This window comes from Oryctolagus cuniculus, chromosome 3, assembly GCF_051225735.1.
Source record: "Oryctolagus cuniculus isolate XC-2025 breed Fujian yellow rabbit chromosome 3, ASM5122573v1, whole genome shotgun sequence".
Classification (NCBI taxonomy): domain Eukaryota; kingdom Metazoa; phylum Chordata; class Mammalia; order Lagomorpha; family Leporidae; genus Oryctolagus; species Oryctolagus cuniculus.
The window spans coordinates 35,765,283-35,909,461 of NC_142869.1; the positions used below are offsets into that span (position 1 = coordinate 35,765,283).

The 144,179-nt window shown below is 42.3% G+C and overlaps 1 protein-coding gene across 2 annotated transcripts; it reads right to left on the minus strand.

The window, feature by feature from the left end:
- Window positions 1-43,657: 43,657 nt before the first annotated feature.
- On the minus strand, window positions 43,658-114,978 carry LOC149127308 (uncharacterized). 2 transcript variants are annotated; one of them, XR_016231177.1, is made up of 4 exons: window positions 114,637-114,978; window positions 91,762-91,882; window positions 91,523-91,646; window positions 43,658-43,784 (listed from the first exon to the last, which is right to left on the minus strand). XR_016231177.1 is itself a non-coding variant. In XM_089328733.1 (3 exons), exons 1-3 carry the CDS (start codon window positions 114,792-114,794, stop codon window positions 43,701-43,703), a joined length of 366 nt encoding a protein of 121 aa, XP_089184859.1. In that variant the 5' UTR covers window positions 114,795-114,977; the 3' UTR covers window positions 43,658-43,700. The 2 variants fall into 2 exon arrangements, 1 of the variants encoding a protein (XP_089184859.1); XM_089328733.1 differs by lacking the exon at window positions 91,762-91,882 and having other exon boundaries at window positions 114,637-114,977.
- Between the last annotated feature and the right edge of the window lie 29,201 nt (window positions 114,979-144,179).

Below are 144,179 nucleotides of genomic sequence, written 5' to 3' on the forward strand. Positions count from 1 at the left end.
GGCTAAGCTTAGGTCATGGGCTCCCTTCCACTTGCCAGGATTCTTGGAGAACAAATATCTGGACTTCTTAAAGTCTCCAGCAAGTGTCTCCAAACAAGAAAGAGAATTCAATCACTGGGTGGTTAAAAAATACCCAACAAATACCCATTGAAGAGTCCCAGATGAAACCATGCATGTGCAAGATCACTAAGTGTGGAGAAGAGAGGAGTTTCAAATGTTTATGTGATTTAAGAAAGTGGGGAAAGGGCGAAAAAAAAAAAAAAAAAGGTAGAGTGAGATCCATTAGACATTATTGTTAGGAAATAATCATCCATGCCCTGGAATTTTTTCATAAATTTCATTTGCATGTAAGCTGAGTATATAAATGCATATTCAAATTATGTGATGTTTGTAAATATGCTACTGCAATTGTTTGCTATACAAATTTACATGTTAAGAACCTGGTGGGGCCAGCGCTGTGGCACAGCGGGTTAACGCCCTGGCCTGAAGCATCAGCATCCCATATGGGCACTGGTTCGAGGTCTGGCTGCTCCACTTCCAATCCAGCTCTCTGCTATGGCCTGGGAAAGCAGGAGAAGATGGCCTAAGTGCTTTGGCCTCTGCTACCATATTGGAAACCTGGAAGAAGCTCCCGGCTCCTACCAGGTTCTTGGGGTTTTTTTTGTTTTTTTTTTTTTTTAAGATTTATTTATTTGAAAGTCAGTTATGCAGAGAGAGATGAAGAGGCAGAGGCAGAGAGGAGAGAGAGGTCTTCCATCCGCTGGTTCACTCCACAGATGGCCACAATGGCTGGAGCTGCACTGATCTGAAGCCAGGAGCCAGGAGCCAGGAGCTTTTTCTGGGTCTCCCACATGGGTGCAGGGGCCCAAGGGCATGGGCAATGTTGTACTGCTTTCCCAGGCCATAGCAGAGAGCTGGATCAGAAGAGGAGCAGCCGGGTCTCGAACCAGCACCCATATGGATGCCTGCGCTTCAGGCCAGGGCTTTAACCTGCTGTGCCACAGCGCCGGCCCTATATTAACTTTTTTTTTAAAGATGTCTTTTTTTTTCATTTGAAAGTCAGACTAAGAGGGAAAAAGAGAGAGAGGGAGTGGGAGAGAGAATCTTCCGTCCACTGGTTCACTCCCTGGATAGCTGCCACGGCCAGGGCTGGGCCAGGCTGAAGCCAGGAGCCAGGAACTTCTTCCAAGTCTCCTACAGGGCAGTTGGGCCATCTTCTGCTGCATTTCTCAAACCATTAGCAGAGAGCTGCCAGGCACAAACAATGCTGGCATTACAAACGGAGGTTTTACCCACTGGGCCACAACGCCCACCCCAGAAGACTATAAACTCTTATGAGTCAACATGGAACCAAACAATCTGATACTGTTATGTGTGATAAGAACTATTTTGAGTGAAAATAATATATTGAATAACATTTTAAAAATATATAAAAAGGTCACTGACAAAATTTAAAAATGCATTTATTTGCAGACAAAAAACTTATTGAAATGCATGCATAGTTCTTTATAATACGCATTTTCAAGAACTTTGTGAGGATCAAAACTCTACTCTGTCTTCAGACTACTCTATGCACAAAATGTGCTGACTCCACAATCTCCTTTAGCATTTGATATCGTCACTCTGGTAGAGTTAAGCATCCTTCATGGCTAGAAATTTGAGTTTTAAGAGAGACAAGGCAATCTTTGTTAATATTTCTTGATTTGAATAGAAAGTGAAGCTAATGGCAAAAGGAAACTCACAGATATGTTCAGGGAAATTTAAAACGTGAAACATCTCAGCAATTGCCAATATTTAAAGGTTATGTCCGTCACATTGGAAAGTGGCGTAAAGTTTTCACCCTTTTCAAATAATTGGGCATCATTCTGATGGGTAGAATTGTGCATGTCAGTGATTCCGGTCCTGATGTAGGGAAATTGACAGACACTGTTTAAAGGAAGCCAGAGTTTTTGTGCGTCAACATGTCATCCTGGGAATAATCACACAACTGTTTTGTTGCCCTCAGCCCTGTGCCTTATTATTATAATCTCCACTGATTCTTCCAGAGTTCTTTTGTTTGTTTTACATAGGGCAGCAGTTTTGGGAGACACACATTTGTAAAATGGTTGATGCTAATACACTTCATGAATGAAGCCCAAAGCTTACTCACAAACATGGTCCTTAATGCCAAGGGTGCCTGTAGATTTGACCCTCACTCTATATCCATAAGGTTTGGTGTCCTCAACATGGAATTACAGGACAACAGGTCTGGAAAAGACCTCCAGAGGTCACCGGTGTCTGTTGTAACCATCAGGTAAGCCTGCACTCAAGTTATCCACCCTCGTGAGCATCATTGTCAATGAACACTTTGGTACCCACTGTGTGTTAGTGTGTGAGTTTGAAGAGGGGCAGCTGGCTCAGGGTCTCTTGAGTAATATCTGCTCAAGTAGCTTGTTAGTGTTGCCTCCCATGTCATGCTTACAGAGGGACTTCCCAGCACTTATTAATCCTCAGAGCAGAAGTGTGGGGAAGGGGAGTCCCAGTTCTTCTTCCACGCACAAAGGCACAACAGTCAAGAAGTTTGAAGAGTTCTATAAACCAGTGTCTGAATTAAGGATTAGCATCTGTAGTCCTTAACCTCAAATTCTTCACTAATCCACTACATTTTTTAAGTTGACATTTCCCTTTGGGTGTTATCTTAAGCTAGTAGGTCCTGATAGATCTAGCAAGGCTCAGGGGACTTAGCGTCCATTTCTCAAGTGCAGCGTGTATGTTTACCCAGTGATTCAGTGACCAGAAGACTTAGGTCCTTGGAGAGGCTTGAACCATGTTGGGCTATTGCTAGGTTGCAGGGGCAGGAAGCCTGGTACTATGAGGCATCTTTAGAAAGCTCATGGACAGGGCCAGTGTGATGTAGCAGGTAAAGATGCCACCTGCAATACCAGCTTCTCCTATGGGTGCCATTTCAAGTCCCAGCTGCTGCACTGATCCAGCTCCCTAATGGCTGGGAAGGCAGTGTAGGATGGCCCAAGTGCTTGGGTTCCTGCACTCATGTGGGAAACCCACAAGAAGCTCCTGGATCCTGGCTTCAGCCTGATCCAGTCCCAGCCATTCCGGCCATCTGGAGAGGGAGCCAGCAGATGCTAGATCTCTCTTTGTCTCTCCCTTTCTCTCTGTAACTCTGACTTTCAAATAAATAAATCTTTTTTAAAAAATAGAAAATTAATGGATAATACTGATTCAAAAAAAAAAAACCTGATTAGATTTCAAATTTTTGCACCAAAATAAAGCTCTCTTTTAACACCTTTTCCCATGAACTTTTTGAAGCTGCCTTGTAAGAATGGAGAAGGCACTGACTTTCCTCTTCTAAAGGTGAGAGGAGTATAAATGCAAGTGTACGTTGATAGATTGGAGCTTAGAAAATACAATACATAGAGTTTAGAAAGAGAAGGTATTGTAATAAACAGTGACCTTTCTGACTTTTGTCATCAACGTTAACTAATAACTGCAGGTTGTATTTATTGAGCCCACGCAGGTGCACTGCAGAGCTGAGGATGTTATTCCACACTGCAATAATCACGGCCAGGCAAACCAGTTGGAATGAGGACCGGATGCTTCTTGTTCTTAAAACTTGCTTCAGATGTCCCTTTGGAACTGACAAATTGCTCAGGTGAAAGTCATCCCCTGCCAGGATTCTGCAATTTTCCCAGCATCCTGCAACTTTTCATTTTCTCGTTTCTTGTCGTGGACATAGAAAAAGAGCCACCTAATACCTCTGGGATGGCATTTGCAGTTTGGCTGCAAAGTGGAAGTGCGGGCCAAGTCAGGAGAGGGTCGTCATTTACAGCAAGATTTCAGAATGTGTCAGCTGCTTTGCAGTTTGCTGACAAATAACAACATGGGGTGGCTTCCCCCACAAATGGAAAGCACTTTTGTTCCACCAGGTGCTAGCTAGGCAGCACTGATTTAGAACTCTATACAAACTGTGCACACTTACCCAGGAGGTAACTCACATGTGAGCAAAATCCTAAGGTGGGATACCACAAGAAGTGAAAACTTACAGTCACAATTTAGAGACGAGGTTGACAAGATAAAGTGAAGAATCTCACTATGGGTAAACAAATAGTCTCAGGGATTTGACATTCATCGCTGTGTGTTGTGGAAGCCATTTTCTTCCGTTGTAAATGAACCCAATTCACTTGGATGAGTGGTCTTCAAAAAGCTCAAAGAGGAATAGGTGGCTAGCCTCGTGATTAAGATGCCCGTATCTCTACTTGGGTTCATTTCCTGGCTCTGGCTCCTGACCCAGCTTCCTGCCAGTGCAGATCCTAGGAGGCAGTGGTGATGGTTCAGATAACTGAGTTCCTGCCAGCAGTGTGGGAGACTGGGATTGCATTCCTGGTTTCTGGTCCGGCTCAGCCCCTCCCCAGACAAATGTGAGCATTTGGGGAGTGAAACAATAGATGGGAGAGGAGCTCAGTCTCTGTCTGTCTACTTCTCAAATAAATTTTAAAAAATTCATGGAAATGCATATTATGAAAAGCTATACTTGGATTTCAAACATCTTTGGGCCAAAATAAGTTTGTCTTTTAATTCCAATTTTCCCAAAACTTCTGAAAGTTCCCTTGTAACTTCTGATAACTGTATCTTTTCTTTTGAAACATCTGGTTACTTCACTCTGTTTCTTTTGTAGGCTCATCATCCTCTACCTGCCCGGTAAGAGGTAGAGTTCAGGCAAGTTCTTCAATTCTCTTCCAAGTTGATCTTATCCTTCCACCTCATCCAGGCACAAGCTTTCAATGATCAGTTTTAACAGATTATTTACAAATTAGTCATGTTTCCAGAGCAGAGACAATGTCGTCTCATCCTCAGATAAGATTGATATCACCCCAAGGATGCTTCAAAAACAACCAAAATTTAACAACTTTATCACGAACTCATAACCTTTACCTCCACCTCCTCTCATCGTCTACCTTCTTTCCAGCTCAACTGTTTAGATTGAATAAGACCTATTGATCTAGTTATATAAGCTTGAATCCCTTTCCTTCCCATCACAAATATATTATTTCTTATACACAAACCCATTGACTTTTGTCCATTTTCACAGCTACTCTGACCCATGCTACCTTGCTCAGAATACTCCTTCCCTGAAATCCATGCGTGTCCCCTGCAACAGATTCTCTACAGATTTACTGCGCGAACCCAAGTCTATTCATTCTTCTCAGTGCCCCCACAAGAATGAATAGACTTGGGTTTCAGTTTGGAAAACAGAATATCCAAACTCTTATCTTGACCTGGCAACTGCCTTCCTCCCCAGGCACATCTTGGACCACGCTTTCCTTCTGTTTCTGGACTCCTATCACATCTAGTTCTTACTATGATCCTTTTGGCCAGAGGATGTTACACATTCAGTTCTTTCTTCCGGGACTGCCATCATCCTCACTGTCATTTGTCTATAGCTCATTCTTTCTCATACTTCAGGTCTGGGTTCAAATGTTGTTCCGTCAGATGTGTCTTTCTGGGTCATCCCTGATCCCAATGTACGTATCAGATACACCTACTATACCAACTCATGGCACCTTCCCAGTACAGAATATACCAAAATTACCATTTTAAATATATTTCACAATTATTTAGCTAACGACTGTCTTCACTAACACACTGTGAGTTCAATAAACACAGAGACCATGGTTTTCTTCCACTGAATCCTAGTTTATTTTTTTAAAGATTCATTTTATTTATTTGAAAGACAGAATTACAGAGAGAGGTAGAGCGAGAGTGAAAGAGAGAGAGAGAGAGGTCTTCCATTCCACTGGCTCACTTCCCAAATGACTGAAACGGCCAGAGCTGAGCTGATCCAAAGCCAGGAGCCAAGAGCTTCTTCTGAGTCTCCCATGCAGGTGCAGGGGCCGAAGGAGTTAGACCATCCTCTACTGCTTTCCCAGGCCATAGCAGAGAGCTGGATCGGAAGAGGAGCAGCCATGACTCAAAGCGGCGCCCATATGGGATGCTGGCACTGCAAAATGGGGCTTTAACCTACTGTGCTACAGCGCAGGCCCCTGAATACTAGGTTCTTGCCATTCTTACAGGTCTGGTACTTATTAGACAGCTAATAATTTTGTTGATATAAGTAGTGAAATGAGGCAGAGCAGTGATTGGCCAAAACATTATTGTATGGGATGGTTTCCACTTGTCATTAGTTCTTTACACAAACATTTATTAAGCAGCTGCTATATATGAAGGGGCTTCAAAGAGTTCATGGGAAATTCATATTGTGAAAAAACTATGCGTGGATTCCAAAATTTTCTGCACCAAAATAAATTACTTTGAATCCCCCTCATGTAGGGTCTATGTCTTGACAATGGAAACAGAAAGATAAATGAGATAAAGTCCCTACCCTTGAGAACAGGAAGTCAGGAGGATTGTGTGTCAAGTCTGACTGTGATGCAGTTCTAGGGAGTTTGGCAAGGCTGCCTTGAGAGTCCTCAAGTTCACTTGCAGTAGCAGCCAACTTAACCATGCATTCATGTGTTAATTTTTCTCCCTTTCTGTCTCCTATTCCCAGACATCCACTTCTGCTTCTTGGGATACTTTTCCCTGTGAATTCCATGCCAAGTACTTGTTTCAACTATCAGGGAAACCCATATATGGTGTCTTCCTAAAATATATCATCTTTGAAATCACACATTAAAGTAAATGCACAAGCAGCAAAACCAAGCATATTTAGCATAGCACCTAAAATCAGCTCTCATAACATCAGTACTTGTGCCCATCTGAGGAATATCTCCCTGGAATGGCTCTCCTTTGCTATCCTCACAGCACTCAGCCATTGGCTACAAGCAGCTCTCAGAAGTATGGCTCATGGCAAATGTGACGATGGCATAAAACTAAGTAAATTCCTTGAGGCCACCACTGTATACATGTAGTAAAAACTACAAAAGAAATACATGCAAACTGGAACTCTAGAAATCTGGCCATTTCATAACTGCTGAGGACATCAGTCGGTTTCCAATACCGTAACTGAAACCCTAACACAGGCTGCTTTTGAAACGGAGATTTATTTAACTCACAGATTTGGAATTTCAGGGGGCTAGCACTAACAAGGGCTCAGTGAGGGGGAGGCCCTCTATCCTAGCTACCGCATGTCACAACGGACTGCAATGTCAGGAGCACAAGAGAGTCGGAGGAAAAGGTCACACCTTGAACCAGACACAGACAGCATGGGAGGGGCCCGGTTTGTTTCTTTCATTTTCCATTTTAAATTTTTGTTTATTTATTTGAACAAGAGAGAGAGGGAGAGGGCGAGGGAGAGGGAGAGAGAGAGAGAGAAAGTTAGAGAGAGCACTCCCATCTGCTGGGTCACAACTCAGATGCCCACAATGGCTGGTCTGAGAGCTGGAAGCCAAGAAGTCAATCCAAGTCTTGCATGTAGGCAGCAGGAACCCAGTTACCTGAGACATCACCACTGCCTCCCAGTGTGTGCATGAGCAGGAATCTGGAATCAGGAGTAGAGCTGGAGCTCAAACCCAGGCACTCCAACATGAGACGCAGACACCTTAACCGCTAGGTCAAACACTTCCCTATTTGCTCCCTTTGTAATGGAGCTTGTGAGCTTGTGAGCACTCCCACTCAGAAGAAGGACCTCTTCAAGGCTCCACAGCCCTTCCCAATACTGCCACCTTGGGGACCAAGTTCCCAATACATGAATGTTTAGGGGGACACAAACCATACTGGAACCACAGCTCTGAGAACAGATTTACCACTTACTCTAAGATACTAGTCCTCAAAATTCTACTACAAACAAGGGAGACCCTCTTGTTCATGGGGCAGAGGGACACATGAGGAACACTTCTTCATTTTTGTTGTTTTGAATGACAGCGGTGATTTATTATTAATCATGATTAAAGAGAGGGCAGAATAGTAGAAGTCCTCATTAGTGAAGGGCTTGCCACTTGTCTAAGGAAGTATGACTGGGGATATATTTGACTCCATGGTTATTAGGGATGAGTCACTTCTCATCCACCATGCCTTCAAATCCATCTGCAGTAAACTTGGGAAAGCCCCAATTTTTTGAGATATGGAGCCTCTGGCAGCCAGGGAACTTGAACTTGAACCTGTGTGTGTGGCATCAACCACATGTTCCTTGTTCTGCAGCTTGGTGCGGATGGACATGATGATTTGGCCAATGTGACCCCTGGCTGCAGTGTAGGGAGACTTCTTTATGATGCTGTTTCAGATGTAGGAAGTGAACGCTTCCTTTTCTCCTATGGCTGTACTTTTCTTCTCGCCTCCTAACCACCCCCAAATCCTGAAATGCCTCTGCTGTTCTGTTTTCTCATTTGATTCTTCCACAGTCAGCAGAGGTGCTCTTTTGGGGTTAATGTGAATGAAGAAAAAAATAAATGCTGTGGTCTGAATACCTGGAGCTTCCGTAAGGAAACACACATTCCGAAGGCTTTGTTTTCCTAGCTTGGTGATGGGAAGGTAGTGACCAGGTTTACTGAATAACTGTTTATTTAATGATGTCTCCACTGAGACAAGTACACTGGTACCCTTGTAACATGGATAAATCAATCTTCCTCATTCTCTCTATTTTTGCAGTCAGTGAAATCCCATATCTGTCATTATAATCTTGAAAATAAGTTAAAGGAATGGTCCTAAAACAAAGACATGTGGATGCTTTCAGGTTTTCCTTACAGACGATGTTAATTTGGAAAAATTTAGAATGATCTAGGAATTCCCAGAATGCCTCTTGTGATATGAACATATTGTGAAAAGCATGCATCTATGAGTGCACCAGCCAGCCAAAGATTGGGAAGGGTAGAAGATGGGTCCCAGCAGCCTGAGGCTTTGTGAAAGCATACAGGAGTGCTCAGTGTAACATGTTTTTGGGAACCATCCCAGAGCTATCACTCTTGCTCCTTCTGGCATGTCATGTGGACATGCAGGAGACAAGGATGTGATTTTTCTAACAAGGTACAATTTTAATCCCTTTCCTGTCACACTAAGTAAATAACTCACCATGAAATACTCAGAGGACGACTCTAAACTGCAGTAGGATATGGAGCGATGTAAAAAATTTCAGATGTGAACATTAATAAACCAAGCAGGGAGCAAGGTTTAGCTGTGGTTCCAGAAACACAGGCACCGTTTATTCTAAGTTTTATCCTCATGCTCAGTTGTCTCTTCCATTGTGAATCCATGGATCATCTGAAATCAACTGTCTAGGAACAAACACTACAACAAAAGTCACCTCACTCAGCCCCAGAGGACTGTCAACCTTCAGCAAAGCCTGGGGTTATGAATGTGCCTGTCGACATCTCCTCCCTGACAACAGGGCTCTGTTTTCCATTTTGGAGCAGCAAAACACGAGTCTCAGAGAAAGGTAAAGATATTTGTCCAAGGTTATCCTGCAGGGCCAGTCAAGAATAATAGAGCAGGAGCAGGACTCAAGCCTCTTGCCTTTTATTTCACTATTTCAACATTTCGACCTCCCTCTTGGACATTACTTACATATGGAACTCACATCGACATAGATTTCTCAAAGACCTGTACTTAAGGGCACTTAGTTGTAGCCCAGCTATTCAAATGTCCCCACTAGAGCTACTACAACAAAGAATGAAAACAAGGGGAGAATTTAATGCCTATTGAAAACTGACTCGGAGCGTGTAAAGGTGAAAGTGTGTGGTCGCGAGGCTTAGCTGCCTGTTGAGTTCTTTTATTCAATAACTCAAGTAGCCTGTTGTGAGCTGCTTTAGCACTATTAACACATCTGGAGCTAGTGGTCATACATTTGGGACTTTTTAGAATGTAAAAGTAGCTTTGTAAGCAAACTTGTGTTAGAAAGATATACTTCTGAAGAACAAAAGCTAACTTTATAGCGTAGCCCCCTCTTTCCCTCAGCCAATTCCACTGGGCTTTTTTTGTGGAGCATGTGCTAAACCTCTAGACTTTGGAGTAATAAAAATTGCCCTCCAGTTTTGGATTGTGTTTACTCTCACTTTGGATCTATCTGAGCACATCCAAAAATGACACAAACTAACGAGACAAGTAACAGCATGTATCTTCTCCACCTGCTCCTAGATTTCTGCACCACCCTGCTCTGGGCTCCCAGAAGCTGACCCATGGAGATGGCTCTAGTGGGCTCCTCTGCCCTTTTGTTGCTGGGTGGGTTTGGCCAGTGGAAGTCATCAGCAGGAGATCAGAGAGTCAAAGGGAAGGAGATCAGGTATTTCCTCTCCGTGTCTTGTTTCATCATTGTCATTTCATTCCATCCTTTACCTCTCTGGACACCTGGAAGCCAATTCTGGAATGAGAGTCCTTCATGCCCCCAAAGCCACAGTTCAGAAATTCTGAGTTCCTGTATCGAAGACCTGGCTCCTGACAGAGAGCCCTTTCTCTACAGCTCTTCTCCCTGGGTCCTGGCAACCATACACAAATGGACCAGGGACAATCAAGAGAAAGAATAAGGTGGCAAGTGTCTCCAGTTTCCTTATTGTTGCCCTGAGTGTGGTACACTGGTGGACTACTTTGAATGAAAGTGGGAAGAGGCTGGCGCCGTGGCTCACTAGGCTAATCCTCCGCCTGTGTTGCTGGCACCCCGGGTTCTAGTCCCGGTTGGGGAGCCGGTTCTGTCCCGGTTGCTCCTCTTCCAGGCCAGCTCTCTGCTGTGGCCAGGGAGTGCAGTGGAGGATGGCCCAAGTGCTTGGGCCCTGCACCCCATGGGAGACCAGGAGGAAGCACCTGGCTCCTGGCTTCGGATCAGTGCAGCGCACAGGCCATGGCGGCCATTTGGGGGGTGAAACAGCGGAAGGAAGACCTTTCTCTGTGTCTCTCTCTCTCTCGCTGTCTAACTCTGCCTGTCAAAAAAAAAAAAAAAAAAAAAAAAAAGAGAGAGAGAGGGAAGATACAGTGTCTTGGGGTCCCAATCCACCCTTTCATCCTTCCTACCTGGACTAAGAGTCAAGGGCAAGGAGAATCACTGGACCAAAATGCTGATGGATGTAGCTATTCCCAATAGGAACAAAGAGAATTGAAAGTGAGTCCACAAAGGATAGACTCTCACTCTGGAATTCACTTCCAGAAGTCCGGAGAGGTAAAGGATGTAAAGGGAAAATGAAGACAGACGTACGGATGGTGCTTGGGACGTGGAGCAGTAGCTACAGACAGCTGGTCTGCAGCCAAGCAGGAGGGGCCCTCCAGTAGCGGAGGCTCCCTGCTGAGGTTCAGAGCCAAAGCCACAGTTGTTTGTGGTAGAGGACCCCAAACACAGGAAAATACCATCAGAATAGCAAAACCACTTTTTGGATTTACAACATCCACAGAGCGTCTCAACAAGATTCTGCTGCATCCAAGTGACTAAATCATGACATAGAAGCCTGGAGAGTTCAACCTTTTCCTCTGCCAGGATAGGGAAACCATTTGCCAGAGACAAGACCAAATCCTGAATCTCAGCTGTAGCTTTCACCCTCCCCGCATCTGCGAAGGCTGGGAGTTTTCTCAGTTTACTGCGAGTCTCATCTGACTTGGTGACAGGAGCTAGGATCTCTTAATTGGCATATAGCATATTGACACCGAAACACACCATCTTCCTTGATGTCATGCCAACCTCTCAGAGAGCCCTAAGCTCATAGGATCATTGTCTCATTAATGCTTCTTTTTGCAAAGCCCACCAAGTAACACACACCTGCCTGGGAGGTGCAAGGCTTGAGCTGAACAGGACATGCCACCAATACAGAGTAATTCACCGACCCCCAGCCCGACCTCACTTAGCTGCTGAGATCTGATGGGATCAGAGCAGGAGGTGACAAGGCTACGAGCTTAATTAAAGGAATGGTTTTGTTTGGTCCACGCTCATCCTTTCCCCCCTTCACCCAGTAATGCTCACACATGCCAAGAAAATCACATCGAGGATGAGATTATGACCTAGTGATCTCATTCGGGATGTGACATTATCTCATTGCAACAGCCTGGGAAGAGCTGTGTCATTTTCAGCTCTGGGAGAAATTTGACCGGCAACAGAGCAAAATTCAGCCCAGACTTTGTGCTTTTCCGTTCATCTCCAAGGCAAAGGGTCCCCAGCCAGCTGTGTCAGGGAGTCCAAGCACTTTCCCAATCCTAATAAACAGCCTGCTGGCAACAGAGCCTCCTCGACCCCATCTCTCCACAGGTTAGTAGAATCCACATGTGTCCTAGAAGTGAGACATACACATTCAGGGAATGAGAAAATTATAGAAAGCCTTGTCGCTCCCATCTTTACCCTGCCTCCCCCGAAGCCAGGAAAGGATTTCTGTCTGCTACACAAAAAGGTGGAGATTTCAACCTCTTAAACTATGACTCAATATTAAAAGGATTTGGTTACTGAATAGCCTTTAAAGTCCTTTCCTCTCAGCTCTCTGTTCCAATCTGCTTTTGGTCACTTTCATTCATCTGCTCATGGCTGGCTGCCTGGATTAATTTTCTGGACTGAACACATTTCCTTGCATTACCAACATATGTGACAAATAACTAATCTGACTCATCAAAATGCATTAGAATGCAGTGTTCCAGTTACTGAAGGACATTTGAAATTCAGCAAGTTGTCTTCCTACTCTTACTGCCAAAGATAGTAAAAAATTATGAAGAGGTAGAGATGGCGCTAGAACCTAATTTGTGCCTAGAATTTGTATCAGCATATTTCTCATTGCTGTTCCAGCAATCCAAGAAAACTTGGCCTTGTCTCTGTGTATTTTGCACATCGTAATATATTTTTCAAATTAAAATTAGAAATATAACTGGAATAATTTCTGAGAAGCCTAGCATAGACCAGACTATAAAGTATCCAAAACAGCATTAAGTGCATGTACTAAATACACCTAACACTGTTTAAAGCATCCTAAATATCATTGCTTTCCTAGGACTATTTCCATATTCTGCATTTCAACAGAGACCTTCTAAATCAGGCAATAGTAAGGCTGGATGAGTAATACGTCTAAATGAGATGAAAGAGAATATGTTACAGAGAATGTGAGCTAAGTACCAATGTTTAATAGACTATAATGGGCATCCTTCAAAAATTTCCCAATATATACCAGGAGTCTCTGGCAAAGAAATTAACACAGTGACTTCTTGAAAGAAAAAAACAGGGGCGATTTTACAACTCTATTTTAAATTACTTTTTTAAAGAATTATTTTTATTTATTTGAAGGAGTTATTTATTTATTTGAAGAGTTATTTGAAAGAGAGAGGTAGAGTCAGAAAAAGAGGTTTTCTATGCCGCTGGTTCACTCCCCAAATGACCACAATGGCCGGAGATGAGCTGATCTGAAGCTGGGAACTAGGAGCTTCCTCTGGGTCTCCCATGCTGGCACAGGGGCCCAAGGACTTGGGTCATCCTTTACTGCTTTCCCAGGCCATAGCAGAGGGCTGGATCAGAAGTGGAGCAGCCGGGACTCGAACCGGTGCCTGTATGGGATACCAGCACCTCAGGCTGGGGCTTTAACCTGCTGCGCCACAGTGCTGGTCCCTATTTTAAATTATTGCAAAGAGTTGTCATGGAGTCAGAAACCCAAGAATATTAAACGTGGTTGCTACACATGGGTAAATGCATTAAAACATATTTTATCAACATATTAGTAACTTGTAATTTTGTCAGCATTGTTTTACCTTGCTTTTTTTACTCATGATTTTCCTTTTTGATGATCTCATATACCTATGTTTTCATCATTATATGCTTAGGTGTCTTTTTTGAGGAGCAAAAATGACTGGATTAAGAGATTGCCAAGAACCTGAGTTCTGGAGAGGTAAACCTTGTTTTCCCACTGATTTTCTACCTAACTGGGAAATCCTACACTTTTTTCCCCTGAATTTTTTCTTTAATCTATAAAGAGAAGACTGTGAGTTATTTGCCTACTTCAATGATTGTGAAGGAAAAAAAACATGTATCATAAAAATACTGTGGAGCCCTTCTGCAGTACAGTGTGTGAGAGTGATGTAGGCAGACAGTCAGCCGGCTGCACTGGGAGGCTGCAGATGCTCATATCACATCCTAAAGTCTCATCACCGCCGCCTCTCAAACGTTCTTGGGCAGAAGTGTTCTCCTGACACCAGCAAGCAGCATGTGTATCTTGGTCAGTTTGGCCAGAGAGCAGAGTGGGAGAGAATGCAGTACCGGGTTTCTGCACTCTGACTACCGAGGTTCAAGTCCATTTACCACCTTGCAGCTTTGGGCCTGGGTGCAATTGATTAAACCTTTCTAAGCCTCAGGTTCCAGATCTTCCAGGATGACTGTAGGAAGAAAAGCAGAGCTTAGCAAGCAGTAAGGGCTCATCCATGTTGCTGCTACTAGGACAGATTTGCTAAGATTTTGGAGGCATTCAAGGGAGCAAACCAAGGAATAAGAAGATGGGATGCCCTGTCTCAGAGTCCTGCAATCTAACTGGAGAAAAAGCACATCTATTCAATATGTGGAAGTCACTATGGGATTTGTGGGGGCAGAAGAGCAGTTTTTACTTCTTGATTAAACTTCTGGGGTTGTCTTACTTAGGACCTTAAGAGAATGGAAACACTGGCCACCACTTGGATAGACCTCAATAGGATTTGGATTAGCCAAGACTAATGGTAGATTAGGTCAAGTTCCTTATTGTGTGGGGTCAGGTTAGAGTGTTTCTTGAAAAGGGACAATCTGTTTAAAGAAAACGCATTTAGAGCTGTGCCAATTTGTGTGCTTTCTTTCAGAAAATCATGTGTAATGTATTCTGTGTTAGAATATTTAAAATGTTTTTGATGATTAAATTTATGCCTTTTAGGAGAGGGGAGAACATCTCCTACTGGAAATGACTTTCTTTTTAATTTATTTTTTATCCATATACATAAAGGGAACAGTTTTCATATATTTCATAGACACACTTTTAAGAACATAATGATACTTCCCACCCTCCTGCCTTCCCTCCTACTCTCCGTCTTCCATCCTTTCTTATTTTTTCATTCCACTTGCAATCTTCTTGAGGACTGGGTCAGCCTTAATTTTTGGACCTAGGACAATTTGTGTGCGAACTCAATAAATTTTACTTCAATTGAATCAAATTTGATTTAATAATGTGAATTTTTTATTATTGTTTGAAGGGGCCTTAATGAAGGCAAAATGGGTTTGGACAATGACTGGGATCTATTTGTCTTCCTTTCTCATCTTAGTGTTGGGGAGAAGGACTCCTGAGCTAAGATCAGGTTTTTTAAACTAACTTTTTATTTACATAAGGTGAACAAATTTCTTCTATTTCATATATACAGATGTGGAGTATAGTGATACTTCCCACCCTACTTTCCCTCTGTCCCCACTCCCACCTCCCTCCTCATTCCTTTTTCTTTTAATTTTTATAATGACACACTTTCAATTTATTTTATAATCATAAGCTTAACCCTCCACTAAGTAAAGATTTCAACAAATATTAAAAAAAGTATTCCTTAACAGTAAAGACAAGGACTATAAACAATAATCAAATCTCAAAATGTCAATTTTACTCATACATGACACTTTTCTGTATTCTATTAGTGACCACAGAAAAGATCAGATGTTAAAACACCCTCTGATAACACACAGCTGCCTGAGCAAAGCTTAGCAGTCCCACAGACTTAATCCCTGGTCTTTGCCTTTTATTCATCAATGAAGTTTTCAACCTAGCTGAGAATATATCAGAACTGAGATACATTATACTCATTTGGGAAAATTTATTACATTTGAGGCACATACACAGAGAGAGGATGTTCCACTTGTTGGTTCACTCCCCAAGTGCTCACAATGGCCAAGCCAAAGCCAAGAGCCAGGAACTCAATTCATGCCTTGCATGTAGGTACTAGGAACTCCACCACCCAAGCCATCATCTCCTGCTTCCAGGAAGCTAGAATCTGCAACAGGAAGCTAGAATCTGCAACAGGAAGCTAGAATCTGCAACAGGAAGCTAGAATCTAAGTGGAGCTGGGACTCAGAGTGGCACAGACTCCTACACAAGCATGTGGGCATCCTAAGCAGTGTCTTAATCACTAGGCCAAATGTCCATCCCAATGATCAGGATGTCAAGGGCCATAAAGAGTTTGTAAAAGGTTCTTCTTCAATTAATGATAAAACTTTTTCTCAAAGAAAAAAAGTATATTATCATAAAATTTAAAGGAAAAGCAGAAAGGAAGTAGGAAGAAGGGTAAAAGTGAGGGAGGGAGAGAGGGAGGATGGGATAGAGAGTATCATTATGTACATAAAGCTGTAGGTATGAGGTACATGAAATTTGTTCTATTTATATAAATAAAAATTAAAATTAAAAAATTTAAAACTTAAAAATAAAAGTTTCTCAGGTAATTCTCCAACATATCTCTGCCCAGGCACAAACAACAGTTGGAAGCAACTGCTACAAAATAATATTGTTATTTTAAGTCTCAATGTTTATTTCTTTGTCAAAACCCTGCTCTCCCAAGTGACTGGAAGCAATGAGACCATCCTTCAGTCTCATTGAAGTAATGTACTGCTATCCAAAATCCCTATTGTACTCAAAATTCTAGATAAAAAAAAATTGAATTCTGAGGATAGGATAAAGAACAATGGGGCATGGAATAGACAATAATTGTGGATTGAAATTAAGACTTCGCTTACATGTTAAACTAAAGAATGTTCCAGAAATATTTTGGGATTATGAGATACAGAAATACACACATTCATAGAACACAGAGCAGACCAAATGTTGGATTTTTAAACTCCCTTTACCATTCTAACCTAAGGAAGAGATCCTCTACTTTTATCAAGGACACACTTAAAACCCAAGAATCCCCTCTGACTCAGTATCCTATAGAAAGGAGCCATTGAGGGACAAATGAAAGGTTTTAATACTTTCCCTCCTCCTCTGGCAGAGTGTTTATTTCTGTAATTTAAGTTGACTTTAATGAGATTTAGGCTAAGTACACGTTCTTCTAAGAAGGCTCATGACTTAGGAGGGCAAGGCATACCCTTTGAAAGAAGACACTATGGCTACTTATGTTTAAGGCAAAAAGTCAACAGAAGCCAGAGAATTTTCTTTTCAGGTAAGACAGCAGATAAGAAGTCAAAGCAGAAATCATAATGGAACCAGCCAGGAAGCCTGGGGCTGGTATCCATGTGCCAGGAAGAGCTACTGAGTATAAACAAGCAATGTCCAACCTCTATAACCATATCCAGCTAGCAGACCGGAAGTAGGTGGTTGGATAGGTAAATGCTCTAGCAAAGGTGAGGGGACCCCAGGTCTGTTTAACAAAGGCCAGAATATTCCACTTGAGTCAGAAAGTTCAGGTTGAGAGAGCAGTTTTGATCTGAAGAGAAATGTTATATCTACACTTCATAGCAAAATGAGTCCTCAACAAGTTCTTACGAGGGTATATTGGAGAAAGAGAAAGAGGAAAACATAGGGCCAGAAATATATGATAATGTAACATAATAAATACATATTTGGTCTCTGTCTCTGCTCCTCAAATCCTTGACATTGCTTAAGTGATGTGTCTTTTTATATACTACTGAGATGACTGATGGCTGGGGGATCCTGGACAACCTCAGGATGGGGAGCTGGTTGCCAAGGCAACCAACCATGTGGTTAGAGGGTTGAAACCTTCAGTCTCACTACAAGACCTCTAGGATGGGAAGAGGGGCTGACAGTTGAGTTGATCACCAATGGTCAATGATAAAATCAATCATGTCTAAATTTAAAAAACCCAAAGGGATTGTGTTCAGAGAGCGCCAGCTCATTGAACATGGAGAGGCACATGGAAGTTCCCCCTCCCTTCCCTCATATCCATGTCTCTCTCCTATCTGACTCTTCATTGGAATACTTCAATGTATCCTTTATTAATAGATGAGTAAATGTCTCCTTGAGTCCCATGAGCCATCCAAGCAAAGTAATTGAACTCTACAATGGGGATATGAGAACCCTGATTTATAACCAGTCAGTCAGATGTAGAGGAGGACAACTGACTACTGTGATTGGCTTCTAGATGAGGGTAGTTTCAAGGGACTGAGCCCTTAACTGTGGGATCTGACAATACCACCATATATATATAGTGTCCGAATCAAATTCAGTAACAGGATTTCTAGTTGGTGTTCACTGGAGAATTGCTGGGCATATGTGTTGGCAACCAGAGGTAAAATCATCAAGATTGCATTGAATGTAAGACTGGGAAAAACTGAAGTGTTTTTCTTGTCTCAAATAGGATGAAATTAGGGAAACAGAGAATCAAGCATGAAGACTCATCATGAAAGAGGACTCAGACAACAATAGCAGCAGCTAACATTTATCAAGCATTTCCATGTAGCCAGGCATGGTTCAGTCCCCACAACAAGGGTCAGCATATTTTTTCTACAAAGGGCCAGATAGTTTTATGACAGCTATTTGGCTTTGCCTTTGTAGCACAAAAGCAGCCATCAGCAACAAGCAAATGAATTGGCATGACTGCATGTGGTTCAGGTAGCCTAAATCTGGCCCCAAAGCCATAGTTTGGCCCATGCCCTACACTAAGAGGCAGGTGGTATAATTATCTCCACTATGGATGTGAAGAATGGGGCTTGGAGGTATAGAGGGAGAGTAAGTAGTTTGGTTCCCCCTCAGCAGGAACACTCATACAGAGCAAGAATGAGTTGTGCACTACAGAGACAGGTGGGATGCCCAGAAAACTGGACCACGTGACCCTGTGATCAGGGAACAAGATTGCAACTGGCACCCTCTGGATATCCCTTATATATATTTTTTTAATTTTTTTAACTTTTATTTAATGAATATAAATTTCCAAAGTACAGCTTATGGATTACAATGGCTTCCCCCCCATAATGTCCCTCCCACCCACAACCCTCCCCTTTCCCACTCCCTCTCCCCTTCCATTGACATCAAGATTCATTTTCAATTCTCTTTATATACAGAAGATAAGTTTAGCATATATTAAGTAAAGATTTCAACAGTTTGCACAAACATAGAAACACAAAGACCTAAATGAAAGATCTCCACGAGTGAGATCCCAGTGGAAAGAACAGGTCATCAAAGAAGGAGATACCTTTCTCTGAAGGGAGGAGAGAACTTCCACTCTGACTACGACCTTGCCTAAATATGATCAGAGTTGGTGAACTCAAAAGGCTTCGATAGCCTTGGCAACTTATGACAAGAGCCTAGGGTGATTACTGATGCCATAAACAAGAGTGTCAATTTGTTAAGTCAACAACAGGAGTCACTGTGCACTTACTCCTCATGTAGGATCTCTGTCCTTAATGTGTTGTACATTGTGATTTAATGCTATAACTAGTACTATCCCTTATATTAAGACTAATATAAGGGGTCAGTGCTGTGGAACAGCGGGTTAACGCCCTGGCCTGAAGTGCCGCATAGGAGACCCAGAGAAAGCTCCTGGCTCCTGGCTTCGGATCGGTGCAGCTCTGGCCATTGTGGCCAATTGGGTAGTGAACCATTGGATGGAAGACACCTCTCTCTCTCTCTCTCTCTGCCTCTCTTCTCTCTGTGTAACTCTGACTTTCAAATAAATAAATAAATCCTTAAAAAATTGACTAATATAATCACCAAAGCAAAAAAAAAAAGCATCATTAAATAGACCTCATGAGTGCTGTATTTTCAGAGCATACAGGGACAGAAGACACTAGGGAAAATAAGGAATAAAGGCTGTAGAACCCCTGGTTTGCAGTCATTCTTTGGAGCACCATTCATTCAACTCTGTCCCTCCCACTGCTGGCAGTACAAAGTGACCCGGGGCTGGTATCAGAAAACTGTCTGTCCTCAGAGCCAGACAGCCCTGCCTTCAACTCCTGCTCAGCCTACTAATGAGTGTATCATCTTGGGCAGTGGACAGATGGGTCCCTGCCTCTTAAGGGCTTGAAATCTAGAACAGAAGGCACGCAACAGATTTCACATTATCATGGATCTTCCTGAAGTGGCTTTGCTATTACATCTTCAAGACTAACATATTGAACCATATATTTGCTGCTGACGTCAAGTGTGCGACTCTCCTTGGAGTTAAAATCTCCTGCACCACTCGGAGTATTTATACCTCTGATATTGATGAAATAAATACCATAGTGACAGTAATAGGGTGTGTACTTTAATTGTCAGAGGACTGCAAACCTCTGCTAACAGAAAAAGAAAATGTGGAAGAAAACATTCTTGACATGACCCTCACACATTTCCCTTTCAGTTGAAATGCAAATATCACAGTGATCTCACCTTTATTAGCTATTTTGTTCAATTGTGGGAATTCTTAGACACAGTCTGGGATCCTGATATGGTCGTCCTTACCAGCGTCATATTACATTTGCCTCTTCAGAACAAAACAGGAAGTAATTTGCAAGTCACAGTGTGCAAAGCCTGTTGAGAATTCTGCCCTCTGTTGGAGAGAGGCAAGGGCTTAACCAGTGGCACTGGGTGAGCCTGGAGACCAATGCGTGGCCTGCACCAGAGCTAAGGGTTCTGCTTGGGGAAGACCAGGAGTCCTGCTGATCTCTATTTTTTTTAAAGATTTATTTTATTTTATTTTATTTTATTTTATTTTATTTTATTTTATTTTATTTTATTTGAAAAAGTCACAGAGAGAGGTAGAGACAGAGAGAGAGGTCTTCCATCCACTGGTTCACTCCCCAATTGGCCGCAATGGCCAGAGCCGCACCAATCCGAATCCAGGAGCCAGGAGCTTCTTCCGGGTCTCCCACATGGGTGCTGGGGCGCAAGGACTTGGGCCATCTCCTGCTGCTTTCCCAGGCCATAGCAGAGAGCTGGATGGGAAGTGGAGCAGCCAGGACTAGAACTGGCACCCATATGGGATGCTGGTGCTTCAGGCCAGGGCTTTAATCCGCTGCGCCACAGTGCCGGCCCCCTGATCTTTATTAAAGTGTGTCTTCATTGAACTTTTTCAACCTGCATCTTCTCTCATGCCTCTATTCTCCCTAGAAGGTAATGATAGACATACTCATCTTTAAGCTATGACCTCTACTTATACAATTTATATAGACCTTGGGTGGTCTAATACCTTACCCAGTAACCCAGTGTGGCATTATAAACTTAAATTCATTAAAATTAAATAAACTTGGAAATTCATTTCCTCATGGTACTAGTCATATTTCAAGTGCTTTGCAGTCATTGGCTGCTAGAGGTTATCATATTGGAAACACAGACACAAAATATTTCCATCACTATAGAAAATTCTCTTGGTCCCTACTGTCAATGTGGAAAGGCAGCTGCAGAGAATCTGGGCAGGCATTGCAATCGCACCCTGCTGGACACCATGTGCAAGGATTGTGAGCCCTGTGTCAATACAGCGGAAAATTAATGTGGTAAGATTGATGGAATGTGTTTCTATCTTCATTGCACCTTGTACAATACCTGGGTTGGCTCAAAATTTACATATGAATAAGATGAAATGTGTATGATAAAGAGACTGGAAGAAAATATTCCAAAACACCAAGCAAGATTACTGAGGGGTAAGAATCTGAGCCATCATTTTGCTTCTGGCTACTTGTAGGGGGTTTTGTCTGCCCCTCCCACATTGCTTGAATTCCTGGAACCAGCCATACCTGAAGTTCAACTCACTCAAGTTAATTTTCCTCATATTATAAGCCAGCCAAACTGATTTCAGTTACATTTTTGTTTCTTACACTGAACAGATTAATTTTGCTACTTTTATGAATTTTGGTGTCTTTTACTTTGTGTGTGTATTTCTCCTGTAAGTAAAAAGAAACTTGAAAATTGCATGTGATAAACAGTGTTCTTCTATATTTTGTATATCATTTGTGTGCTGATATTTATAAGCTCTTATAAAGCAGTTTATGCTAATAGGCTAGAACTGATTTCCAAAAATCCACAAGGAACACAGCATACTATGCCAAAATAACTTTGTTTATTAAAAGGAAATTTGAGACAACTGTTATTGTTGAACTGTTTGGAGTCTTGGCAGAAAAGCTCCCCCCAAATATGATTGGAACTTCTTTAGTAACTCCTTTTGTCAGATTTGGTTGTACAATACAGAGTAACATCTCACTTGACCAACAAAACTCAAATTAGCATAATTTACCATTAGAAAGCATTCTCATTTGCTAATCTGGCTAGTTCCAAGGATACTAAATCATAATTTTCCATTTTAACAAATGAGTCTATTTGCAAGTCTTCTAACACCCATGGTTTGGCTGATCAAACAAAATCTACCAGACTTGGCTCTTAGCACAGGCTACAGAGAATTTGCCCTGGGATGATATTTTGGTTGGTGATGCTATTGAAAAGATTTCTAAATAGTCCATTCTGCATATTCTTCTTTGCTCTTAATTGAGTGCCCAGCAATAGAGTCACATAGGTATTTATCTCACTTCACTTCTCTGCAGCTCTGGGAAGCACTAAATGTCAGCGTCCCCTTGTCTCTAATTGTTGAGACATCTAGTGAAAAGCCAAGAGAAAATGTCACTTTGCTGATGCTGCCCACAGTGGACTCTCTGAGCTATTCCTCTGTGTTTTCCAGGCTCTTTTACAAGTCTTTCACCAGTGGGCTTGACTGGGACTTTAGAGACATTAATCCTTTCCTTGAAGTCATGCATGCCACACTTAGCTTAGACGTGGCTCTGGTGGCTGGAAAATGTGGGTTGGAAGCTGTTGCCTGCTGACCCCCATTCTCCTGGCTTGCTACAGCAACTGCAACTATCGTAGTATGTGCCCCCTTCAAAGCTGGGGGGCTGGCTTGCACTGGGGGGTCATCTCAGGGCAGGACCATCTGCAGCTGTGCAGAGGAAGTGCATGACCTTAACGGACTGGATGCTCCTGGTACCCACTGCCTACGCAGTAGCTTCTCTTCCTACTATTGTTATTTCGTGGACTTTCCCTTTGGGTCTCCAAAAAGCACAACTTCTTCCCTTCTCCAAACTGGCTCCCTTATCTAAGTGGCCTTTTGTTTTGTGTCTGAGGCTCCCAAATATGTCTTCTGGGCCTCCAGTGCCTGTGGCTTGTACTGGGATGGGATTTTCTATATGAACGACCCACCTGTGATTAGGCTATATGTGTCAAAGGGTCTTCCTATCTGCCACCTCACTTGGCTCGTGCATTCTGTGTGTCGCTCCCCCTCTTCATGGGGGAACGACACTAAACCCTGCCTAGGCTTCATATCCGAGTCACGGCACCATTATGTCGCTCCCCGTCTTTGTGGAGGAACGACACAAGACCCTGCGCTGTTCTTTCGTCTGCTCGGCCCTCCCCGGGTTTGCTGCTGGTTCTTCCCGGGTTGGCTACTGACCCTTCCACCTCCGTGGAAGGGCGGTTCCCCCTGCCACATTCCCCACTTCCGCGGGGGAGCGGCACACCGCTGGCCGGCTCTCTCGGGGGCTGCACAGGTGTTCCCCTTAGATGTTCCTGGTGCATGCTGTCTCTCTCCTCCTTTATAGTCCTCCTCCGCCAATCCTAACTCGGCTGCCCACACGCCGAGTACGCTGCTCTCCTCCAATCAGGAGCAGGTCCTGCAGCTTATCAAGTTGGTGAGAGGCACCTGGGTAGAAGCTGTTTCCTCCTCTCCCAGCGCCATATTGTGGGAGAGCAGATGCATAGAATAAGTCTTAATTCCAGTAACTCAGTCCAGTCCGGGTTGCTCCCAACACTGTGAGCACTAGATACGGTGGGATTTGCCTCTGCATTTTAGAGATGAAAAGGCTGTTTAATTTTATTTCTTCTTAAAAATCTAACAGTTCTTTGTCCTTTTTCCCTTGATGGTTTGGCTCTGAGATTCGCCTTAAATGAACATTGCAATGGAAAGAAATTGGTGCAGTGTTTCACAATTATAAAAGTGACGATTAACAGGGAGAGTGTATCATAGGCCCTACCATCAAGCCAGATTGCATTATTTATCTGTAGCTGGGTGCTCTTCTACAACTGCTTTAAGGAAGATAAAAATGTGTCTTTCTCATTCTGTTTCCCACTGGGAAAAAAGAGTCGTGCGCTCTGAATATTACTACAATTCATAATAACAGTAACTAACATTCATCGTAGTATTTTACTGTGTGCTAGGCACTATGCTAAATTCTTCACATAGACTACATCACGCCATTTTATAATAACTCCATGAAGCATTTATGAAGAAAAATAAAGACTGGAGTGACTTCATTAACGAATATATGAGAAACAGTTTTCTACCTGATTAAGAACATGGAGTTTGGAACTCGGCTGTAGACTCTAGATTCAATCTCAGTGTCCTACTTACTCGCTGTGCCACTTTGGACATGTAACTTAAGTTCCCTGTGCTGCAATTGTCTTACTTATAAAATGAGTAAGAATAATACCTGCAGGTAGGTATAATGGGATAATAATAATACTTACTTCCAAGGATTATTGTAAGAGTAAATAACTTCACGTATTTATAAAGGTTGAATACTTCAAAGCCCTTAAAACCTTCTTTGCGTGGCCCAAAGAAAACTCTATATAGTGTTGCTATGATTACTACACAGCTGTGTGACATTTAGCAAGTTAGTTAACATCTCTGTGCCATTATTTTTTAGTTTTTTTTTTTTTTATGTGTAAAACAACATCACCTACCAAATGAGACGGTGCCTGGCACATTGTAAAGGGTCAATAAATGTTAACTATTGCCACCTGAGCTCTTAAATAAATAAATCTGAGGGCTTACTAAGCTATAAAAAAATCCATACTCCACAAGCAAAGCTGGGGGCACTGGTCTATTGGAAATCACATTTAAGTCGCTGGGTCTTTTTGACTTTGGAGATGATTGCACCCAAATTGACTTATAGAAAAGGTAAGTAAAATCACTTACAAAAATCACTTGTGAGTGGAAAGAATTGGAAATACTGCTGAACAAGATCAGCTGCCAGTGAAGTCTGTGCAACTGCTTCCCCTCCACAGCGCAGCCGCCATAGCTTATCTTCTTGGATCAAGACTCTTGCTTATTAGAAAGGTCATCTTCAAGGTCACTGCCACCAAGGTGGAGCATTCATTCCCTCTTCGAAAGCTCACAGCTTTCAATAGCAGGGCTGGGGCAGTGTGGAAAGTATCTCAGGGCTTTTGAGCTTTTAGGTACCACGTGAAAGCCCAACTCAAGCTCCTGTCAGAATACACGGAGCGGGAGAAACACGGGTGTTGAGAGTGAAGCGGAATCTCAACGCATGCCAGACTTGAAATTGCTCCTGGGTTCAGAAGATCAGCATGTGCGGAGAAGGGGTTGTGTATGGGCAACCAACCGGCAGAAGCACGCCTCGGAGCCCAGGCAGCAGGTGTCTGGCGCCTTGCAGATCTGGAGCGGGTTTCTACCTCAGCTGACATTTAGAAGACATAATGGCAGTGCGTGTCCCTGCCAAGGATTGCGAGTATGAGATTTATACAGCCTGTGCCCACCTACTTGCTCCATGTGGAAATTTACTCTCCCGCCCACCCAATTAAGAAAATAGGATATAGAAGGCTAGAGGGAGGAATAGTTATTCTATTGTGGTTGATTTCAGTCGCAAAGTTTATTTTTTCGCAGAATTCTGGGTTGCCTCCTTCCCAGGAAGGAAAATAAAACCCATAACAACCTTGCTACGAATCTCACTCCGTTTTCCCTCCAAAGCTGCGCAAACTTAGGATTGTTCACCACCCACGACCAGCAAAGTCAGCAGAGAGACCTCTGGCTGGTCCGAAATCCTGCACAGTGACAGCATCAACAAAAGAGATTAGTTGTCCCTTTTTTTGAGATCCAGTGTGAATGAATAAAAGCCAGAGGCAGGGACTTGCTCTTTTTTGTTTAAAGCCTTGTCAAAGAATGCTTTGAAATGCAGGACTTCATGGTTGAGAGAGTTTGCGCAGAGCCCAGCCTCTAGAATGGATTGGTACTTGCGGGTCTCTCAAGACTCCTGCCTGGAATTTCATTACTGAAATCCTTCCGATCATTTCCCATGGAAGCCATCACCCTAATGACTGTGCACCATTCACACTCGGTAGGACTCATGCAACCGGCCGCCTTCGCACCCAGGCTTGTGAGTTACACCTTCCACACTCCCCCCAGTGGTGACAAATCTTTTGGAAGAGAAGAGGTGCTATTTTTCTGGAACTAGAATTTGTCCCCCTGGAGATATGAGTGCCAGCAGCCTGAGAGGGTCCAGTGACTCAAACAAAATTCTTATTAACAAAGACTCAGAGTGGGTATGATGGAGAGCCCCGGGCGTGCCCCCTGAGCCAAGGCTTAGATAGCTGGGAGCTTGGATCTTTCCACTCTGCTTAGCAAGTCCTTAGCAAGACCTTTTCGCTGGTACAAGAAAAGTACATAGAAACCACATTGGCAGCAGTACCTTAAAAGTTCATCAAATCACAGTGCGACCGAATATCTAAATGCATGGAAAAACTCTTCCGCGGGTTAGACTTCACATGGGCACAGAAGTTGCCTTTGTCCAATTTAAGCACATTTAAGCACCCCGGCGCCACAATGCTTCCTAATGGATGCGGCCTGAGCTGTGGTTTTCAGTGTTCTCCTGCCAGACACATAATTTGTTTAACATCAGTTCTTATTGATACAGTGATATCTGTAGCTTTTGCATTAGCAAAAACATTTAATAAACGGGGCTCTGCAGACCGGAGCAGAGGAAGCTGCTGGGGCTCCTGCCCCGGATGGGCTGCGTGAAGCGGGCTCACGGTGCCTGCACACGACAAGCCCTCACCCCCTTGTTTTTCTCACCCACGCTACAAAGGACTTGGGAACTGGTGCCAGTGGTTGACTTATTTTCAATCCACTTAATATTCAGGAGTAACTGTGGCTTTTTAGAGGCAGAAGCGCATCCTGCCAGGGCTGGTATTTGGGCTTGACACGGGACTTCAAAGTTTCTTTGATCCAAGCCCTCCCCTGCATCTGCCACCTCTGATTGGTGCGCTGAATGATCAGTGCGGCTGCTTGTCTGCAGCAGACGGTGGGTCAGTGGAGAGGCACCAGGATGGTCCCCACTGTGACAGGAAGAGCTCCATGCTCTCGGTCTGCATCAGCTAATCATGGTTGCAATTAGGAACTCACTTGGTGATTTTCGCAAGTCCTAATGGAGAAAAATTAAAAGAAGCAAGAAGGCTTCAAACGGATCTAAAGCTGACGCGTATTTTGAAGTGACCAGTAAGCAAATTTTGTGCCACTTCTTATAAAATGCTTCAGGAGAGTGTGAGTTCCTGGAGAACACCAGCGTTAGAGCTGCTCGCTCGCTCGCTCTCTCTCTCTCTCTCTCTTTTTGTCTTCTTCATGGAAACACGAGCTGCCTGGTCTGTGTCCATGGTATCGCTGAATGAGAAATTCAGGTTTTTTTTTTTTTTTTAAACATAATACGGTAAAATCCGAAGCATGGGGATCTTTTGTCTACAATATCCTAGGCCTCTGAACGTCTTCTCTTGTTGGCCTTTGGCTCGACATACTGAAATACACCGAAACCCACTCAAACAGCATCTTGTTAACATAAATTGCTGATCGCTTTCTGGACCCCTTGAGGGCCTATGTGCTGACATTTAAGTTTTGGTTTTTTTTTATTTTAGAAAGGGAATGAATCTGACAAATATGTCATCGACTACCTAACACCCTCAGTGACATCTCAAAGGCCCTGTAATCAAACGTTCACACACGCGCAGACATGCGTGTGAATAGCTCATTGGAGTAGGATACATACATGTATATAAGCAAGGACTCTAAACAGCGTCACGTCAGTGCAGGTTGGGTTTCCTGTCAAATTAGTTATAAAATAAATAAATGAAAAAAACCTTTCGTTGATCAGAGCTTTTTGGATTCTGGGACTGTGGAGAAGGAATTGTGCACTTGTATATGGAATCAGTCTCCCCTTGCAACAGCAGGGTGTCAATATTAGGAGAGTTTCACTGTGTTATTTTTGCTTATTTCTCCCCCACTGAAATATTTTAAAGTATAATTTTAATCAAAGACTCTTTTATATATAAGCTCCTTCAAGGAGTTATGTTTTAAGCTACTCTCTTTGATCTGCAAGTCGGTTAAAGCCAACTGTTACTTTCTGATGCAGAACAACCTTTTCACACATTGACTTATCCATCCATTCATTCATTCATTTAATACTTCATACATTCAAGCATTTACTTAATACTTGATACGTACAAAACACCAGCCTTAACTCTGACGTAGCCTCTGAACAGGCAGAAGTGGTAAAAACACTAGAACGCAGGAAGTTAAACTATCAAGCATCATATTCATGAAAAAGTAGTGCTTAGGACATGGCCACTTTGAATCAAGACAGCAAGCTTGATTGACGCAAGGGACCTGGCGCCTTGAGCTCACCAGACATCACAAGGTAGAAGCTGCCCTCACTCCAGCCACCGTCAGGAGGCAGTGATATTACTGAGGGGTGACCTTTGCCTCCCTAAAGATGAAAGCAGGAGAGAAAGAGACATTTAAGATGGAGGTCACCTGTACACGGAGGCTCAGAGCCAGAGGAGTTCATGCCAGAACATACCAGAAGCTGTTATTTCAGGATAGAAAGGGATAAAAAAAGAAACAGCAGAAAGAAATGCCCATTTCTAATATCTGGGGTCATCAGATTAGCCAGAGGCCATGGATTACTGTCTTTAGGAGGAAAAAACATCCTCTCCACCCTACTTTCTTACCTAATCTTCACCTACAGTATGATGCAATTAATATATATGTCTTCAGAATTCATTGAGAGAGAAGGAGACAACTTTTAAAAAAAAAGCAGGAAGAATGAAATAAAGACTTTAGTAATATTATATGGGACAGAAGAAAATACAGGGAGAAAGACACAGGAAAAATTTTTTGGAGGTATGGAGAGATAAGATGTTGACCTTAAGTGGACATGCACCAGACTAAATTTGACACACCCTTCTCTGTCTCCCTGGTTCTTTCAGGGATGTTTGGGTCACAGTCGGTGCTACAGGATGGGTAATGACCAAGTGGCTTATTCCCAGGCCCTGGATGTCCCATGGGAGCCAGCAGATGAGGCCAACAACAGCCACCCTCCGCCGCCATGTGGTGGCCTGGGCTTCATGAAGAACCCTTTGTTCTTCCTCCCCGTAGCCAATACAGTTGCCTTGTGTTTTATTTTCAATTAAATTTCTACTAATCCCAAACTACAGAAAAACATAGCTGCTGGCGCACCCCTCTCCCTTCCGAAAGCAATACAGTCTGCAGAGAAACCTTTTATTGTACAAGGCCCGGCTTGCATACACCATAAAAGGCGCATATGCCACCGGTTTGCCGACAAGTGCTTTCAAAAAGGTGCTTAATGGGGCCCTGGCCCCGGGCTTCCATGAATAGTGCCTCTTGTTAGGGTGGTTGCTATAGCAAGTCCTTATTTTTTAATTCAATTGCACAGTAAATAATACTTTATACACAGTGGGGGAACAAATGGTCCCTTTAAATCGTCTCCTCTTCATTTGATCCAGAGGGGGCATTTATGTGTTGAGAACCCAAGCAGAACACCTGCTGCTTCACCTTGTTTGCATCTCAACTTGTTCTCACCTTGTAATGTATTGAGGCTGACTGTATTCTCCATACTGGTACTGACATGAAAATCAGATTTTATTAACATTTCTAAATGGACTGAGGTCTCTTTGGGAGGTCACACTGCTACTCATCCATGGACGCTCGAAGCGCCTCATCCCATGACCACAAAGAGATGTTTGGTCACATTTGAGGGACTTGGGAGAGAACACTGCAGCACCAAGAAGCAGAAAGCGTGGTTTTAGAAAGTATGTGTGCCATATTTAAATGGTTGACAGCTTTGGGGTCAGCTGATTGTTTGGGAAACATTGAAAAAAATGGGATCTGCTGAAAGAAACCAGAGGGGGACCAGCGAGGGGTTCCCCTCCTGGTACTCCACAGCTGAGCAGGTCAGCAACTGTACACTTCTGGGGAATAAAAATAAAGGGAGCAAAGAGGTTAATAAAATGGGGACTTATTCCTCTCTCCAGACTCAGGGAGGCGAAAATTACTTATCACCTGCTGGAGTGGATGTGAGAACGGGCCAGTGAGCAGGAGCGTGGCAGGGGCTGTTCTGTAACGGCTAAGCAATCTGAAAGCAGCCCTGCAACAGGCTTCCTCGGGCTTCCTTGCGGAACAGCATCTTGTGGCTGCGTCTCCTCATTAGAGACAACAGCTGTTTCTTACTATAATTAGCTCACAGTTCAATAGTTAGCTCCAGTCTCTTCCACCTGTACCGCACGCAATGTGGAAATGACAGAAGCACATGTTGTTTTTTTTCTTAAATCACCTCCACTTACACACATTGTTAAGCATCTAATAGAAAACAACCGTACCTTCCCTGGTTCCTCTCCCCCTTGGATCACGTTTTAAAAGCAAGTTGGGAAAGCCTTGGTTTTTATGGGTCCCAGTTCCCATTTCCAATCTCACCTCCATGCTCCCCAGCACCTCCAACCCCCCGCCTCCGAATTAAAGAAGGTCTCCAGTGTTGTCAACCAATCCACCATGCATCAGGCCATAAAATCTGATTTTCAGCCACCTGCAGGGTGATGGAAGGAAGGGGAGACGGGGCTGAGCGAGGGGTTGGGAGGGAGCTCCAGCTGGCCGCTGAAGATGGTTTCAACAGAATTCTTTGGAGGGGGTGGTGGTGGAAGGGGGTGGAGTCCCGGTCATTTCCTGCCAGGTCTGTGCTACATAGAGGAGAGACCATAATCACACGTCTCACGGTTCCATTAGTGTCAGAACTCATTAGAAGCCCATCTACTCGGCAGCAGTGGGCACACAAAAGAAGAACCAGCCAAAGTCTGCAGAATCCATAGTCGTTGTTAGAATTGGGGGGCAGGCGGGAGGGAGGGGTTGGAAAATTCCCGACTGGGTAATTAGAGTCAGCAGGGAGGCAGCGAGGCAAAAGCAGGCCTTTCATTTCTCTCCTGGCGGTTTGAAGGGATTGGCAGGGGTTGCTTTCTTCCAGGGGCGAGGCGAGGCGCCTGTGTCATCATTCACAAAGACAAATGATCATCAATTTGCTCCCTGTTCCTGGGTTAAGCCAAGGAGGTGGACTGTGGTTACCATCGTTATTGGCACGCAGGTGGGACAAGGAGAACAGGATACTGTGAGGTGGTTGCCTTGGCTGCGCTTAACCAAAGCAACTTAGATGGTAGACTAGCCGATTTCTAGAAGGGTAAGAGGAGCAGCTTCGCGTTCCTTACGCATTGGGTGAGGACATGTGAGAAGGTTGGGGAGGCGTGACAAACCATGGCAGTGTTATTATCTGTACCAACGTGCTTTGGCATTACCCTGTGTCATTCCAATTTTCTTCAAATTCAACTGCGGCAACAAAGCTAATGCGATACAGGCCAAATAAATACAAAACAGTTCGCTGTGGCTGTCGGGTCTGCTTTTATGTCAGATTTAGAAAATATGAAAATTTATCTACCTAGGAGGAATTTTTAAACAAGTTTTTTTGTGATTGAAATGTAATCTATAGGCACTGAAATGCACCTGTATGGAGTGCTCTGATGAATTTGCTGAGTTTTACCAGGATGGTCGCGTTCAGAACATGTCCACCTGCCCCACAATCCTGCCTCCTTTTCCTGCGTGGCCAGTCTCCTCCTCACCCGCCAGCCCCAGCCCCAGGCTACCGCTTCTCTGATCTTAGTCATTACGGTTCTGCCTTTTCTAGAGTTTTAGATAAATGGAATCGCACAGTGCGGAGCTTTTTGGAATTTGGCCTTTCTCAGCTAGTGTCATGCTCTCAGCGCTGTGGCCTTTTTTCAGGGATCTGTTCCCATTGCCTGCCGAGTAGCTTTTCCTCACGTGAGCACCCCACAATTCCTTTATCCATTTGCCAGATGATGGACGTATGAGCTGCTTCCAGCTTGGGATCATTATGAATAAAGTTTTCAAGCACATTGAAGTACAAATCTTTGCAGAAACACACAATCACTTGTCTTTACGATCATTCCTTTGGTTATAAAACAGGGGAAAAAATAAAGCTGATGGATTCAGCTGTCCACTCAGCAGATAACAGAGGAAGTGGCTGAAGACCTAGCCAAGTGATAGGAGCAAGCGTAATTCCATGTGTTTCAGATTGTGGCAATGGAGGGGGGAAAAAAAAAAAAAAGAGAAGTAATGGGGGCTGAAGGTGCCGGCTCTCACACAGGTACACAAGGACCCTGGAGTTCCAGGTTGTCTTTTAGCATTTGTGGCTGTGTGTGCTGTGGTCAAGTTTGAAATCTGTGAATAAAAGTTTGTACAAGTTGCAAAACGATAATGCAGTATTAAGCACAAAACCTGAAAATAAACACTTCCTCTGATGGCATGTAATCTAAAAATTCTAGCGATTATGAAACCACACTCATAAATATCAACCAGAAGCACAAAAGGGAAGGAGAAACAGTCACAGCTGAAGCACTTCCTTGGAGCTTCACTAAAACAAACCGGGGAAAGGACTCCCCCAGCCTGATGGGAAAGCAGTGAGGCGAGGGCCAACACCAACATCTAAGTGCAGAACAGCCATCCTTGCGTTCAGAGGCTACCACTGGCACAGCAAATGGGCTTGATTTGTGGGTCAAAACCCAATGGCACACTGCCCTGTTTGGCTGAAGTGACTCTTAAAAAGTCAGTCCAGTTCTTTGGGCTTCACATCGCAATGTTGGGAGAAAGACTCCGACCACAGCTGGGATGGCACAGCACGAGCACCAGGGACGATGCAAGTGGCTTATTCCCCTGGTGCTGTGGGCTGGCCCAGTAGTTGGTTAGCATAAAAACTGCCTTTTTCCAACAGCAATAATTTCTTCAATTCTCCCAAAGCCTAGAAAAACACAGAACTAAGGGGGAATTTTAGGCACCAGTATTTTAGACAATGCTTCATTTTCAAGAACACCTGAAGCCAAAATGATTCTGATTGCATTCTGTTTTCCTAGTTCTTTTGCTAAGGCCCTGACCTTAACTTTGCTATTACACATTTTGGGATTTCTGGAGCCCAGCTTTACCCAAAGGGAAAATAAGGGAACAAATCAGCTTAAAACAAGCTTTTTGACCTAGCCCTCCATGCTAAGGTCACCATTGAAATGCATCAGTTTCAAACTCTGCAAGGTCTTAGGGCCAAGGGCACAGGAAAGTCAGGAAAACTAGAAGCTGTGAGGGACGTAGATCTGCTGAATATATTAAGCCTACATATGTGTGTGTGTGTGTTTTCTAATCCTCTAAGGTAAATTTATCCCAATCCATACAGATGTACTCTTTTCTGTTTATTATTCCCCATTGTGCCATGGAGGTTAATGTCGTGCAAAAGGGGAAAAATCTGGAGTTTGACAGCAACTCCACCTACTCTACTTTAAGGCAAAACAAAGAAAATGAAAGCTTGTTCTCTGGGCTAGCATTTCTCACTCCCTCCTTCTACCCAGACTGGATTGTCTTAAATCTGATTTGGGATTTGAGCATTATTTGGATTAGCTCATTAGTGGGGCACCCGTTCTGACAAGCCACTAATCTGGGGCGCTGGTGCACAGCACCATGACGGTATTATGCTGAGAATGAGAAATCTAATGAGATTAGACAGATCCTGGTGCAAATGGTCTCAAGGTACTTTGTATGGAGATCCATGAGCTTGGGAATTCGGGAAATGGACAGATTGAAGCATCAGACTCAGCTGAGCTAGAACAGAGCAGGACAAACACCCAGCAGTGACTTCATTCTGAGAGGTAGCAACTGTCGCCCCTTTGCTAAGCAGGTTGTACGGCATATCAAGTAATTACTAGATTAAAATGAATAAGTATTAAAGGCAATTACTTTGAGGATGGTGGTATTGGTCTATGGACAGAGAGGCGGTTTTAACATAAAAATTCGAGATGGTTTCATGTGGTCTATAATGGAAGGAGAACTAGCTGGGACCAGCAACAAGTTTTGTTCCAAAGTCAGTTGCCCAGTCCAGGGTATCCAACAAAGCCCTGCAATGTTTTCCCCTAGGTTATAATGCTTTTCTTTATTCCCTACTTGTCATTTTAGTTGTTTTTAAACTAAACAGAACATGCTGGTTCCTTTTTTGCTTAGAATGGGGCTGTCACTAAGATCAGAACACGCTGCTCTCCAGACTGCTTGATTTATAATGCCCAGATGTGCCAGGGCAGCAGAAAACACACAGTGCAAGGGGACTTTGTGCCTCTCCCATCCCTTTCCCTCTCCGTTCACTTGGAGAGGAAAACAAAAGTTTCCATGGCATTTTCTTGCTTGTAAGTGGAAAATCAAGCCATTACTAGAGGCTGGGAGTTGGCCCCCTGGGATGTAGTTCCTGTTTCATATTGTGCTGGTCTGCCACCTAGTGGAAGTTTGTAAGACTCCATGAAAGGCCCTTTCCCCAAAAGAGCTCCTACCTCCAATTTAGTAGCCTTTCTTAAACCAGGAAGAAAATCCATTGTATGAGTCATTTTTAACATGAATGAGTGCAGTTTCCGTACATGTTAATAACACATGAAAAGAAGCGTGTGCTTTGTTCCTATCATCTCTGGACAGGCAATGAACAAGCATTTGGATTTCAAAGTATTATCTAAGTATGCAGAAATGAATTCAAGACTGAATGGGGTTCTAAGTTCATATTTTTCCTTTTCAAAAGTATGTAGGGATTTAGAGGAGGAAGTCAGCTGGAAACTAATAGATTTTAGGTTTTTTTTTTTTTTTTTTTTTTTTTTTTTTTTGCTAAACAGAACCTGCTGGCTTCTTTTTGTTTAGAATGGTCTGTCACTAAAATTTTAGCATTTCAATAGAATGCCTCTTTAAAAAAAAATCTTAATCAAGTGGATGAGGACCTTAAAGAGTGTTAGAAGAAATCAGGAACACTGGTCCCAACATCAGAAGGTAAAAGGAAGACATTGATAAATTCCTGGGGTCATAGAATCGTAAAAACTTTCTGAAGCTGAAGAAAGGGTTATAAAGGAGAGAGGTAAATATTAAGAAATGTATCTTCCAAAACACATTTTTACCTTCCCTGACAAAAAACAAAAGGCAAGTCCGAAATCGTATTCAGAGTCCATAGTTTCGAAAACTGAGCTCTAACAACCACAGAGGACACCTTTAGATATTATATTAACTGTTCATCTTAAAAGTAAGTCAAGCATAGATGGGGCCAGCTCTGTGGTGTAGCAGGTAAGGTCACCACCTGCGACACTTGCATCCTATATGGGCACTGGTTCATGTCCCAGTTGCTCCACTTCTGATCCAGCTCCCTGCTAATGGACTGGTAAGGTAGCAAAATATGGCCCAAGTGTTTGGACCCCTGTCACCCACGTGGGAGATCCAGATGAAACTCCTGTTCCTGTCTTTGGACTGGCGCAGCCTTGGCTGTTGCAGCCATCTGGGGAATGAACCAGTGAATGGAAGATCTCTGTGTGTGTGTGTGTGTGCGTGTGTGTGACTCTTTCAAATAAATAAATCTTAGAGGAATTTTTTTAAAAAAGCCAAACATGGCTGTATCTATAGGATTTCAAGAATTCTAAGCAGAGAATAAAAAGATGAAAGGAGTAGATTGCCCCTAATTTGCGGGAAGCTAGGGAGGAATGGTTCATGACTCAAAAGGCCATTTTCCCAAACATAATTACTTACCAGAATCCAGCCAGCACTAGAAAAGAAAGTGTTTTTAAGTTTTCCCTTTCAACAAAGTCCATTGTAGATAAATTTTTTTTGGCTTTTCATCATGAGACTAATGAAAACCCTTTGTCATTCAACTGTAGCTGAGTGGTAATGTATTATTTCACTTAAACACACACCAAAAGGGGCGATGTTGACTCATCAAAGTAGGAGCAGAAGACATGCTTTGGAAACAAAACTCTGCAATGCTCCCAAAGGGAGCACCCAGTGGCCATCAGAGCTCTGTTGCCAGGGAGATGGGCACCAGGCATAGGTGCTTTCACGAAGCTGCACTTCCTGGAGGCGGAACCCCGACAGCTTGCATGATGCCCTTTGGGCTGATGTCATGAATGAAGGGTTTCCAAATATTTCAGTTCTCCTGTGTGTCTTGGCGAGGAAGGATGGTTCTGCTGCCACCGCTTTTCAAAGTCGGAATGAGGAAAGGAGAAAGGGCAACATGGGGAGGTGGGAGAAGAGGTGCAGATCGCCCGGCTGAGAAGCGGAGGAGAGGGGAGGCAGCGACCATGATGTGAGCCCAGGGGCAGCACACCCTTGGTTATCTCTGGACTGAGGCCCAGGCTGGAAGCAAGGCTGACCCCCGAGGACAAAGAAGCCTACATCTTGTGATTTCTTAGGACTCCTGCCCCGAGGCGAGATCAGGGGCCTGCCATTCTGCCAGCATCTCACCAGCTCCAACCTGTTCAATTCCACACTCACCCCATGTAGGGCCCTAGTAGTGCCATTTAACCTGCAGGGATGCCAACACCAAGCATCAGAATGGTGAGGGGACTTGCCAAATGCTAATATCCTCTTGTTTTCTGGGCTGATTTCAAATTCTTGTCTATCTCTAAATAGCTCCTTCCAGGGGCTCCCATAGGACTTGAAATTCCCACACTTGCCAACACCAGCTCTGTGCAATGACACATTTTTGGATGAAGGGTGTGTGTGTGCATGTGTGTGTGTGTGTGTGCATGTGTCTGCGTTTGGTGTAACTGCAGACACGGCTCTTGACAATGGAGCTCAGAACTTGCTTAAGAAGAATAAGTAGATTCAAAGCAAAGCAAATATTTTTTGTCTCAAAGACTGCGGAGTGGATAACTACCGAGACGTGATCTAATGAAGGTGAACATAACCAACATTAGGACATGGTTCTCCACCAGGGGTGGATTTGGGGTACTTGAGGACTGAAGCTGAAGGTTCAAAGGCAGAGAGAACTGGAGGATGACTGAGTGGACTTCTGACAAAGGGGAGGAATCTGGTTTGATCCAGCTGGCCGTGCTGTCACGGGAAGGCGGGCAGAACCCAGCAGGGAAATAAAGGGGCCGTTTTATGAAGGTGGTGATGGCTGACTTAGACCAGGGGGTGAGCTGGGTGTTTTCAGAGTGAGTTTGTGTGTGTGCAGTGGTGAGCCTGGGACTGGAGCAAAACGGAAGGTGACAAAGATAAGAAAAACAGCTTATCAGGTTCACTTTCTATCCCATTTTGCCAGAATCAGTGGAGGTTAATGTGTGATCTATGTGTTTCATCCTTTAACGAAGACCAGAAAACAAAACTGCGGCATACTTGCATTCCGTTAGTAATCAATGAGGTAAAAGAGTCCCAACTAGGTACGCTGGGGCTCAACAAATGGAGAGAAATGTATTTTTTCAAAATCTGATAGAAGGTAGATGCCATTCCGGGTCATCCCAGCCCTGCATTCTCAGCCTAGAGGCTGGGGAGCGGTGGGGGTGGGGCCAAAATTTCTGCCAAGCACAGAGAATGGCAGGACTTTGCAGGGGCCGTGCGTTGCAGATGCACAGGCAGACACGGGAGCCCCATCTGGAAAAGGTGAATCACTTTTATAGCCTGGAAATGACACCTCTCATTCACTCGGTGAGTTATGTCCCTCTGCATGGAGTTCTCGGACCTCTGAGCCATATCAACTTGTCTGTTTCGGAATCTTTGAGGAGCGGAGGAGGTTAGAGGGCTGTACCACCTGGAGAGAGGAGGGGAAGGAGAGCAGGATGCTCACGTAGGTGCCAAAGCCTCATGGGGCAAGAAGTCTTGTTCTCTTGTGCCCATGCGTGGGCTTAACAACCAGGCACACTTCATCTCTGGTATGAAAACTTGCCAGCGGCCAAGAATCCTAGACAAGGCTGGCACGAGTAGGGTCAGTTCCAACAGGGAAAAAGATTTCTACTTCTGCAGTGTGACCAGCCTTGCATCTGAGGACGGTAAGAGAGAAGGGGATGCAGGCAGAGACTCAATTCTAGCGATAAAATTACTTTTCCACTTTCATCCAAATCATGCCAGATTTGGACAAGGAATTTGCTGACCACCATGGATGCCCGCCTCACTGCTAAGGATTCACTGGCACATCTCGCTTTATAGAACAACCCTCTGGGGTAAAGGGGACAGCCTATATGGAAATGCTTCCCAGCTCCGTTTGATATCTTAGTAAAAAATCAAGCCTTCAATCCCATTTAAATAAAAACATTCACTTGCCTCCAACAAGCAGAATACATTTCTCAGCTGATTGATGCTTTTCCATTTATTTTATAATGTATTTTTTCCTCAGCAAGGAATTGTTCTCTGGGATGTCAAGGAGGAAATATTTCCCAAATGATGTGCTGTGATTGGCTGGTGTGGGCCTAATCAGATAGTGCAGAGAGTCAGGTGGGGAGATGGGAGGTGGGGACGGAAAAAGGCGGTGATTTGTCACACAGCGCTCCGATTCTGGATATAAAGGAGTTTCGTAATGCCAGCCTGCCTCGGCTCTAGGCCACAATCAAATCATCCTCCCTCTACTCTCCCGCACTCTCCTATGCTTGCTCGCTCTCATTCTCTCTCTCTGTCTCTCTCCCTCTCTCTCTCTGTCTCTGCCTCTCTCTCTCCTTCACACATATATGTACACACACCCTAATGCCTCAGATAGACCACTGACAGAACCATTATTAAACACAATCTCAGCTCAGGGAATTAATAACCTCAAAGATTCCTTTCTTTATCAAATGTTGTGCCCTGAAGGAAGAGCCCTTGGTGCCTGCAGAAACACCAAAGCACATTCATCTTCTGAAGCGATGGGATGGGGGTGCGATTTTTAATAATTGTCAAACAAGTGGCGAGAGAGAGAGAGAGAGAGAGGTGGGGGATCTCAGGACGTATTTGCAGTCACAAACTTCTCTTCTGAGGGGCCTGTGATCCCATGGGAGTGTATGCTGTTGGGCGGGAAGGGCAGGTGTAAGATGGGAGGTGGGTGCAGCGACACACTGACCAGCCATGGACTACGATGGAAGAACCTGGAACTGTCATGAGGTCTTTACACCCGAGCATTTGGTTGGTTATTCCACTGCCTTCGCCATCAGCCGGCAAAGGGGGCCACGGGCCTGGGGGAGGTTAAGGAGCAGGGAGGAGGAGCTGCCGATGTGCCCTTGGATGTTTCAGCACGTTACAAGCTGTGTCGTTCTCAGGAGTGCAGCCCCGTGCTTGCACTCCTCTGGGCGGCAGCTGTCAGCCAACAGCAAGCAGTCACACATGAAGGATATGAAGTTGGGGTGGGAAATAGCCTCTCTTTGTCCCTCTTGACCTTATTCACTGGGACACTTGTGACTTGTCACTCTCCTGATCGCGGAGAAAAGCGAAGTCAGGAGGCTAGTGGGAGATCGAAAAGCAATGCATCTTGGGTCAGAAACTCAGGGTTGCCTGCTGTGAGTAGTTATCAGCATGACAAACTGAAATTGTCAATTTGAGCAAAGCCATGATCATCATCACAAAGAGTGTCTTCATCTAGTGTCTGCATTTCCCCTTCTGAATTTCTGATTATCCTGTGAGATGTGCTGGCCTAGAAGTTTCCTTCTGGGTGTCTTGGTTGCAATTACAAATCAGAGCCGCTTGTTCACTGCTGTTCCCATTATTATCACATTGCGCATCTGTGGGAGGCACTCAGGTTGATGGCTGAGAAGTTGTGCAGCCTGAACAGTGCAGGGGAGTTAATACCACACGGGTAACTCTACCGGGAAGGATGGCAGCTTGTGATCAACGCCCCAATCTCTGTCCTTTCTCATGCTTGCCAAAGACCCAGCCCACTGGAGCCACCATTGCCTACAGCGGCATCCCTGAAAATGCACCTTTGGGTTGGCTCTTCCTTTCGCTCGGTCTTCCTACTTCCTGTGGTCGTCTCCAGAGCTACCTTAACACAAGGCCTAGTTTAGATTCCACTTTCAAAGTAGAACAAACTTCAACAACAGTTGTGAGAGTGCAAGGGTACCCAGTCGTGTGACTGTGAATCCTTCACCAATGCTTCCTTTCTCAAACCCAAGACCCATGCTGCCCAAGTGGGTCATTATCTTTCTTTCTTTCTTTCTTTTTTTTTTTTTTTTTGACAGGCAGAGTGGACAGTGAGAGAGAGAGACAGAGAGAAAGGTCTTCCTTTGCCGTTGGTTCACCCTCCAATGGCCGCCGCGGCTGGCGCACTGCGGCCAGCGCACCGTGCTGATCCGATGGCAGGAGCATGGGTCATTATCTTGCCACCTCAATCCACGACATGATGAGCAGAAGGAAGCGAGCATTAGAGGTGTCACAGACATTAGTCACACACTAGGTATCACCCCTAGTTAGCAGAATGCAGCCAAAACACAATCTCATAGGAATTCAGAGATCATGTATTAAGGCTCAGGTTCAAGGACAAGACCAGACCAGCAGCAAGAGAGACTTGATGCAGAATAAAACCAAATTTGTTTTATGTTGATGCTGATAAAGGGACAGAGCTACTCCAAGAGACTAGGTGCCAAAGCTGAGATACAGCAACAGAAAGATTTCTTGACCTCTCTGCTCCCAACTGCCACCTCCTGCACGGGTTTCCCCTAGCAGAAGCCGATCAGCAAGAGAGCTCGGTTGATGCAGTGGGCAAGGGGGGGTCAGCGTGCTAGGGCACAATGGAGGAGGGAGAACTGGGCGGAGTGAGGGTGAGGAGGTGGCTGAAGGAAAATAGCCCTCCTGCTCCCAAAGCGGACAGGGGGAGTCCCACAGTGGCGAATCAGTGGTGACTCTGCAATGTTTGGGGGATTTAGGCACAAGGCAGAGTCCCAGGGAAGAATGCCCTACCTCCTGACTCACTGTGTGCATTTGTCCCCGTGGCTTCGAGAGAAGCCTTTCCTAGGGCTTCCATGACAAGGAGACATGGCAGGGAGTCAGAATCATAATGGAGTCTCCATGTTTTGTCACTGTGTGCGGTACAGACACTGAGGCAGGGATCCACAGCCCCAGTGAATCAAAGGGAGCCTCATTAAGAGACATAGCGGGTGCGGGAGTTTTGCCCCTTTATGCATAACCAGCCAAGTCTCTGCCTCCGACCACAGCCAGGGTTTTGTGAGTTAATGGTGTGTGACGCAGAAAAGGAACTGTGAAGGGAGCAAATCTCTCTTTAAAGTGAACATTTTATAGAAATCCCATTTTCTCTGGGGCTCAAAGCCAGACAGACTTAGTGGATTAAGTGCTGAGGTTTCACCACTGGGATGGATTTCAGGTCAATGCCAGCCTACAAAACTGTGTGGGGGATGGAGAGAGACCCAGAATGAAACTAACTAGTGATTTCTAGAATATGACCTCAGGAACACCTGGAGGCTGCGTCACAGAATGGTGTCGAATGAACTGGGGAGGTGGCGAGGGAGAGAGCAGAGAACTGTACAGTCGTGACGAGGCTAACACTCACTTCCGTAGCTGCCGAATGTGTCACCCAGGGCAATTGCCTGGTGCCAACTTGGAAGATGGTGGCCTTATTTGCTTTTTGCCAGTCAAATGCATTTTTGTCAGTTCCAGACAAACCTACATAATTATTTCTGTCACCTCAGGATGATAGTTGCCTCCGAGTCACTTCAAATGAAGCAAGAAGCAGGTGCCTCTTACCCAAGCTAGTTTAAAGCTCCCACAGTCTCCAACACAGCCAGCTGCCACAGTCCATATGCACACGCATTCTCACCTGCTATGTGACAGTGTGTTATGGATAGTGCCCCGGGTGTCTTGAAATCAGTGGGATTCAAGTGAAGACTGCGCAATAGGCCTGGCATGATTAAAATTGTATCCCGGAATGGAGGATGGCTCCTTCCCTTTGTCTCCTCTCTTGTTTCTCAGCTAAGAGGCTGTTTCTGGGTCTGATGGTAGGGAAATGGGCACTACAATCATCTCATTGCTACTTCAAAAGTATTACAAGTGTTAGAAGGCTTTTGAGCTGTTCCCTTATTTTGCAGTGCTTCCAATCTCTCTCTCTCTCTCTCTCTCTCTCTCTCTCTCTCTCTCTCTCTCACACACACACACACACACACACACACACACATCTACAACACGCCTAACTTCATGGCAGATACAGATACTAGAAGAAACTCTCCGGGTTAGCTTATTCAGATGTGACTGGGGACAGGGTTGGACTTGTGTGGGTCTTTTAAAGTGAATATTTTTGTGGCTGTTTGTGGTTATGTTTCTGGATATTTGTTTTTTCCTGCACTTTCTACTTTGAAGCCTGCCAGCTCCATGGGTATGAACAGAACAGTAGCTCACCTATAGAAAAATCCAAGGCTCCCTGTTCTCCAAGCTGTACTTCAAAACTGTGCGGTGCCTGAGCTTGAATAAAATGTCTCTTATTCTGTCACTCACGAAGCAAAAACTGGTGAGAACTGTTTGATGTTCTTTCAGTGCTTGGGAAAAGCTAAGTGATTTTCCTACTGGGTCTAGATTTTTGTCTCTTTCAGACATTCTTATTATTCCTACAATGTCATGCTTATTTATTCCTTCAACAAATATTTATTGAGTGCTGAGTTAAGTTGACCAACTGAGAGGCTGTTGCACTACTAGTCTCAGGGAAAAGATAAAGGTGGCCTCCACTAGCATGGGGATGATGGAGACAGGGAAGAGAGTGTGCATTTATACATTTAGGAGGTAAAATTGACAAGATAAGCTGTATGCCAGTCACTACGCTTGGCCTTGAGGCTATAGTGGTAAATAATGCAAATGAGATTCCTGCCCTCTTGAAGGTGATATTGCAATGAGGAAGAAAAATAAGTATTTGCCTGTATTTAAAAATATATAGAGGTGCCAGCGCTGTAGCATAGTAGATAAAGCCACCACCTGCAGTTCCAGCATCCTATATGGGTGCCAGTTCGAGACCCGGCTGCTCCACTTCCAATCCAGCTCTCTGCTATGGCCTGGGGCCCCTGCACCTGTGTGGGAGACCTGGAGGAAGCTCCAAGCTCCTGGCTTCAGATCAGTGCAGCTCAGGCCATTGCAGCCATCTGGGGAGTGAGCCAGTGGATGGTATTTCATTTATCTCTCTTCTCTCTCTCTCTCTCTCTGTCTCTCTGTAACTCTGCCTTTCAAATACATAAATAAATCTTAAAAATAAAAACATATAGATTTTAGTAATCTAGATGAAAGAACAAAAATGGTGATCCAGTAGAGAATATGTGAGGGGAAGTGGATGGCTTTTTAAGGTGAGCAATCTCGGATGGCCTCCCATAAGGACGAGATTGGAGGACTGAGGAGGAGCCACACAGGCAAGGAGCTGGGGAAGCACAATCCAGGCAGATGGCAGAGCCTGCATGCCGGCAGCAAGGCATGGTGAGCTTGGCACATCTTAGGAAGTGTCTCAAGGCTGGTGTGCCTGGAAGTGTCAGTGAAAGAGAGAGTGAATGACCTTGATGAAGGCAAGTCCCCAAGATCATGAGGAGTCACAGTATGGTGTCAGGTTTTACCCTAAATGGAACTAGAAGCCAATGAAGAATTTGACAGAGGGGACATCCAAGGTATAACATTCGCTTAAAAAGAACAATAAAAGCGAACTCTGGGCAGTTTAACAATGCACTGTTGGTGTGCACTTACTCCTCATGTAGGATCTCTGTCCTTAATGTGTTGTACAATGTGAATTAATGCTATAACTAGTACTCAAACAGTATTTTACACTTTGTGTTTTGGTGTTTGTGTAAACTGTTGAAATCTTTACTTAATATATACTAAATTGATCTTCTGTACATAAAGATAATTAAAAATGAATTTTCATGTGAATGGAATGGGAGAGGGAGCAGGAGATGGGAGGGTTGTGGGTGGGAGGGACTTAATGGGGGGGGGGGGAATCCACTGTAACCCATAAGCTGTACTTTGGAAATTTATATTTATTAAATAAAAGTTTAAAAAAATGCACTGTTGGTAGGCTAGAGTTGAAGCAGGGAGGCCAATGGGCAATCTTTTGTTGTAGTCCAGCCCATTGATGGTGGTGGCTCAGACAGGAGTAGCAGCTGTGAAGACAAGTAACAGAGAATATACTTAACATGTTTTTCAGAGGTAAGTGGACAATACTTGGTGATTTATTGGATACTGGGAGGACAGAGTGTGGGAGGAGAAAAGGGGAAATGCTTCTGGCTTAAACAATTGGTTGGAGAATGGTGCCATTTAATGAAATTAAGACCAGAGGGATCAGAAGTTGAAATCTTCGTTTCCCTCCACTCTGCTTGCTCCATCTTCTGACATCACATTATTTATTTAATGATGGGGTACTGGGGACAACACCATGGTGAGAGCTGGGAAACATGTATTTCTGTCCATCTGCTCATTCACCATACTAATTCACCATGCCTCAGTTTCCTCATGGCTGCTGTGGACTTTGGAAGACCTTCCGTACTTTGAATTGGATTAGTTTGTTCTACACGGGCCTGGGATTTCTTTCTACTTCCAGTGCCACCCATAGTGCACCAAGATCAAAGGAAGGGACATTGATCCTTTTGGCCTAATATCAATTTCTCTAGTAACAACAGCAGTTGGAGAAGCAAATTCTTTGGCCTTCAAACTGTTAATAGCTGTCACTCAGCTGCAGAAGTGCTGGGAGAGTCGTTAAAGGTACAGAACTTGAAAGTTGATAGGTTTTATTATCTTGTTAAGTACCCAAAACTGTGGCACATTATTGTGGGACACTGTTCAACACAAAGACATCATAATACATTTTTTATTAGTTCATTTGTATAAAGTAAGACTTACAAGTTATTTGCATATTTAGAATATGTTTTTGCATACCTTTCTGCCTGAGAGTTCCTTAGAATAACATTTTACAAAGGCACTTTGAACATTTAAAGTACTATGCAAATGCAAGTTGTTATTGATATTGACCCGTCAACTAATTAAAAGCTGGAGTAAAGAGAACTTTCCTTTCCTGGATGATACTGCTTAAAATTCCAGGAGCCATTTAGAGTTTGAGTCCTGACACTTTGACACAGATTTGGGACCCATATAGTGGTCATGGTGCACTGGTCATGTGCCTTGCGGTACTCACCTCTCTGCAGCTCTTGCTCAAGGGTTAGGTCTATGCTTGTGTCAGGTGCCATTCCCTTGGTTATGGACCATTGGCTCAGAAGAGGCAGCAACACAAAGGCACTAATCTATGGGGTACTGTCGCTCCCCCTCTTCGTGGAGGAACGACACAGGACCCTGCGCTGTTCTTCTGTCTGCTCGGCCCTCCCCGGGTTTGCTGCTGGTTCTTCCCGGGTTGGCTACTATCCCTTCCACCTCCGTGGAAGGGCAGTTCCCCCTAGCCACATTCCCCACTTCCGCAGGGGAGCGGCACACCGCCGGCCGGCTTTCTCTCGGGGGCTGCACGGGTGTTCCTTCAGCTAGATGTTCCCCTTAGATGTTCCTGGTGCATGCCGTCTCTCTCCTCCTTTATAGTCCTCCTCCGCCAATCCTAACTCGGCTGCCCACACGCCGAGTACGCTGCTCTCCTCCAATCAGGAGCAAGTCCTACAGTTTATTAGCTGAACTGGAGGCAGCTGTGCGGAAGCTGTTTACTTCTCTCCCAGCGCCATATTGTGGGAGAGCAGATGCATAGAATAAGTCTTAATTCCAGTAACTCAGTCTAGTCCGGTTGCTCCCCACAGGGTACCCAGCAACTTGTTATACATATACCCCATCCAGATCAACTCCTAGAGGAATTGGGTTTATTCCTTTAGGAATTTGAATTAGAAAAGTCTGGGGAAATAGAAAGTAATTAGCAGAGAGAACTGAAAAGTTGTGTGGAAAGAAGCCACGAAGTCAAGTGAGGACCATGGTATTCTCAAGCTGTATTTTGAGTAAACAGCAGCAATGAGGAATGGGAAATCCACTGTCCTATTGAAACAGCTCTCACAAAAGTCCCCAGTGGCCAGCTAATGACCAGTTTCAACAAGATCTCAGTCCTTATGCTCCTTATCCTCTTTGCATGTTTGGATACTTTTGTGTTTTCTTTTTTAAAAATATTTATTTGAAAAGAAGAATGATGGAAAGAGAGGGAAAGGCAGAAGGAGACAGAGATCTTCCATCTGCTGGTTCACTCCCCAAATGGACACAATGACCTGTACAGGGCTAGGCTGAAACCAGGAGCCAAGAACTCCAGGTTTCCTACATGGGTGGCAGGGGCCCAGATAATTCTGTCATTCTCTGGAACTTTCCCAGATGCCCTAGCAGGGAGCTGGATTGGAAGCAGAGCAGCCCAGACTAGACCTGGGCCTCTGATGTGGGATGCTGGCATCCAAGCAGTCCTTTAGCCTGCTGTGTCACAATGCCAGCCCCTGTGTTTTCCTTTTCAGTCTCTTCTCCCCAGAGCTTCATTCCTTCCCCTTTTTGTATCCTTGTCTCTTTGCAGAACTCATGTACTTCCTTCCAAGGCATTGTATGGGAAATACTCAAGTTACCTTCTCTCTTGGGGCGAACTCAGGATCTTCCAACTTTTTGATTATCAATAGCTGCACATACATTGACCACATAACACCTCAAACTTTGCCCATCCAGGGAAAAACGTATCACCCTAGCCTCATTTTTCTAGTAATGTTATTTCATTCTCCCACCAACCCATGGTTCTACCTTCTCATCCAAATCATCTCTTCCTCATTCTTCAAAATCTACCTAAAATAACTTCTTTGTGTTGGATTATAGTTCATTGATTAACCCTTCCAATTATGGGTCATTTCCTTGAGAAACTAAGTTTTACTAATTTTTTATTCCCATTCCCTGCCTCTGCCTCCATAACTGAGCCCAACACAATTTCTTACGCATGAGAGGTGCTGGGTAAGTATTTTTTGGTTTGTATAAAGAGGCTTTGCTAAATGCATTTCCTGAACATTGGTGTTTGAATCTAACTCCATTGGATTTTTCCTGCCATCTCAAGTTAGCAAACTAATTTTCCTCTGCCAAATACATTGCTTTGTACTTGGCTCATTTTGAAGACCTGTTCTATTAACACCTACTTGAGATCCTCAGTCCTCTACTAAAACTTTTAATGTGTATGAGTTTATTCAAAGGGAAAAATGGTCAACTGTGGGGAAGTAATTATAGATCAAGGGTTGTGCTCTCCTGGCCAAGTCAGATTGTTAAAAACTAAATAGGCTTCTTAAAAATTTCTCCGATTAAAGGAAACAAGTTTAATAATGAAAAAAAAATCTTAAAGGAGTGAAGTGGGGAATGAAGAGAGAGATGTTCTTCCAAAGTAACTTGATCAAGATGTGGCCATGAGTGTAACCAGGAGCGTGGCCTCACACTTACCCCTTCTTCAGAGACCTTAATTGGACCTGTGAGCATTCTCAAAACTGGTAAGATGTCAACACTAATGAAAATAGAACCACTTATCTTAGAAACTTCTATATCAGATTTTGTTTTTCATGTTGTTCTTGCCAGGGTTCACAGAGAGAAGAAAGAAAGAAATTGCATGTTCCTGTTGGAGGCAGTAATTGAGTTTGAGTTATTTATTGCTGAATATTCCCAGAATTGACTAAAAAGGATAGAGTTGGCCTAGATGTTATCTAAAGTCTCTCTTTATGTAAATATTCGCTGATTCTACTACTCAGGTAGTAAAGTTAATTGAGGAGGCTCACCCTGAGCAGGCTCCCCATGGACCACACACTGAACTTCCTTGGACCGGAAGGTCAGTCCTGTCTGGTGCTCTTGCAAGGCTCCTTCTTATGTAAGGAATGCAGATGCTTCGTGGATGTTCCTAGTAGTAGTTGGGCTGGTTCCCTTCCCCCACCTCAACTATGGCTGCTTCACTTTCATCCGTTTGACATAAATTTTCATTTGAGGAGAGAACTCTGCTGTTTTTAATAGAAAAAGATAAAGGGGAAAAATGAACTTTAAAAATCACAGATCTAGTGGCTTATGAAGTAACCTGTGCTTTTTTCTTTTCCTCAGCAAGCCTTCAAGGACTAGGTGGAACTGTTGAGCGTTGCCCTGGAAATTTGACCTATTGAGGTTTGCTCTTTGGTCCCACCAGTAAATGAAAATTCCTTTGCACTTTTTTTAGAACCTGGTGATACAAACAGACATTCTGCCACCAGGGCAGCCGCCAGCCAGGAGAGCTTCAGAGTATTTACCGGTGATTATTTTATTCAGGTTCCTATGTTCATTGCAGGCATCATTCATGAAACAAAATTTGGGTTTCCCAGAATAGAGATTTTGTTTCAAATTTTATTTACAGGGCATTCAGGGGAGTATGGGAAGGAATACAAAGTCAGACAGTAAGGATACATCTGGGATACAAGAATAAGGATTAGGAAGGAGTGTGAGGAGCAAATAAAAATCGTATCTCATTTCATTACACACTTTACAGTTTGCAAGGTGATAGAATGTGGATGATTTCACTAAGATAAACAAGCATCTTATGTACTACAGCTGGGCCAGGGAAAGGACAGATCTTCCATCTCCTGACTTCTGTGTTAAGCCCAGCCATAAACACCTGATTCTGAGCTATCCCCACTGTCTGGTTGCTCTGCTCCTACTTCCAGGCTGCCAAAAGATGCTGGAGAATTATGTAGTCCTAGTCTATGCCCAACTCTGATTTGGCCATTGTCTATTTTCAGTGATCATATTTTATGATGAGCGTATCCTATGCTCTGTGGATATATATTTATCAGGTCATTTCCATTTCCTTTGTAGTGGGTTGAATGGTAGTCCCTCTAAAGAATATGTGCCCACTCTGAAGCATGTATAATTCAATTAAGAATCTTGAGATCAACCTAGATAGATTATCCTGGTGACATCTAAATCCAATGGCAAGTAAGACAGATAAGAATCTGACCACACACCGACACACACACACACACACACACACACACACGAGAGAGAGAAAGAGAGAGAGAGAAAGAGATGTGCATGCGGAGACAGGCTGAGATTGAAATCATGCAGCCACAAGCCAGGAGTGCCAACAACCACCAGAAGCTAAAAGAGACCAAGAAGGATTCACTTGAACTTCAGATTTCTGGCCTCCAGAACATTTTTGTTGTGTTAAGCCATTCTCTGTGTAGTTATTCGCTGTGGCACCTCAAACAAATTAAAACATTCCTTATGTTTCTAACACTTTTCAGTTCCTAAAACCCCAGCAGTTCTACTTTTCAGAAGAGATTGAGGCCATACTCCCTCCCCCTAAATTCTTCATTCACCTTTTCCCTTCTTTTACCATCTTTTTCACTACCATGATCTGTCTTTGCACAAATATACCCACTTATTTCTCCTATTTCATCCAAAAGAAAGATACTCACCCTTCCTTCTTTGCTATAGTTAGTTCAGTTTTCCATCTGTGCCTCTGATCCTACCCTTTCCTGGGTCTTGAGAGACCCAGTTGTTCCTTGTCAACCCTTCTTGGCCCCAAACTGGTTAGGAGGATGAGTGCAAGGCTCTAGCATTGCCCAGAGCTGGGCAGGAGGTGGGGGTGGGGTCGGCTGTTACAGAAAGAGAAGTCTGACTGAAGGGCTGGATCTAAAGAAGGTAAGATCACCTCTGGATTAGGGAGTGAAGCAGGAGGGTTAGTCCACTAGATCACCAGAACAGAACAAAATATTGGAGAAATCAGGAGAGGGCTAAAACAAGGTAGAAAAGAGGAGTACTGCAAGCCTCTGTGACTGGAAGGTCCATTCGGATAAAGTTCTCTTTCCTTCATTTTTGTTAATCTGTTCTCCTTTTCAACTTCATCTGTGTCTCTCTGCCCTTGGACATGTTCTCTTCTTCACACCATTCTCTTCTTTCTTTGCTCCTTCTTTGCCTCCTTTCCAAGGGACTTGTCATTTTCATAACTGCTAAGTATTGACAGCCGCTGAAGATTGGCTCATGTTGTCCTGTTAGTATTTCTACTCCATTCTCAGTAATAAGTACTTTCTTTTGGCCAGCTTTCTGTGATTGACTTTAATCTAGGTTTATAGCTCATACTCTTGTTGAACACATTCAGGATTTCAAGGGCTGGTCCATTAGGTAGTGCTGCCCTGGTTCCTGTGGAGTCCCCTTTGACAATTCCATAATGCTATATATTTTTAAACTTATTTATTTGAGAAACAGGGACAGAGAGAGACAAACACATAGAAATTAAGAACTCTCCCTCTCCCATCCCATTCACATCAAGATTCATTTTCAATTATTTTTAAATACAGGAGATCAATTTAGTATATACTAAGTAAAGATTTCAAAAATTTGCACCCACACAGAAAAACACAAAGTATAAAGTACTGTTTGAGTACTAGTTATACCGTTAATTCACATAGTAAAACACATTAAGGACAGAGATCCTACATGAGGAGTAAGTGCACAGTGACTCCTGTTGTTGATTTAACAATTGACACTCTTGTTTATGGCATCAGTAATCACCCAAGGCTCTTGTCATGAGTTGCCAAGGCTATGGAAGCCTTTTGAGTTCACCAACTCCAATCTTATTTAGACAAGGCCATGGTCAAAGTGGAAGTTCTCTCCTCCCTTCAGAGAAAGGTACCTCCTTTGATGGCCCGTTTCTGCTGGGATCTCACTCACAGAGATCTTTCATTTAGGGTTTTTGTTTTGTTTTGTTTTGTTTTGCCAGAGTGTCTTGGCTTTCCATGCTTGAAATACTCTCATGGGCTTTTTAGCCAGATCCAAAGGCCTTAAGGGCTAATTCTGAGGCCAGAGTGCTATTTAGGACATCTGCCATTCTATGAGTCTGCTATGTATCCTGCTTCCCATGTTGGATCGTTCTTTCCTTTTTAATTCTATTAGTTAGTATTAGTGGACACTAGTCTTGTTTATGTGATCCCTTGGACTCTTAATCCTATCATTATAATCAATTATGAACTGAAACTGATTGCTTTGACTAGTGAGATGGCATTGGTACATGCAACCTTGATGGCATTGAATTGGAATCCCTTGGCACATTTCTAACTCTACCGTTTGGGGCAAGTCCAATTGAGCATGTGCCAAACTGTATGGAGGGTTGCAGGTGGGAGGAAGGTTATGGGGAGAAAAGCCACAGTAATCCAAAATCTGTACTTTGGAAATTTATATTTATTAAATAAAAGTTAAAAAAAAAAGAAATTAAGAACTCTCATCTATTTGTTCACTCCTCAAATGCCTGCAATGACCAGGGCTAGGCTGGAACAGAGCTGGGAGCTGGGAATTCAATGTATGTCTCCCCTGTAGGTGACTAAGACCCAGCCACTTAAGCCATCACCTGCTGTCTCTCAGGGTGCACACTAGCTGGAATCAAGAGTAGAACCGGGCCGGCACCGCGGCTCACTAGGCTAATCCTCTGCCTAGCGGCGCCGGCACACCGGGTTCTAGTCCCGGTCAGGGCGCCAGATTCTGTCCCGGTTGCCCCTCTTCCAGGCCAGCTCTCTGCTGTGGCCAAGGAGTGCAGTGGAGGATGGCCCAAGTGCTTGGGCCCTGCACCCCATGGGAGACCAGGAAAAGCACCTGGCTCCTGGCTCCTGCCATCGGATCAGCGCGGTGCGCTGGCCGCAGCGCGCCGGCCGCGGCAGGCGGCCATTGGAGGGTGAACCAACGGCAAAGGAAGACCTTTCTCTCTGTCTCTCTCTCACTGTGCACTCTGCCTGTCAAAAAAAAAAAAAAAAAAAAAAAGAGTAGAACCAACACTCAAACACAAGTACTCTGACATGGGATATAGACATCCCAACCAACATTTTAGCCAGTAGAACAAACAGCACCCCCATAATGATATTTTTATTATTCTTAGGACAATATACCCTGATTTATTTTATAGTTGTTTATTCTTTCTAAATTAGCACTTTATTATTTATATTGCTCTGTAGCTGAACTTGTGGCTACATTGGATGAAGTTGTTATCCCACCATTTTGACCATAAGAATATATGGAATCCACATTTTTTTTTAAACTTTTATTTAATGCATATAAATTTCCAAAGTACGACTTACGGATTACAATGGCTTCCCCCCCATACCGTCCCTCCCACCCACAACCCTCCCCTTTCCCACTCCCTCTCCCCTTCCATTCACATCAAGATTCATTTTTGATTATCTTAATATACAGAAGATCAGCTTAGTATACATCAAGTATGGATTTCAACAGTTTGCTCCCACACAGAAACATAAAGTGAAAAATAATAGTGATCCAACATGGGAAGTGAGATACTCAGCAGACTCATAGAATGGCAGATGTCCTAAATAGCACTCTGGCCTCAGAATCAGCCCTAAAGGCATTCGGAGCTGGCTGAAAAGCTCATGAGAGTATTTCAGGCATGGAAAGCCAAGACACTCTGGCAAAAGATCTCTGCGAGTGAGATCCCAGTGGAAAGAACAGGTCATCAAAGAAGGAGGTACCTTTCTCTGAAGGGAGGAGAGAACCTCCACTTTGACTATGACCTTGTCTAAACAAGATAAGAGTCGGAGAACTCAGAGGGCTTCCATAGCCTTGGAAACTCATGACTGGAGCATAGGGAGATTACTGATGCCATAGACAGGAGTGTCAATTGGTAAAGTCAACAACAGGAGTCACTGTGCACTTACTCCTCATGTAGGATCTCTATCCTTAATGTGCTGTACATTGAGATTTAATGCTATAACGAGTACTCAAACAATATATTTCACTTTGTGTTTCTATGGGGGTGCAAACTGTTGAAATCCTTACTTAATGCATAGTAAACTGATCCTCTGTAAAAAAGAAAAAAAAAAAGAAAAAGAAATTATCAATTCCCAACTTGACTCTCACTGGGATTAAACATGACAATAGGTCTGCTCTGATTTCATCATCATTTAAAAAAAATCATCTATTATTAGGAATCCATATATTGAACATAGTATGAGCACAATCATTTAAATCATAATTATATCATTATTGACAAGAAAGTATCTTTTGAATCAAACTACAGTATGCCAATTTCATTATTTGATCAATTTTTCTATATACACTATTTAAGCAATTTCTATTCCATTTTCATTCAACAGAAGTTACTTTTTTCAAAATAGTCTTTTTTTAAAAAATGATTCTTTCTCATGAATTTTATGATGTTGTTTTGATTTTACCATAAGGATTCTTTCTCCCTTACATACTAAATGATATTATATCTTCTACTGTTATGAATTTTCTTTTATGACCTTTATTCCCAGCAAGTATAATTGTCTAGAATCTCACCTTAGAAATTAGATTATTCTATCAGCTTTTAATCAAAGTTAAATTTTACCATATGCAATTGTAGTCATTTTCTATTTTGTGTTGATTATTTTAACCAAGGCTATTAATTTTCAGATTCACTTTTGAATTTTCAATATTACCAATTAGATTAATTCTTGAACTAATTTTTCATTTATCATAAATTCTGTTGGCAAGTTCAGCTTTTGTCAATTTTGTTTTGCAGTTTTGTCTGTGAACTTATTTGTATTAATCACCCAAAAGTCTGAAAATTTGTATTTCATTCATTCAGTCACAAATATCAAGGACCATCCTACCACACAGTAAGTTCTATTCCAAGCATTGGGGATATATGTGTGGAAGCAGATAGTTTTCTCCTACACAGCCTCCTTTCTAATGTAGGCCACAAGAGATCATACATAGAAGCATCTGAGCAGGAGAAAGAATTTCATATGAAAATAGGACTGTGAAGATACTTAAGCAGTATAATGTAATCATGATAGACTAGAGGAACTACATTAGAATGGATTGGCAAGAAAGTTCTCTCTGAACAGACAATATATGAGATGAGATCTGAATGACAAAATGATAAGCATATAATAAATTTAACTGCTATATTTCTAAAAATATAAAAAGTGTTTTTACAAGCTTCCAAAGGAATATTCTACCTTAACCCCACACTTTGCTCCCTGGTGAGGAATAAGAAGAAAACTGTAGGCTAGGTTTGCATGTTGCTGTCTTGCTCATGGCCACATATGACAAGAAGGAAATGGAGAAATGCAAATAGTGGTGCAGGGTGGGTAGAGAGTAAGTATCCTTCCCACAAATTATTTCATATTTTGTTAAAGCTTTTCAATATAAATACATGATATGTATGCCTTGTATGCCAGATTTTCATTTTTCACTGATGTAAGTGGTGTTCCGTCCCCTCAGTGAGACTAAAAGTTCAACTGTGGGAACGAACTACATTTTATTCTTTTTGTTTTGCTATTATAGATAAGGCATTTGAAAACTTGTGGATGAATGATTCCTAAAGATTTTCTATCTTCAAACATAAATCATATTTTAAATATAGATTTTCTAATGAAAAATGGAATTTGAAATTTTTAAATAGAAAGGTTTTCCAACAGTCATGGTGAGACCCAACCATCTGAATTCAAGTGCATCCTTAAAATGGACATTTGCAGACCTTTCTCTTTCAGGGAAATTTGCTTTACCATAGTCAAACTTGCCTTATAAAATGACATTAGGCCAACTCCTCTCCTTTTCAAACAGGAGTAACTGTTGGATGAAGAGACTTGCCAAACAACAGCACAGACTCTCCAGGAAGAGTGAGAGGACATGGAGCAGCTGTTCACACACAGATTGAGACAGCCATGGCCATCTGCAGCTTAAATGGCAGTCACGTTTGCATTTTCCTCTAAGGACCAGAGCTCAGAAATGTGCTCTTGTTCCTGTCTGTGCCCTGCATGGACCCATAAGGAGGAGCCAGTGGCATTTCAGTTGTATCTTCACTCTGCAAAGAATAAGGCTGGGGTTTCTTTTCTGCCTCCCTCTCCCATCCTTTTCCACTCTGCAAAGTATAAACACAGACATTCACACTCCCCAACACTGGTAACTTTGAGCACAGTATAGGTTTTGTTTAGAAAGCCCATTTTAAACAAACAGATGAAGTGCACATAATATTTTTACTACTCAAAATCTGGACTACTTAGCATTAACATTGACTCATTGAAAGAGCTCCAAGTAAAACTGTATAATGTAATGCACTCTGTCAATGCTTAAACATTTTTTCTTATGGAATCACAAAAATTATGCTTAAGATAAATAAATAAAAGTCTCTACCCAGGTGTCTAGATTTATATATTGTGGTTTCATGTGTTTCAGCCTTCTCTTAGTGAAAAACAAGTTACAACAAGTACCACATCCCAGAGAAAGTACACCATTCAGGCACCATTCCTATTACTATGAAGCCTTGCACAAGTCATTTCCCTCCTAAAGTCTTACATCATCTACTCATTCATGCAACAAGTGTTTTTTTTTTTCCTTTTTGCCATGTAGCAATGACATTTTAAGAACTGAGAAGATAAAGGTATAAATGTGTGGTCCTTAGAAAGCTCATCCAAATAGCAAGAGGCAAGAGACAGAAGTCATCACGCAGTACTCTGTATTATTCAAAGGAGACAGTCATACAGATAGTGATCATTCGGCATGGTCAGCAATTGCTACTGTAATTCAGAAAATTCCCACACATTACTGGCTTTAAGCAACACAAATTTATTCTTCTCCAGTGATGCAAGACAGAAGTCTACACTAAGGTGTTCACAGAACTGCATTCATACTAGAGTCTTCAGAGGAGAATGCCTTTCTTGTCTTTCCCAGTTTCCAGAGAACACCTACATCCCTTGGTTCGTGGCTCCCTCCTCCATCTTCAGAACATATCAGTCCTATCTCTAGTTCCATCATCACATCTCCATGTTCAAATTTTACCCGTCTTACTTCTCTCTTAAAAACCACCCACCTAAATTACCCAGAATAATCTTCCATCTCAAGATGCTTAACTTAATCACATCAGCCCAGTCCCTTTTGCCAGGTGAGGTTGCATATCCATAAGTTCTGGGGATTAGAACACTGAAATCTCTTTTTAAAGAATATTTATTTATTTGAAATTCAGAGTTACACAGAGAGAGAAGGAGAGGCATAGAAAGAAAGAGAGAGAGGTCTTCCATCTGCTGGTAAACTCCCCAATTAGCTGCGACGGCCGGAACTGTGCTGATCCGAAGCCAGGAACCAGAAGCTTCTTCCAGGTCTTCCCACTCGGGTGCAGGGGACTAAGGACGTGGGCCATTTTCTACTGCTTTCCCAGGCCATAGCAGAGAGCTGGATTGGAAGTGGAGCAGCCAGAACTCGAACTGGTGCCCATATGGGATGCTGGCACCACAGACGGCAGCTTTACCTACTATGCCACAGCACCAGCCCCAGAACACTGAAATCTTTGGAGGGCCATTATCTGTTGTACCATAATATTTATGATATTATAAAGCATACCTCTGTACAAGTAAAATGTAAGTGTAGGTAAAGTCTTCCATTTTATTTTTATTATAGTTTAAAAGACTTATTTATTTGAAAGGCAGAGTGACGGGGAGGGGGGGAGAGGGAGAGAGAGGAGAGAGAGAGAGAAAGAAAGAAATCTCCCATTTGCTAATTTGCTTCCCAAATGGCTGCAAGGGCCAAGGCTGCACCAAGTCAAAGTCAGAAACCTGAACTCCATCTGGACCTCCCACGTGGGTGGCAGGAGACCAAGCGCTTGGGCCGTGATCTGCTACCTTCCCAGGTGCATTAGCAGGAAGATGGATCAGAAGTGGAGCAGGCGGGACTCAAACTGGCTTAACCCACTGTTAACCCACTGAACCACAATGCTAGACCCCTTAGAGTCAAAGAAGAAATGACATTGAACTAGAATGTGAAGGCTGAATCAAATTTTACCTGCTAGAAATATCAGGAAAAAAACTTTAAGGAAGAGAAAGTGGTATCCTAACTGCTTGAGAATTGGGAATCATTTCAGAGACCACAAGATACAAAGTTTCAGGAGAGAAGAGACCTTATAGAAACTCTGGTTTCAACCACAGCGTTTGACAGTTGAGGGAACAGGAAGCCCAAACAAGTGCCAGGACTTACACAAATGGCAAAGACTGGAGAGTGGCAGGCCACAAAGGGACTCACTCCCTGGCCTACTGCCCCCGTTCAAACCCTTGAGTGACTTTCCCATGCTAAGACATTCACATAGATCCAACTGAGTGTTACCTCTACCTGCTTTCCAATTTCACTGAAATTGGTAAGAATTTAAGGCAGAAATCAGTCGTCTGGATTGATAGTTTGGAAAAGTAGGAAGGATATAATAATGAAAACGAAACATATCCATTTTTAAAATGACAATAGTGTAAGTTCACTAATATTCTCCTAGAATATGGATTGGCAGGTATCAGCTGCAAAAGTTGAGCTGGCGCCGCGGCTCACTAGGCTAATCCTCCGCCTAGCGGCGCCGGCACACCGGGTTCTAGTCCCGGTTGGGGCGCCGGATTCTGTCCCGGTTGCCCCTCTTCCAGGCCAGCCCTCTGCTGTGGCCAGGGAGTGCAGTGGAGGATGGCCCAGATGCTTGGGCCCTGCACCCCATGGGAGACCAGGAAAAGCACCTGGCTCCTGGCTCCTGCCATCGGATCAGCGCGGTGAACCGGCCGCAGCGCGCTGGCCGTGGCGGCCATTGGAGGGTGAACCAACGGCAAAGGAAGACCTTTCTCTCTGTCTCTCTCTCTCTCACTGTCCACTCTGCCTGTCAAAAAAAAAAAAAGTTGGCTGGCTATGAAATGAATATTTGTTGAATAAAACCCATCGATGCTTATAAAATTCACTATCCCAGGGAGGAGTTCATTGCAAAATGATGCTCACACTCCTAACTGGGCTTTTACCCATTATTTTTCACTGATGGGAAAAAGGCCAGATGTGGCTTATTATCTTCAGTCTGAACACCTCATAAATACTTTTTTTTTTTTTTTTTTTTTTTTTTTGACAGGCAGAGTGGACAGTGAGAGAGAGAGAGACAGAGAGAAAGGTCTTCCTTTGCCGTTGGTTCACCCTCCAATGGCCGCCGCGGCCTGCGCGCTGCGGCCGGCGCACCGCGCTGATCCGATGGCAGGAGCCAGGAGCCAGGTGCTTTTCCTGGTCTCCCATGGGGTGCAGGGCCCAAGCACCTGGGCCATCCTCCACTGCACTCCCTGGCCACAGCAGAGGGCTGGCCTGGAAGAGGGGCAACCGGGACAGAATCCGGCGCCCCAACCGGGACTAGAACCCGGTGTGCCGGCGCCGCTAGGCGGAGGATTAGCCTAGTGAGCCGCGGCGCCGGCCTCATAAATACTTATTTAAGCAATAGGCCATAAGGAATCCTAATTGTGTCGCAGCACAATGACATTCCTTAAGTGTGTCTGCATGTTTGCCCTAACTGCTCATGATTTCCTGCGTCCTGTCGTTTGGAGAATTAGTCCCAGAATTTTCCCCAGATTTCCCTTTGGGAAAGTTTCTTATTTGTTACCTAGGCTTTGTTTTGTTTTGACTTTAACTTATGACAGTGAAGCATAAATCATGTCTGATTTTTTCTGAATGGAAACCCACTCACTCTCCTTCAAACAGTGAGGCATACTCCTGTATTAGGTGTCTTGTATGAGAGATCCCACAATGACCAATTTATCCATAATTTCATATTTTGAATTTTGGATTGCAATGTACACTTAGCATAAATTGCATGGGGATTTGGAGTAAGAGGCATGTTGAGTCAAAGACAAATTCTAAGTTCTGAGGAGAACTAATCTCCTTCACCAAATTAGTGCATTGAAATTTCAATCCCCTTTTACTAGAAACCCAGAAGGTGATCACTTGTAAATATTTTCTGAGAACCTAACATTGCCAAGAGGTAAGAATGATGGGTCGATCTTTCATAAATTCAGAAGAAATGATTGAGTCCAGACTAGAGCATGTATGGATGGTCTGCAGGAAGCACGTTGGTTGGCAAATTAGTTGGAAATAGGGACCAACAGTTCAGGAAATTTGTCAAGCCAAAGAGAAATAGCCTAGAGAATATGGGAAACTGGGAGCAAAATACTGTGAGATCTGGACTGGCTGTGTGCCCAACAGCAAAATTGGTTAAGCTAAGGAAGACTATGTCTAGATCATGTGATAGAAAGACTGGTACCTTCCAATAGTGACCAGGCAAGGGACATAAGAAGCCGGGGCAGGGGCTTCATGGTATCAGGGGACTTGGAAGCATGCACGCTGCTCCTAAAGCCATAGAGTTGAACCCAAGAAACAGACCAGACACCACTGGATCTGTGTTACAGAGTGGGTGAGATAGACTGGTATTTTGAGTCCATCTGGAAAGTATTATCTCTAAGTGATATTTATACTACTATTAGTAGTAATAAAGAAATAATTTGGGTTAGATTGTGCAGCTGGGCAGATAGGGCTCAAAACTGACCATTTCTAATTAGGAATCTGTGGCTCCATGCAATCTCTCTGGAATTTCATTTTATTGACAATAAAATCATCTCATAGTCTGTTGATGAGGATGCAAGGAAATAAGGTAGGTAAAGTGACCTGCAGCTGGACTCATAAATGCGGTTTCCTTTGAGGCTGAGACCTTTACCGCTCCTTTTAGTCCCAATACTAGAGAGAACTCCGGTGCTCAATGTCAATCTATTCTTGTTTCTTATGTCTTCTTTGACACAGACTCCCTCTGCTGCTCGTGCTACAAAAAAGCTTCACAAAGCCTCATTGATGAGCATGGATCTGAACCACAGACTCAGGGGAGCAAGTAAGAACCTTTAACTTCTTTAATTTTTCCATTGCTGAGCCCAGTGTCTGTCATAGACCCTGTATGTCTTTGTAACAAACAATCTCCAAAATTTTAGGAGCTAAAAACAGCAAAAGTTGTAGGAGCTCTATCTGGAGACATGTCCTCTAAATCTCTAAAAAAGAGAAAAGGCTGGAACGTGTACCATTGCTTCCATGCCTCAGGTTTGGATCACTTCTGCTCACAATCTATGGGCTCCGACTTAGGCTGCAAGAAACACTGGTAAACACAGGAGAACGTATTTTGTTTCCTTCTAAACTTCAAATGTATTAGGACTTGAGGGGAGTGGGGAACATGTGATAGAGGAAACCTAATTCAAACTGCACTAAACAAAAGAGGGAATTTATTACAGCACAAAACTGAGAAGGGTTTTTTCCTTCTAATTTTTATTGAATTGAAAGGGAGGGATGGGGGGATGGGGGGGTGAGAGGGTGGGGGAGGGAGGGAGAGAGGGAGGGAGGGAGGGAGGGAGGAACAGAGATGGGGGGTGGAGAGAGAAACAGAGAGATCTTCTATCTGCTATTTCACTCCCAAATGCTTGAATCAGCCATGACAGGGCCAGGTTCTAAGTTGGGAGCTGGGAGCACCATTTCAATATCCCATAGGGGTGGCAGTGACCCAAGCAGTTGAGCAGTACAACACCTGCTGCTTCTCACAACACATGTCAGAGGGAAGCTGGACTCAAACCCCAGCACCCCATGTGAAACGTCCCAAGTAGCATCCCAACCCTGCCAAGTGTCTGCCCTCAAACGATGGCTTGTCACTGGGGCCAGAAACTCAAACAGGGTAATGAATTTGGTTTCTTTCTGTATCTCAGCTCAGTCTGCTCTGCTTTGGCGTCAGTGTTTAGGATGTTTTTCTCCATAAGGTTAGAAATAAATGGCTGCCAGCAGTCAGCAGCCCATACCCCCCTTGCTTAGTAAAATTACTGGAATGAACCAGTCCTAAGGACTGATTGGTCCAGCTTGGGTCACAAGCCTATGCTAGTAGCAGTAACTGTCACCAGGATGGCATTCTGTGATTGCCCATCTTGTGTCATGTGTCATACTGCAGTAAGAATTGGAGAGAGATTACAATGGCTCCCCCCACCCCATAACTTCCCTCCCACCCGCAACCCTCCCCTTTCCCTCTCCCTCCCCGCTTCCATTCAAATCAATATTCATTTTCAAATGTCTATATACAGAAGATAGCTTAGCATATATTAAGTAAAGATTTCAACAGTTTGCACCCACATAGTAACACAAAGTGAAAAATACTGTTTGAGTACTAGTTATAGCATTAAATCACAATGTACATCACATTAAGGACAGAGATCCTACATGGGGAGTAAGTGCACAGTGACTCCTGTTGTTGACTTAACAAATTGACACTCTTGTTTATGGCGTCAGTAATCACCCTAGGCTCTTGTCATGAGCTGCCAAGGCTATGGAAGCCTTTTGAGTTCACCGATTCTGATCATATTTAGACAGGGTTGTAGTCAAAGTGGAAGTTCTCTCCTCCCTTCAGGGAAAGGTACCTCCTTCTTTGATGACCCATTCTTTCCACTGGGATCTCACTCGTGGAGATCTTTCATTTAGGTGTTTTTTTTGTTTGTTTGGTTTTTTTTTTTTTTTGCCAGCATGTTTTGGCTTTCCATGGAATGAATCTTGATGTGAATGGAAGGGGGGAGGGAGAGGAAAAAGGGAGGGCTGTGGGTGGGAGGGAAGTTATGGGGGGGAAAGCCATTGTAATCCATAAGCTGTACTTTGGAAATTTATATTCATTAAATAAAAGTTAAAAAAAAAACTAACTCAGAAAGATCAAAATATAACAAAATAATCAAAGTTATGAACTCTCAGAAAAGGCATAGAAGTAGAACTTCCTGAAATTGGTTTCAGCAGAGATGCTTTTATATGACACCAGAAGCTCTGGCAACAAAAGCAAAATTTGACAAATGGAATTACATGAAACTATGAAGCTTCTGCATAATAAAGAAAACAATCAGCAAAGCTAAAAGAAGACAACATACAGAACAAGGGAAAATATTTGGAAACTATTAACCTGACCATTAACAGCTCAAAGTTGCAAGGAACTGAGCTCAAGAGGAAAACAAAAAAGCAAATGATCTGATTAAAATATGGATAATGATTTAAACAAGCAATTCTCATTTTAGGGTAAAAACACAAAGGACCAAAAAGGGTATGGAAAATACAAATTTTAACCATAAGTAGATATGCTTTCACCTGACTTACAATGGCTATTAAAAAAACTAAACTCGGGGCTGGTGCCTGGCTCCCTTGGTCAATCCTCCACCTGCGGCGCTGGCATCCCATATGGGCACCAGGTTCTAGTCCCGATTGCTCCTCTTTCAATCCAGCTCTCTGCTGTAGCCTGGGAAAGCAGTAGGAGATGGCCCAAGTGCTTGGGCTCCTGCACCCACATGGGAGACTAGGTAGAAGCACCTGGCTCCTGGATTCATATCGGCGCAGCTCCAGCCGTTGCAGCCATTTGGGGAGTGAACCAAAGGAAGGAAGACCTTTCTCTCTGTCTCTCTCTCTCACCATCTGTAATTCTGTCAAATAAGTAAATAAAATCTTAAAAAAAAAAAGAATTGGAGAGAGAACAGATAATTCTCTACCCGAGACATATAAGTTTTCTATGGGAAACTTGAGTTATTTTAAGACAAGAGGGAAGAGCTATGGGCTAGTCTACAGCATGAGCTGCCCATCAGAGCAAGGAGACCGTCTAACATACCCCCTTTTACCACGCACCACTGGGGGCTGTAAGTGGCTTCTGTGACGCATGCCCAGAGGAGTTTTACTGGAAGTGATAGGTGCTGATGGGCCAATGGCCACTCCGTCTTCCAATATTTTGTGGAAATAATGGTTATGTCTTCTGTAAATTTGACACAGAACACAACTAGGAAATACGTGAAGTAGAAAACACTATGATCAATGATGTATGCCACATCATAAAATAGTTCTTTTAAAAGAAAAAAGAAATAAATAAGGTTGCATCGCATGGGCAGGGGGGAATCTTTCACACTGGCTTTATGGCGAGCTTTATGGCCAGCCTGGATTACTGCGTTGCTGCCTCTCAATCTTTCCCAGGAAGTCATCGCTCCATCTCCCATGCCCATCAGCCTGAATTCAATCCTTTGCCTGCCAGGCCTCAATCTGAGTAGCCATCTAACAAAATAACCAATTACATTAGGGACTGTGGCCTCCTGACGACTTCCTCAGTTCTGTTTCTAAAGCCCATTTAAAATACATTTCTCGTTTTACTACACATTCAAATTTTATTCCTCTGGTTATAGAACTATAAATGTCTGCATTTCATCTAGACTCACAATGAAGGGTATGTACGCATGTATAAATCACACTGCAAAAGTTGCATTTTCTTCTTCGAATAATACTCGATACTTGGCTGAATGAAAATTATATTATCTGGCTACTGCTCATGCTATTTCATATCTACATATGCAAAAGAAGCCCACACACAATGCATTTTTTTCACAATTGGACTCCTCTAGACCATATTTTCATGTGAAAAAAAAATTTTCCTCCTGAAATCTAACAATGCTCTAGTGAGTATGCTTATTTTTATGCCCATATGATTGGAGTTAAATTTCATCCCATAAAAATTGGGGAAGTTCAGTTGTTGGGATTTGAAAATTGATCTACTGTGTAAAATGTTCAAAATGGAAATGACATGGACCCTGCTTCAGGAAGATGACTCACAGAGCAAGGACACGGGCCCTGATGACATACTTGGGGAATCTTCAGCCGAGGGAATGGACAGCACAACATAGAGGGGAGGCCCTGGAGACGTTGAGAAAATAGGAAGGGAGTGTTATTCGCCAATGTCTTGGGGTAGAGTGGCTATTTTTTCCTTCACTTAAACAAACAGCACCACGACATTTTTAAAAATAAACAAATAACCAGGTGCTGGTTGCATCAGCGACTAGAATGACAACATGACCTACACAAGACCTCATCCCCTGCAGCTGGGAACTCCAGAGCAAAGGCGCCCCGCCCGCACCGTGACCCGTTTCTTCCGCAAGGAAAGCCAAGTCTCATTCTGAATTCTTTCAAAGAGTAGACTTAGGACCCCTGAATTTGACCTTTGTGCGTCCTCCCACTTTGGCTATTTGAGAGGTCCTTAAATCACTCCTATATTCCTACGTTCCCAAACCCATCTGTCAGTGACCCTCTCCCCACCTTTCCTACACAAACTGGGCACACTGTTGGGATCGTCTAGAAAATAAAGGTGTGTGACAACCCTCAGTGAATACTTGAAAGGAAAAGAAATCATTTTGAAAATTATCTCATTTTCCCCTTAACCTTTTCCAAGCACTTTAACTTCTAGAAAATGCCAGACTTTCCAATTCACAGAGGTATACTTTCTGGCAGAAACCAAACGGCCAGATCTGGGTTCTGTAACTGGCAGTTTCTAAATAAGAGACATCATCAACATTCCTGTTTTTGTATGTTTTATTCAATACAATGACTATATTTGAACACTTGTGATTTATAAACACACATGAAAAGAGCTAACTAAGAGATGATTGGAACAGCTCTTCTGTTTACTAGCAGGGGCAAGAAACATACGAGTTTCTCAAACAGACTTTTTTTTCTTAAGCCTCAACAAGGCAAATAAGAGATGCTTAGCAAATTACAGAGTTTTGCATGTTTAAAGAGGAGCTTTATGTTCTTTGGGAAAGAACTGTGGTCATTGCTAACTGCACCGAATTTTGTCACTTTTAAAACTCTACATAATTAATAAGTGGATTCTTTAATGTCCATCTTCACCTAGTCCTCTCCACTTTCTTCTTTCCTTCCAAACTTCCCATATCTGAATTAGAATCACTAGCACCCCATTCTCTTTGGGCCTCATATTCACAAACTGTCATGTCAGTTAACATCTCAAATTATCACACTTTCCATGAAACATGGACCTTTTGAAGAAAACACCGTAAGACCTAGAGTACATGGGTTTCCAAGCCAAGGGTTCTTTGTCATTGCTGGACTTTGATACCAGAACTGGTTTACTTTGGTGGGCAAGGTTGTCATTACATATTACTCAAAAGCTCAAACTTCAGTAATGTCAATAGAACACGGAACATGTTATACTTTAAGCACCCACTTTAAGCTTATTTAGGACCCATAGCTTTGGAATTCAATTAGAAATGTACTGTGCCATCCTGGGGGATATAACAAGTCATATTTTCTATATCATCTAAAAATAAAAGTAAGAGGCAGGCATTGTGGTATACCAGATAAAGGCAATGCCTGTGAAGCCAGCATCTTATATGGGCATCGTAAGTAGGAAGCTAGTATCCTATATTCATGTCCTGGGTGCTCTGCTACCAATCCAGCTCCCTGCTAATGGCCTGGGAAAATCAGAAGATGGCTCAAGTGTTTGGGCCGCTGCACCCATATAGTAGATCCAGAAGAAGCTCCTGGCTTCAGCCTGGCCAAGTCCTGGCCATTGCAGCCACATGGGGAGTGAACCAGTGGATGGAAGATATCTCTGTCTCTCTCTCTCCATCTTTCTCTATAAATCTGCCTTTCAAATAAATAATACATAAATCTTTATAAAAATAAAAGAATAATTGGATATATTTACCAAATGATAAAGAAACCTGCTAACTAATACTATGTAGTACTTGATTTGTTAGGGAATTTTTTTAAGGCTTATAAAGGAGAAATTGGTGGTGCTTTATAAAACAAATGCTATTTTTTAAAAGCATTATGCCTTTTTCATGGATTCCCTTGATAAATATCCCACCTCTGCCTGGTGTAATTACCACATTATCAATGTTAGGGTCACACGGATAACACAGGGAACCCTGAATTAACTCTCCAGTTGTGGTCATGATACCAGCACTGATAATCACTTTGTAAAAAAATCCATAATCCATAATCACTTTGTAAAAAATAAAATCCAACAGTAACTAGCAGGTCAAGTTGGCAAAGGAAATGCCAAGTAGAGATCAGGGAATTATCCCTGGATGGGAGTGATTCCTATATTCCTAAGTTTAAGTTCCTCTCTGTCTAGAGAAACTGAAGGGAAATTCATGAACCGGGAAAGCAAATGGAAGGGTGTTCGCATATATGGAAATATCCAAATTCAACTAGAAATCATTAAAAGTAAGCAAATGAGGGTGAAGTGCCAATGAAGAAACCTCAGACTGGAGTTCTGCTTGCATTAGCATTCATAATCAAGATCCTGGTTAATTACAAAATCATGGTTATTTCCCTTAATTTTGGAATAATTAGGAGCATTACGTACTTGATGTTCTTCCCCTCTTAAGCCCCCAAACCCTACTTTGAAAGAGCCCTGCTCCCCTTCCACCGAGAATTCCCCAATCTGTGTATCATTGGCAGCACCCTAATCCCGTGTAATTGTATTAGTCTCAATAGTAGATTAGCTCTAAGTGCCCCCATAGAAAGGGAGCTGTCAGCCCTGCTATTGTTTTCCATTTAATGTGATTCTGGGCAGCAAAGAAGAAAGGCAGCCAGAGCCCTCCGTCTCACATTACAGACCACAGTTTCTAAACCAATTAAGGAGAGGGGATTTACAGTCCTCAGGATTGGAGTCTCTGTTTATATTATCCTATATTTCTTTTCATAATACCCTCTACTTGATGTCTCCTAACAGCCACCTCTCTGTCTCTGGAATGTTCTCATTCCCTCGCCCATAGCTCGCCCTGTTTACTTCTCTCTCCGAGTTTGCTTTTGGAGTGCAGTCACTGAGCTGGCTAATTCTCACTGATTGTTTTAATTATGTTTCAGAATCCTCATGCGTTTGCTGTCTGGAGAACTGAGTAACAAAAATGCTGGGGCTCAGCCCAAGCCTGATAGTCAAGCAGACCTTGATAAAACAGTACATTTCTGTGCAGGCAATCATTCCAATTAATTGAATAAAAACATCCTGCAGGATGTTTATCAGAGAAATGAAGCTTGACTCTCAGAAGGCAAATTGGTCAGTATCCTGATATTGCCGCAAAAGGTGCCAATTTTTTTCCCTTGTTTTTAGGACCACAGCTGAGGCAGAAGGTGAAATGAGATTTCACGGAAGCAAGGAGCAAATGGGAAGGCTCTGTTTAAGAGCTCCTGACCACCTTAAACCAACTGTGGCCTAATCAGGGTGTGGGTCTCAGGCTCCCTTTCTCTCTTTTCCTTTTCTTGCACAAGAAGTCCGACTGCCTTTCTCCCACCCAAATGTATGTATAATTTTTCCCTTGGCTGGTGTGCAACAATGAAAACCTCACTCGATGGGTTTCTATTAGAACCAAATGGATTTGGAGAAGCATTTTTACTCTTAATGGAGCTTTTCTATTGAATTCCATTTTTCAGAATTTTATTTTAGTTTCAGCTGAATATTTAAACAGGTTTAAATTTTAAATATCTGTGCTGAACAAGCTCCGATATATATTTTTTAAATTGCTGTAATACTTCACTGGGTTTCATTTTTAACCCGATACAATATGCATAATCCATTATGTTAACATTACATAACTTGGGTTTGCTCTGACACCAGGCTGAGGCACCCTTTTACACAGTAGAGCCACACCATTGCAAACAGACTATCTTATCAAATTGTTTTTATAACAGCTTTGTTACTTACAAAGCCTAAAGAGGCTTCTAAAATTCAACTTAGGGCTCATTATTGCAGAAATACTCATTCTGATTAATGAAATTTGTATTTAAGGTTGTCTTTAAACTAAATTATCATATTCCAGCCTTTAACCATCATCAGGAAGAAAAAGCTGTGCCTCCTTTGGGGAGAATCCCATTTCTATGGCTACCGGCTTTTTCTAGGATTGCTTTGGCCCTTTGACAGTAACAAATATTTGAGTGCTCTAGGTACACTGTGGGGAAAGAATGACACATAAATCACACCTAGTTCTCAGGTTGTTGCTCCAGTCTAAAGGCCTGGATATAAGCATGGAAGTTTAATAAACCACAAAGGGCTTTGAAGAGATGCACTTTTAACATGGGAATATTCTAAATGGGTTGAGGCTGCCTGAGTTGGGATCAGCACTAGTACTTACTAGGTCTGTGATTTCAGGCAAGTCATTTCATCTCTGCTTTCATTTTTTAAAAAAAGTGCATGATAATGATAGTTATCTCATTGAAATAGTAGTATTCCATCAGCTAGCCTGCATAAAGCACTTAACGAAGTGGCCAACATGTAGAAAGAGCTCAATATCTATTATGGTAGATGGATGAACTTTTGGAAACAGAAAATATTTCCAAACATAAAACACAACTCATGCATGAACGCACAGCCAACACAGTTGGAGCTCAAAGATAGGTCATAGACTGGAAAATAGGGTTGCAATCAGCAGAGATGAGAGGACCCTTTGCCCAAGTGCTTGGGGACAAGCTCTGGCAACCCCTCCCATCAGTAGGAAGCTGAATCCAGGTGAGAGATTGCAGAGCAGGTTCTAGCCATAAAGACTGAAGCTGGCACTTCCAAGAAGGGCAGGAAGTAAAACCGCTGTGACTTTTTACTCCTTCTCGACAGTTAAACTGAAGAGTCAGTGTACATTAGCAGCGCTTTATAGAAACAACCCTTGCGCCATCCATCTTGCACAAAATCCACACTCACAATTCATTCGCTAGGCTTATAAGGTTCTCAGGCTATAGCAAATTGGAGAAATTGATGTTTACCCTGAAAGCTTGTACCATACACTATTTGTAGCTGCCGTTGCCTTGGTACATGGCTGCCAGCGTGCCCAGACTTAAATCCCTGCATGATAACCTTTAACTCTTTGCTAGGAGGCAAAATCAATCCAAGGTAGAACTAAGCGGAAAGACAGCAGAGGCACCCAGGGCTTCGAGGACACACACCGAATCTATCTATAAACGAACAGATTCTGGGCACAGGTGAGAGAAGCCGGTTGTGTTAAATAGCAACAATTGCTAAGGTTCTTCCTGTGCTGACATTTCTAAAGAGTTTCTGGTCCCTGTATAAGAGAAAAGGCATTTCAGGGAAATAGGACTGATCACCTTGAGAAGGGACGAAGAAACTGAAATGTATTTGGCAAATGATTCCTGTATGAGCGCGGTATGGACAACTGTGCTCACCGGCAGCCACCATCACAATCATGCGCTTCTCTCTCTCTCTCTCCTCCCACCCTTTCTCTCCTTCTCCTTGCCCTTAAAAATGCTCTGTTGACTGATGCCTCGGAGAGCCTGGGAGTCTCTGGGCTCTAAAGCTCTTTCTTGTACTTGCTGCAGGCGCTTACCTGCTGTAAGGAGAATGTGAGCCATTTTGATGTTTGTAAATGAAGCCCATACTTTTACCCTAATCGTTATTATGAAATGTATAGAGTATAAAACATAGGAAGCCATAAAAATAGAATTTTCCTTTGATCATGCAAAGTTATGATAATCTTTATGGGTCTTAAAGATCACTGCCCACATGAAGACTTAACAGTTTCTCTGCTTCTTCCGTCCCAATCCCTTCAACAATGAGGGGAGAAACAAAAGCAAGAAAAGGAGCAAAACTTATTTTCCCAGTAGTCTCAGGCTTAGTGGTCTCTCTTAGACAGCATAGCAAAGGTTGCTGCCTGCACGTTAAAGCGGACACCACACCCAGAAGATCCAAGTCGGCAGCCAGAGATAAGAATTTGGAGTCATTTCTCCTGCCAGAGATCTCTATTCCCCTCTGGGATCTCCTATTCCCCTCTGCTTCCTTTAAGCAAATCATTCAGGAATTTGCCCGAGAACTTTGAGTGATTCACACCCTAATCCCTTATATATCCCAGTTGCTTCTCTCTCTACTCTACTCACTCTCTACTCACTCTCCGTATCTCTCTCTGTCCCATTCTTCATTCCTTTCGCAGGTGATCCAGGGATGGACCACTGCCCTCCTGGCTCCTTGTGACCTCCCTGCCCAGGATCTGTCAGAAATGAATCCTTGACCTTCTTCCCCATTTTGGTGGTGCCTTGGATTTGCGCTTTCCACCTGAAGAACCGGGGATCACCACAGGCTGGGGTTTCCCCGGGGTGCTGGAGAGAACACAAGCTCAGACAAACATACACTGGACAAGGCTCAGACAAGAATCACGAGGGCACCTGCCAGTAGAAACAAGCATCCTGTGTGAGGGAGCCCTGTTCACTGGTTAGATAAGTAGGCACCAGGCCATCTACAAGTAAAAACACCCGGGGAATGATCTCAGTGAACCTCCACGTCCAGCTCCTCTTCACTGTCCACTAGGACAGTGCTACAAGCTGTTCTGGCACTGGGACTTTAATTTACCTGAAGGCTCTCAGAACAGGCAAGAATAAGACAAAGTACTTTTCAAAAAGTAGGAACAGGATTAACAATCAGAAATGATTTGCATAACGCATAGCGTTTCAGTCTTGTTGTGCTGTAAGTTTGCTACGTGACCCTGGCATGTTGAACCTTCCCAAACCTCAGTTTCTTCCAACATAAAAGGAGATTAGCTTTAAAAAATTGTCAGGGTTTATTCCAGCTTCACCTCTCTATAAAGGAATATAATGTATATTCTATGGTTTCAGATATGCATATAAATATGTCAAACCTACCATGTTAGAAAGTTGACCATTGTCACCATGAAGTAGGCCTAGCTAGGGGAGAGCAGCCTGCCCATTGAAGAAAATCTAAAAACTAAACATCCTCAATGAGTAACGAGCCATAGGACTGAGCAAACCACCTGACCTCCAGGGATTACGTTCTTACCTGTTATTTGGAGCTACTAACACCCACCTCATATATTTTATCAAGTGGCAACTAAGATGCAAGCGGTGAATGAACCTTGCAAAAACTCACACATACTCACAAATATGGCACTGTACAGCAATGTTGTGCCATTAGTGTTACTGCTTTTACTTCTTTCAGTAGCAACATTGTCTCAAAAATAGGTACCTTTTGAGGCTGGCATTGCAGCATAGTGGGTAAAAGCCACTGCCTGGGATGCTGGCATCCCATATGGGTTCCAGTTCATATCCTGGCTGCTCCACTTCATATTCAGCTTCCTGCTAATGGCCTGGGACAGCAGCAGGAGATGGCCCAAGTCATGTCTCTGCTACCTACATGGGAGACCTGGAAAAAGGTTCTGTCTCCTGGCTTAGCCTGACTCAGCCCTGGCCATTACGACCATCTGGGGGAGTGAACCAGCGGATGGAAAATCTCTCTCCCTCTCTCTCTCTGTTCCCCCACCCCCAGCCCCATTTTATCTCTAACTTTCAAATAAATAAATAAATCTTAAAAAAATAGGCACATTTCAATGGTTTGTATCCAGCACAATACAAACACATCACAAGTCTTTAACAAATGATTTTTGAATCAAATAAATATTAAATAGGGATTATGTTTTCATCATTGAGTCTTCACTAGGAAACCTAAGAGTTCAAGGAGCAGAAACTACCAAAGCTTAAAGTTAGAAGGGAGTCGGTTCCCATAGCAGAGTAAGGAACAAGAGCACAGGCCACGGCTGTGAACACAGGCTTCTAAGTCCAAAGGAGCTAGGGAAGCTGCCTAGTCTCTCTTTAGAAAGCGCTGTGGCACCTGCATCCTTTAAGGGTACCAGTTCATGTCCTGCTGCTCATCTTCCAATCCAGCTCTCTGCTTATGGCCTGGGAAAGCAGTAGAAAAAGATGGCCTAAGTGTGTGGGCCCCTGGACGCAAGTGGGGGAACCAAAAGAAACTCCTGGCTCTAATTTCGGATCAGCCCATCTCTGGCCATTGCAGTCATTTGGGGAGTGAACCAACAGAACGAAGACCTTTCTCTCTTCCTCTCTCTGTAGCTCTACTTCTCAAATAAATAAAAGTTTTTTTAAAAAATCTAAAAAAAGTCACTATTTACATTAGCATATTAAAGGTTTTGAGCAGCCCTGCAAAAAATAACATGAACATTTACTTCTCATTAACCCTGCTGTCTCCATAACTATTTGTGCTGTCAATGCTTTCACAAACATTTAGCAACATTGTGCAGCATCAGAGTTGTCCTGAGCACTGCTCTGGAAGAGGTGAGCTAGGGGACTCACCAGGGAGCTTCAATCTGTCACTTTGCTTTGGGACTTCAGACCAGTCCTGTAATCATTCTGCTGCTCAGCTTTGTCTTCGTGTAAAAGTGTCATCATCACATGACCACTGTGAGGGCTCAATATGGCCATTTAAGATTCCCGTTCTAAAACCACTGCTGCAGGTTCTCCCTGAGAACCTGAACAGGTGCCACCCTAAACGCTTACCTCTCTCACCACTTGGGTCATTAATACTTACTTTCACTTCTCTGCCACCTCCTTGAATCTCTGAGAAACGACCTTGCCTCAAGCTGCCACCCTCTTGTTTCGCCCATTTATCTACACAGCAAGTGTTTATTGAGACCATGCCATGCAGCCAAGAACACAGTTCCAGAGATACAAATTGTGAACAAGACAGACAGTGGATTGCTGCCTTCATGGAATTTTCTATCTAGACAGAGATGTATATAATTAAATGGGCAATTACAATTTGGTATGATAGTCTAGTAATAACAACAATTAACATGAGAGATCCTTAAAAAGCTCATAGGAAGCGCATATTATGAAAAAGCTCGCATAGATTTCAAAATATTTCATGCCAAAATAAACTTATCTTTTAATTCCATTTTTCCATGAACTTTCTGAAGTCTTCCGTATTCACTGGGTGCTTATCAAATGCTTTGCACATACGCATCCTGAGTATTTAATGCTCACACATATCACACATATCACACGGGTAACCATTATTTTATATTAAATTTATAGGTGAAGAAACTTACAGAGAATAAGTATGTGATACTATAAAAGCACGTAACAGATGTCTCAAAGATATGTGTTATGAGTCCCTGAGGAAGGGTAGGAGACAACAGGGTGGAGAAGTGCAGGAAGAGTGTGCCATGGTAAAAGGGCAGTAGTGGTGGGGGAAGGGAAGAGGAGAGAAAGAGAATAGTGCATTGCAGAACCTGAGAGAAGCGGCATGGCCAGAGTAAGATGTTCAAGGTGTGTGCATGTATATGTATGTGTGTGGTTGGGTGGGGACCTAGACTGGGTGGTGGTGACAGATTATGAGGTAGAGTTGAGAACAATAGCTAGATCAAGAAGAACATTTCAACCACTTTAAAGGCTTAACTTTATACTTATGGCAAATAGAAGTCCACAAGTGAAACAGTATTAGGATGAGTTGCTTTTGTGGCATTTTTGGGAGGTCACCTTGTTGAATGTGGAGAAGCAATCAGAGGAGGCAACATCAGAGAATTAGTTTGGAGATGGACACAGTGCTCAGATAAGAGAAGATAGGGCTGAAATAGAATAGAGACAGTGGTGATGGAGAAATGTAGATGGGCTTGGAAGCATTGAGAATAGAAGACAATTGATTCACCGTGATGGGCAAAGAAAAGAATCACTGCCAACATTCGGCTTTTGGCTTGGGCATCTTGGAGAAGGTGATCTCTTTGGTTTGGGACATGAAGGGTCGGACCAATCTCTGGGATGTCTACCTGTATCTGGCTGGTAGACATTTGGACCTGTGGATGTGAAGCACAGGAGCAATCTAAGCTAAATAAACCATTTGACCTGCACAGGACCTGGAACGGGATGGACAACTTTTAGGAAGCAGAAGATTCAGAGACAACTACTCACTTGAACACTCCTGCATCAAGATGGTGCCTGGCATTCACAGTGGTATAGGTCAAGAGCCCAGCAGAGAAGAAAGGGAAGGCACACAACATGTGCATGGTCAAAGATCACCCAATTCAGCTTTCCAAGGATAACAGGTGCTCCTGATGCCTTGACCTCGTTGCCTTAGTTCATCCATAACCTTTGTGCACTGACGGCTTCCTACCTGGAGCATCTGAGTTCTGTCTCTCAGCCTAAGGGTTTTCTCCAGAACTTAAGAGTTTGAGCACCTACAACCAGAAGAACCAGTGCTCCAGGGCAAGCCTCATCCAAGGAGAAAGTATGATTGATAAACATGTTTTTCATTTCTTCCATAGGACTGTTCTGAAGAAATGATCATTCTCTTTTACCAGATTGTCCAGACAGCTTCCAGAGGGTTGAGCCCTACTCATCTGCAATGATACCTAGGTCTTTAAAGCATACTTTTGGCTTCTCTTGCTTTCAAATGTCTCTCTTCTCATCCCCTCACTTTTGCTTCCTTGGACCACTTCACAAATAATCCATCTGAAACCAACTCAATGACTGAAAAAAAAAATAAGATTTGTATGCCAAGTTAAAAATACCTATTTGCTTCTTTATTTCACATTTATTGGGTCATATAAAGGAAAGTGTTAAGGGAAAAATTAATAAAAACCCAATTGACATTAAACAGGCAAACCTAGAACCTTATGTGGGAAACTAAGAAAACATTCAAAAACTCATGAAGTTTTTAATATCAAAAAGGCACAGAAGATAGCTTGAAAGATCTCTCACTGGGGCTAGCACTGTGGTGCAGTGGGTTAAAACCCTGGCCTGTAGTGGTCAGCATCCCATATGGGCGCCCATTCAAGTCCTGGCTGATCCACTTCTGATCCAGTTCTCTGCTAATGTGCCTAGGAAAGCAGCAGAGGATGGTCCAAATCCCTGGGCCCCTGCACCTTTCTGGGATACCTGGAGTCAGCTCCTGGCTCCTGGCTTTGGATAGGCTCAGATCCAGCTGTTGTAGCCATCTGGGAAATGAACCACCAGATGGAAGACCTCTCTCTCTCTCTCTCTCTCTCTGTGTGTGTGTCTACCTCTCTCTGTAACTCTTTCAAATATTTTTTTAAAAAAAGGAAAGAAAGAGGGACCAGTGCTGTGGCACAGCAGGTTAAAGCTCTGGCCTGAAGCGCCAACATCCCATATGGGCATGCTCCTCTTCTGATCCAGCTCTCTGCTATGGCCTGGGATAGCAGTGGAAGATAGCCCAAGTCCTTGGGCGCTGCACCCATGTGGGAGACCCAGAAGAAGCTCCTGGCTCCTGGCTTCGGATTGGTGCAGCTCTGGATGTTGCAGCAACCTGGGGAGTGAACCAGCAGATAGAAGACCTCTCTCTGTGTCTCTACCTCTCTCTGTAACTCTTTCAAATAAATAAAATAAATCTTTAAAAAAAAGAAAGTTAAAAATACCTATTTTAAAAGGAAGGAAGGAAGGAGGGAAGGAAGGAAGGAAGAAAGGGCTCCCACTAAATATTTGGAGAAATTTCATGATAAAAATAATAAAAAGATGGAGGATTAAGATGGTGGAGTAGGAAGGAAGCTTGCTGCTTAATTCTAGGAGAAGATAGTTTTTTAAAAAGTGGAAAGAGTGCAGTCTCAGGGAAGAGTAAGAGAGAAAACAGTAGAGGAAACTCTATGTAAATTGGAGGAACACAGTGGACCTGCGTGGAGGGCCAAGGCCCACACAACTCAGGACCTCGCAGTGAAGAGCAAGGTGAGACCAGACTGCAGCAGCTCCAGCCACTGGCAAAAAAGCTGCAGGAAGAGCCTAGAGAGAATCTGGCTTGGAGCCTTGTAGGGGATAGTGTACCCACTGAACTGGAGGAGAAAAAACAAGGGGAGATGTTTTCTCTCTCCCCAATCATCCTGCTGACAGCAATCAGCCAAGCAGAAACTCCTGAGTCTGGTGGGGAGAACAGACCGGGGGCTGGGTGCTCGTGACTGTGGGAGGCTTGTGTGCCAGGACTATGAAAACACTGAGGCTGCATGGGGAGGACTCAGGGTGTGGCTGGAACATTGGGAAGTCACTGTGGAAGGCCCCACATGATCAGGGCTCCCTGGTTACCTGGTAAGGGACATTGCTGGGGAAAATGAGCTTATACTAAGACTACAGAGATCTTTTGTGTGGTCCTTGTGGCACAGCAGATGAATAATAAACTGACTGGGCCTAGTGCCTAGGCATGGGTCTCCTTTGGGGAGCAGAGCTCAGCTGAGTCTATGCCAACAGACAAGAAGAAACCTAACCTCTGATTAAAAAAAAAAAAAAATGGAAATTTACCACACCAAACCTGGGTGTGTCACCTCAGACACACTCTTCAGCCAGGAGCACTGAACCGAGCTCCCTGGCCACTCCCACCACACATCTCTAGGTATTCCCTAAAAGCAGACACTCCATTAATCCAATCAGACATAGTCCAAAGCTAAAAGCCTCCACATGGAAAAAACAAAGAAGAAATCAACGAGTATCCTCACAAAGGCCTAATAACAAGCACACCAATTCGAGAAACGAGAATAAGGAAGACAACATGACACCCCTAAAACAACACAACACCTCAATGTTAGATTGGAAGATGATGATATTGCAGAAATGCCAGAAATGGAATTCCAAAAATTGATCATAGGGTTGCTTAGAAGTAATCAGAAGCAAATTCACAACTAATAAAATGCATACATGATTTCTCTCTCTCTCTCTCTCTCTCTCTCTCTGTCTAACTCTGCCTGTCCAAAAAAAATCCATACATGACATGAAAGAAAACCTTTCCCATGAAATTGAGATCTTAAAGAGAAATCATAATGAAAACTTGGAAATGAAGAATTCAATAGAATAAATTAAAAATACAGTGGAGAGCCTTAACAACAGAATCTGTGAAGCACAAGAAAGGATATCTGACTTACAAGACAAAACACAGGAAATTATGCAGTCAGACCAAACACAAGAAGAAATTTGAAAACTAAAAAACATTGATATCTAGAGGACACTATCAAATGACCCAACATACAGGTTCTAGGAGTTCCTGATGACATGGAAAGAAAAAGGATTAGAAGGCCTTTTTAGTGAAATAATAACAGAAAATTTGCCCAATTTGGAGAAAGAAAGGGACATCCAAGTAGAGGAAGCACATAGAACTCCTAATAGACATGACCAAAAAAGATCTGTCTTCAATGAATTGTATTATGAGAGTTAACTGTAAAACTAGTTCTCAAACAGTTTTGTGTGTGTGTACAAACTGAAATCTTTACTTAGTACAGAGTTGATCTTCTGTGTAAAAAATTAATTGAAAATGAATTTGGAGGATGGGACTGGCAACGGGAAAAGGAAGAAAAGGAGGTGTGGGAGTATGGGTGGGAGGGCTGGTGTGGTGCGAAGAAAAACTATGTTCCTAAAGTCATACTTATTAAATTTGTATACCTTAGAAAAGAAATTAAAAAAAGAAATAAAAAATAAATCCACAATAGCTAGGACATGGATTCAACCTAAATACCTGTCAACTTAAGACTGGATAAAGAAATTATGGGAAATATACTCTATGGAATACTACACAGCAGTAAAAAAAAAATGAAATCCGGTCATTTGCAACAAAATGGATGAATCTAGAAAACATCATACTAGTGAAATAAGCCAGTCCCAAAGGGACAAATACCATATATTCTCCCTGATCTGTGATAACTAATAAAGCACCTAAAATGAAATCTGTAGAAGTGAAATTGATACTTTAGAAGCAATGAGTTGAACAACCCCTGACTCGGCTGTCAAAGAACAGTTTTTTTTTCCTTAATGGAGAATGGGACTGGGAATGGGAGAGGGAGGAGGAGATAGGCTGGAAGTGGGGAGTGGGAAGGTGGGTATGATGGAAAGAATCACTATATTCCTAAAGTCGTACTTAGAAAATTTATACTCATTAAATAAAGGACTTCTTTAGGGGAAAATAATAATAAATAAAACATTGAAATTATAAAAATTATGTGCATGGGTCTGGCACTGTGGCTTACTAGGTTAAACATCTGTCTGCAGTGCCAGCATCCCATATGGGTAGCAGTTCATGTCCCGGCTGCACCTCTTCCAATTCAGCTCTTTGCTTATGGCCTGGGAAAGTTGTGGAAGATGGCCCAAGTGCTTGGGCCCCTGCACCCACATGTGAGAACCAAAAGATGCTCCTGGTTCCTAGTTTCAGATCAACTCAGCTCCAGCCATTGTGCCCATTTGGGGGAGTGAACCAGTGGATGAAAGACCTTTTTTTCTGTCTCTCCTTCTCTCTGCCTGTAACTCTGCCTCTCAAATAAATACATAAAATCTTTTTAAAAATTATGTACATTATGACACTAAAACAACAGGGAAAATAGTGACATTTGCTACTATTGAAGGTAGCACACAAACCTCTTAATATGAAAATGTTAAGAGAGGGAGGAGATGTACAATTTGGGACATGCTCAATCGGACTTGCCCCAAGTGGCGGAGTTAGAAATGTGCCAGGGGATTCCAATACAATCCCATCAAGGTTGCATGTACCAATGCCATCTCACTAGTCCAAGTGATCAATTTCAGTTCACAATTGATCATACTGATAGGTCTAAGAGTCAAAGATCACACAAACAAGACTAGTGTCCGCTAATACTAACTGATAGAATACAAAAGGGAGAGAACAATCCAACATGGGAAGCAGGATACACAGCAGACTCATAGAATGGCAGATGTCCTAAACAGCACTCTGGCCTCAGAATCAGTCCTTAAGGCATTCAAATCTGGCTGAAAAGCCCATGAGAGTATTTCAAGCATGGAAAGCCAAGACACTCTGGCAAAAAAAAAAAAAAAAAAACAAACAAACAAAAAAAAACAAACCTAAATGAAAGATCTCTGTGTGATCCCAGTAGAAAGAACGGGCCATCAAAGAAGGAGGTACCTTTCTCTGAAGGGAGGAGAGAACTTCCACTTTGACTATGACCTTATCTAAATAAGATCGAAGTCAACAAACTCAAAAGGCTTCCATAGCCTTGGCAACTCATGACTAGAGCCTAGGGAGATTACTGACACCACGAACAAGAGTGTCAATTTGTTAAGCCAACAACAGGAGTCACTGTGTACTTACTCCTCATGTAGGATCTCTGTCCTTAATGTGTTGTTCAATGAGAATTAATGCTATAACTAGTACTGAAACAGTATTTTACACTTTATGTTCTGTATGGGTGCAAACTGATAAAATCTACTTAATATATACTAAATCAATCTTCTGTATATAAAGATAATTGAAAATGAATCTTGATGTGAATGGAATGGGAGAGGGAGTGAGAGATGGGAGGGGTGCAGGTGGGAGGGAAGTTATGGAGGGGGGCCATTGTAATCCATAAACTGTAGTTTGGAAATTTATATTTACTAAATAAAAGTTTTAAAAAAAGAAAATGTTAATAAAAGATAATGAAGAGAGGATCTGTTTATACATTTTGATGAACAAATTAATGAGGGATGTTCTTTATGAAGAATTTCCTCACCCTGACTGTTGATGAGCAACTTGATATGTTATCCCTCTTAGTATCTTTTTTTGTTTGTTCTACTTAATACTTTTGGTTGAATACTGTAATCAATACACAATTCTTCTTAAGTGCTGAAACTTAACTGAAAAGTGATCGCTGTTAAATATAAGAGTGGGAATAAGAGAGGGAAGAGATGTGCAATTCGGGACATGCTCAAGCTGACTTACCTCAAACGGTAGAGTTAGAAACATACCAGGGGATTCCAATTCAATCCCATCAAGGTGGCATGTACCAATGCCATCTCACTAGTCCCAGTGATCAATTTCTGTTCACAAGTGATCATAATGATAGGACTAAGAGCCAAAGGGATCACATAAACAAGACTAGTGTCTGCAAATACTAGCTGATAGAATCAAAAAGGGAGAGAACGATCCAACATGGGAAGTGAGATACACAGCAGACCCATAGAATGGCAGATGTCCTAAACAGCACTCTGGCCTCAGAATCAGCCCTTAAGGCATGCGGATCTGGCTGAAAAGCCCATGAGAGTATTTCAGGCATGGAAAGCCAAGACACTCTGGGGGAAAAAAAAAAAAAAAACACTAAATGGAAGATCTCCACGAGTGAGATCCCAGTGGAAAAAACAGGTCATCAAAGAAGGAGGTACCTTTCTCTGAAGGGAGGAGAGAACTTCCACTTTGACCATGGCCTTGTCTAAATATGATCAGAGTCAGTGAACTCAGGGGGCTTCCATAGCCTTGGCAGCTCATGACAAGAGCCTAGGGTGATTACTGATGCCATAAACAAGAGTGTCAATTTGTTAAGTCAACAACAGGAGTCACTGTGCACTTATTCCTCATGTAGGATCTTTGTCCTTAGTGTGCTGTACATTGAGATTTAATGCTATAACTAGTACTCAAACAGTATTTTTCACTTTATGTTTCTGTGTGGGAGCAAACTGTTGAAATCTTTACTTAATGTATGCTAAACTGATCTTCTGTATATAAAGAGAATCGAAAATGAATCTTGATGTGAATGGAAGGGGAGAGGGAGTGGGAAAGGGGAGAGTTGCATGTGGGAGGGACGTTATGGGGTGGAAGCCATTGTAATCCATAAGCTGTACTTTGGAAATTTATATTCATTAAATAAAAGTTAAAAAAAGAATTTCCAGGTAATAAAGGCAAAAGCAAGTCAAAAAAATTTTTTTAAATCCCATTTTTTACCAAGTACTGTGGTTTCAGTCACAGCTCCATTTCCCAATTCCAGCTTCCTGCTAACATGCACCCAGGGAGGCAATGAGTAAGGACTGGGGCAGCTGGGTCCCTAACACCCTGATGGAAGAACTGGATTGAGTTCCAGGCTCCTGGTTTTGGCCTGGTCCAGCCCTTGGCTTTTCTAGCATTTGGGAAGTGGGCCTACATATGAGAACAACCCCCTCAAATAATAATAACAGTAATGAAAGACTTCCATCATATGCTAACCCTAGTAAACGAGAAGATGACCAGGAACTGGGTTTTCACATGATGCCTATGATCATGCCCTAGATTACCTGCCAGGTACAAAGACTTCAGAAATGCAGCAATCAAATTCAATGACAATGAAGTCTCAACTTCCAAATTATTGAGAAATACGTATAAATATCCATGTAAATAAATCAAATACATTAGCAAAATGGTAACTACTGCATAATCTACAGTGTGGGTATATAAACATGTTCATTTTACTAGTCTTTTCTACTTCTCTGTATATTTCGATATTTTCATAGCAAGGTTCTAAGTTGTAGTTTAAATCATTTTTCCATTAAACAGTAACTTACCCTTTGTGAAATTTTAGTTTTCAGTTTCACTTTATTTTTCAACTTGATTTGCTTGACTTCATGTTCCTTTTAAGATACCTTGCCCCTTGGGCACAGTATTGTACTGATTCTGTCGTTTACAAGTTTATTTTAATTTTTGCTGTTTAAATCTCAAATTCCTCTTATGTTTGGCCTACTCTGACCCCAGTGTTTTCTGTAGCTGCACTTTTCATTTTAGTTGCTGGGATTTGTACCAGTAAATAGGATGTTTATTGACATGAATCTTGTTGGTATTGAGTAGGCCAATATGTATTTTTCCCAACTTGCCCTCTGGTATATTACTTTTCAAGAGAGCTATTGTGCGAGTTGGGGGAGGAAGGGGCGACCATTTATGGATGTTGGGAAGGAGCCAGGCTTCAACGATCTCTAAAGAGCCTGTGTTTCATATAATACATTGAAAATAAAATAAGTTTTATATAGCTAGTGAACATATAAGTTTGTATAATCTCTGGAGGACAACTTGGTAACATGTCTTAAATGCATTAATATTCCACATATTCTTTGATATTCCAATTTATATGAATTTGCACAAAGCAAATAATAACAGATAGTTTTACCAAGGTATAAATATCTTTGTTCTAAGAAAAAAAAGCCCAACCTAAATGTCTAATAATAACTAAATTAGCATATATCCCCCGTTAGGTTTTAATTGTGTTCTCTTGAAATCTCTATGGTAAAGCTCTAACTCCCACTGTGACTGTACTTGGAGATAAGTCCTTTGTGGACATAATTAAGGTTAAGTGAGGCCATAGGGTAGAGCGCTCATCTACAAGACTGGTATCCTTGTAAGGAGAGGGAGAGACACCAGCAGCTCTCACACAGAAAACGCCACAGGGGAACACAGCAAGACAAGGAGAGAGGTCTCACCCAAAACCAACCCTGCTGGCACCTTGCTCTTGTGTTTCCAATCTCCAGCACCATGTGAAAATAAATTTCTGTTGTTTAAAACCTACAATCTATGCTATTCTGTTATGATAACCCTCACAGACTAATATATCCCCAAGTGAAATAATAGTAATGATAATATTAATGATAATTGTGATGGTGATAGAAGCAGCTGACTATATAATGCTAACTGTATCAGGAAGAATTCTAAGTGCTATGCAAATAGTAATTCACTTAATCTACACATAAACTTTATGAAGAAGGTATGTGTTTTTATTTCCATTTTATAAATAAGGAAATTGCATTACCCAAGTGCTAAGTAATTTGGCCATTGTCACGCAGCTAGTAAATAGTAGGAATAGCAGTTGAACTTAAGCAATCTGGATACAAGGACATTTTGAAAACCACAAATGCTACCTCTATAAGAAAATGTTAAAATTACAGTGAAAATCAGTACTTAGTTGCATGTGGTATTAGAGGGTTCACACTGTGGAGTAATAGATCAAGCTTCTGCCTGTGGTGCTGGCATTCCATATGAGAACCAGTTAACATCCCAGTTGCTCCACTTCTGACCCAGCTCTCTGCTATGGCCTGAGAAAGCAGTAGAAGATGGCCCAAGTGCTTGGGCCCCTGCACCTGTGTGGGAGACCCGGAAGAAGCTCCTGGCTTCAGATTGATCCAATTTGGCCATTGGGGCCACTTGGGGAGTGAACAGTGGATTGAAGTCCTTTCTATCTCTCCTTCCTCTCTCTATAACTCTGCCTCTCAAATAAATAAATAATCTTTAAAAAAAAGAGATAGTATTAGATGTGATTTTTAAAGTAGATTAACATTATACACAGTGATGTACAAGGATACATCAAAATGTTCATGAGGAAAATGAAATTAAAATATTTTTATTTTGGTGCAAAAATAGAGCAAAAAAAATTTTCATACAATGTGGAAATGCATATTATGGAAAAGTAATTCATGGATTTCTAATCTTTTTGCAACAAAGTAAATTCATACATTTTTTGACAGGCAGAGTGGACAGTGAGAGAGACAGAGAAAGATCTTCCTTTGCCGTTGGTTCACCCTCCAATGGCCACAGCGGCTGGCGCACTGCGGCTGGCACACCACACTGATCCAAAGGCAGGAGCCAGGTGCTTATCCTGGTCTCCCATGGGGTGCAGGGCCCAAGCACTTGGGCTATCCTCCACTGCACTCCCTGGCCACAGCAGAGAGCTGGCCTGGAAGAGGGGCAACTGGGACAGAATCCAGCGCCCCGACTGGGACTAGAACCCGGTGTGCCGGCGCTGCAGGCGAAGGATTAGCCTAGTGAGCTGTGGCGCCAGCGTAAATTCATACTTTTAATTCTATTTCCCACAAACCTTTCAAAGTACTGTCATGTGTGTGTGCATAATTACTTACTAAAAATACACATACATATATTTATCATTATTTCATACAGGAGTATACTTCATTTGTGTGTACCATCTGAGTATATGTGATGTCTCAAAATTCACATATTGAAATCCTAGACCTCAAATAGGATTAGGAGCTAGGGTTTTGGTGAAGTAATTAGGTCATGAATAGGATTAGTATGCTTAAAAAAGAGGCCTGGAAGAAGCTCCTGGCTCTTCCATCATATGAAGACACAACAAGAAGTCACCACCTAAGAGGAAACAGACTCCGCCAGACACCAATCCTGTTGCTTTGACCTTGCACTTTCCAGCCTCCAGAATGTGAAAATACATTTCTGTTGCTTGTAAGCTACCTAGTTTGTGATATCTTGTTATGGCAGCCCAAGCAAAGATACACAACACACACACACATACGCACAATACTCCAAGACACTACCTGTGGCCAGCTCTGAGTGATAGAAACATCACTCTTTTTCTTTCTTTTTTTTTTTTTTTTTTGGCTATTATGTATTTTATACCTTCCTATCATAAATATTATTTTATTTGCAATTCATCCCAACTGGTTTGTTTACATTTAGAGTGGAGCATTTAAATGACTAAGGACAGAGGCAGAGTATGTAATAGCATGAAATGAATTTCTTACAGGTAAGGATCTCAGATTGAAATCAATGTTTCAAGGAATGCAGTAGAACTTGAGTGATGGTGAAGGTTTAGAGACCAAATGCTGGTACAGGGAGCACTCAAGGAAGGAAAAGAAGTCAGAATTTGCAGAACTTGAACTTAAACTTGTCTGGTCAGTTTCTTAATTTGCCATTATTTCCTTTTTAAAGATTTATTTATTTGAAAGGCAGAGTGACAGAGCAAGAGACAGAAGGGAGGAGGGGGAGGGGAGAGGGAAGAGGGGGGAGGGGAGAGAGATCTGTACTCATTCACTGGATCACTTCCCAGATGGCTGCAATGGTGGGGCTGGTCCAAGTTGAAGCCAGAAGCCTGGAATTCTATCCAGCAATTCCACATGGGTGACTGGAACCCAACCACATGTGCCATCCTTTGCCACTTTCCCAATTGTATTAGCAGGGAGTTGGATCAGAAGTAGAGTAGCTAGGACTTGAACCAGTGCTCCAATATGGAATGCCCGCACTGCAGGTGACTGCTTTAACCCACTATGCCACAACACCAGCTCCTGTCACTATTCCTATTGACAAGCTTAGGATTTATGATTTAGCTAAATCTCTTAATGAAATAAAAAACATTATATGTGAATTGATGGAAAAGAGACAAGCAAAAATACAGTAGCTGTAAACATTGTTATGATATGCTCATGCTCCCAGATACAGAAAGTATAGTGATATTTATATGTGAACCGGGTAAAGCACCACATTAGAAATGTTTTCTTACTGCTCAGGAGCTGGCACACAAATAAATAGAGGGCACAGGTATTCTCAGGACCGATGGAGCCCTTAGGAGGAGGGTGTGGGAGGTAGGAAGGCTTGCCTGGGGCATTTGAGATATTAGAAAATGTAAGTAATTTCAACTGTTAAGGGTTAGATGAGCAGAGAAAACCAAATCCTGCAGTGGAAGTCATATACCCCCTTGATGCTCAATTATGGATATCTCTAAAAATATTATGGGTCAAATCCCATCATAAGGAACTTTAAGGAAGGTAAAAGATCTTTTGCTGGGCTGGAATTGACTGTAATCAACATTGCTTGAAATCTCATTGCCAGCACTTCTAGGTCACCTTCCCAGGGTCAAGGACTGGATGTAAAACTAAACAGGAGCCAGCTTCCCTGAAAGATGAGGTGGTGCAGACCAGTGCAGAAATGTACTCATGCAGAAGGCGGTCCTCTTCCCCTCTGACATTTTCACTTTTGCTTGCATTCTCCAGAGAATTGGGGCAATTATAATGCCTTGTAATTTTTTTTAAGGAGAATCAGTTTACTCCTTATTTGTACAACACTAGCTAGAGCCACTGTGTTATATTTCTTTCCAGTTTCCATTATGTCACACAGTCGGGTGTTAGATGTTTTCATTATAACAGGTCTCAAGGACTGGAAAGAGAGCACTGATTATACTGAGAAAAAAATATATATATACACACAAATATATCTTACCTACATAACATATATGAGAAAATTTCACTATAGCAAGACCAACAAGGTACTATTACCATGGGCTATTGGTCAACACAGAGAGATACTTTCATTGGACTAAATTCTGGGTTTCAGTGTTATTCATAATAATAGTGTTTGTGTTCTAATAATAATGTACAAATCCCCTATGGTGTAATAAAAAGCAACATTTTCCAATGTAGGAAGTAAATTGAAAATACAAATGTGAATTGAAAATACAAATCTAAAATTTCTATAATACCAAAGGCTGCTGCTGCAAATATAAGACCACAGATAAAGTTACTTTTAGATGGTGACTGATTAACAGAGTTCTGGAGAATTTCAAGAGAATTTAATTAATTTATTCATTCAATAAAAAATTTTAGTACCTACTATGTGCATGTGTGGTATTTTATGGTATAGGAATATAGTAAATTTTTATTTTTATTTATTTTCATTTTATTTGAAAGAGAGACACAGACACAGAGATCTTATACCTGCTGGTTCTCACCCCAAATGCCCTCAATGGGGGTAGTTCAGGATGCAACCAGGAGCTGGGAACTCTATTCTAGTCTAAAGTACTTGAGTCACCACTTGATGCCTCCCAGGGTGCTCATTAACAGAAAGCTCCATTCAAGGTGGAGTAGCAGAGACTTGAACCAGGCGCTGCAATTTAGTATGCAGGTATCCCAAGCAGTGATTAAATTGCTGTGCCAAATGCCCATCCCAAAGGAATACAATAATTAACACCAAAAAACCCCTCATCTTTTTGAAGGCTATAAACCTAAAAAAAAGAACAAGATAAATATGCAACAACATGCAAATAGTACCTAACTTATGATAGATTTAAGTTCATAATGATAGTTATCCCTCCTCCCCACACTCCCATGTTCCCTTCTACTTTCTTATTTTTTCTTTTAGTTTTTACAATGACATACTTTTAGTTTATTTTATAATCACAAGCTTAACCCTCCACCACCAAATAATCAATTCAACAAGTAATAAGTACAAAAACCATTGTTCCTCAAGAAGGGCTATAAACAATAATCAAATCTCAATTGTCAATATCACTCATACATTGTATTTTTTTGTGCTCTGTATATCAGTTACCACAAATCATGGAAATATATGATAATTGTCTTTGGGACTGGCTTAGTTTACTAAGCATAATCATTTCCAGTTGCATACATTTAGGTACAAAAGATAGGATTTCATTTTTTTTTTTACAGCTGAGCAGTATTCCATAATGTATACATATCACATTTTCTTTATCTAGTCATAAGCTGATAGACATCTCTAGTCATAAGCTGATAGACATCTGGGTTGCTTCCTTACCTTAGTTATTGTGAATTGAGCTGCAATAAACATGGGTGTACAGAAACTCTTTTTTTTTTTACTTTTATTTAATGAATATAAATTTCCAAAGTACAGCTTATGGATTACAATGGCTTCCCCCCCATAACATCCCTTCCACCTGCAACCCTCCCCTTTCCCACTCCCTCTCCCCTTCCATTCACATCAAGATTCATTTTAGTTTCTCTTTATATACAGAAGATCAGTTTAGCATACATTAAGTAAAGATATCAACAGTTTGCTCCCACAGAGAAACATAAAGTGAAAAATACTGTTTGAGTACTAGTTATAGCATTAAATCTCAATGTACAGCACACTAAGGACAAAGATCCTACATGAGGAGTAAGTGCACAGTGACTCCTGTTGTTGGCTTAACAATTTGACACTCTTGTTTATGGCATCAGTAATCACCCTAGGCTCTTGTCATGAGCTGCCAAGGCTATGGAAGCCCCCTGAGTTCACTGACTCTGATCATTTTTAGACAAGGCCATGGTCAAAGTGGAAGTTCTCTCCTCGCTTCAGAGAAAGGTACCTCCTTCTTTGATGACCCGTTCTTTCCACTGGGATCACACTCATGGAGATCTTTCATGTAGGTTTTTTTTTTTTTTTTTCCCCAAGAGTGTCTTGGCTTTCCATGCCTGAAATACTCTCATGGGCTTTTTAGCCAGATCTGCATGCCTTAAGGGCTGATTCTGAGGCCAGAGTGCTCTTTAGGACATCTGCCATTCTATGGGTCTGCTGTGTATCTCACTTCTCATGTTGGATCGTTCTCTCCCTTTTTGATTCTATCAGCTAGTATTTGCAGACACTAGTCTTGTTTATGTGATCCCTTTGGTTCTTAGTCCTATCATTATGATCAATTGTGAACTGAAATTAATCACTGGGACTAGTGAGATGGCATTGGTACATGCCACCTTGATGGGATTGAATTGGAATCCCCTGGTATGTTTCTAACTCTACCGTTTGAGGTAAGTGAGCTTGAGCATGTCCTGAATTGCACATCTCTTCCCTCTCTTATTCCCACTCTTATATTTAACAGTGATCACTTTTCAGTTAAGTTTCAGCACTTAAGAAGAATTGTGTATTGATTACAGTATTCAACCAAAAGTATTAAGTAGAACAAACAAACAAAAAAAATACTAAGAGGGATAACATATCAAGTTGCTCATCAACAGTCAGGGTGAGGGCTGATCAAGTCACCGTTTCTCATAGTGTTCATTTCACTTTAACAGGTTTCCTTTTTGGTGCTCAGTTAGTTGTCACCTATCAAGGAGAACAAGTGGTATTTGTCCCTTTGGGATTGGCTTATTTCACTCAGCATAATGTTTTCCAAATTCCTAACAGGGATCACTTTTTCAGTTAAAATTTAAACACCTAAGAATAATTGTGTGTTAATTACAGAGTTTAACCAATGGTACTAGAACAACAACAACAAAAAATACTAAAACTCTTTCATACACTGATTTCATTTCCTTTGGGTAAATTCCCCAGAGTAGGATGGTTAGGTCACATGGTAGATCTGTTTTCAGATTTCTGAGTAATCTCTATGCTGTCTTCCATAATGGTTGTGCTAGTTTACATTTCCATCAACAGTGTTTTAGGGTATCTTTTCTCTTGCATCCTCTGTAGCATTTGTTGTTTTTTGATGTATGGATCGATGGTAGTCATTCTAACTGGGGTGAGGTAAAACCTCACTGTGATTTTTGTTTGCATTTCCCTGATGGTTAGTGATCTTGAGCATTTTTTCATGTGTCTGTTGGCCATTTGAATGTCATTGTTTGAAAAATGCCTGTTCATGTCCTTTGCCCATTTCTTGAATGGATTGTGTGTTTTGTTGTTGAATTTCTTGAGTTCTTTATAGATTATGGGTATTAATCCTTTATCAGTTGCATAGTTTTTAAGTATTTTCTCCCATTCTGTTGGTTGCCTCTTTGTTGTGTGTTTGTAGTGCCAAATCTTCTTAGTTTGATGTAATTCCTTTTGTCTATTTTTGTTTTTATTGGCTGTGCTTCTGGTGTCTTTTCTAAGGAATCTTTGACTATGCCAATGTCTTGTAGCAAATCCCCAATGTTTTCCTCTAGTAATTTGATGGTATCAGGTTGTTTAACTTATAATATTTATTAGAACTTATATTTATTGGGAGTTAACACCACTGTAACTTGAGGAACATCTGTATTATGTTAGAGAGATAAGTCAGAAGGAAAACAGTACTGAACTTTGGCAGGGGAATAAATAATTATACAAAGTGGAAATAGAAGGCTGCTTTGTGGATGTGACTTTAAAATAAACAGCTGAAGAATGAATGAACAAACAGTGAAAATATTGAGAAGAGGGACAGGAAGACAGAATATGTAGCAACAGAAGAAGTTTCAGTGTGAACATATCTGATATGTTTAAAGAAAAGTCCAGAGACCAGTATGTCTGGAGTCAGGGGCCAAAGGAGAGAGTTGTAAACAGCAAATTATATTAACAACAAAGTTCAAATCATATCAGTGTTAACAGCTATTATTAGAACTGATAAGACTGATGGTTCTGAGCCAATGGAAGCATGGAGAACTATAGTCTTTTCCAAGTAGAACTATGGGTAATATTATACACTAATACTCTGACACTATTCAAATGGTATAGAATAAATGTTTGTGTCTGGTCAAAATTTGTTTTAAGATTTATTTGTTTATTTGAAAGGCAGAATTACAGAGAGAGAAGGTAAGACAGAGAGAGATCTTCCATCTGTTGGTTTACTCCCCAAATAGCCACATGACTGGGCTGGACCAGGCTGAAGCCAAGAGCCAGTAGCTTCTTCCAGATCTCTCATGTGGGTGCAGGGGCCCAAGGACCTGAACCATTCTCTGCTGCTTTTCCAGGTGCATTAGTAGGGAGCTGGATTGGAAGTGGAGCAGCCAGGACTTGAACCAGTATCCATATGGAATGCTAGCACTGCAAGCCATGGCTTTAATCTGCTATGCCAAAACACCAGTTCATTGTCTGGCCAAAATTTATTTGTTCAAATCATAGACACCAAAGGTATCTGTATTAGAAACTGGTGGTTAGGTGATTAGGTTGTGAGAACAGAGTCTGCATAAATGGGATTAAAGTCATTGTAAAAGAGGCCTCAGTAAGACCCTTAACGCTTCTATGTGAGGACACAGCGGGAAAGCACCATCTATGAGCCAGGAAGAGGACCCTCAATTGGACTGCACCTGCTTTACTTTTGATCTTGGACTCCCCAGCCTCCAGAACCGTGAGAAAAAAATTTCTGTTGTCTATGGGCTACCTGTAGACTGTTAGAGCAGTCTATGCTGATTTAACAGCCCTAATGGACTGAGTCATCACGTTACTCACTTTTCTGATTATAGCATGATGACGTATATTAGTTAGTTTTAAATAGCAAATGTAAAGCTTTTATTAAAAGATTTTATTATGGCGTCCTATTACCATTTGAGACTAAAAACAGTAACTATAAGCTATAAATTCATTTAATTGTTGTTAAAGTGAAATTGGTCTATCAGAATTCAAACTAGCTAATCCTAGATATCATATGGAAGCCATATGATACATAACTAGCATTCATAAAGTATGATACCACTTCTTTACTTTCAAAAACATACCTCATCTTCAAGTTACAAGCAACTGAATAAGTCATGTCAGTGCTGTGGTTTAAATATTTGTCTCCCTGAATTCAGGAATTTAGTCCCCAAAGTCTTAAGCTAATGGTACTAAGACAGTAGAAACAATCCAGTTATGGTGATTAGAGGAAGGACCTTTAAGAAGTGATTAGAGTGGGTTCAGTCATTAGGGGGGCTGCCGTGACTGGTGCTGGTGGCTTCATAAGAGACCGCATAGACAATCATTTACTTCTACTCTATTGCCTTGTGGGGCTCTGTACCACCTCAGGACTCTGCAGCAAGAACAGCATCACCAGAAATGGGGCCCGCTAGAGCTTGAATTATCAATTTCCAGAACTGTGAGTTAGATAAACCTTGTTGTTTCATAATTTAATTGCTGCAGACATTTTATTACAGTTAAGAAAATCTGACTATTAGGACAGAATAGTTTAGTCAAACTAACTCACACAGAAAACAGTTATTGAACCAGGAAAACAATATTTGTACACATTCACTCAATTATTAGAAGATGCAAGAGTGGTGAGAAGGTTACAGCATTGTGGTACAGTGGGCTAAGCCTCTGCCTATGGCACCGGCATCCCTTATGGGTGCTGGTTCCTGTCCAAGCTGCTCCTTTTCCCATCTAGCTTTCTGCTTATGGCCTGAAAAAGCACTAGAAGATGACCCAAGTCCTTAGGCCCCTGCACTCACATGGGAGACCCAGAAGAAGTTCCTGGCTCCTGGCTTCGGATTGGCTCAGCTCTGGCCATTGTGGCCATTTGGGGAGTGAACCAGCAAATGGAAGACCTCTCTCTCTCTCTCTCTCTCTCTCTCCATCTGTCTATAACTCTGCCTCTCAAATAAGTAGATAAAATCTTAAAAAAAAAAAAAGAGTAACCAAAAGTAAGCAGAATCTTGAAGCATATTGAACTTGAAAGAGAAACTATGGCAGATGAAATTTTGTATTTTTCTTAAAGTACTGTCTTTTCCACAAGAGATTCAAGTGACCGAAAGCCACAGCCTTATAAGATTAATATGAAGGAAACAAGGATACATTATGGTCAAAGTGTTGGGGGAACAAAAGCAAAGATTAAACAGACAATCTTGAAATTAGCAACAAAACTACATACAGGAGAACAATGATTTTTTAAAAAGAACACATTCCGACTTCTCAAAAAAAAACAATGCACACCAGAAAACAATGATACACCATCATTAACATGCAAAAAGGCAAAACCTGTTAACCTAGAATTCCATATACAGGGAAAATATGTTTTAAATGTTGCTAAGATGATACATTTTAAAAGGAACAAAAACTGAATGTATTTGTTGTCAGATTGAATAAGATATACTGAAGAAGGTTCTTCTGCCTGAAGAGAAAGGGTACTTGAATTTATGTGAAAGTGGAGATGTCTAAAAATGGAAAGGGTAAGTCTAAAAGAAATACATAATATAATGACAACTGTATTTGTATATATGTAATAGTTAGGTCTTGCTATTTACAGCAATTATGTTCCACCAAGGACTTTCGAACGCTGCAGTAGTGAATACTGAATTATTGCTCCTAGGAAAAGCATAGGATTAGGCTGCAGCCAGGCTCTGGTCACATTTTCATCAATTAATCACTGTATAACATTGCTTTATGTGTGCTCATGTGCAACGACAAGTTATTTAATATATACTGTTGACTCATTAACATTGAATTCATGGCCAACAGCCCTATAATTCATGCCTGAATGAAGTGTATCTAACACATATTTCCTCACAGCCTTCTTGTGCTTGCAAACACCAGACAGCATTTCAGTTCTACACTGGGGAGCCATTTTAAGCAGTAAAATCACCAACAAAAATGCAAAATCATGACACTAACCAGACTGCGGAAAACACACTTGTGTACAGCGTGCGGGCTGAAACAAGAAGCCGGAGCATCAGCTTGTAACCTCTGCTGGGAATACCTGCGCCAGGGCTTTCGCTCCTTCGGCCTCTGTGCCTGTCTGCGAAGGACCATGAAAGAGTCATTAGTATTGATTTTTGAATTATGAATAAATTTTAGTAAGTGAGTTTGCAAATATAGAAATCATGGATGATAAGAACTGACTCTACATTTACCTATCTTTTTTTCTCTTAATTAAAGAGCACATCAGGCTCATTGATAAAATGGTGTCCTTTCACGGGGATGGTCTCCTTTCACGGGGACCTGACCGTCTGCCTCTTCCACCAGGTGGGGAACCTGGAAAGCAGGGGATTGAATTTCAAGTGAGATTATTGTACTTTTTTCATCCTTTAGCAGTAAATACTGAAACATCTACAAAATAAATGATGAAATTAGAAACTATATGTGCAGTTAACATAGATGAGAAAATAACACTAAGCATGAAGGGGAAAATAGATGAATATTGTTTCAGGATAATTTTATGTTAACCAATACACTAACTAATTCTGACTAGATTAAGAAAGCAAACAACACATATAGCAATACCTGGAGCCATCACCAAAAAATAATGCAAACCAGAATAGCTCAAAAGTAAATAGAGGAAGGGCAGGTGCTGTGTCATAGCAGGTATAGCCACCGCCTGCAGTGCTGGCCTCCCTTATGGGCGGGGTTAAAGTCCTGGCTGCTCCACTTCCAATCTAGCTCTCTGCTATGGCCTGAGAAAGCAATAGAAGATGGTCCAAGTGCTTGAGGCTCTGCACCCACATGGGAGACCAGGAGGAAACTCCTGGCTCCTGGCTTCGGATCAGCCTAGCTCCATCCTTTGCAGCCATTTGGGGAGTGAACCAATGAATGGAAGACCTATCTCTCTCTTTGCCTCTGCCTCTCTGTAACTCTGCCTTTCAAATAAGTAAATAAATCTTTTTAAAAAAAAGTAAATAGAGGAAATTAAATAAATATTAACGTATTGAATTATCCCAAATCCCTCCCCCTGCCTAAAAGGAAAGAGGGAATAAAAATAGATGAATAGAAAATTAAATATTAAATGGCAGACTTAAGTATAATCATGGAATTTTAATGATTCAGCATTGCAAATAAAAGCCAGAAATCGACAAAATGGATTTTCAAAAAGAAGATCTATCCCAATGCTGCCCACAAAAGGTATACTTTAATTTTGAAAAAATAAAGCAATTTGCACATAAAAGGATGAAAAAAGTTTTAGCATGCAAATATCAATCAGAAGACAGCTGGAGTAATTATTTGACAAAATAAACTTGAAATACAGGGAGTATGATTAGAGATAATGCATGTTATTTCATATTTAAAAAAAAGGTTCAGTGTATCAGCGAAACAATTATTTTGAATGTATGTGAGATTAATTTTATTCCAAAATACATGAAGCAAAAGCTTATAGAACCAAAGGGAGAAAAAGACAAATGCAAAATCATAGTTGGGGATTTTTAACACTTAGTAATTGACAGAAATAAACAAAAAATTGGTAGATATACAAAATATTCTATCATAATTAACAATTTTGACTTCACTACATCTGTAGAAGACTGCCCCCAAACAATTCCACAAATAAAAGTCCATTCCCAGGAAATGTGGATCATTCACTAGGAGAGATCATAAGCTGGGTTCATAAAAGGCCTTATTATCCTTTAAAGACTGAAATATTATAGAGTATGTGCCTTTGTTCTCTTACCAGAAAGGGTTTAAGTTGGAACTCAACCACAGTAAAGAAAAACCACAACACTCGGGAATTAACTAATAAATTTCGACATAACCCATGGGTAAAAGAAGAAATTATAAGGAAACATGAGTAATTTTATCTATATGATAATGCAAATATAACATATTAAAAATTGTATGCTGTAGCTACAGCACTGCTTAGAGAGATGTGAGATTTTAAATATTATGTTAGAAGAGCTGATTTTTATGATCTGAAGATGCTAGAAAAGATAAATAAACCAATAAAGCATAGAATTCAACAAAATGAGAGAAATAGAGCAAAGAAACTAAAAGCCCAAGAAAGTCCTCTGAAAATACTAACAAAATCAATAATTCAATAATAAAATTGATAAAAGGGACAAAAGAGAACACAAATTGTCAGCATCAAGTATAAATAAAGTTATCATGGTGCAAGATCAACAGTCAAACCCAATTGTATTTCTATATGCTGCCAACAAAAAAATGAACATTTATAATATCTTTAGAAAATATAAAATGCTTGAGAATAAATAGAACAAAAGGTAAGCAAAACGTCTCTACTGAAAACTACTAAGCATCACTGACAGAAATTAAAGAGGACCTAAACAGACACACCAATACAGAGTGAAAATGTTAAGATACCAATTCTCCTCAAATTAATCTGTAGATTCAATACAATCAGTCTCACTAGAATTTTTTATAGAAACTGACAAGTCGATCCCAAAATCTATGTGGAAATGCAAATCACACAAAATAACTAAATTTTTTAAAATAACCAAATTTTCAGACTTACATATACTATCCCTTCAAACCTTCCTACAAGGCTACAATAATCATTGCAAGAAGGTATTGGCATACAGATAGACAAATAAATCAATAGAACAGAATGCGGAGTCTAGAAATAGGCCCACTCTTAGATGGTCAATTGATTTTTGACAAAAATGTCAAAGCAATTCAGTGGGGAACAGCAAAGGGTTCTTTAACAATGGTGCTAGAAAAAAATTGGATATTTATGTGGAAAAGAAAAAAAGGAATCTTGAACTCTTCTTTATACTATACCAAGAAAAAATTAATTTTAGATAATGATGGATCTAAGCATGAAAGCTAAAACCATATTTTTATAAAAGCTGCTAGAGAAAAATCTAGCATATTAATATCTTTTCAAGTTATATATACAGTTTGTTATAAAGCTAACTATACTAGCCAGCAGTACATTCCTCATTATTTACTCAATGAAATGAAAACAAATGACCACCGAAAGTATTACAGAAAGATGTTTATGGCTGCTTTTTTCCACAATAAGTGACAAATGGAAATAGCACAAGTGTTTATCAACCGAAGAATTTATGAGGAAATAAGTGTACTGTGCAATAAAATACTACTCAGTCACAAAAAAGTAAAGAACTACCCATAGAAGCAAGGATACGGATAAATCTCACAAACATTATGCAATGGGAAGGGAAAAGACAGAAATACACACATGCATGATTCTATGTATGTAATATTCTTAAAACAGGCAAGAGCTATTTAAGACGACTTAGAAGTGTCACGAAGGAACTTTCTGGAGAGATGAAAATATTCTATTGTGTAAAAGATTTGCATGGGTCTATTAAAATTGTACAGCCAAAATTTTTGCATTTCAACATACATTTAATTAAAACGGTAAATCATCATAATAATTGAGTGAGGGGTGGGGAGAAAGTAGAAATATAGAAAATACATGAACAACAGAATTCCCATGAGTATTAAATCTGAGTGATGAGAATACATAGGCTTGATATTTGATTCTATTTTGTCTATCTTTTAAATTTCCTGCAAATTATTTTGAAAATGTCCAAAAGCCAGAGAACCTAATAGTAAGGCAGAGATACAAAAAAAGGCTGCTGGTTCAATTTGAAATCCTTTTTTGTATGAATATTTTTTTATTTTCAGGTTCCTTTGAAAGAGAAACATTCTCCAATTTGAAAAGTGTTTTATGGGTTTGCCATTAGCATTTCAGCAACAAATATTTGAGAGCCCTTGATGTCCATGTGCTTTGCTGAACTCTTCCTGGAAAACCCTCAAAGCCACGGGGTCCCTGGGAATGGGGAGCTGAGCAAGTTTTCTTGGGAAAGGGATTAAAGTGTCAGCGTTAAGTCACTTAGGGGCTTCAAAGTGTCTGCTGTCTGTGGAGTTTCATCTGAAATAAAGGCATACATGGAGTGGGTTATCCCGAGACATGACTTGCCCCAGCTGGTGCCTTCTTCGAATTTCTGGGGTAGCCACAGAGGAACCTGTGCACTGTGCACGCCATAACCTGTTGCACTGAAGTGCAGGATGTGGGGTTTTTCATTCTTGAACCTGTACAGACTCCCAGGTTCCTTACCAAAGTCTTATGAGCATACAAAGGGATTTTTGTCTTGTCAAAGCAACTTTTTAACTTTCTTTCTCTGGCCCTCCCCTAAGAGATTTTTCTAGGGAAGGTAAAGGATGAGGCCTCTTCTGTTGCCATGACAACAGACAGCAGCTGGTTCTGGGCAGGAGGAATTTTCTGTCGGCAGCCCCAGACCACAGGCCTGGGTCTCCTGCAAACGGAGTGCATGAATCTGCGAACACCAGCCTTCCAGCTTTCCACCTGTAACCATGTGAATGGAGGTAGAGATGGTGATGGGGTGTAGGACGTGCTATCTTAACATACGGCACCTTGGCATTTGAGGAAACAGCAGAAGTGGGAAGGTCTCCCTGACCTCCCACCATTCTCCCCTACAGCAAATCACACTTCTTTCCTTTAAAGTAGGTCACAGGACCCTCATTTCAGAGAGACGGTCCCTACACCCAGAGGAAGGAGTGGAAACACAGAGGCACAGAAGCATTTTAACAAGGAGGCCTTGCTATGTGCTCCCAGTTTATTACCACATGATCACACCCCTCTGTCCAATCCTGCTTCAACGTGAAGACCTGCTCTTCATCAAACCTAACATTAAAATTTAATGTTAAGAGTGTTCTTGTTTTTTTTCACTCTTAATTTCTGAATGTTCTCAGGCCACATAAAATTTATATTAGGGACTAGTACTGGGCACATTGGGTTAAGCCACTGTCCACAGTGCTGGCATCCCATATGGGCATCAGTTCGCATCCTAGGTGCTCTACTTCCTATCCAGCTCCCTGCTAATGTGCCTGGGAAATCAGCAGAGGATAGCCCAAGTCCTTGGGCCCCTGCACCCACGTGGGAGACCCAGAAGAAGCTCCTGGCTTTGTATCGGCGCAGCTCCAGCCAGTGCGGCCATCTAGGGAGTGAACCAGCGGATGGAAAACCAATCTCTCTGTAACTCTGTATTTCAAATAAATAAAATAAATCTCTAAAGAGAGAGAGAAAGGATGGACAAGGAAAGACAAAGACTTGATGGAGCTACCAGCTACTCATAGTACAAATGGATTAGACACACACTGAAACTTAGACACAGCAGCGAGATGAACCCTGGAATCCTTATCCCATAGAAAGCAAGCTCAGAGGGTGGTGTTACAGCATAGTAGGTTAAGTTGCTGTTTGAGATGATTCAAGCATCCCATATTGGATCACCAGTTCTTATCCTGGCTACTCTGCTTCCAACCAAGTCTCCTTGGGAGGACAGCCAACGATGGCCCAAGTACTTGCTTTGCCATCCACATGGAAGATCCGGATGGAGTTCTAGGCTCCTGTCTTCCACCCCAGCTGTTGCAGCCACATGAAGTGAAGCAGCAGATGGAAGATCCCTCTCTGTCACTCTGTCTTTCAAATAAATCTTTTTAAAGAAAAGAATGCTCAGCTTTTAGGGGGCCTCTGCCTCTCTCTGGGGCAATGTGGCAAGAGCTATCTGTAGCCAAGGAGAGGGGTATAGAGAAGCAATTCTTCCGTGGAGACATCCTTAGCAATGCCCAAAAATCCTGAAATTCGTTTGAGAGGGCAGAGACTTGCTTTTCTCTGGACCCACTCCTCTTTCCACATTGCATCAGCAATTATGACTTGTGTAATTTCATTTGGTTGGAAACCATCACTTAGTTTCTACAGCGAGACATCGTCAAAGTTATCGCTTTTCCATCTGCTCCCCTTTCTCCCACAATAAAGCACCAAATAGCTTACTTAAAATTAAGTTTCCTTTTCTAAGAAGGTTCAGGGAATCAGCAAAGAGAAGGGCCTGGGAGGGAGGGTCTAGACAGGAGAAACAGCAAAGAACATTGTTGAAAACCGGATCGAAACTGTCTCTCTGGCTTCCTCCCTCTTCCATTCTTTCCCCTATGCCAAGTAAACCTTTTCCTGATTACAGTAAACACCTTCTTAACAGATCAAAAGGAACGATTTGAAAGTGAGTTGCTTACTCACAAAATTCATTATGGTAATGCCCCATCACATTAGCTGTGCCTGCTCCCTCAGCTTGCTCCCTTTGATCTGCTCCCTTGGCCTTGCGTCTGTTCCACAGTTCATCTACATTTTGTTGGCGTCAGACTTTTTTCAGTACATAGGCCTTGGGTTTGCGCAAGCAGCCTAGACGAATTAGAAGAGCCAGCATAGCGACAGATTATTTTTCTCGATATTTTAAACATATATGTTTTTGAAACATCAGTAACAAGATGTGTTAGATATTCAGCTCTTTCTTCCCTACCTCACCCCCCCCCCCCCCAGAGGATTCAGGCCTTTTACTACCTTCTGTGAAATTCACCCTAGAGCTGAGTTTTTTCTACAATGCAGGCTACGTACAGAACTTTATTTATTATTAATGATAGAACAATTTACAGCACGCCAGCCTCCTCAACCTCAAAGCACCTTACAGATGTGTAATCAAGAGTGCCAGGCCACTGATTATGCACTAAGCGGTGCCACCCTAACCCCAAAGCAGCTGCCTCTAAAAGGAAAGTCTGTTTTCCTCCGTGGCACCTCCTGACTGCTCAGGCTGGTGTCTGTGCCCATGGCAGACACTGCAGGCAAGTGGTCGGGATTCTAATTGCTGATGATGTGACTTTGACCTCTTGGAAAGCGGAGTGCTTGATCTGATTTCTGCAAGTGGCTTACCTGGGATGTCTCTCTGTTCCTCAGTGTTCTTTCCGGTCAATACGACAGATGGAAAATAATCTGTTTCGTTTACCTGCTGCCTGCATCCCTTGAATCACAAACTGCCCAGCTCAGCCTCCCAAATACCTTCTCTCAGTTCTCACTTTCTTTGATCGCCTTGAAGCACTCAGAGCTCTCGATCATCCTCTCCTGGCTTCTCTAACACTAGACTCTGCCAGTTCTCCTCCCGTTGGCCATTCATTTATCCCATCAACACATCCACACTAGTCAGCCCATTTTCTGGTCCCTCTTTTCAATTCCTCTATGATCAAACAGAAATCTCCCCCTTTTAAATGAAATTATTAAATTATTATAAGAAGGGTGTATATATGAGATTATAAGGATATGTGTGTGTGTGTGTGTGTGTGTGTGTGAGATAGTAAATTCCCATGTTGTGTTTTGCAATGTCAGTCTTTCCACGCCATCTCTTGCAGCAGCCCTACAAACCGAGTGGGACACCTCATCACGTGTTATCACTTATTTTGTGATTTCATGTTCTGCTCGTCTAAACTATGGGAGGGCACAGACCACACCCGCCCAAGCTCACATCCACAACTGCCTGGCACACAGGAGAAGCTGAACGAATGAGTTTGATCAGTCTTACACTGCAGATTAACACCATATTTCACAGATATACCTTATTTTTGGAGAGAGATGTTCACAGCCACAAAGCCAAGGGATGTTAAAGATTGACTAGATTTCTGACTCCAAATCTATTTTTCTTGCTGCTACACCAAGTTGCAAAATACAGTGAACCTGTATTTCTCTCTGTCACACTACATAATTAACTATACAACTCGCCTTCATGAATTCATGGGAATTTATGGTAGGTGGGTTTACCCACCCCTGTTTCCCAGATTTACCTGATCAATAAGCATCTCTTGAAGTACTTGAGAGTGATACAGACTTCTGGGTTCCAGACTACTTCTGTTGTATGTGAATGTCCAGAAAAAGGATCAAGAAAATTGGATGTTTAAACAGCTTCTCCCTTTCTTGTCTTTCTATCCATTGACTCCTCTGGGGCTGCTAACCCTGGCTTCAGCTCCATAGGGGACAAAGAAAGCTGAGGGGCCCAAAGAGGTTGAACATTGCAGCAGAGATAAAGCAAGGGAGATTCAAGTCTACCTGTGTGGGTGATTCTCCTCAACTGGAACATTTGGGAAACATGATTTCCTACCAAGGCCTCTTATAATAAAGTCCCAAGACCATCAGTATCCCCCAGGAACTTGCAAGAAATGCAAATTTTCAAGCCCAGCCTCAGATCCATTCCATCCAAAGATGAAGCCCAGTAGTGTGTGATTCTTTTGCACACTAGCTTGGGAAAGCTGCCTTTTGATGCCACCCTAGAAGATGAGACTCCATCTAATTCACAGAAGGGGTAGGACAATCTCTTCAGAAACCTTTCCAGCACTTAAGAGCCATTGTTACCAGGAACATACATCCCTCCTGCTCTATTTGGAGCTCATCTTTTCTTGCTCTGAATTCCCTTCATGAGTAAGATAGTTCATGCTAATATTTCTTCAACCTGTTTTTAAAGCTTGCTAGATGGATGCTGTGGTGAGAAAATTGTCTCCCACATTGTAACATCCAATTAAGCAAGTGCCTTGCTTATTGGGCCACCATTTCATGCAAACATGGCTCAGCACTGGATTTGGAAGAGACATGGAATGCAATAAATATTTAATTTTTAAATATGAAACTCATGAGTTATAGCAATGATATTCTGGTACACGTTATCAGCAGAGAAGAACAGAACTGTTGGGGCCTACACGCCTTGCTCTGCAGGTCAGTATTGCTGGCTTGGTCTTCCTTCTCGTACATCGTGCCTACTTCCTGTATGTTTCCTCCACCCTTTGCCATATGACTTCCCTCCCGGGTTGCTGCCCAGACTTAGACACCCTTCCCACATTCCTGCCCAGACTTAGACACCCTTCCCACATTGCTGCCCAGACTTAGACACCCTTCCCACATTGCCTTCAATTTCATTGGTGTCTAATCACTTCAAACACTTCAGATGTCTGCTCCTATTTCCCAAGTGCTCACAATTCCATTCTCCTTAGTTCATCATCAAGTACAAGTGTAAACATTGGTGCTCTCATCCTTTAAATCTGTCTCAGAGTAGAATATTTGATCCCTCATTCTCCTTCTCCATCTTTAGGACTGAAGTCAGCTTCACCAGAACCAGGGAACTCAATGTGGAAAAAAAATAGCAGAGAAAGCGAAACAAGGTTCATGCCAAAACAAATCACACATGTGTGCGGAGTCTGTTATTAACATGCATTAAGCACTTGGCCGTGCTAAGTGCTTAATACACATCAATAACCATAATAATAAGACATCTCTCAAGGAAATGGCATTGTGTTTGCACCCTCCCTGCCTGGGTAGCCATTTAACAAGGTCAGTTGGACATCTGGACTCCAGCCAGTTGGTGGTCAGTCTGGTTTTTGCTAAGAAATGACTGCAGCTGCTGTGGTCTCTGAATCCCTTGTAATGCTGCCCAGCACCCAGCAGGGAGATGCAATTGTCCAGCAAACAGATTTAAGAAAAAGACTAGAAATGGAGTTTCCCAGGCAGCATTTGAAAAGCTAATCCTTCCATTTTTAACAACCACAAAAGAAAATGAAGAAGAATGTAGTGCACTGTGAGAATCAATTGAGATGGGAAATATCCAATAATTTATAACATCTCTACAGCATGTTTTCCTATAAAATTTTACACAAATTGAATCTTCATTTTTATATCAGAGAATCTTTCCTTCCTCATAACTGCACGGCTATTATATGTGTGCTTAGTTAGCTGGAAGACTGGAAAAGAAATGATTATTGATGGGCTGGAGGCTTCCCACAGAGCGATGCATTACTGAGACCGCGCATGAAACAGAAAGAGCACCACACTGGGCACCAGGGTTTCTGGGTTTGACAACAGCTTCCCCAAATCACTTATTTCATGAAATCAGAGGCGTCTTGAATCCTTTCTACACTTCAGTGGCTTCCTCTGTAAAATGGGAATGAAGAATCCTCCACTCTCCACTTACAGAGGTATTCTGAGAAAAGTAAGAGATAATGCAGACATAAAAATCAATACTCAGTTTTGTTTTTGTAAGGTTGGACAACAATCCTAAATATTATTCTAGCGGTTTGCAACAGTAATTGTGTCACCCTCATGGGTGTTTTGGAGCAGCAGTGACTCGCTTGAGCTTGGCTGGCCTTGAACTCAAATCCCGATAGATGTCACAGCCTGTAAGCCGAGCTGAAGGTAGAATAGCTAGTTGGCTTTTGTTCTTCTCATGGCTGTTGACTGCAGTGCTAAAAGAACCATGGAAACAGTATGGCTGCTAAAGCTCAACTTGCAAGGGATACACTCACTTCAGTCCACATAAATCACATGGCCAGGCCCAATATTAACAGGGCAGCAAATTACCTTTGGCCAACAAGGAAGGCATGGCGTGGATGGGAGAAAAGAGGAATTTTGAACAAATATTATATTCTATCACAATGGACTGAACTGGCCTGAAAAATGTAAGGTAACATTCAAATGTTGGGGATGATAGGGCTGAGTAGTTTAGCCATGGCTGTTTCACAGTCTGAAATTGTCTTACAAATGATAAGATTATTTTTGTGTGTGGGCAGAAAAGCACTCAGGCACTTACTTTCTCCTACAAATGTTGCAGTTCTTTGTAAAAAATCTCAAAGGACGCATTTCCAGTTAACTAAGCATGTACCTAATAGCCAAACTGATACAGCTTGGAAGACACTAATATATTAGATATGGTCTGATATGGCATGCATCACACTTGGTGGATTCTTCCTGTGCAGGGTAAGGAGTTGCCACAGGAAGCTCCAAGTGAGGGCTCAGTACACCTCCCCACACCTGTAAGCCATATCGCATGAATAGTCAGCATGATTCCTTATCTAATTAGGACAACTGCCTTTCACAAGCCACGTGCTCCCCCAACAATGCTGCAATTGGTAATATGATTAAGTCATGTCACCTGAGCCCTTGTGCTGCTACTGCATGTCACTGGCCATTCTGAGGGCACATGTGATCAGCTAGCCCCTGTGTTACCAGGCCCAGGAGAACTGGAGCTCAGAGGGCCTGGCCAGGGCTTACTGCCCACTGCACACACACTCTGAAGATACATAAGTAATTGCAAACTGGCAGGAATCTTGGTCTCTGGAGTGAAGATTATAAATCAACATGGCAAATCAGTGGAGTGATTGGAAATTAACAGGATCAGTTTTGATGCTGACATAATGTATTAAACACATAGGGATGCAAATGTAAATGAAAATTTTGTGAACTAACTACAAATTTGGCTGCAGAAAACAGGCAGTTCCCATGGCAAGGCAAATGCTTATTGTGAATTTCCTGGATGACATTGTTTTAGGCCCCTAGAGCACATGCAGCTCCCAGTCCACATCCAGAATAAGAAGACTGCAGAGAATCTGTTCTTATTTAGGATGACAGACTGAAGAAGAAAAAAGAGATTTGAAGACAGCATTTGCAGTATAGACATCATTTATTCAAAACATATTTTGCATAGCAATTGTTATGTGTTTTCAGATGTGAAGATACAAAAATGAGGACCAAGGTCACTGCCCACAAGGTCCCTGCACAGTCTGGTATATCCCAGGGTGTGATTATATCCTACACGTGCATCAAATACGATAGATGAGGGGCCCGCGCTGTGGCGTAGTAGGCTAAGCCTCCACCTGTGGTGCCAGTATCCCATATGGGTGCTGGTTATTGTCCCAGCTACTCCTCTTCCAATCCGGCTACCAGCTACCAGCCTGGGAAGATAGTGGAGGATGGCCCAAGTGCTTGGGCCCCTGCAACCGTGTGAGAGACCGAGAAGCAGCTCCTGGCTCCAGCCTTCAGATCAGCCCAGCTCCAGCCATTGCAGCCATTTGGGAAATAAACCAGCAGATGGAAGAGCTTTCTCTCTCTCTCTCCTTCTCACTGTCTGTAACTATAACTCTCGAACAAATAAATATTTTAAAAAAGAAGGAAGTAACACAAGAGATAGTCATGGATGTCACAGATAGTCCTAATTCCTTAAAAAAATGATAGATGAGCATGAAAACAATAATTGCAAAATTCTATAGTAAGTGCATAACAAAGTTTCCCAAAGAAATATCAATTTCTTCTCAGTCATCATAGCAGAAGCAACTGAAAAACTGGGGACATAAGGAGCAACTAGAGCCAACCCAAATATTTGCATATTCTTCAGGTAGGATTGTCTTAGACCAAGCCAAACCCCTCTGGATTGTGGCCCTAAAAGTCTAAGAGATAAAAATGAGTAAATGGCTGAAAGAGCAGAAGTGGAGAGTAATTTTCACTGTAGGCATCAAAACCACAATGTCCCAACTTCAGGGAGACACGTTCTGTGCTGGGCCCTGTGGAGGAGATGAAGGTGACTATGACTTACGGCTGACCTCAGGATGCTTATAGTCTAGGAGGGTCTTCAAGTTGCAACAAGCCTGGAGACCCCTGAGCTGTGTCTAAATCCCTCTGGTACTCCTCTCTACCTAACACAGAGAACATAGCCTGGAAAATGACAGTTCACCATGAGAGATGCATGAGCAAAAGGAATTTGGGGTGAGGGGTCCCAGTGGAACGAAAAAGTTTATAATTTAGTTCCACTCCTGGGTCACAGTTTCCACAAATACATGCCTGTTACGGTTGGCAGTATGGCTCTTGCCCTTGTCTCCAGCATCACTGTGGCCTGCTGAACCCATGTACCATCCACCAATGACTGTCTAGGGCCTGAAGTAGAGAAAAGGCATTGAATTCTATCCCTGTTACTATCAACTTAATCCTCTTGTCACTTCTACTTATAATTTTGGACGTGTAGAACAAGGAGGAGGAGAGGAGCAGTAAGAGTAACAGCAGAGCAGGGCAATGGAGAAATGGTCTAGCCGGCTTTGAGCCTGTCTCAGACAGGGTCGGCACAGACAGCAAAAATGGTATTATGGAGGAAAAGCACCAGGTTTGGACTGCAATTGAGCTGGATTTGAATCCTGACTTGATAACTTCTTGAATTATCATTAGCAGATAGTTTTATTCTTTCTGTACCTATTTGCTTATCTAAAATTGAGTACAAGAATATCTGTTTTTGCAGAATTGTTATGAGAACAAGATACTATTTTTGGAAGTAGAGAGTCCTGGGCCTAACCTATGGTAAAAGATCAATCCATGATGCCAGACCCTTCACTTTCCAATATAATGAGAATAGTCTTCAATCCAGAATTTTAAAAATACAGACAAATGAAGCTGATCAAATGTGATGTGTCTCATAAGAAACCTTGCTTTCAGGAAAATTCAATATCAGTTGCCATGAATGGCTTCTTGTCCAAACCTACAAAGTCACATAGGAAAACTTTCAGCACGAAAATGATATAGGTATATTTACAAACCACTATGAGGATTACGTGACTTAATGCATGGAAGTGTTTTGAATAATGTCTGGCATGAAGCTAAAAGCTCAATTAGTTTTATTATTAGTGGTAGTAGTATCTTTGGTGTTGGCTAGATTTCTTGTAAACAGATTTCTTGTAAACATCTGACCAATCTCTTTAATAATGGGTCCCTTTAAGACTTTATAATTCAAATTCTCAGATGGAATGAGGATATTCAGGAGGGAGAAACAAAGAAATTAATGGTTGGGCTCTGAACAGCCTTGTCTCTGGTACAGAGCTCTGATCCTCTTTATGGCTACCAGGAAAATCAGACTAACGTGGTAGTCATTCGCAGACGGCTTCCAGGGTGCTGGTATTCTGGGGAACTGCACTTGCCTCCGAAGCAGGCCCTCTGGCCGCATTTCAGGAGGATTGACAGAAAATTCTAATCAGTGGTTCAGGTTTGGAATTTAACCCTCCAACTTCTAGAGGAAAAAGTGCTGTTTTTCTTCATGAATGAAAGGGTAAGAGAGCTACAGAAATCAGGCACAGAAGACTACCAGAAATTAAAATACTATTTGTCCATGTTCTAAAACACCACCATTGCTAGCTGCTCCCACAAAACTGTGGATCTATTACTTTTTACTTAAAATTTTTTTATTTATTGGACAGGTAGAGTTACAGTGAGAAGGAGAGACAGAGAGAAAGGTCTTCCGTCCACTGGTTCACTCCCCAAGTGGCTGCAACGGCCGGAGCTGCGCTGATCCGAAGCCAGGAGCTTCTTCCGGGTCTCCCATACGGGTACAGGGGCCCAAGGACCTAGGCCTTCTACTGCTTTCCCAGGCCATAGCAGAGAGCTGGATTGGAAGAGGAGCAGCCAGGACTAGAACCGGCGCTCATATGGGATGCTGGCGCCGCAGGCAGAGGATTAACCTACTGCGTCACAGCACAGGCCCTGATCTATTACTTTCAAGTGGCCTGTGAGTATAACCTGTTGCTACATAGTCATCTGAGACTCATGTTCTCATCCAAGAAGGCTAGATCTCCTCACCTCTTTGTTGTCCCTCGAAGCAGTGTTAGAACCACGCCTCCTCATAACACATAGGCCTCCCTCGCAGCTTTTCCATTCTTTTGGAAATAAGGTCCCCTAAGTTCAGACCAGATTTTGAAGGAATGTTAGCTGCACTGATAAAGGAAATGAAGTAGGCTGAGAGACCAGTTTTCATGATCAGTTTTCCACAGCTGCACAAAGAACTTGCACTCTTAATACAATGGCTCAGATTCCCTCACAACCTGGGAGAAACAGTTAAGAAATGGGGAAAATGGACCTGCTCCCTCCCTCCCGCATCCACTCATCTCCACCCCTTTCCTGGAGAATGGAGTGCAGACTACAACTCTATACCGACTTGAAATCGTGCCTTCCCCTCCAGGATAAATGTGGGAGTAAAAACTCCCATCCAGGGCCACCGATCCAAGGGCCATCTTAAAAATATTTCAACAAGGAAGACCTTGGGGTTGCTCCTTTAAGTTTGGGGGAAACTTCAGCTAGAAGTTGGCAGTTTGAATCAAGGGAAGGGAATTCCCAAAGCACTAAGGAAGCCACCATGGTTCTGAGTACCCATCTAGTTCATGGAAGGCAGCTGCCTCAGCCCTCAGTCCCTAGGTACTCTTTGTCCCGGCACTAAGCAGTGTTTGCGCAAAGGCCATAGGGCCAGGCGATATCCGCGGGGGGCGGGGGTTGGGGGTGGGGGGGTGGTTTGGGGGCGCTGCAGAGGGATTGTGGGATGTGATTCCCCTTAGACTGAGACGTATTTTCCTCTCTGCTTCTTCAGCTATTTGTTCTCTGTCAGCGACTTCACAGGTGGCCTTGGCTCCTAAAAGCCAGGTCAGGGACAGATCAAGATCAAAGACAGCCCTCAGCAGAAGACTATGGACCACCTGCGTAGAGAATGCCCCGGGGCACCCTACGCCTTGCATTTCCGGGGCCCAGAGTTTCACAGGATTTTCTATTCTTGCTGCCACTCCAGGCATGGGCACTGTCTGCATTATTAGATTTAAGTATCCGTGTCAACGGCACACAGCACCAGCCCACCTCTCAGCTGGGGGAGGGGGCTGTTGTGGAGTCTTCTCTATACTTGATGTTTCTGTTTCAGCTCATGCCTTCCTCCTTCCAAAGGCAGGGCATTAAGGATCATTAGGGTAAGGCAGCTGAGCACAAGAAGCAGGGGTTATCATGAAACCGAAGGCTAAATCGTCACACTCAGCAGCCTTGGCACGGACGTGTCTACCTCTGGGCTTCTGTGTGCCTGGGAAGGATGACTCGTGCTTTAAGACAGCCGTTCCCCTGTGGCAAGGGGTATGGGCTGTGAGGATCAGATGTGCCAGTGTGTTAATGCCTTGAATTTACAAGAGGCTGTTTGTGAAATGCCCTGCAGCTTTATTTCTCTCTCCTGGATGCCTGCAACCTGAAGGTCCAAGGATGGGACTGGTATTAATAGAGAAAAACCTCCACTAATTGCAGAGCATGGGCTGCAATATCCTCTTTGATACCAGAAACCATGCCAGCCGAGGTAGAAGTAATAAAGGGACACATGGAGGCATTTAGGATGTCAGAAAGAGGGAGTTATAAAAATAAATTAGTTAAGCTAGCAACAAATGAGCTGGAAATGTAAAACATACATCTGAATCTCTTGGGCCAAAGGTAGGGCAGGGAAGGGAATTGTTCAAGTTGGGATGTAAAGAAAGTGAAAGGAAAAGGGTTGGAGGCTGGAGAGCAAAGGCTTGAAAAACAGAGGAAGAAGGTGACAAGAGAGAGAAAGGTCAGAACCAGACGGTGCCAGGAGGCAGCCAATGGATATACAAAGGGACTTCAAAAAGTTCGTGGAAAATGGAATGCAAAGATTAGGTTGCTTTGGCATGCAAAACAAACTCATATCCACGCACACAGGAGGAGTCTTCCACAAGCTCATGGAAAATGCATGCATAAACCTATGCATAGGAAAATCTATGCATAAATTGATGCATGCATTTCTTGAACACCAAAACAAACGCATCTTTTAACTATAATTTTCCATGGATTTTTTGGAGGTATTCTTGTGTGTCAAAGCCTCCAGCACCTGGGAATGGGCTTTTAGCAGCCACAGCTGGGCCAAACACAGACCCACCTAAACTATGAGAGTGGGAAGAGCTGGGAGAATCCATTCTGAGCCTTTGCAAAGGACAGAACTAGCTTAACCTCCAGCACAGGCTCCCTGTTCTACTGTCACTCTTCGCATGTAAAACTCAGATGACTCAGACACATACACGTATGCATGTGCGCACACACACACACACACACACACCACTAACCTCCCTCAGGGAGAAAAAACTTGGAGGAAGGAAAACACAGCTTCCTGGGATGCACAGACCTTGTAGGTCTTAGGTCTTTGTTCAGGCATGGTTCTGAAGGCTTTTATTTTTATTCTCTTTCTTGAAAAACCAGGTGTGATTTTTTAAATTGCAGAAACAAGTGGAATTGTGGTTATGGTTCACGCGTCCCCTAGCCGAGCTTCTTTACTCTTGAGAGCACCTCAGCACTATAGGTGCCATTATTCTGAAATTCTCTGCTGCCTAGGAAATTTGGTGGGAAGACTCCGATCTAACCCCAAAGCTGCTGCTTCACCCTCCTGATTGCCGAGATCTGAGTTTACTTCCTCGAGCTTTTGTGCCCCAATTATAGAAGACGACTTGAAATGCACAGGCCTAGCAAAGTGACACATTGACTGAAAGTCATTTGCCCTGATGAGTCTCGCAGTCAGCAAGGTTAAGTGGCTGAGTAAAAACTCTTTTCAGCTGGGGAGGGGATGGTTGGCGCTTTCTGGGCTTAAAGTGAATTTCTGAAGCAGGGATGAGAGGTGACATCAAGTGAGAAAAAAAAAAAAGGCAAAACAAAACTGTGAAGGTGTATCTAAGGAACTAAGATTTTGTCATTTTTCCTCCTTGTCCAGGGAGCACAGAGGAACTGTGGCCAGTACTATTTAATTCAGGTACTCTACATTATTCATAAAGTTTGTGTTGAGTTTTCATTTGTTTGGTGTTCACTCGTTCGCCAGGTGCTTGTTGAATGTCTACACAGGAGCATGGTGACAAGGTGGGTCTTGTATTATGTACTTTTTGACAAATGAGTCGTCCCCTGCTCATTTTGTTGGCAAAAGCCATACTGTAATTGAAAGTAGATACCTGGATGAACAAGGACAGAGAATAATTCTCCAGCGCCGTGTACTTAGGGCTCTAGATTGATCAGATATCAAAAGTAATTTGTCCTGTGTTCCTGTATGATATGTGATCTCCCACTGCCACCCTACTAAATGTTCCCATATACTCGCCCCCTGAATACTTTCAGTGGCAACGAGCTGTCACTGAAGACCACCAGCCTGTTTTATGGTGACTCAGATTCTTGCTGAATTCTTTATTAAATTGAGCTAAAAGTTTGCCTCTCTATAATTCCTTTTTAATGTGTGTGCCCACCAGAGCTACTCAGAATGTCTCATTTCTCTTCCTATATGGCAGCTGGTGCCTTTCTGGAAGAAAATCTTTATGTATTTTCCACAATCAAGTCTCTTCTCCAGACACAGCATGCCCCACTCATTCAAGCATTGCTCGTGTAGCGTGGTTTTCAATTCTCCTCGCCAGCTTTGGGGGTCTAGGGTTTACCATTGTCCTCTGAAAGTGTGGCACAAAATATTTCAAGTTTGGGTTCTGACTTTGATTATAACGGTGCTACAAACCCTCGTGTTTTGCCTATTTTATTAGTTCAGGCTAAGTGGGTAATCTCTTTCTTGGATGCCTCCTGACGCGGTTGGCTCATACCAAGCTTACACAGAACCTGGGTTCCAAGGTTAGCCACCTCCACAGGTTTGTCCTTCCACTGCATCTCTGCCATCTGTACACACTTGCTTATGTACTTAATATAATCAAGTCTTCTCCAGAAGTTCAGGTTTAGCTCTTTTTCACTGTTGAATTTCATCCTGTTACAACAAACACGTTTTAGTTGGTTGAGACTGAGAACCTTTTTTTTTTGGTCACTGGGCACAGTAAATATCTAAATAAAGCCAAAGCATTACTCAAAGGAACAAACCGGTCATCTTCCAGACTGGTTCCACATGGAGCTTATGCATCAGCATTGAGTTGATGACAAAGTCAGCTAATGACTAAGAACAGGTGCAACTATTTTATTTTGGCAAGCCAGTTGGTAGTAAATTGTACTTTAAGCTAATCATTATATAGCCTTTATCAAAAGAAAGTTTTGAGGTATTAGGGCTATTTGAAAAATGTTGGTGACTTTCCCCAAGGTTTCCAATTACATGGTGGATTCCAGTGACTCCAAAGTGATATCCAGTATAACCTCTTCCAAGCTTTAGCCTCACATTTGTAACTGATTATGAATGTGATAGAATTTTCTATGTTGCATTATATTTATTAATCTAATACCTTATTTATAACAGTCGAAGTGTAAGCTCCTTGAAGACAGGCACCATATTGTGAGTCATCTTTGCATTGAGTGTAGAATCTAATGTAGCACTTGAAGAAGCAGATGCTCTCTAACTGTTGTTCAAGGATTGAGTCACTGAGCTCACGTAGATGAAGAGAATAATATGGCTTTCAAAGCAAGATTTTAGCACTGTATTGTGCGAACATCATGAAAATACATTTCTTCTTCCAGATTTAAAGCAATCATATGTCCCTCAGCTCCCTGATCTCTAAATAAGAAAAACTCACCCTTAAAACAGCCTGGGGCTTCTCATTCAATACGGCAAACATATTTCTTAGAATATTCTCCCCCGAATCAGTCCGCTTTCCATCTCACCTGCCAGAGATTGTCAGCATCTCCCAGTCTGCAGTAATTATCTTGACAAGGTCAATTAGTATTTTTAAAAATGATACAGTCACTTGGCTGCTGGATTTTTACTCGTTTCTCAGCAGAGTGCTCCTGGCATCAACCGCCATGGAAGCTGCCCTGCACCCAAGGAGAAGACTGTGTGTGCAGATGCCAAAGGGAGGAGTCGTTTAGGCAGAGACGGAGAGCGAGCAGTTTATAGGCGCCCGGGGAGCCCAGTAGCTCTAGGCAGATCGCTCTGTGACTACATAATGTTCTGAGCTGCTTGAGACTCTCCTTTTGCAGCTTAAATGCCTGAGGACGTTGTTCAGGTGCCAAGCTGGAAGTTTAGAGTCCAGAGAAATCCGTGCAAATTGGAAAAAAAAATCCCCTGAGTGGAAGACTTTTAGAAAGTCACCCCCCAAAAATAGCTCTCCTGCTGACCAGTGTAAAGGATGGAAATTAGATCAAGCTCCAGTCAAACACTAAATCCTTGTCTACTTTGTTTTTGTTTTCCCCATACCACAGAATTCCTGAGGGTTTGCTAAGCCTGTCTACAAAATACGCTGTCTCCTGTTGCATTTTATTGGGGGGGGGTGATATTTAGACATTTTTAAATGAATATTTTAACTTTCAGGTTTTTTTTTTTAAATAGATTTGAGTTTCTGCAATGGTTTGTGGCACATTTTTGTTTTAATAGGATGTTTAAAGTCGCCCTTCACATCTACATTTAAGGATATGAATCAAAGATAAGAAGGATTCTCAGGGCTATAAAATTGCCCTGCAAGATGGTGATGGGAGTTCATAGGAAAGAATTAAAGAGATTGCAAGTAAAAGCTAACTGAAATAACACTCTCCTCTCTCATGAGCCCTGCTCTTGTGTGCAGTATGTTCTCAGTGTGTGGATCTTCTCCCCTTTAAACCCCGGAAAGGCAGAACATGTCCGGAGTGGAGACCACGGAAAAGAGTGAGGAGAGAGTCCAGTCTCTGACACGAGGTCCACCTCAGGTGACATAAACCAGCTCTACTCTGAGTGTGGCAAAGTAGATGCTTTTTTCTTGAGTAGGAAGATAGAGATGGCCAACGGGCAGTGCATAGGAACAGTCAATATCACTGGTCTCTGGTGTGGGCCTCGGGCTAAAGCAGCAATGGGTGACCACGAAATGCGGAGGAATTCACCTGGAGTGGCCAGTGGTCATTCATCCCATAGACTCAGCTCTGGTTGGAGAGGCCACACAAAGCAGCTTTCACAAGATCTGGGCCTGGCACGCCAGCCACAAAACATTATGTCACTGACCTGTGAGGAAACAGCCTGAACTCCCTTCAACTCTGGGAAGCAGTGTAAGGGGAGAAAGCAGGTCCTCAAAGTAATTTCAATATTGATCAAAAAGCTGACCCGAGGAGGAACCGCCTAAAATCTTGTTTGCTGTTGCTTCTCTCCAGGGTCCTGGGATAATTTTTAATTCAAACTTGGAAAGGATCCTAAGCGAGTTCCTTCAGATTTATTCTTTCCACATGTGAAACGAAATAATTAAAACACCTCGTCTGCTTTTAGTGCCTGAGTTTAAAAAAAAAAGGCAAGAAATTGCTGATTGAATCCATATTCCTCCTAATCTTCCGCCAATTTAATTTAATGTCAAAAAATTATTTCCTACGATGAACAATGATTTTGCATACAAATTGATTTTTGAAAGTGGATTTTTAAAAGCTATATTTGTGAGTAAATCATAAAGAATCTATCATCCTCGTCCTTATTACGATGAGATCCACAAACTTGAGGGTAAAAGGCCTAATGCAGGACCAGCACTGTGGCGCAGCAGGTTAATGCCCTGGCCTGAAGTGCCGGCATCCCATATGGGCGCCAGTTCTAGTCCTGGCTACTCCTCTTCTGATCCAGCTCTCTGCTATGGCCTGGGAAAGCAGAAGAAGATGGCCCAAGTCCTTGGGGCCCCTGCACCCACATGGGAGACCCAGAAGAAGCTCCTGGCTCCTAATTGGTGAAGCTGCGGCTATTGAGGCCATCTGGAGAGTGAACCAGCGGATGGAAGATCTCTCTCTCTCTCTCTACCTCTGTAACTCTGTATTTCAAATAAATAAAATAAATCTTTTTTAAAAAAAAGACCTCATGCACATTTTAGTTCATTTGAGGGATGATACTTCTGTTGGGCCATAGGGTGCTAGAAGAGTCAGTATAGCACCCATGTGCTCTCAGGTGAACACTTGTCATGGTCAGTAAGCTGAATTAACAGAGGCCTTACAGTTATGGCTGTTTGGGACAATTCCAGACAACTCAAGTTCCTTATATTATGTGTTACACCCACCCAAGTAAAATACTCTGAATCTAAGAAATTTCACACTTTCAGAAGGACAAAAGGATCTCACTTATGTGTGGGGTGTAAAAATGTTGAACTCACAGCAGTAGAGACTATAACAGTGGTTTCCAGGGGCTGGTGGCGGGCAGGGGCAGAGAGTGGGGAGCTGTTGACGAAAGGATTCAATTCCATTTAGACAGGAGGAAGCGGTTCACCACATCGACTGTACAACATGGTGACTGTCATTAATAACAATGAGCTCTACTCTTGAAAATCGCTAAGTAGCTTTTAAGTGTTCTCACCACAGAGAATGATAGTTATTGAGGAAATAGTTGTTAATTAGCTCAACTTAGTCATTCTACAATGTATACACATTTCTAAACAAAACAATATACAGGATAAATATATACTATTGCTATTTGCCATTTTTTAAATTAATTAATAAGAAAAGAAAGCTTTTCTAGAATGCGTCTCATAGTCCCTTCAACCAAGAATCCTGTCTTTGATATTGCCCATAAGAAATATCTTCTGGAGACCACAACAGCAATTACAAAAAGTGTTTTCTGGGGCTGGTTTTGGTGTAGCAGTTAGGATACTACTTGGGATGTCTGCATCCTATCTCAGAGTACATGGATTTGAGTCCCTGTTCCACATCTGGCTCCTGCTGCCTGCTAGTGTGCACCCCAGCAGGCAGCAGATGATGGCTCAGGTATACAGATCCCTGCCACCCACAAGACAGATGCTAACTGAGTTCTGGGCTCCTGGCTTTGGCCTGGCCTAACCCTGGCTGTTGTAGGCATTTGCAGTGAATCAATAGATGAGAATTCACTCTGTCTCTCTGTTTATGCCTCTCTGTATCTGACTTTCAAATAAATAAATAAATACTTTGAGTGTCCCAGATGTTTGTAACTTCCCTTTAACAATGCAAGAGTATCCCCACATTATACTTAAACAAATCCGTCTGGAATCTACACATACTTTCAACCTACTTCACTTCTTCCTAAGATGTGCTTACTTGAAAGATAGAGTGACAGAGAAAGATATTTTATTTTTGGTGCACTTCCCAAATGGCCCCAACAGCCAGGGCTGACCAAGCTGCAGCCAGGAACCAGGAACTCCATTCTGGTCTTTCATATGGGTGGCAGGGGCCCGAGTACCTGGGCCATCATCCACTGCTTTCCCGGGCACATTATTAAGAAGCTGGCCGACACTGTGGCATAGCAGGTAAGGCCACCGCCTGCAGTGCCGGTATCCCATATGGATTCTGGTTCGAGTCCTGACTGTTCCACTTCTGATCCAGCTCTCTGCTATGGCCTGGGAAAGCAGTGGAGGATGGCCCAAGTCCTTGGGCCCCCGCACCATGTGGAAGACCTGGAAAAAGCTCCTGGCTTCGTGTCAGCCCAGCTCTGACCATTGCGGCCATTTAGGGAGGGAACCAGCGAATGGAAGCCCCCCTCCCTGCCTCTGCCTCTCTTACTCTGTCTTTCAAATAAATAAATAAATCTTAAAAAAGAAGAAGAAGAAGCTAATCCAGAAGCAGAACACCCAGGACCTGAACCACAGTGGTGGTTAACCTGCTATGCCAACCCCTACCCCACCCCCACTGCTGCTCCACTTCTTTAAGTTAGTCCTTCAAAGATGTCTTTGGAAAAGCCAACATCTATGACCCCAACCTCTAGACAGTGATGGAGAACCGAGTCTGTCTTACTTACGTTTGCTTCTCCCAGTGCCTCACTCGATGTCGGCATTGTTCATTTAGGAGATTGCAGTTGTTGGCCAGTAGCTCTAAGAAAACTAACCAACCCGAATGCTGCCTTATTCTATCTTCTCGAACACAAATCCACGGGGAGGACTGCTGGAACCTGCTCATTCGCCTCCCTCTCTCTCCAGACCTAATCACTATGGAGCTTTTCTTTCCTGTAATCTGTGCCAACACACAACTAGCCTCTGTTTGAAACCGGTGATGGCTACTCCTTCCCTACAAGATAAACACTTCCTGCCTGACCCCTCCCTGACCTTTACTCCCCCACCTGCCAAATTTACCTGCTCAGCCTCATCAACCATTGAGCTCTGACCCGCTCAGTACTGCAGTCCCTCCACCAAATCAGCTTCGCAGGTGGGGGTTCTTTGCTAATGCTCATCCATTTTCCTTCCATGCTCATGTTCAGCTCTGCCTGCCCTTGAATGCCTGGCCTGCTTCCATCAGTTCTTCCAAATCTGGTCCAGATATTGCTCCTCTGAATCTTTCCAGACAGAATCCCCTACATAGCTTATATATTCTTCAATTGCATGGCTGTGAATCCTAGCTGCATTTGAGAATCGTTTGGAAACTTGTGGAACTGGGCCCCACCCGAGGCCAATTCAATCAAAATCTCAGAAGGTGGGATGCATCACAGTGTTTGATGAAGCTCTCGTGGACAACAGAGCCCCCGTTTTGTGGCAATCTTTGTATTTCTTTGTGTGACCTCTTCTCGCTCCTCACAGTCAGGTTTATCCCAGCAACTTTTGGTTTATCCCAGCAACTGGTGCAGCTCCTGACATGCAGTAGGTGTTGGAGTGCTCCTTGTAAATGCAAAATGAAATGCTCATGAAGGCAAGCTACCTTGATAGAGTACAGACAGTCCACAAATCCAAACCTTCGTGGATCCTAGAAGTGAAAGTTCTTGTTGGCATATTCTTCGAAGTTCCAACCCAGAAATGCTTGATTTTTATTTTGAGTCTGAGTCATAATTAAAAATGAAAGTTGAAGTATGGTGGTGAGGAGAGTAATAATTTTCGAGCATACTCTCTGAGGATGGTTGTCATTTTTGACAAGCCAGTGTGATATAGCAGTTGTGAGACTATGATTCATAAAAACGCGAGGAAAATCAGTGAAAAGGAACATCCAAAGACATGTAAAGAAGGAATCTGAGGGTGGAGCCTTAGGAAAAAAAAAACCTACGTTTTGATTTATTTATTTAAAAAGCAGAGAAAGAGAGTGAGGTCCCTTCCTCTGGTTCGGGCTGGGCCATGGCTGGAGCTGGGTCTCCCTCATGGGGAGCAGGAACCACATAACTTAAGAAATGATCTCAGGGGACCTATGGTGTGGCATAGCAGGTTAAGCCTCTGCCTACGACACAGGCATCACATATGGAAGACCTGGCTGCTCCACTTCCAAGCCAGCTCACTGCTAACGTGTCTGGGAAGGCAGCAGAAGATGGCCCATGTGCTTGGGCTCTACACCCATGTGGGAGTCCCGGAAGAAGCTCCAGGCGCCTAGCTTCATCTGGGCCCAGCTCTGGCCATGGCAACCATTTGCTGAGTAAACCAGCAGATGGAAGATCTCCCTCTGCCTCTCCTCCTCTCTCCATAACTCTGCCTTTGAAATATTTTTTTTAAATCTTTAAGAAAAAAAGGAAGAAAGAAATCACCTCTGACTCTCAGGGTCTACACTAGCAGGAAGCTACAGCCAAGAGCCAGAGCCAGGTATGGAATCCAGGTGCTCCAGTTTGAAACACTTGTGTTCAAATGTTAACTGCTAAGCCAAATGCCCACCCCAGGTTAAAACTGTTTTAAACGTGGCTCCTCTCCACCCAAGAAGCAGTGTAAGCCCCAGCCCAACCCCGTGTTACTGCTCCTGATGATAGGATCCAGCTGATACTCTGTCCACCCTCTTTATTTGAACCTTGCTGCAGGTTACTGATGGAACGAAGCTACGCAGTGTGCAACTGAGTCACTGCCTCCTGTAACATCCACCCAATTTGTGACCTCACTAACTCAGCCTGCTCCTCTGTTTAGTATCAACAGCTTCTTGGGTGGATTGTTAAAATGATTAAATTGGTTTAATCATGCAAGTATTTATCCGGTGCCTGAAATGGCATAAATAATCAATAGTAACTACTGTTACTGTTCAGTTGTTCCAACCAGACACTCCTTCAGCACCTAGCAAAACAAGCCAGTGCTGCAAAGCAAAGCAGAAAGAAACTGCTGGCATGCTTTTTGACAAGAGAAAACATTTCCTTATATAAAAACATAACTTTGTTTAAGTCCAGACATTATGACCTTTGGAACTGCATTATTGACAATCTACTTAACACACAAATTTAATTTCTGATCTCCAGACATGATAGAAAGGAAGGCATGCTCATTTCAATTGTAAAGATTTTAGGCTTAGTATTCAAATAATTGAATCAGTTAGAAAAATAGAAATGCTTCCTGAAAAAAAAATCTTTTAAAAATTGTTTTTAAAGCAACAAATATTCTAATATATAAACAATATTTCCGTTTGTTAAATATCTGTCAAGACTTAACTAAGCAATGCTGGAGTTAATCATTCTGTTCTGAGGAAGAAGGGTTGCTTCACGTAGTCCCTTGCCTGCTTGTCTAACCATGTCTCCGTTCCCGCAAGAAGCTTGCTGGGCTTTTCTTACTGGTTCTGAAGCAGAGGTCGGTGGCTTCTGCGCCTTTCTGCTCAGTTAGGCAAAGACTCACTGAGAGATCGCACTGGAGTGTGAGGAAAGTCATTCAAGTGCCTCCTTTCTAGTTTGTGCGTATTCTAATCTCCTATCAACAGCCGTCTTGGGCTGGCTTTCATTTTGGCCACAGAGCAGAGAGGTGTCTTTCACCCCTTCCGTGGTTCATGGGTGAAGGGATGAAGTCTGCATAGATTGGTCTTGTGATTGGCCATGCTCATCAACTCTTGCCTGGGAACTCTGCCCCAAAGCCCACCTCCACACCCAACACCATCACTCACATTACGAGAGCCAACTCTGAGCGTCTGGAATGAGAACCAAGCCTACAATGACTGCTGCACAGCGGAGTTCTCTTAGGCTAGCAGCTCTGGCATAGATTTACATTTCCAATAACTCTGAATTAATTTCCTTGGTTTTGTTATCACTTGTCCATTTGACAGCTTCTTTGGCTTTCAAATCAATGCACCATGGATACACCAATTCTGCTTCTAGAGATTTTTCCTAGGAAAAAAAAACAAGGATCAATTCTGCATCTAGAGATTTGTCCTAGAAAAACAAATCAAGCATGCGGTCCAAGATTTCATGTGGATAGAAGTTAAAGACAATCATGAAGAGTTTGATAACAGCATTTGAAATAAAACGTTGTCTTTTAAATTAAACTATGTTAAATTAACATAATTAGTATTTAATTTCACATAATAACAGAATTAAGTCAGATTATGGTCCAAACAAATAATAAATACAATTTGTGTCTTATTGTAGAATTAAATTTTATGGAATAAACAATGTTTGTTAAGTTAAAAAGTAACCTACAAAGAAGTATGAATGTAAAAAGCAAGTGAGAGAAGATACACACACACACACACACACACACAGAATAAGCACAAAATTCAAAATAGCAGTTCCTACCTCTGGGAGAAAGGCTGGGATTGGGATAACGGTGACCATAGATGTACATACAATGGTATTGGCAGTATTTCTGATTTCTGATACCTCCATTTTTTCAAAAGAGATTTACTTATTTATTTGAAAGTCAAAGTGACAGAGAGAGAGAGAGAGGGAGAGAGAGAGAGAGAGAGACCGTCTACCTTCTGATTTACTCTCTAAAAACCCACAACATCCAGGGTGGTACCAGAGAGGATCCAGGAGCCAGGAACTCCATCTGAGTCTCTCACATGGGTGACAGGAACCCAAGTATTTGAGCCGTCATCTCCTGCCTCCTGTGTGCATTAGCAGGAAGTGGGATCAGAAGTGGAGGTGGGAGTTGATTGCAGGGGCTTCAACGTGGAATTCAGGCATCCTTAGCACGGACTTAACCTATGCATGACAACACCCACCTCCTGATACACCAATGTTTTAAAAATTGTGTCCAATAATTTAAATTAATGTTACATGCATTGCTTTGCATGTATCAAATATTGTATAATAGAGCACTAAAAGTGCAGAGGGAATATATCCTAAGTTTAGGGCCATCAAATGCAATTATACCAGTTGTACTTTAACAAGGACATAAAGGACATAAAATAGGATAACCTAGAAAGAGAGTACTTCTAAGAGGAAAAGAGGACCCTGTTTTCTAATCTGCACAAAAGTATTCTCTGCTTGCCAGAACATGCAGCTACAGAGGCTGCTTCTGCCCAGAGGGATCATCTTTTCCTAACTTGATCCCCCAAGGGAGATACTGTTTCTGTTTTGCACACAGGTGCTGCATGATCCAGACATGAGCGTGTGTGTGTGTGTGTGTGTGTATGAGAGAGAGTGAGAGGGAGAGAGGGAGAGAGAGAGAGAGGGGGGGGGGGGAGAGGGAGAAAGAGAGAGACAAAGAGAGGAGAGAAAGAAAAAGCAGGAGAGTGAGTCTGTGCATGTACAGAATTGTGTGTGTAATCTATAATTACCCCAGAGTGGTGAGATTCTAGTTTTTAACTTTTTTTTATTTTGAACATTTTACATGTATTTTCATCAACTACCAAATTACACGTCCAACATGAGAAAACTATTTTGTAAAAATGAATATTTTTAGGGCCGGCACCATCCCATAGTGGGTAAAGCCACCGCCTACAGTGCCGGCATCCCATATGGGCGCTGGTTCGAGTCCCAGCTGCTCCACTTCTGATCCATCTCCCTGCTGTAGAAGCAGTAGAAGATGGCCCAAGTCTTTGGATCCCTGCACCCATGTGGGAAATCTGGAAGAAGCTCCTGGCTCCTGGCTTTGGATCAGCGCAGCTCCAGTGGTTACTGCCAACTGGGGAGTGAACCAGCATGTGGAAGACCTTTCCCTCTCTGCCTATCCTTCTCTTGCTCTTTCAAATAAATAAATAAATAAATCTTTAAAAATGAGTGTTTTCAGCTCTGGCATTGTGACACAGTGGGTTAAGCAGCTGCTTCAGACATCCTGTATCAGAGAGTCTGGGATTGAGTCCTGCTTCCACTCTCAATCCAGCTTCCTGCTAATATGCACCCTGGGAGGTAGCAGATAACAGCTCAAGTATTTTGGTCCCTGCTAAGCACATGTAGACCTGGGCGGAGCTCTTGGCTCCTGGCTTCAGCCTGGACCTACCCTGGCTGTTGCAGGTATCTGGGGAGTGAACCAGCAGATGGAAGAGCTGTATGTGTGTGTGTGTGTGTGTGCATGTTTGCGTCTGCCTTTGAAATAAATAAATAAATAAATAAATAAATAAATAGACAAACTTTTTTTTAAAAAGCTTTGTTCATTTGTAGAGCAGCCGGGACTCGAATCAGCACCCATATGGGATGCCAGTGTCACAGGCGGTGGCTTTACCTGCTGCACCAAAATGCTCACCCCAATAAATACATTTTTAAAAATACATAGATTTAAGTAAGGTCTATCCTTCTTTCAAGGGCTGCTAACCCTAAAAGTATGCATTCAAATACAAGTATGACACAAATCCACCAGATAATTCCCTATCTGATCTAACCTCTTGCTTTGCCATCCCCTAGCCTCGCTCCCCAGAATCCTACTTCTGACAGAACTCCTTCACCATGTTTGCACCCTGTCAGCCTCAGAGACAGCAAAGCTTCCCACAGTGGAAGCCGGCTTTGGAAGCGCATCGTGCTTCACCCTTGGCACTGCTTGCCTTTAAGAAACACTGTTACTCTTAAAAGTTTGTCAGCATATTCTGGCTTTGGTGCAGAAAAATGTCAGTGAAGCTAAGACAAATTAAACATGTGAAAATGTGAATGAGACACAAAGAAAAAGGAGCCCTCAAGACTGAGGCCACCACCTGTAGTGCCGGCATCCCATATGGGCGCCAGTTTGAGACCCAGCTGCTCCACTTCCAATCCAGCTCTCTGCTATGGCCTGGGAAAGCAATGGAAGATGGTGCAAGTCCTTGGGCCCCTGCACCCATGTGGGAGACCCAGAAGAAGCCCCTGGCTCCTGGCTTCGGATTGGCGCAGCTCTGGCTGTGGAGTGAACCATTGGATGGAAGACCTCTCTCTCTCTCTCTCTCTCTCTGTTTCTCTCTCTGTAACTCTGACTTTCAAATAAATGAATGAATCTTTAAAAAACAAAGTAGTTGCATGGTTAATTTAATCTATAATGTCTGGGTTATCCAATGGATGTGTAAGCACCAAGGAATTGCAGAATCTAATAATTCTTGTTCTTTCCCCACACAGAAATGACTTTATTGTTTCTTTACCTGATTTCAAAAAGTAATAAATGTGTGGTTAAACATTTTACAAAAGATAGAAATAAATGAGAGGAAAAGTCAAGTCACCTATAGTATTTAATTCCCATAGTAAATGACTACTGTTAATATTTGGGGGTTCATCTTTCCAGAACTCTCTTGTAAATTTATCATAACTACTAGCTACTGAGAACTCAGTCAGTCAAGCACTATACTAAGTATCTTATACATGTTATCTCTTAAAATCCTGCAAAGTATTTTCACTCAGGTAAGCAGTTCATAGGACTTATCCCCCATAAGAAAACAGAGGCTCCAAGAGTTCAGGTAATTTGTCACACAGTCAGTCAGTGAGGATCAAAAGCCAAAATGTCTGTCTCCGAAGTCCAAAATAAGTATGATAAATTTCTAAATTATTTTAATAAACCAAAAGTGGAGCCACATGTAATGGGTTGAATTGAGGCCCCCAAGTTACGTTACCTTGAAGATGAGAATGTGACCTTATTTGGAGTGAGTGTTTGCAGGTGTAATTAAAGTAACAACCATTGAAATGCAATCATCCCGATTGGGGTAGCCCTCAATCCAATGATGAGACCTTTCTTCATAAGAGAGGAGGAAAAGACTCAGGGGAAAAGGCCACGGAGAGAAGGAGGTACATATTGGAGTGGTCCATCTGGAAATCAAGGATACTGGAGATTCCCAACAACCAACACAAACTAGGACAGCTTCTTCCCCAGACTCCTGCTGACACCTGGATTTTACACTTCCGGGACTATGAGAGAATAATGTTGTTTTCAGTTCCTCAGTGTGTGGAAATCTGTTACAGTAGTCCTGGGAAACTAACACATCATGAGATCCAGATAATTTGATGATGGCTTCATTCACTTCTCAACGTCTTAGAAGCATCTTGAATTTGTGAGTTGATCACAAACACAATGTAGATTGACAGGGCAAATGTCTTGATAGAATTTTATGGTAAAGATTTAACAGAATGTATTAAATCAAACAATTGATATACTGATATTGTATTTGCAAGGTTTTATTTATTTTTACAAACAATTGTATGGTTAAAGTAATTGGTTGATTCCATTACTTAATAGTTTTAAAGTTTATTTGAGAGACAGAGATAGAGCAAAAGACAAGGATCTCTATTTGCTAGCTCATTCCCCCAAATTCCTGCTATGACTGGGATTGGGTCAGCCCAAATCCAGGAGATAGGAATGCAGTCCAGGTCTCCCACACAAGTAGCAGAAGGCCAGCCACTTGATCCATCACCAGTGTTTCCCAGGGTCAGCATTAATAGGAAACTGAAATCAGAAGTTGGAGCTCTGAATTGAACTCAGGTACTTTGCTAAGGGAAACCAGCATCTAACTGGTATCTTAACTGCTAGACCAAATGCCTGCCTCCATTATTATATATTGCCCCACACCCCAAATTATTTTCTTAAGATAAATTTACCAAATTGAATACTTAGGCCAAATATGTAGCCTCAATAAAGGCTTTTGATATATCACTACCAAATCACCTTTTTAAAAAGTTATATAATTTATAATCTTACTAACAGTACATAAGTAATGTGATGATGATTAGATATTTGTTCTTTGGAAAAACATGTTTTCTCAAAATATTTCTTGAGAATATGCTGGTTGGACATGTTTAATGTCAGCCTCTCCCTCTTGGGCTTGTTATTACCTAGCATCAAAGATGGAGTTCTAAGACCTTAGAAACAAGGGTGTTATAACTAACAACTCCAAAAACTCTATGTCTAATAAATAGAGTCTTAAGTTGAAGCTCTAGAGGCTCATGCTAGCTAGATAGTTTACTTATGTGACACAACTTCTCCGTGTTTGTTACCCGGTCTACAATATGGCTAACTCTCACAGGACTCATATAAGGTGGCAGTTACAGAGATGAGCTCTGGAATTGGATTGGCTTTTTTGAATCTTGTATTCTCTACTTATTAGCTATGTGCTCCCGGGAAAGTTACTTAAACTGTCTAAGCTCTTATTTCCTTGAATGTAGAACAGAAATGATGATAGGCAGTGTTTATAGGGAGTGGAAGGACTCACAGGAAATAATCCCTAAAAATGCACACAACAAGAGTGTGACTCATAGTATGTGCTCTCCAAATGCAAGTCCTCACTGTTGTTAGACATGAAAGTCTCTCCATAATGTAGCCAGTTCTTGCAATTGATTAGAGCTCATGTTCAGGAGGTCATGGCCATGGGTTCATATGGGTTCATATCCCAGTTAACTTGGCTCTGTTCTATAGCCAGAGTGGGTCTTAGGCTTTGCCAGCTGTCTTGTAGGCAGCGTGGTGAATCCATGATTAAACCATCAAGCTCCATTTTTGTTCTCTGTCATAACTGACAAGAGGAAGGCTTGGAAAACCTCCTCCCGCTACAGACATTGTCTGTGAAGAGGAACAGCGGGAGCAAAGGATGTATGGAAGGAAACCTAAGTCCTCTGAGCTGATCAAGCAGAGCTGAACGAATGGCCCCATGAAAATAAAGTAGAAGGTATCTCAGCTCTGAAGTTTGCAACACCAAATGCTGATCCTTTCTATCTGTCTTTCCTTCCAGCATCTCTGGTAGTAGCTCTTTGAATGAGCATATGTACCAGTGATGTCTTTCTGGACAAGACAAGACACATTAAACCAACTTCTTCCAGATGAGAGTTAAGGAGCAAAATGCAATGTGTTAATGGCTGCAGTTGTAGGCAGTTGATAATTTTGCAGAGAACATTGCTCTGTACCCCTTTTGAGAGAATTTTCAGTGGAATATTATCTTAATAAAACGTGCTATCAGACTCATAGAATGGCAAATGCCCTAAACAGTACTCTGGCCTCAGAATCAGCCCTTAAGGCATTCGGATCTGGCTAAAAAGCCCATGAGAGTTTCGCAGGCATGGTAAGCCAAGACACTCTGGCAAAAAAAAAATGACCTAAATGAAAGATCTCTGTGAGTGAGATCCCAGCAGGAAGAACAGGCCATCAAAGAAGGAGGTACCTTTCTCTGAAGGGAGGAGAGAACTCCCACTTTGAATATGGCCTTGTCTAAACAAGATCGGAGTTGGTTAACTCAAGAGGCTTCCATAGCCTTGGCAGCTCATGACAAGAGCCTCGGATGATTACTGACGTCATAAATAAGTGTGTCAATAGTTAAATCAACAATGGGAGTCACTGTACACCTGCTCCCCATATAGGACCTCTGTCCTTAATGTGTTATACTATGCGAATTAATGGTAAAACTACTACCCAAACAGTACTCTATACTTTGTGTGTCCTTGTGGGTGCAGTCTGTTGAAATCTTTACTTAGTATATACTAAGTTGATCTTCTGTATATAAAGATAATTGGAAATGAATCTTGATGAAGAATGGGATAGGAGAGGGAGTGGGAGATGGGATGGTTGTGGGTGGGAGGGAGGTTATGGTGGGGGGAAGCCACTATAATTCAAAAGTTCTACTTTGGAAATTTATATTTATTAAATAAAAGTTAAAAAAATAAATAAAATGTGCTATCTTTATCCTCTGGGGCACAGTGGTTAATGGAATAGCATGGATTTCTTTGGTATTGAGTTTTGTGTTAGCACACATTCCAGGAAGGGACCACTCAAGTCCAGCTTTGAAAAACTGGGGAAATTTGCATAGACTTTCCCAAGAGGAAAAACTTCAGTAACCTCCACATAAACCTACTTCTTTAGGCAGTAATTTCTCTTTTCTTTATTTTCTTACATATTCATCTTTGAAAACTATACCAATATACTTATTGTGCCAAAAATGGCACAAATGATCAAGATTATAAAAAACAGGGTTGGTTTTTGTTCTTCATATTCCTTGGAAGCATCTAGAAGAAATTACCTTCATCCTCATTTCTGCCCTCTTGGCAGGAATGTTTTTGAGGACTACATAAACCACATCACTCGCTGCCCTCAACACAGATTATGTCTGAGTGAAGGAAAGATTTGCTTTCCTTGAAATAGCTCACGTCTTTTCCATATTCACAATACAAATCCTATTTTCCCTTTTATAGCTGCTTAGAACTCAATTTATTGACTAAGTTTTGCTACTAAGGAGGAACCTATGACAGGCTAGTATTCTGTGTTTTGTTTTCTTTTTGTCTTTTTTTTAAATCTATGTGTTACTTTGCATTATTTTTAATTTTTTTATTTGAAAGGCAGAGACAGACAGAGAGAGATCTTCTATCATCTGGTTCACTTCCCAAATGCCTTCAGCAGTGGGGAGTGAGTCCCATCAAAGCCAGGAACTTAATCCAGGCCTCCCACATGTGTATCAGGGATCCAAGTACTTGAACCATCATCTGCTGCCCCTCACAGTGCACTGTAACAGGAAGCTGGAACAGGAGCAGAGCCAAGACTGAAACCCAGGCATTCCAGTATGGGATATGGGTGTCCCAAGCAGCATATTAACCACTAGCCCAAATGCCCGTCCTTGTTGTTCCTGGTTGAAAATATTTCTGGGGCCTCACTGTGGTGTAGCAGGTAAAGCCACCACCTGTGATGCCAGCATCCCATATGGGTACTGGTTCAAGATCTGGCTGTTCTACTTCCAATCTAGCTCTCTGCTATGGCATGAGAAAGCAGTAGAAGATGGCCCTAGTGCTTGGGCCCCTGTATTTGTGTGGGAGACCTAGTAGAAGCTCCTGGCTCCTGGCTACAGATCAGCCCAGCTCCAGCCATTGTGGCCATTTGGGGAGTGAACCAGCAGATGGAGGACTTCTCTCTCTCTGCCTCTGCCTCTCTATAACTCTGCCTTTCAAATAAATAAGTAAATCTTTAAAAAAAATTATAAAGAAAGCTTCAAGTTTAAGGTGGAATAAATTAGAACATAAATAAATACTTTTGAGGTGACTTTCTACAGTGGCCAAAGCATTGGACTTGTAGTCAAAAGACCTATTTTTGACTTTCTGTTTGTCATTTTACTGGGTTGTAACCTTGGGCAAATCATGTAACCGTTTTTCTGTTTCTTTATGTGTCAAATAAGGGTAGATGATATTTGCTGATGATGACCTCACAACATTTCTGTAAGGATAATATGAGTTAATCTATATTAAAGAATTTTGGAAACAATAAAAACCTATGCAACTTAAAGTTTCCTTGGTCCAACAATATGTACTGCTGGGAAAGGCTCTTTTGAAATTGAGAAAACTGAACAAACTAATTTAAAACCCATGAGAGAAGAAGACGGTTTTTAGCAATGGATCCAGTGTTACTTAGGCTTAGACTAAATGGCCTAAAGAATCAGCTCATCAGAAGCCAATATATTCAGGGACAGGCAATCCTCCCTCAGGATCAAAATTGTCTCCTATTTCTGAGTCCCCTAATTCTCATTTCAGCTATTTTTATCTTCTCTCAAAATATGTTATGTGACACCAGATGGCCCAAGTAGTAAAGGATTCAGCCCAAACAGGCTGAAGTAGAAGTCTAAGACACAAATACACCATATCCTCTCCTACTGAAAGCTCTTCAACGGATACTCAGTACCTTTAGAACAAGATCCAAACTCCTTATCAAATCCCTTCATGACCTTGCTGCTTCCTCTCCAGCCTTCTCTCCCATCTTTGCTGTTGCACATAGCATGAACTTCCGTCATTCAAACTCTTTGAATACATATGGCTTTCCATGCCTCGGGGCCTTTGCACATTTTTATCTCATTTCCAAACCTAGTTGGCACATATTTAACCTTCACTGGAACCAGCCATGACTCACTCAGCCATAATGACATGCCCTTTCTCTCTACTTTTTGGATAACTAAACTTCTGTTTTAGCAGATCCTTTGCTGGACTCAGGTCTTGAGAAGAGGACCTGAATTGTGTTCCCCTCCCATTCCCAAACCCTAGTTGTTGCTCAATTAAATACGTTAAATAAAGATTGAAAACGTGTTTGAGGACCAGAAAGACAGGTCAGCCATTAGCCAACCAGGAAGTAGGGGCAGGAACGAAAACTGGGGTACATGAGGTAGACCCTAGAGGTCCAGGAAGAAAAGGGCCAAACAGGGTACAGAATGGGAGGATCAGAGGGTCAGAGGGCAAGCTGTTCAGACACACTGGCCCTGAATGTTTCCATGATTTAAGCATTTCTTAGTTTCCATGTTAAAAGTCTAGGGGTTACGTTGACTTCTAAGCCTGATGGTCACAGGTCCCTGAGCAGGGCTAGTGTGTATGGTTGTTCCCTGCACAACTGAGTGAAAAGGATGAGTAGAAGTTGAAAGACAGTTTTCATTCTGTTCGCCAACCCTTGTACCCAGAGCTTCTGCTTCTGACCCAGGGGGGCACTTTTTCCAATGCACACAGAGGCATAGGTTGGGTTGTGCCTCACCTACTTCATGGAAATAAAATAATTCATCTTTAATTCTGACAGATATATTCACTGTCCAATATCTGAAGGAAACTCATTTTAAGAAGTATTTGGGGTTCAAGGGAAGTCTATAAAGGAGAGAATACTGATCCAAGACTCAGAGCTTCACCTAGTGGCTTTGTCCCCCAAACCTGCTTTGGATAGGACCTATAGGGATCCTGGGAAAATGATTAGCTCATCCTCACTTTCAAGATCAGGGGCCCTGGTACTTGTTCTTGCCCCTGCAGGCAGCCTGAGGAAGAGATTTTTCTTACTTCTTAAATTGGAAACATCATATATGATTGTGTTTATCCAACCATCTTTATTTGACCTTTGAAAAAGATGCACTGTGTGTTACCAGTAAGCTTAGCAGGTACTGTGTATATTGATTTATTTAAAGATTGTGTACTCAATTCTATCTCTTCTATTTACCAACTACTAAATTTGAATATATCAGTGTATCTGAAAACCTTTTTTTTTCCTTGAAAGAAAAGGGGAGAAATGGGGGCGGGGGGAGTGAGGAGAGGAAGGAAGAATGGCTCTCTTTGTGGCAGACATGAAAATGTAGCTCTCAGCTCTCCAAATGCAGAGAGTATGCTTGGCCTGTGGCTCCTGTTGACCTATGCTGTTCTCTGAAGTTGATCACCACCTTCACACTAAGGCCATATCCACACGGACTTCTCCCAGCTAATGACTGAGACTTACAAGATGTGGGCAATAAATTTTTAATGTAAGACATTAAAGATGTAGGTCTCCTTTGGTTGGCAAACTTTGCATGGGAACTAACTTTCTGACGATCCTTCAAAACGTTCCTTAGAACTTCACTGCAATCCAAAATGCTTAGAACCAACATCTTCTTCCTTCTCTCCTTCACTCAGTGTTAGATCTTCTCTCCCAGCCTCTCCTGACCCCTTGTCATTTTCTCTCATTGACATTTCCCCTAATACTTTCTTTCATGTTTAATACTGTCTCAGTATCTTCTTCATGGAGGAGATTTACTAATATGCTCTTTCCAGGACCCATGTACTTGGCATTGATAACCACCATCTTGTCTTATCTGAGGGCTTCCTCAGAGTGTCTAACTTCTTAGAATTGTAGTTGCCCAATTTATAACTGTGGCTTTTATACCTTCTGGCCCAAAACTATGCCAGGGACTACAGCTTCAGTATCCCTTCTCTCTTCTTCCTTATAGAAATAGAACTCCTCACCCCACTGAATTTCAGAAGAATACACAGCCATCCAACTAGAGACTACATTTTCCAGCCTCCCCTATGATCACTGATGGTCAAACAACTGAGTTCTTGCCATTAGAATTGTAAAGCAAAGTGACAGAAGTGATGTGCGCCATTCTACTATTGATAAATACGTCAGCTGGCTACTTTTTTCTTTCCCCTTGTAGCTAACTGGAATGTAGATGTGTTGGTAGGATAGCTTCAACTACAAGGCAGGGAAAGTACTTATAATTGATGGCAGAGCAGTGAGATAGAAGGGACATGGGTCTCTGTTTGATCTTCATGAGCAGAGTTGCCTATTGTGAGCCTCCCACTTACCTGTTTTTGGTCTGAAATGGAAATGACCTAATTTTTGAGTCACAATATTTTTGGTTCTCTTTTAACAGCATCTTACACAATCAGACATCTTTCTGATCTATTCTGATATTCCCTCTGCCTTGGCTGAACCAGGACTAGTTGACAGCATTGTCTCCTTAATCCATTAATGCCTACTCCTCAATATGGCATTTAATTATATTTGATGACTTTGAGGGAGAGCAAAACTAGTTCCCTTTGGGCACGGGATTATCTCAAGTCAGAGTTAATAGCCTTAATGGTTTAAAATGGCACTAAATGGTTCTGTACATTTGGGCAAGGCCATCTGGTCATTGGCAGATAAGCATAATAATAAGCACCCGGGCAGATTTCCACATATGGGCTGAAACACAGGCATGTTCCAAATTATATACACTATAAAATTTACTGTCCCGTACTAAAATCCCAAATCACAAACTCTCCCTTCCTTGAATTATAATGATGAGTTGTCCCTCAGAAAATATGACTGACATGAATCTGACTGCAGACAAAGCCCTAGTAAACCACAGTGTTCAGACTCTGGTTAAGGTCAAAATGCAATCGCAGTTCCAGAAAGAACTTCTGAGCACACATATCAATAACAGCCCTTCGCTTTGCCCTGCCCCAGCACCTCCGTGGCCAATGGGTTTGTTTAGAATTGAGCTGTGATAGCTGGGTGAAATCACGTGGTTTTGCTCTAGAAACATGTGCACCCTCTGAGTGTGATTGAGAAGTCATGAAAACAAATTGAGGAAATAATTCTCTTTGCAGTGGTAGTGTTTACTTCCACTTCCTGCCTTCATTTCCATCCAGGCTCCTAGGTGAATTGGATACAGACCTAAAGAGAGGAGTAGCATTGAAATTTTAATGATCATTTCCTGATCCATATTTTTTGTAATTCAAAGTAGTACTAATAATAATGAAACTTAAACGGAGAGGATTCAACAAAGTTTCTATTTTTACCATGGAGATTATTTGATGATATTTATGTATCAATTAATTTTTAAACATTGATGCCTTGAGCTACATACTTCACCTGCCCATTGAGTCTCCTCCAATAATACCCCTTAAACTCGTGGTTACATTCATGACAACTCTCCAATTCCCTTTAAAGCCTCTCAAAAGCCTAAATCATTTAGAAGGAAGATGACCTTGTAAAGAACAAAGCACCAGACAGAGAGACCAGTGACAGACATTCTTGAATGTCCTTGGTAACCATGTGCCAGCTGCTTAATATGTAAAACAGAAATAGACCATATGATTAGCTAGCCACTTACCTGGAAGACTGTTTTAATGAGACAATAATGGGAGAATAATGAAAGAATAGTAGCGACACATCTTAAGTCACTATGAATGAAGCTTCCATCAGCAAATCTCTGTGGCTTTAGCTAAAAAGCATTGGCCATGAACTTGAGATAATGGTGGGGGCCTCATTGTTCTAATAGATGATTTTTGTTTTATCTCAGTAACTAAAACCAAGGCAATGAATGGCTTGAATTCCCTTTGTGAATGGCCTGCAAACAGGGAAGGCTGAAACAGACCAGATCTTTTTCTTTTGTCGAATGAGATTTCTTTATCAGATGGAACAGGCCAGGACTGAAAGGGCTTTGGGCTGCCCTCGCATATTTTAAACACCCACCTAATTTGCCATCCGGTATTGCACCTGGGTCTCCTTTGGCACTGGTATGGTCCAGATTTCTCTGGCCCAATGAATATCTGCTTTTTGCATTATTTTCCCCAGATGTAGTTTCCATCTAGCCAAACTTAACCTTGTTTTATCATTTCCTGCCCCTGATTTCTAACCTCTTTGGGGACATTGTGGTCTGCGGGTGTTGACAATGCTGCCTTAGAAGCATCTGCAATTTGCATCAATAAGTGGGTCCCTCTTTTCAATTTATTAACAAAGACATTAAGAAATAATATTTCTATCAGAGACCATGCTCTGTATTTGGAAACACTGGCATTTCTCATGGACCATTTCATTTATTAATTCTCAGCCTATTTCCAAACTTCATTCTTCTCCAGTCCAATTTGATTTGGATTCCAAGTCAAATATTGAAACACTGGTTTGGTGGAAAATGGTTTGCTCATCTCCAAGCACACACAACTTGGCCTCCGTCAGCTGGTGGTTGGGAACACACCAGCACTATATTTGAGTTAGTCTGGCTTCACTGGTTCTTTGCATGTGCCTCAAATCTCCATTTTCCTCTTGTATTTTCCAGGTCTTTCCTTCTATATCTTAGAACTAGTTCCCAAGCAAGAACATGAAGTTGGCATGTTTGTTGTCCTCCTGTTTCTCAGAGTTTTAAACTCCCACAACCTACTGGAAAGAGCAGGTGCCCACTTAACACGTTTTGTTAGCAATGGAAAGAGTATCTGTGAAGTATTGGGTTCTTCCTGAAACCCATCCATAATAGGGTATATATTTTTTAAATAATTTCTCAGTGGGAATGGTCTCTCCCTGGGAATCATGATGGTTTCCTTTCTCTCTTTCACTCCATCCTCATTAGCACCAACTAAGAAGAGGCCACCTGAATTTGGGCAGGCCTCTCCTAATTGTCTCCCTGCTTCCAGTGTCACCCCTTTTCAATCCATTCTCCATACTCCCAACAGTGCTCCCATCACTACTCTATGTAAATACTTTTGTGGCTCTGCACTTACCCTCAGACACTCTAATATCACCAACGGGACCTTGATCTGATTCCCCAGCCTCATAGCTTGCCACGGCCTCCCCCACACTCTGAGCACCAGTCATGTATGCTAGTTCCCAGTTAGCCAAATATGCCCTGCACTCTCACTTCCAGGCCTCTGTGGTGATGGTTCTACATTCTCGAATTACCTGAGGTCTTCTTCACCAAACCTCTTACCTCTTGTCCATCTGCCTCCTTTGTACTATCCAACCTCTCTCCATCCTTTAAGTTGTATCCATCACTCATTCATCCAGGAACATAGAGAATGAGTGACCTGGTTTACCTCCTACCTCATCCTGAGCTGAAACCCTTACCATTCAATTTTGGTCCTGTTTCCTTGGAAGCTACAAATTCTGTCTACAGTTGCCCACAGATGCTCCTTTGGATTTGCGCACATCAGGAACAGACAGACAGGAAAACTGACCTGAGTCAGAGACATAAAAAAGTGGAGGGTTGGACTCTTAAAACCAACACCACCACCTTCCCTAGCATAAAACATTGCCAGGTTTGAGACCTCCAATAGATTTCTCAACTTGTTTGTGTGGGGAGCAACTCGGACTATACTGTTACTGGAATTAAGACTTATTCTATGCATCTGCTCTCCCACAATGTGGCGCTGGGAGAGGAGCGTACAGCTTCTACCCAGCTGCCTCTCACCAACTTGACAAGCTGCAAGAGCCGCTCCTGATTGGAGGAGAGCAGCGTGCTCGGCGTGTGGGTAGCAGAGCACGGATTGGCGGAGGAGGACTATATAGGAGGAGAGAGACGGCATGGTGGTGTGGGTTGGTTGGAGAGTGCGTTGGAGAGTTCACAGGGAAGTTCGTTACTTCGTTCTTTCTCATTTCTCTCTACTCATTCTTGCTTTGGGAGTTTTCTGTTTACTTATTCTTACTTTACTATAGAAAGGACTTGTAAAAAAGGGAACAACAAGCGTCCGGTCCGGTGCGGCTCCTCCGCGTGCGGAGGAGCGGCAGTTTGTTTTCTGGCTGGGTGCACTAAATATCCTTTCCACAAGAAATGGAAGGTGCTCCATAATCCCAGTGACTCCCTGCAGGTGACAGAAGTTTCTGGAAGGAAGAGCATGGCTTGACTACGTGGCCAAGGTCTTCTTCCCAACACACAGGGCAGAGCTAGGGAAAACATGGCGTCTGCAGCCGAGGATAGCCATGCCTAACTTTCCCTTAGGCAGGAGAAGAGAAAGAGTAAAAAGTAACTAAAGCTTTACCAAGTTTTGGTTGGGGGAAATTTTCTGTTCTCAGCGTGCTGGTCAAAGGTAGCCTTGTAAATGACTTCAGCGCCAGAGTTTCTCACGCGGCATGCGTCCTGTTCATTTGCAGGTGGAAGGGTTTCTCTTTCGAATCTTTGCCTAACGATCTGCACATCTTCACTTTACTTCTCTCCCCTCCCCCGCTACAGTGCCTCCGAATATTAGGCAAATACCTTCTTATCTAATCCCTTTGCTAGCATGCATTTGGCCATCCATTTTACCTGCCTGGATCACTTTTGATCCAAGCAACACATTCTTGTGTGGCTCTTCTTCCAGGAGGTTTCTGTCTTGTTACTTTCTTTTTTCCATCTTTCCCTGTACCCATCAACCTGCACGAGACCTTTGTGGAGCCAATTGAGATAGCAGGGAACACACAGGATAACGCATGTGAAAAGGAATCAGCTGCATTTTGATGAGAGGATGATTTCGCAAGGCGTGTGGCAAGCACGGCTATTGTTGCCACCTCTCTGTCTGCAGGGCTGGAACGCTCCGGCTAGCGCTTGTCTGTTCTCACCTCAGCTTAGCAGTCCAGTCACATCGGCGGCCTGGCACCGATTGCTAACCATATCTCACCCTCACTGTGGCAGGAGGCGATCAATAGATGGATTAATCACACTTTGGGGAGCTCACACCCCGGGAAGGGGAGAAAATGAGGATGGGAAGAGAAGGCTGTTGCCAACGTGCTGTGCCTGGAGTTTGCTGCCTGCTGCACACAGTGCAGGACCACAAAGAAATCCACGTCGAGAGAAGGTGGCCAAGGCCAGCTGCGTAATGAGGGCTTCTAGAAATTTAACATCGGCTTGATTTCAGTGCATCGGCAATGTCTGGAAAAAACTATACACACCAAAGATGGGTCGGAGCCTTTTTTAAACAAGTGTAATGAGACTGAAGTGACCTAGTGAGTAAAAGTATGTTGTTTCCATGCCGCCCAGTCCCCAAATAAGCTTTTCAATAGGAAGGTAACAGTGTGTGCTGGGGGCAGGGCATGTGTTTTAAAAGTATATTTTAAATCTCTGAAAGAGGACAGGGATTTTTACTGATTTATTTCATTTATTTGTAGCTGGGAAGTTTGCAGAGAAGAGCCCTAGAGGTTAGCAATCAAGATGAGTCTGGGGCAAGCAGGGTGGCAAGCCCTGGTTTTTGACCGAGAGGCCCAGGCAGGCCAGGAACCAGAGGTCCACTCTAACAGAAGCTGTTGTGTGTGCAAACAGCACTGATTTTTGGATCAAAAGATTTCAGTTTGGGTCTCCCCTCTGATCAGCCGAAGGAAAGCAACCGAATGTCTGAGCCTCCGTTTGTTCATCTCAATAATGGGTTATACCTGTCGTGAGGTTCTTGCGTGGAGCAGAGAAATGACTGCAGAAGGAAGTGTTTTTAACCTGAATCAGGCTCTGCTGCAGGGAGCATTGTTATAAAGGCCTGTGCTTGGAGAGGGTAGAGGAGACAGAAATATCTAGATATTTGGACCATCTTCCCTTAACTGGATTTCGGATGTGGTTAGTCATAATAAAAGGACATTCATAGTCAATGATATTATTTTGTACTTAGAAGAGCAAATAACAACTCCTACTACTGATGTTCCTCTTCCTGAGTAAAGCCGTTTGCTTTTACCAACACTTCTCAAACCCAACTCCGACTTCAGAGGACTCGGCCCGCTGCCCTTGGCCTCTGACTGTTCTGCCTCATTTACAAAATGCTTTGATTAATGTTTGATTAAGGAGTCCTGACCTTTGTGGAATGAGTCTCATAATTACAGGGCTGGGGATGATCCCTAGGCTCTCGGCAGCTCCCAGCATTGAGTGACAGACAGCGAGGAGCAAAGCCGGCTAATACCATAATCACCAGGTACCACTTAAGTGCGCCTTGCAGTTTTGCTCCAGAGTGAAGAGCCAACGGAGCCGCCGTGTGAGGCTCCGAGCCCCTTTTCCCCGTGTTGCATTTCTGCTTTTAGCAGCTTGGCTAATTCAATCACCACCTCCGTCCAAACCGTAGCCGACAAGGGCTGGGGGGAGGGGCGCGGAGAGTTTTGAGGCCCCCAGTGCGCCGGCAGGGAGGAGCAGCTGGGTCAGCTCGCAGGGCCGCCCGGCTGCCTGGCTGTGGACGGGGCAGCAGGTGCTCCGTGTAACGGACACGCTTGCACCAGGCATCCCATGAAATGTGGAGAAGGGGCCTCCCTCTGCTTTGTAAGCACGGCTCCCTTTGGCCTCCAGAGTTTTCCAAAGTGGAAGGGAAATGAGTCAGAATGTGAGAATTCGCCTGTTCGGTGGGGGAAATTGTCTTGTTTCACGGCTCTGGTTTATCCCAGCGGTGAGACATGATGAAGGAGAAGTCACAGAAGCGCCGAGCCCAGCCGGCCTCCTCAGCCACTTGCAGGCACCCTCCAACTAGGAGCTTGGCTTCTGCTCTCAGAAGCAGCCAGAGGAGAATTACTGTCCAATTAGCACAAGTGCAGCCCAAGTGCAGGGGTTGCCAACAGACCTCACCTGCGAAAAGTGTTCTGGTAGACATGTGTTTGGAAAAGTCTGGATCAAATCAGTTAAACACATTACTTCACTGCAGAATTTTCCAGAGCCCTGAAAGGCTTAAACCGCCCAGTGATTCTCTAAAAAGAAGATAAAAAGTACAACGCATCCTAAACTTGGCTGGCCCGCAAAACTCTTTTGCACACACACACAAAAAAGGTCCAATCTGAACTTTTCTTCTTAAAGCAGGTTTCTGTCAACTTCTTGTCCAGACTTTCCACTTTGCTGCTTTTCTGTGTGTGTTTTCTAAAAGCATAAGTACGTTAAAAGCATTGCACAGAAATGTTCGCAGCAAAGTATTTCAGCGACCGGGACTTGTTTAATGGACTTCATGTAGAAGCCCCTGATGGAGTCAGCAGTGCCGACCTCCTCCACTGTTAAGTTTCAATTCCAGAACCATGAGTCCCTCTTACCCTGCAAAACTGCTCTTGGAACACAGAAGTCTGCCGGGAAGAGATCTCCATGCCTGGGACTACTGGATGCTAGGGGCTTCGTTTTCCTTGACCACAAGCTGTCTGGAGGGAACAAGAGCATATTGTGGCTGGCGCCGCGGCTCACTAGGCTAATCCTCTGCCTTGCGGCGCCGGCACACCGGGTTCTAGTCCCGGTCGGGGTACCGGATTCTGTCCCGGTTGCCCCTCTTCCAGGCCAGCTCTCTGCTGTGGCCAGGGAGTGCAGTGGAGGATGGCCCAAGTGCTTGGGCCCTGCACTGCATGGGAGACCAGGATAAGTACCTGGCTCCTGCCATCGGATCAGTGCGGTGCGCCAGCCGCAGTGCACTGGCTGCGGCGGCAATTGGAGGGTGAACCAATGGCAAAGGAAGACCTTTCTCTCTCTCTCTCTCTTTCACTGTCCACTCTGTCTGTCAAAAAAAAAAAAAAAAAAAAAAAGAGCATATTGTAGCCACACTGAGTTCAGACCCTGGCTCCACCCCAACAAGCTCTATGGCTTTGGATGAGTTGCTCCATCACGGTTGGCTCTGTTTTCCTCGTCCGTGAAGCAGAGCTCACGACATCCACGCATCCTAAATTGGTACAGATTAAGTGAAATCATCCCGCCTCTCTGCGTCTCGGGGAACACCTGCTGTTCATTAGCTACAGCTGCTATTTACAAACCACAAGATCCCAACACCAAGCACGGTGCCGGGTGGAACAGAAAGCCAGAATCTGCCTGACTGAATTGGAGACTCCAAATCTGAACCTCAAACGACATCCTTCTCTCTGTGCCGGGTGCAAGCAGCAGCAGCAGTTGGCAGGCATCCAAGGCTTGCTAGTTTGGGAGAAAAAAGAAAATTAAGTTTTTCTTAGGTTCATTCAAGATGTTACTCTTTATAATTTTATCTCCCTTTCCCAAAATGTCAACTGTGATTTTGTTAATTGAGAATGTAAAGAAAAAAAATTCAATTTTAGAAAGATTTTTATGAAAGAAGTTGTTCACCCACAGCATTCCTTATACTGGTGATAAAACAGAGACAAAACGGGTTTTCCATAATCAAGAGACTAGGTCTCTTAGGTGATGGGATATCATGCAGCCATTAAAGTCGTTTATTTGAGGAGTTTTTATAAGGGAAAATAGTGATGACGGGTGATTAGTGAAAAGAGATACAAAATAATATGAAGATTGTGAACATAATTATGTAAAAATAAAGATAGAAAAGTTAGATGGAAATAACTGTAATGCAAATAGTGATTTTATTTGGTAAAGGATTTTTTTAAACTCTAAATTTCCAAAGTTTCTGTAATAGTCATGAATTACTTGTGTATTTTTACAAGATAGTTTCTGGGGCAGGCATTTGGCACAGCAGGTAAGACACTCACATCCCATATCAGAATGCCTGGCTTTGAGTCCCAGCTCCGCTTCCAGTTCCAGCTTCTTCCCAGTACGCGCAGGCTGGGAGGCAGCAGGTGATGGCTGGAGTACTTGAGTCCCTGCTACCCACACGGGAGACTGAGTTCGGGGCTCCTGGCTTTGGCCTGGCCTGGCCCTGGTTTTTGCAAGCATTTAGGAAATAAACCAGCAAATGGAAGAATCTCTGTCTATCCCTGTCTCTCTCTCTCTCTCTCTTTGTATCTTTCAAATAAATAAATATTTTTTAAGTTGAAAGAGAATTTCATTAAACAAACAGATGTGCTTTGATTGTTTTAAATGTACTGATTTTTTTGATTCTTAGGCAAGGGACTTGGCCTTCAGCAGTCAAAAAGCTTAGGTCCCAGTGTGTCACCTGTTGGTGGTGACAGCTGAGGAGGAGTAAGCTGTTGAAGCTCCTGAGTCAGTGACGACAGAGCCTGAGGAGGAATGTAGATGCGCCCAAGGCACACACAGGTCCCTTATCCCACCGGGTATTTCCTGTAAGGCCTTATACTCCCAAATTTCTGTCTTTAGAAGCCACCCAGTTTAAAGAGAGTAGAAAGTATTTCTATTTTTCCCAAGGATCTGTAATTCTAACCCATTGCTAAGGGGAAAAATTATTTTCTTAGTTGGGTTCTCAGAGCTCTCAAAAAAGCTGCCTCCCAGATTACCTGTGCAGAGTCATCTCCCAGTATTCCACTTCACAACGTGTCTGCAACAAGTAAACTGGTTTATTTACCAAACCCCCAAATTCTGCATATAAAATCCTTCTATGCACACAATAGCAATATAGCTGCAGCTTCTATTTCATGGCTGCTTAGTAGAAGGCTGGTGGGCACTTTTGGAAGAGAGGAATAAGATAGAAGTGATGATATTTCAGCTACAAAATATCCACAAAAGTGAACAAACGGGAGCAAAACATCACAGTAGCTGACTCAGACCATCTCTCTATCTGGAGTATTCCCCTTTGCATCTTCAAATATCTAAACCATCTTGTAAAGCTAAACTCCTAGGTATTTACCCAAAATAAATGAAAATTTGTATTCACACGACAATCTATATGTAAATGTTTATCCATAATTTCCCCCAAATAGGAATAGCTGTAATATCCTCAATTGGGGATAGATGAACAAAACATACAATGAAATACTACTCAGCAGGAACAAAGAACAATCCACAAAAATGTCATTATTCCTTTTTCTTTTCTTTTCTAGAATATCATATGGATGAAATGAGATAGGATATTACCCTTTCAGGCTAGCTTTTTTCATTTAGCACAAGGCATTTGAGGTTGATCTACATTGCTACCAATTTTTGTGGATTATTCCAGGAGGCTGTGTGGGAGGGGCTGAGTATAAAGGGGCATGAGGGAACATTTTTGGATGATGGAGATTTTCTATAACTTTAATACAGGAGTGGATATGTGACTGTTGGTTGGAAGTATAATTAGTACAGTAACTATGGAAAACAATTAAGGAGATTGATTTAAAAGCTAGAAACAAAACCATCGTGTGATCCAGCAACCCTACTATGGGATATATATCCAAAATTAATAAAATCATTAAATTAAATAAATCATTAAAAGAGATATCTGCAATAACATATTTATTGCAGTACTGCACACAACAGCCACAATATGGAATCAACTAAGGAGCCCATCAACATATGAATGGATAAGAAAAATATGGTATATATGCACTATGGAATATTATTCATACATGGAAGAAATAAATACTGTCATTTGCAGCAAAATGGATAGAACTCAAGGTCATTACATGAAACAAAATAAGCCAGACACAGAGAGACAAACACCACATGTTCGCTGCATGTGTAGAAGCTTTTAAAAAGCACATCTGAACATAGAGTAACAATTGCTAAAAGTGGGACAGTGGAGGCTGCGGAAGGTTAGATGGAGATTGGGTAACAAGCACCAAATCACAGTTAGACTGAAGGAATAGGCTCCTGCTGTCACACAGCACAGTAAAATAATTATAGTTTACAGCTAGCTATTATATATTTTCTGAGAAAATAGAACACAGGAGGTCCAAGTCTCCAATCATAAAATAATGACAAAGAGAAATGTTAAATACCCTGATTTGATCTGTATATATTGTATACATTTATTGAAATGTCACAATGTGTGACATTTATCACAACATTTACAACTATTGCTATACAAAATGTTTTAAAATAAAGACAGAATGGTAAAGAGTATTTTGGTATTTTTTCAGATGATTACAGATATTTTTCTTGATATTACACCAATATTCTCCAACCAGTAGTTTCTTTTTTTTTAAACTTTTATTTAATGAATATAAATTTCCAAAGTACAGCCTATGGATTACAATGGCTTCCCCCCAATAACGTCCCTCCCACCCGCAACCCTCCCCTTTCCCACTCCCTCTCCCTTCCATTCACATGAGGATACATTTTCAATTCTCTTTATATACGGAAGATCAGTTTAGCATACATTAAGTAAAGATTTCAACAGTTTGCTCCCACACAGAAACATAAAGTGAAAAATAATAGATGATTTTTTAAATGATGATTAAATCAGATCAGACCTATTGTCATGTTTAATCCCAGTGAGAGTCAAGTTGGGAATTGATAATTTCGTCTTTCTTTCTTTTTTTTTTTTTTTTTTTTTTTACAGAAGATCAGTTTAGTATACATTAAGTAAAGATTTCAACTGTTTGCACCCCCACAGAAACACAAAGTGAAATATACTGTTTGACTACTCATTATAGCATTAAGTCTCAATGTACAGCACATTAAGGACAGAGATCCTACATGAGGAGTAAGTGGACAGTGACTCCTGTTGTTCACTTTACAAATTGACACTCCTGTTTATGGTATCAGTAATCTCCCTATGCACCAGTCATGAGTTTCCAAGGCTATGGAAGCCCTCTGAGTTCTCCGACTCTTATCTTGTTTAGACAAGGTCATAGTCAAAGTGGAGGTTCTCTCCTCCCTTCAGAGAAAGGTACCTCCTTCTTTGAAGACCTGTTCTTTCCACTGGGATCTCACTCACAGAGATCTTTCATTTAGGTTTTTTTTGTTTGTTTGTTTTTGTTTTTTTTGTTTTTTTGTTTTTTTGTTTTTTTTTTTTGCCAGAGTGTCTTGGCTTTCCATGCCTGAAATACTCTCATGGGCTTTTCAGCCAGATCGGAATGCCTTTAGGGCTGATTCTGAGGCCAGAGTGCTGTTTAGGACATCCACCATTCTATGAGTCTGCTGAGTATCTCGCTTCCCATGTTGGATCACTCTCCCCTTTATTTATTCTATCGGTTAGTATTAGCAGGTACTAGACTTGTTTATGTGATCCCTTTGACTCTTAGTCCTTTCATTATGATCAATTGTGAACTGAAATTGATCACTTGGACTAGTGAGATGGCATTGGTACATGCCACCTTGATGGGATTAAATTGGAGTCCCCTGGTGTGTTTCTAACTCTACCATTTGGGGCAAGTCAGCTTGAGCATGTCCCAAATTGTACATCTCTTCCCTCTCTTATTCCCACTCTTATGTTTAACAGGGATCACATTTCAGTTAAATTTCAACACTTAAGAATAACTGTGTATTAATTACAGAATTAAACCAGTCATATTACGTAGAACAGACAAAAAAACTACTAAGAGGGATAATGTATTAAGTTGTTCATTAACAGTCAGGGCTATGCTGATCAAGTCACCGTTTCTCATAGTGTCCTTTTCATTTCAACAGGTTTCCTTTTTGGTGTTCAGTCAGTTGTCACCGATCAGGGAGAACATATGATATTTGTCCCTTTGGGACTGGCTTATTTCACTCAGCATGATGTGTTCCAGATTCCTCCATTTTGTTGCAAATGACTGGATTTCGTTGTTTCTTACTGCTGTATAGTATTCTAAAGAGTACATATCCCATAATTTCTTTATCCAGTCTACTGTTGATGGGCATTTAGGTTGGTTCCAGGTCTTGGCTATTGTGAATTGTGCTGCAATAAACATTAGGGTGCAGACTGCTTTTTTGTTTGCCAATTTAAATTCCTTTGGGTAAATTCCAAGGAGTGGGATGGCTGGGTCGAACGGTAGGGTTATATTCAGGTTTCTGAGGAATCTCCAGACTGACTTCCATAGTCAACCAGTAGTTTCTTAAAATTAGTTTCATTGTAAAATCCGAAATTACATCATGAAATGTTTTCATATTCTGTTACACTAAAACCCATTGCTCAGTCTTACACTTTGGTTTTATTTATTTAATCTATGAAACGAGGAGAGGAGAGGAGAGGAAAGGTCCACAATCCACGGGTTCATTCCCGCAAATGTCCATAATAGCCAGGACTGGGTCAGGCCACAGCCAGGAGCCAGGAACTCAATCTAGGTCTCTCACATAGGTGGCAGGGACTCCAGTACTTTAGCCCTTATCTCCTGCCCCCCAGGGTACCCATAAGCAGGAAGATGGAGTCAGGAGCACACAGGCACACTAATATAGAATGGGAGATTCCAAAGCAGTGTCGGAACCACTACACAAATGTCTGCTTTTTGTGTCACTTTGAATGCATCATTTACCCACTCATGGTCTTATGACCATACAAGGGAAATTTGGATAACATTGATACACCAAGTAAAGCAGACCTAAATACTGGTCCATGACCTTATTTCTATATAATATATAAAATACATCTAATGAATAAGCATCACATGCATTAGTATCTTCGACTATCTCATCAGAAAATTCTGTATTAGGGAGCTGTCAGCCTGATAGTAGTGGATATGTTTTCCAAAACTCCTTTTACTTGATGAAATATCAAATTTGTTTGGCAATGAATACTATCAGTTGTTTTCCTTGAAGTGATACCCTCACATCCTTCGTTTTCAAGAAAACTCAGCCTAATAGCCAAGCCTGAATAGCCATGGGTTGTAGTGTGTCATTCTACCAAGAAAAAAAATGGTGCTCTTTTTTTTTTAAAAAAAGCAACTATTTCAGCTTGCAACTTAAGATAATGATCCTTCATTACATAGCAAAAGAGTCTTTTGTATACTTCCCACTTCATCACACACTACATTGAAAAGTACTATTCTCAAGAGTTGAGAGTTAGTCAAATTAATTATTCTATTGTTTCATCAGGAACAGTCAAGTGAAATTGTAATTATTTTAAACTGTGACTGTGTAGCAATGAAGAAACCTATACACAGTTTCGTGTCACTGCAGTTATAGCCACATTATCTTTGTACTATCAATACAAAAGTCAATTCAATAAAAAAAAGCTACTTTGTATTATTCTAGAGACATTTTGACTTCTTCAACTACTTAGAGGAGTTTCTCCAGGATCCCTTAGGAATCTTTTGACCATATTTTCAGAACCACTAAAAATGCAACTATTTCTCATTTTTGTTTCCTTTCTTTATTAAAAAAATTAACATTTTTTGAAAGGCAAACAGAGCTTCCTTCCATTGGTTCACTCACCGAAATACATGCAACAGCCAGGACAGGGACGGACCAAAGGCAAGTCTCCAGAACTCAATCGCACCTCCCACATGGGTGACAGGGATCCAGGTACTTGAGCCATCATCATGCTGCCTCTCAGGATATGCATTAGAAGCAAACTGAATCAGAAGTAGAATACCTGGGACTAAGCCAGGCACTCCAATATGGGATGCAGATGTCTTAAGTGATGACCTCAATGCTACCCCAAATGCCTGCCACTGTATATCATTTAACAATTTTTTTTCTTTATTTACTTGAAAAACAGAGCAAAGGAGAGTGGGGGGTGGGGGGGGAGGTGGGAAAGAGAGAGAAAGCTTCCATCTACTACTTCACTTCCAAAATGGCCACAATGTAAAGTGGCCGGGACCCAAGCACATGGGCCATCATTCGCTGGCACATCAGCAGGAAGCAGGATCAGAGCAGGTGGTGCTGGAACTGGCCTATCAACATGGAATGTTGCATTGCAAGTGGCAGCTTCATTTGCTGCATCACAGCACAGCTGCCCCTGCATCTGTCCTTAAAACTCACCATCTCCTTGACATGTTCTCTTACCAGTGGTCTGCAGCCATCACCCTGCCTCCATCCTCCCATAACCCTCACTCCTTCCCTCCAAATGTCCCCTATTGTCCACTTCCCACTCAACCTGTCTTTCCAGTTACTTTTCAAACTTCTTGAGAGTGATATATTTCTGAATCCTTGCCCGACTCCTAACCCAGTAACTCATGCAGTATTATATATATATATATATATATATATATAACAGATACTGCAAGAAGTTTATGATGACCTGCAAATATTAAAAACCATACACAAGTAAATACCTCAAGGTGCATAGAATAGACACAATGTCAATGTTAGTACAATTTTGGAAATAAGCATTTCTTACAGCGTCATCACTTCTGAATATTTTCTCGTGCCCATCACCTGAGACCAGCCCATTGAACTCAGATCTTTCTCTGCTGCTACAATAACTTTATTATCATACGTAGTCTGCCTTCATTCTCAGCTTAAGCTAAAGGAGGCATTATGGTATTATGGAAATAGCCCGTGTTTCTGAGGAAAAAAAATGCGTTCATATTTATTTCTGCTATTGACCTGACCTTAGCAAGACATTTAAGATCTCTGAGCCTTAAGCGATCCCAACTAAAGACAAGACAGGAAGGGCTGCCTCAGCTACATTGGAAGGTTAAAGATTAAGTAAGATAACATTCGGAATGCACTTCACTCATAGAGTTGTTCAAAAATGCTAGTCTCATTGGCCTAAGTTCCACTTGACCTTCCGTATTGAGAAGGAGTAACTACCTTCCTGCTAAGGATAAGTGTCCAAGATGTTACACCTAACTCTAAGAACAAATTGCCTTCTTGCACAATAGCTATGAAAGAACTCTTTGAATCTTATTTGCTTGCTGCATTTCCCCTCTTCCCCACTTTTGTCCTTGGTATAAC

Coding starts and splice junctions, on each gene's coding strand:
- LOC149127308 (XM_089328733.1), bottom strand. CDS start 114,794: ATGAGCAGGTTCCAGCAGTCCTCCCCGTGGATTTGTGTTCGAGAAGAT. Junction 91,647..114,636: donor AGGCACTGGGAGAAGCAAAC/GTAAGTAAGACA, acceptor GGTCCTTCGCAG/ACAGGCACAGAGGCCGAAGG. Junction 43,785..91,522: donor AGTGTGTTTTCCGCAGTCTG/GTTAGTGTCATG, acceptor TTGTCTTCACAG/CTGCTACTCCTGTCTGAGCC.